Below are 121,896 nucleotides of genomic sequence, written 5' to 3'. Positions count from 1 at the left end.
TTAAGAAATGCATGCATGCCATTTATAAAAATCAACGTGCAGGGCTTCCCTGGTGGCGCAGTGGTTGGGAGTCTGCCTGCCAGTGCAGGGCACACGGGTTCGAGCCCTGGTCTGGGAGGATCCCACAGGCCGCGGAGCCACAATTGCTGACCTTGCGCGTCTGGAGCCTGTGCTCCGCAACAAGAGAGGCCGCGATGGTGAGAGACCCGCGCACCGTGATGAAGAGTGGCCCCCGCTTGCCGCAACTGGAGGGAGCCCTCGCGCAGAAACGAAGACCCAACACAGCCATAAATAAATAAATAAATAAATAAATAAATAAATAAAATGTTAACTGTTAAAAAAAATAAGCCAGTGCTTATATTATTAAAAAAAAAAAAATCAACGTGCAGAGAGGCTTACAAAGCAAGTCACAGCTCCTCTGCAGTCTTCCCCACGCCCCCGTCCTTCTACCTAAAGGGAAAAGCAAGCATTTTTTTCCTTTTCGTTTTGGACCTAAAATGCACAAGATACCGCTCTGTCCACGGCACGTAAGTACCTGCTCACACAGGGCTTCCCCTCGCAGCGCCCCACTCCAGACAGGGCCGCCGGGGGTGCTTACTGTGGGGGGCAGCACGTGCAGTGCTGCGGGTGTGAGTGGCAGAGATGGTGTCGGCCACCACTTCCCTCCACAGTCCATGCCCTTGTGTGTGACCTTCCAGGCTGTCCTTTCTCTCTAGGCCAGAGGCGCAGGCAGTGCACGGTGGCCACATGTGGCCTCACACCCAGTGACGGGCTTCTAGGTTCCCTGCAATGCCCTGCTGCCAAAACCCGTGCGGCGTCTTCGCAGGTGTCCCCGAGGCACCCAGGGGAGGTGTCTAGGAGCACGACTGCTGTCTCACACGTGCACAGCACACACACGTGGGTCATACACGTGCACATCACACCTGTGCCCACACTGCATCTCACGAGGCAGTGCCAGCAGGCGGTCCGCAGCGGCCTTGCCAGCCCCCGGAGTGCACCCCCCCAGCACATCTGCTGCAGTTACACCCAACCCTATACCGTTCTCGGGGTATTTATCTTCTCAAGGCAGCCTCTTCTGATTAACCCTCTTCTGTGGCGGATGAGCACGTAGCTTGTTGGCAGGTCCTCTCCGTCCCCTGCTGCCTCTAGGTTTGATCCAGTTATTCCACGGAATAACTAACCGAACCGAGCTCCTGTTACATGCCAACACTACTGTAGCGTCTGGGGAGTCATCGGCCCCCGTCCTCTGGAGCTGCAACGACCAAGTAGCTCTGCAACTCCTCTGCCAGAGGCCATCAGCCCTGAGAACAGGGCAGCAGGATAAGAGCGGCTAGGGAGTCTCAGGTGGGATGGTCCGACCAGACAGAGGGTGGGAGGGAGCCTTGGGACTGTCTGGAGAGAACTGTGGGCGGAGAGCGCTGGGGGGGCGTGGGCAGAGTTGGGGGTGGGCAGGGAAGGAGCAGCTGCCCAGGCCCCCCAGGCTGCTTTGGGTTTTATGCCAGAAGAATGAGAGGCTGCTGGGAGGAAGTGACCTTAGACTTTTAAATGCACCCCATCGAGAATAGACCACAGACGGCTATTGTAACAATCAGGCCATGGACAAAGGTGGCTTTGCAGGGATGGGGTGGTGAAGGGGCCATCCCTGTGTGCGTCCAGTGGGGTCTGTCGACAGATGGGATGTGGCTGAGAGACCACGAGAAGACCGGGTCCGAGGCTGGGGTCCGAGTGAGCAGGGGCCTGGGGCTGCAGGGGGCCGGGCGGGGAATCTGTGTGGACACCCCCTGGGGCGCTATGATGCAAGGGAGAGGGCAAGCTGGACACAGACGTGGACGTCCTCAGGATACAGGTGGCACTTGTAGGCTGGAGAGTGGCTGAGAAGACGGAGAAGGAGCCCCAGTGAGACAAAGGGAAACCTGGATGGCCGGCGCCCCCTAAGCCGAGACCCCTGGACTTGGCCTTGGGCCGGACCCGCCACCTCCCCTGCTGGGTGGAGGAGGGGCAGGCCAGGCAGGGGGCTGCGCTGACCTTCACCCCCCAGAGGACCCGGGCTCCCTGCAGGGTGAGCCGCCACCCCAGCTCTTAGGGTCTGGGGTGGAGGGGGTCCTGCCCCTCGGTCCTCCGCCAGGCTCCGCAGGGGGCCGCTGGGAGGGGCCACACCCACACCGTCCCCTGTCCCCCTGTCCCTTCGCGGGTGTGCTGACAGATGCTCTGCTGGGCCGCCCCCTCGCCCGGGGGCCTCTGCTGGGGGCCTGTCCCCCCTCGCCCGGCGCTCTGCTTCCTTTGTGTCTTTTCCTTCGGGTGCTTTGGCCAGCTGGTCCTCAGGTTTGCAAATTTACCTCCGATCCCTCCCCCGGGGTCCCCTTCCCCCCCCCCCCGCCCCGCCGCTGGCACCCACGCCCCGCCCCGGCCCCCACTCACCACCCCCGCGTCGCCTTGGCAACCATGCGGGGCCCTCAGGCTAGGGCGGGGCGGGCGGTGGGGGGTCTTCTGGGAGCTGAGGGCGAGGCAGCTGCAGGTCAGCGACAGGTGAGGGGGGAGGGGGGAGGGGGCCCCGGGCCACCTGCAGCCCAGGCCCCGCCCCGCCCACCTGAGCTCCCGCCTCCCGCTCTGTGCTGGGCGGTGGGCGGCTGGGCCGCACGCCCCACCCCTACTTCTCCCCTTCTACGCCCTCCGGGCCTCCCCCTCCCACCTCGACCCGGGCCTCCCCCTCCCGGGCCTCCTCTGCCCTCGCACCAGGGACGTCTCCCCCCCCCCCCCACTTTACTGAATGTGTTCTAAATACTGTGCTAAATGTAGGCAGTCAAGCAACAACAGCTGTCTAACCCCCGCCCTGAGAGGAACAGATAAACGCCGCCCAGGGGAGACACTCCGTGTGGTCAGCGGTTCTGGTGCGGCCCGGGGAGGCCTCGCCTGAGCCGTCAGGGAGCGTCACCTGCAGAGCTGGTGGAGCTGAGTCCTGGGGAGGTGGGTGAGGAAGGAACCGCGCCCCCCAACCCCGCGGGGGCGAGTGAATGAGGCTGGGTGGGGAGCAGGGTGGGCTCGGGGTAGACAACAGGCGAGGCCATAGCCGAGCCTGAAGAAATGAAAAAGGACAGAAATCGTACAAAGAATGTTCTCTTACTGCAGTAGAGGGAAGTTAGGAGTTAATGACAAGGAATTGATAAATTCACAAATATGTAAAAATTAAATAAGACACTTCTAAATAACCAAGAGATTAAAGAAGAAATCAAAAAAGAGGTTAGGAAATATTTTGAGATGAATGAAAATTAAGGTTCCACACACCAAAATTTATGGGATGCAGCCAAAGCAGTGCTTAAAAGGAAATTTATAGATGTAAACACCTATATTTTAGAAAAGAAGGTAGGTCTCATGTCAACAACCTAACCTTCCACCTCAAGACACTGGATAAAGCCAAGAAAATGAAACCCAAAGCTAGCAGTAGGACGGAAATGATGATGAGAGCAGAAATAAATGAAAGAGAGAACAGGAAAACTATAGAGAAGATCAACGAAACCAAAAGTTGGCTCTTTGAAAAGATCAGCAAAATTGACAAACCTTTAGCTTGACAGACTAAAAAGAGAGAAGACTCAAATTAGTAAAATCAAGACTAAAAGAGAGGGCATGACTGCCAACCCTGCAGAGATAAAAAGGATTGTAAGAAAACACTCTGAACAACATTGCTGACTAATTACACAACCTGGATGAAATAGTCAAATGCCTTAAAGACAAAACTACCAAAGCTGATTCAGGAAGAACTAGAAAATGTGAACAGAACTGGAAGCAGTAAAGAAATTAGTAATCAGGGGCTTCCCTGGTGGCACAGTGGTTAAGAATCTGCCTGCCAATGCTGGGGACATGGGTTCAAGCCCTGGTCCAGGAAGATCCCACATGCCACGGAGCAACTAAGCCCGTGAGCCACAACTACTGAGCCCACGAGCCACAACTACTGAGCCCATGTGCCACAACTACTGAAGCCCCTGCGCCTAGAGCCCATGCTCCACAACAAGAGAAGCCACCGCAATGAGAGACCTACGCACCGCACCGAAGAGTAGCCCCCGCTCACCGCAACTAGAGAAAGCCCACGCGCAGCAACGAGGACCCAACGCAGCCAAAAAATAAATAAATAAAATAAATTTAAAAGAAAAGAAATTAATAATCAAAAATCTCTCACGAAGTAAAGCCCAGACCCAGACAGCTTCACTGAGGAATTCTACCAAACATTTAAAAAGGAATTAACACCAGCCCTTCACAAACTTCCAAAAAATAGAAGAGGAAGGAACACTTCCCATTCCATGAGGCCAGAATTACCCTGATACCAAAACCACACAAAAACATTTCAAGAAATCTACAGAACGATATTTCTTAATGAATATAGATGCAAAAAACTTCAAAGAAATATTGGCAAACTGAATCCAGCAATACATGTAAAGGATTATACATCATGACCATGAGGAATTTATCCCAGAAAGGCAAAGTTGATCTAGTAACAAAAATCAGTTAATGTAATAGACCATATCAATAGAATAAAGGACAAAACCCCCATGATCATTTCAATAGACCCAGAAAAAGCATTTGACAACATTCAACTCCCCTTCATGACCAAAGTACTCAACGACTAGGAATAGAAAGGAATTCCTCAACCTGATAAAGGGCATCAAGGAAAACAAACAGTGAACATCGTCCTTAATGGAGAAAGGGGCAAGAGAAACGTGTTCGTCCTCCCCGCTTCTGTTTAACATCATCCTGGCGGTGCTAATCAGGGCATTAGGCAAGATGATGGGGGGAAAAGCCATCTATATCAGAAAAGAAGAAGTAAGACTGTTTCTGTTTGTAGATGACATGATCTCACATATAGAAAATCCTAAGGAATCCATCCCCGCCCCCCCAAAAAAAACAAAAAAAAAAACTATTAGCACTAATAAGTAAGGTCAGCAAGGCTGAGGGATACACAATCAATACGCAAAAATCAATTGTACTTCTATTCCATAGCAATCAGCAGTATCATCAAAGATAACCAAATACTTTGGAAGAAATGTAACCAAATACTTTGGAAGAAATGTAACCAAAGAAGGGCAAGGTTTGTACCCTGAAATGATGCTCGGTATCACCAGCCACCAGGGAAATGCAGATCAAACCACCGTGAGGTACTACTTCACACCCCCTAGGAGGGCAGTTGTCAGAACCACAGAGGGTGAGCTGGCAAGGGGCGGAGGAATCAGAGTTCTCACACACTGCTGGTGGGGACGTAAAATGAACACAGCCTGGCATTTCCTCCAAATGCTAAACATAGTAACTGTACGCAATTCCAATCCTAGGTGTGTACTCAAGCAAAAGGAAAGTATGTCCACACAAAAGCTTGTGCGGAAATGTCAGAGCACTGTTCATATTAGCCAAAGAGAGGAAGCAACCCAAATGTCCTTCAGCTGATGAGTGGATAAAGTGTGGCCTCTCCATATAATGGAATATCATCAGGCAATAAAAAGAAATGGAATACCGATGCATGCTGCAACGCGGTTATGCCTTAAAAACATGGTGCTAAGTGAAAGAAGCCAGTCACCGAGGACCACATATCGTGGGATTCCATTTATGTAAAATGTCCAGAATTAGCAGATCTGTAGGGACAGAAAGTAGACTAGTGGTTTCCCAGGGTTGGATGTTAGGGGTGATGGTGAAGGGGTGTGGGTTTCTTTTGGGGGTGATGAGGATATTCTAAAATTAGTTTTGGTGATGGTTGCACAGCCCTGAATATACCTAAAGCACCTGAATTATCCACTCAGCACGGCGAATGGCGTGAGAGTGGATTGTCGCTCAGTGAAGCTGTGGTCGGGGGCGGGCACTGACCACTGCACCTGTACAGGTAGGAGGTGTTGGGATCTTAGAATTAAGTGGACTCCCAGGGAAATATTCGAGGGATTATTTTTTAAGAGGTAAAATTGACTGAACGTGATAACAGAAACCTAGATGGCTCCGAGGTTTCTGGTTTTCCAACCAGTCACAGAGAGAGTGTCCTGAAGTGACCCCAGTTCTCTGTGAGCTGCGTGTCAGCAGCCTGGGGGAGAAGGGCTTCCCAGCAGGAGAGACCACACCCGAGCCTGCCTTCCTGGGAACTGGCGCTTTCCTCTCCCCTAAGGCCTCCAGGTGCTGCCTTTCTCAGCATCACTGTACGCGGCTAATACTCAACCGCCTCTGCCGAAAGCCCCGCGGTGCCTTCTTCCTTGCCCGCCCGCTGCGCCTCAGGCTGGCTGATCTTCTCTGCTCCTTGGCTTGCTAAGCTCACTCCCGCTGCAGGGCCTTTGTGCGGGCTTCCCTCAGCCCCCCTCCCTCTCAGCGGGCCGCCTGTCCGCGCTCACATCACCCTGTTTCCATTCTGGCGGAGCCGCCTCTGTCCCCGCTTGTCTGTTCCATCCACGTGTGCCTCTGTTTCTCCACGGGGCTGCAGACTCCACAGCACCTGGACAAGCGCCTGGCACCTGATAGATTTCTAACAAGTGTATTTTGAATACGTGAAAAAAAGGAAAGAAATGGTGGGTTTTGGTGAGCAGGGTCCTCGGAACGTGCCTTTCAAACTTACATGTGCACAACGGTCACCTGGAGAACTTACTGAAATGCAGACTCGGGTCCATTTGGGGTGGGAGGGTCCAGGATTCTGGGTTTCTAGCAAGTCCCAGGAGCTGCTGGTCTGGGGCCCACACCTGGGGCCAGGAGACGTGGACACAGGGCCTGGGCGCCCGTCAGGGTCCGAGGTGCCCCTCCAGCCCACCTCCTCCCTCGTTCTTTGCTGGCTGTGTGCTTGCATCCTTGGACGTAAGTCTTCCTTGTGAGGATGGAAGTGACTGCTGGTGAATTTCACTGACGTTGATCATTTTCCTTTCTGGATCCTTGGATGCAGGCCAAAGAAGAGAGAATAGTTGAACTGGAAACTGAAAATGCCTTTCTTCATCTGAAATTGGCGGAGGTAGTATTTTTACATGTCTTGGGTTTGAGCTGAACTATGTCCAGCGCCCAAGTTTGTTTTCAGTCTCTGCAGAAGAAAGCAATTGAGGTGCTCTTGTACTTTTCCTTTTCCCCACCCAGTGAGGACCCTTTAGTCGAAGTTTAAAGTATCTTCTTATACTGAGCCAGCTTAAGTTCTAAGTTCCTATTATCTCTGTGCTCACAAGTATTTAGTGAGTAATAAATTAATGAGGTACTTGTGCTTTTCAAAACAACTTTATTGAGGAATAACTTAGGTACCAGATATTCACTCAGGTTAAGCGTACGGTTCGGTGTTTAGTAAGTTTGAGGTTGCATCCCCACCACTGCAATCAACTGTGGAACTCTCCCTTCCCCCCTAAAGATAAACCTCTGCATGATTCTGCCCATGTCATCTGGCTACCTCACCAAAAGGAGAAACAGGTTGGGGGGAGGCCTCAAAGACACCTCTGCCCACCTTCCCTTGCAGGTTAGTTCTTCACTTTGAAAAACAAGGGGACACAGATGAGGAACGTTTGGTGGATATTGACTCGTTTTATTTGTACACGATTTGCTGTTGCTGCCTCTGGTCAGCTGAAAAGTGACCCCCAAAGATATCAGGTCCCAATTTTGAACGCTGTGGATGTGACCTTCTCTGGGAAAAGGGTCTCTGCAGACGCGATTGAATTTGAGGTGGGAGCTGATCCTGGGTTATCCAGGTGGGCCCTCAGTGCCTTCCCAAGTGTCCTTATAAGACAGAGGCAGCCGGCAGCGTGAAGATGAAGCCGGGAGGTGTTTGAAGACGCTGACCCAAGACGGGGGCTGACACAACACACGCAGTGGTGGCGTCGGTGACCCCAGGGGCGGCAGAAGCGGGAAGGACCCCCGAGCCTCAGAGGGGGTGCGGCTGCACCCACACCTGGATCTTGGCTGTCTGGCCCCCGGGACGGAGAGAAAACACGTCTGTCTGCTGTTTCAGCCTCCCAGGTCGTGGCGCTTTATTGCAGCGGCAATAGAAGAGGAACGCGCCGCCGTTAGGTGACTCACGCCGTGGGGCTCCTCCTCTCTAAACTCGGCCCCTGGGGCATCTCCTGAGGCCCTCCTGGTGGAGGCGGCCTTCAGACTCCTCGCCCCCCTCAAATCGCCCTGTCGAGTTTCAGCGACAAGAATCGGTGCACTAAATTTGCCTATTAATTTAGGGCTGTTCCTACTACCTCTTAAATTAAGTACATATTAATTTATTAGCTCATTTTTAAGCTCGTGATTTTCTGGCACTTCGGGCACATTTATGCCATGACCCGTCTCAGCCACCAGCCGGGACCTGAGCTGCCGGGAGGTGACACCCTGAAATCACACCCCTACGGCGCTTTACAGCCAGTGAGGCCGGCGTCCCGGACCCAGGCCACCTGCCAGCGCTGGTCACTCCACCCAGAATCCCTTGTGGCTGTAGCTGCTGACCCCTCAAACTTCCAGCCCGTGTTCTGGGGTTTTCACGTCTGTCTGCAAGGTTAGCGCAGACAGAGTAGATCTATTCAGACCTGTCTGTGATGTGCTACCAGTGGGGGGTAGCTGTGAAATGCCAACCATTTTTCCAAGCATCACTGAGACCAAGAAAAATGTTTGTTTTACGTTTAAGACCATTAGCTATAGAATGCCAGGTGAAGTCTGCAACATTTGGGGCATTTGTATTGTAAGCCCCTATATTCTTTTTTGATAATTAAATAACAGAATGTCTTCATGTTTGTGGCCCACACCCCCTGCACCCTCCCAACATCCAACACCGTTGCCTCAGCCCCTCCGAACCACAGTGGGAGCAGACGGTGTGTGTGTGGATGGCGTGTCCAGCAATAAGGACTCTGCCACGAAATGGTGTTCTCATTTTCACCCCCAACCGTGCAGCCCAGGGACAGCTGTTGTCCTGACCCTAAGCTAATGTCGCTGGTTACTGCAGCCCTTCCTGCCCACCGACCTCCCCAGGGCGGCTCTTCCTGCCCGGGACTAATACTCCTGTTTTCAGTTTCACACTTGCCTAAAGTAAGTCCAGGACCCTTTGCCCGAGTGACGGTGTTTGTATTCATCCAGCCTGATTCCTGCCTCCCTGGTGTGCGCCCTCCATGAGAAGCATCCGAAATCTTCTCCGCTCTTCTCCCGTCTCTGCTCACCCAGCCACTGCCGAGTATCCCCTCGTCCTGGCAGAGACGCTGGCCTCCTGTTGCATAGTCGGGCTTCCTGCCTCTCCAAGGTCAGGACACCTGTGTCAGCTTGCGTCCCTGGAGCACTGGGGTGGGCATGCCCTTCCTGCGGGAACCAGCCTCCCACCCTGTAACCCCGGCTGCTCAGCCGCTGAGACCCGTCCCTTGGCAGGGGCTTCTGGCGCAGGGGTCAGCGTCTGGTCCCCGTCCTAGCTCGGTCTTGGCTCCACCTTCACGATTGCAAGTCCACTGTTCCAAGCATGTGCCTTGGGCCCTCTGTCCTGGCCTCCCCCTGCGGCTGGCATTATTTTCCGTGTCCCCCGCCTGCCCCCCATGGACAGTGTCACATGGCATCCCTCCCCCTGCCGTCACCACCCAGATGCCTCTGCCCTCTGCCCCTCCCGAAGATGAGAAGTGGGTTCCCGCTTACGAAGTGAGCGCGTATCCTTTATCTCATATGGCTTTTGAGGTGTGCATCTCAGGGCTGGGTACATGGTAACTCTGTCTTATTATGCAGGTGATGACATGAGGGTGGGTGGTATTGGTAGTTTAACCAGGTGTTGTCACTGTATGGGAACATGTGCTTGCAGTTCTGGGGGAGAAACTGTTTGCAATGTTCACTGGCTTATAAGGATGTAGTGTGAGAGCATAAACACCTAAATAAATAGAGTGGGAACCAAACAAAATGAAGCAAAATCCCAAGCTCATGACCTTTGCCCCAGTACCTCGTGGCGTCTCCCCACCAGCGGCTCAGGCCAGAGCGTCGTTCCTGTCCCATCCCGAGGGCTTGATCCATCGATCTGTCCCCACTGTGACAGTCTGACGTCCAGGCCACCATGGACCTCTGTCCGTAGTCTGAGCGGTCTGCCCCTTCCCTCCCGTCCTCCCCACAAAGCACCTGGAGTGATCTTTTTGAACATGGACCTGGGCTAGAAGTCTTCCGCTGGCTCGGCACCATCCTTAAATCCTCAGGTGTGTCACTGCCCTCCCCCCCCCACCCCCGCCAGCAAGGCCGTGGGAGCCTCTGGGCCTCTCAGGCTGTCCTTCCAGCCGCTGGCCTCTCCCACCTCCGGGGCCTTTCCAAGTGCTGCTCCCCGTGCACCAGGCCCTGCCCGGGGCCTTCAGGCCCAGCCCCCGGATGCGGCTCTGACCTTGGCCCTGCGGGGCCAGCCCAGGTCACACGCGGGGTTGCTTTGGTGGCCAGTGCCCCGCGGCCGCTGAGGTTGCCCGCGGCCTGGGTGGCAGTGGCGCCTTGTGGGCAGATTGGGGCCCAGCGGGCAATCAAGACGTGTTCTTCCCTCAGAGGAAAGGCACCTGCTTCAGTTCCAAGGCTCTAAATCACCTTTTGCTTTTTTCTGGGCAACGGTACCAAGAAATGACTGGAAAGAACAGCAGTGAGGGCGCACAGATGCGCATTCTCCACGGGCGGCGGGGGCGTCGGTGGAGACGCGCGCTCGGCCTTGACCCAGCTCTGTTGCGTTGCCCAGGTAGGAAGAATTTCCCCGGAAGTCAGTCTTCATTTACACCATGAATGCTGCTGTTCAGCAGTGAGAGTGATTATTTTCTGGTGAATTGTGTAAGTCACGCCTGTCAAAATACATCTACTCTGTATTTATTTTTATTGGAGTATAGTTGATTTACAATGCTGTGTTAATTTCTGCTGTACAGAAAAGTGATTCAGTTATACATATATGTACATTCTTCTTTTAAAATATTCTTTTCCATTATGGTTCATCACAGTAGATCTACTCTTATGGAATTAAAAGAAACCTTAATTTTAGGAAGTAAAGCCCCTCCGCGTATTAGATATAGATTTTCCATTCCAAGTGACTGATCTGGCCTTGTTTATTAAATTATAAAATTGTTACCACTTTTACAATCAATTGTAGATGGAGTTCACTTTGGGAGTTCTTTCTAAAACTACATAGAAGGCTAAGCCTCAAAACACGATTGGGGTCCTGAGCAAAAATAGGAAGGAAAATGCATCTTGGCCATGAGAGGAATTGCTGCATTTACCTGGTCATTGAATTTCATACATCGCAGTTGCTCTCATTTTCATTTCGATGTCAAATGGTAGAACACTGGTTTGTATGTGTCTGATTAAGTGGCATTAATACAGCGGGTCATCAAAGAAAGCAACTCCTTTTAAACCACCGTGCCTTCTGGAAGAAGCTGGAAAACTATCCACACAATCCGCTGGCAGATCTCCAAGGCGGATGCTTTTAAGAGCATTTTTCACCTTTTGTTACAAACAATGTGACCAGGGTAAAGATTAGAAGGAAAAAAAAAAATTATTACAACAACAGAAACACCATCTGTAAACAGGATTAATTTGCCCTTAGGGGTGATTTGTTCTGGGTTCCCACCCCTACCCCGCATGAACTGCTTTAGTATGTTTAGAATGGGTTTATATAGAACTAATTCTTCATTCTCTTCCACCTGGCTAAAATTAATCCATCACTGAATAAAGTATATAACTTTATCTGCATTCCGTATAGTAAAAATACTTTAATTCAATTTAATTTTGATGTTTTATGAAAATGTTTCCCAAACATACTAAAGTGATCTCCATTTTATAGCAAGAAAAGACTTAACAAAAGAGACAAAGAACATCTATTTAAGTTCAGTTAAGGTTTCATGAGTTGAGTGATATTAAACAGTAGTATCTCTGTTCTTTCATTCCATGGACCTGTCCTCAAGCCAAAAATCCTTCAAGTAATTTCAGGAAGAAGAAAGAGTACCTTACGTGTAGGATACTATTTTGTTGCATTGTTGCATTGTTCCCAAAGGTCTCTGGAAACTGTAGTGTTCATGTGCCTGGAATTCCATTGTGCACATTTATATCCCTGGCGTGCATTGTTCTCCCCATGGCTTGGGATCGGTTGGCTTCCAGGGGGTGGTCTGGATAGTAGATTAGAGCTTTGTTCCCAGGAGGGGAGGGCGGGCGTCGCAGGAAGTAAACAGCAGGAGGAAAAACGTCCTAGGCGAGCTTTTCACCATGGGATGAGCTTTGCTTCCTATGGACACAGGAGACAGACCTGATCTTCTTAAATACTCCAACTATGTAAGTAGTAAAATCACATGTGCTGCTTTGCAAAGTGCAAAGCCCGGATCTCCTGGCTCCGAACGTCTGAAGTGAGCCCAGGCATGTACGTCACCGACACCCTCGGCCGGCAACAGTGGGTGTGTCTGTGATTGAGGATGTCGGCTTTGAACAGATTTAGTTCATGATCAATTCATGTCTGATTGTGTCAAGGCTGTGTCCTTATTTTACAGAAGCTTTGTGGTTATGCTGTGATGATTAGTAATCATAGGCATTGTATTAGTCGTGCACGTTCTTGTTTTGTAGAAGCTGAGACAAGACACACAGGAGCTTCACTCCTCTTCTCGGGGGCTTTGCAGGAGTTACCGGGGTGAGCATTGGGAATGTCTTCCTGAGACAGCGTCCGGCAGCACAGCTCCGCCGCACGGCTCTGCTACCTACGTAGGACGGGGACCCTGACCAAGGACAGGGGCCCCGCAGGTCCGCCAGCCAGCCTGCCTGGGGCGTGGGCGCCCGGCTCCTTCAGCCCCGAGCGCCAGCCCAGCTCACAGGCAGGACTGAGCCCCGGCCTCCCCGGCTTGGGAAGCGCCCCCCGCCCTCCTGCTCTCCCCACGCCCCACCGAGAGCAATGCTCCTTCCCTCTGGGCTGATCTCAGGGGGGCCTTCACGACCTTGCCCTGCGGCTGATGCGGGCCCTCTGTGCGAGGTCCCCCTGGGCATGTGCGAGGGCTCTGGTTCTGTGGAATCTGCTCTGCCTTCTCCCTGAGAACCCCGCCCTGCTCACCCAGGATGCATCGTGACCTGAAACCCCTGGACCTCACGCCCGCAGGTGTAACCGCCCCCACCTGGTGGCGCCCCAGGAATCCTCCGCATGCCCCCCCAGTCCACACCGTGGGGTGGGTTGTGAGGATGGGGTCAGCGTCCACGGGCCACCGTCCTGAGACGCGTGTCCTGCTACGAGGCTGACACGTTGCATTTCAAGTGGCCTGGGTGCCGAGGGTGCACTGGGTGCAGGGGGTGGTGGAAGGGGGCTGGGGACCCGTCCGGGAGCTGCTCTAACTCAGGGTTAGAGCTCCTTCCCGCAAGGAGCCCCCGTCCACCCGGCCAGCGATCCAGGCACAGGTGACAGCAGGGCGAGGCTCCTAGGGACATCCTCTGGGCTCTGCCCCTGATTCTTTGGGTCCTAATTACATGTGACTTGATGGAAATAAAAAGGCAGGTTGATTATGTTTGAAGATACAAGTTTGAAAGGAATAGATAGCAAATATGTTGACTATCAAAATAGTTCCACAGGTTAGAGCGGCAGCCTCTACTGACTTGTCCCCAAAATGCCCAGTGCACAGGTGCAGGAGAGAGACTGCGGTCCCGCCAGCAACGGTGGCACTGCTTGAGCTGCAGTCAGTTTTTAAGTAGAAATGAACATGTTGGGACCGACATCATCACCACCATCTGCGCTGTCGTCGCCAGTGGACCCTCTCGCCAACTGCGGCCAAAGCCCGGATGACAAGCCCCTCTGGGGTCGCTGTCCCTCGCCCTCCAGGCTTCTCCCACCGGCATCTGGCCGCCCAGGCGCAGATGGCGTGAAGGCGGCCGTCCCCTCCTGGGAGGTGGCACCCGTCACTCCACAGGTGCAATAACCTCCCAGGTCACCGGACGTCACCCATCCATCCACTTTGTCCCAGTTTCCCTTGCCTGGTCCCTCCCCCTCCTTTGCCTAAGTCCCTTCTGTCCTGTGAGTCGGCGCAGGCTTCCCGCTACACACCTGGGATTCTGGCTTGGGGCAGGGCTAGGCTTCTGGCGGGTCTGCCTTCCTCCTGCTCTTCCTCCTGCTTTCCCGGGACCGTCTCCATAGCCTGAGGGACGGGGCAGGAGCTGACGGCTCCCTTGGGTGGGTCCAGAGTTCCCTGGGCACCAAGGGCGTAGGGTGTCCGTGGCGACCCTGCCGGGCACTGGTCCTTCACGGCCGTGGCTGCCGAGCGAGCTAGTGGCTTGCCCAGCTGCGTGGACGGAAGAATGTGTGAGTGCCGGAGAGGGGGGAAGTCTCCTGCTCCTCGCCGTTACCCGCAGCTAGAGACGTGCTTCTCATCCCGGATACCATGCTTCAGGAAGGGCACAAACAGGCTGGGTAGATTGTAGGCGTTTCAGGACGATGGTGGACGCGGCCCAGAGCAGTGAGGGCCCGTGCGGGGAGCGGGGAGTGTGGTTTCTGGAGGGCGCCGAGCGGTTTCCGACAAGCTGGCCTGTGGAGGAGGAAGGGGCCCCTGCAGTATGGCCCCAGAGCTGTCAGAGGGCAGCGGGTAGAAGATGCCAGCGCAGCCCCAGGAAGCGCTGTGGAGCGGTGAGTCGCAGATCCCCCGGGGACGGTGACTTGCTCGTCGTCAGAGCGGCCCAGGCCCGGCCTGGTGGAAGCAGAGCCACGCCTATGTGGCTGACTCACCACGATCTTGACATGAATTCACCCCTAAGATGACATAAGCCGCAGCTTTCCTAGTCCTCAGAATGCAGGAAGGTGCGGCTTCATCTCTGTGCTGGGTGGAGGTTCAGCCCGGGTCTGATTCTTTGTTTCCGTCTCTGCAACGTCTCAGCGCTGAGACGAGCCCCTCGGAGGGTCCGGATAATGAGCAAAGGTACCACGTCTCAGAAACCTCCTGAAATGCCTGAGAGATTTAGCCCAGGGTGCTGTTAAAAGGTATCGTCTTGATACACCCAACCGAAGTGTGCCACATGAACAAATGTAAGGATGAACTTTGTTAAAGCTTAAAATAATACGGACACTCACTGCTCCACAGGGTTTTTTTTCACAAGTCAAGGCTTCGTAGGAACTCCAGTGCTCACATCTTGGGGAAACGTTTTTCAGTAGATCTTCTTTGAGGAAATGGTCCATCAGTTCAGTGCGGCTCCTGTGCCCACGGGGAAGCGTCTTCTTTTTTTTTTTTTTTAAATTTTATTTATTTATTTATATTTATTTTTGGCTGTGTTGGGTCTTCGTTTCTGTGCAAGGGTTTTCTCTAGTTGCGGCGAGCGGGGGCCACTCTTCATCGCGGTGCACAGGCCTCTCACTGTCGCAGCCTCTCTTGTTGCAGAGCACAGACTCCAGACGCGCAGGCTCAGTAGTTGTGGCTCACGGGCCCAGCTGCTCCGCGGCATGTGGGATCCTCCCAGACCAGGGCTCGAACCCGTGTCCCCTGCACTACCAGGCAGATTCTCAACCGCTGCGCCACCAGGGAAGCCCGGAAGCTTCTTCTTGTTGTAGGGGCTGAAAGGCAATAGCAGAGGTCACTGTCGGATCCGTCCTCTGCTGCCTTTTGATGATGAATCTCATGACCCGGTTTTACAGAACAGGTAATTTGCTTTTGCACCGTGTGTGTGTGTGTGTGTGTGTGTGTGTGTGTGTGTGCGCGCGCGCGTGCGCGTGTGTGTGCGTTTTAAGGGAAAAAGTATAGAAGTGGCAACAATTTCCCATGCCTCCTATATTCCGGTGCTCTGGGTGAGGTTCTCTTTTCTGGATAGAGCTGCTTTGCTAATAATGAGTAAGTAGCAGACCCTCTGGAATGTGGCTGAATGTGGCCAAAATATCTGAGCAAGAAAGATAGGTGTCACAGGGGTTCTGCTGGCCGAGGGGTCAGGCTTCTTTTAGTGATTTGCAGGGCCAGGCACTTGCTGGTCCTTCCCCTCTATGCGGCAGGGGGCATCCCTCTGGATTCCCTCCAGAGACCCTTCAGAGGTGCAGGGAGGTCATTAGTGCTGATTCGGCTAATACTTCTCTGACTTAGAGAAACTTTCGATGGTATTGACGAATAACACAAAGTTATCTGAAATTTGTTTACTGGAAAATCATACTGCTGACTTTTCCTTCTTTCCCCAATGAAACAAATCTCCCGTGGACGTCTCCACTCCGTGGTCTGTCATCGCAACTCCCAACTCCAGGCCCCCTGCCTGTTCCACGTCCCGTACATCCTGCAGGTTTCCTCTGCTTCCATCAGGTCAGGCCCATCAGTGGGTTCACACTGACCACTAAGTGCTTGTTCCTACCTCTATAATTTTGCTCATGTTGCTTTTGTTATCTCAGGGCCCTCCCCTTACCCTGTCCAAATTTCACTCTTCTCTATGGGCCTAGCCCCAGTCACACCTATCTTCATATAATATAATTTAACACTTGACTTTAGAAAGTCTTTAGAAAGCTTGGTCAGTCCTATAGTGTGAAACAACCAATTTGTATCTTTCGAAGGTGATGCAACATTTTTTCCTTCAAGACTTCTATTTTGCTACTTTAGTCCTTAGCATCCTTTGTTGACTGGTCCTGACAATAGGACGTGTCTAGTACAGCAGTGCAATCCAGCAGTCAGTGGTCCTAAAATGTGATGTCTCCGTGAACATGCTTTTGGAGTGGTGTTTACAGAGTGCCCTGTCACATTATTAATCTACTTCTGTGCTGCCTGATAAAGTAGCTTCCTGCCACATGTAGTTTTGTGACTTTAGATGAATAAAAGTTAAATAAAATTAGATGTGTAGTTTCTCAGTTGCACTGGCCACATCTCAGGTGCACTGCTGGACAGTTCACGTGGTACGTTTCCATCATCCCAAGAAAGCTCTGTCAGACGGCGCTGCCGTGGGCTGATCAACTTCGCAAAGGTTCACAAGAGGCTTCGTAAACTATTTTTTATGCTCCTATATTATTTACATTCATTTAATTTTAGGTTATTTATTTATTTATTTATTTATTTTGGCCGCACTGTTGGCATGCAGGATCTTAGTTCCCCAACCAGGGATCGAACCCCTGCCCCCTGCAGTGGAAGCACAGAGTCTTCACCGCTGGACCGCCGGGGAAGTCCCTACTTTTAGTTTTGAAACATGTTGCCTCTTTCCGGATTCATGATTGCCTTCAAATACCTGAGCTCCTGAAGGTGTAGACCTTGGTATAACTTTCCTTCTGTCTCAGTCGCCCCCAAGCTTCTAACCTCAGGCTGTACATTTGGGAGGTATTTAAATATAGACACATGTATCACACAACTAGGGAATACAAAAATACGAAACAAAGCAGAGGTATGAGAGAAGAAATGCCAAGGGAAGGTAAAAAGGAGGGAGGAGGATGAAGATAGGAAAAGGACAGAAAAATCGAGACCTGGGTGCGAGAAGATGTCAGGGAACAGAAGGGAAGAAGCAGGAAATAAACCCCAATGCTGGAGAAACAGAGGGACTTCAGAAAGAGTTCCATCGTAATGTGTATTTTAAATGTTGTTTCACCCCCTCAGCTCTGTGTCTGGAGGAGTGGTCCACGCAGTAGATGATGTGAGTGAAGTTTCCTAACACATTGTATTTGGAAGCTTTCTATTGGATGGTTCAAATATCCCCACCACTGAGAGTGATTCAGAGGTTGAATGAATGTACAAGAATTTCCTCCTTTATTCATGCTTTCTTAGTTAATGAAGATTGTTTCTGGGCTTCCCTGGTGGTGCAGTGGTTGAGAATCTGCCTGCTAATGCAGGGGACATGGGTTCGAGCCCTGGTCTGGGAAGATCCCACATGCCGCGGAGCAACTGGGCCCGTGAGCCACAACTGCTGAGCCTGCGCGTCTGGAGCCTGTGCTCCGCAACAAGAGAAGCCGTGACAGTGAGAGGCCTGCGCACCGTGATGAAGAGTGGCCCCCGCTTGCCTCAACTAGAGAAAGCCCTCGCACAAAACGAAGACCCAACACAGCTATAAATAAATAAATAAATAAATAAAAATTAAAAAAAAAAAAAAAAGATTGTTTCTGTTTCTTGATTTCTATCAGACGGGAAATTAATGAGGCATTGGGTGCACTTTCCCACGTGAACCCATAAGGCTCCTCACTTGTAGCTCAGCGTGAGGAAAGTCACTTCGCTTTCATTAATTTTCCAGCCCCCAAATCAATCAGTGCACGTGTGAGTCCTAAAATTTGTAGCATAAGAAACACAAGCATAAAACTAAAAAAGTTAAGTATGACCTTAGTAGTTTTAAATTTGAAACAGACATTTCTACTATGAACTCATGATTGTGTTTTCCCTTTAAAACCCACCTGTTTCTTATCTTTATCTCTAGAAAAGGCCTAGAAGTGGCAGTGGGGACCCAGACTGTGGTCTCTAGGTACGGGGCAGTGGGACTCCTTGAGTGGGCACGGGTCCTCGGGTGCCAGAAGGGCTGTGCCAGACAGGAAGTGAAGTGTCTGTCAGGACAGTGGGGTCGTATCAGAGGACGCAGATTCCACTTAGCGGGGCGCCCCCAGACGTCGGATAGAAGAATGGAGCTTAGGAAGTGCCTGAAGCAGACTGAAATACAGACTCCTGTGAAAACCTTCAGTTCATAGTTATTATTATTTTAAAATCTCATGGATCACCTTGGGAGAGGGCTAGAGCATCAGTCCTTTATTCTAAAAAATGCTAAAGAATTAAACATCGTGATGCCTTTCCTGCATTGATGAGGGAAAATTCTTCTTTATTAGGAGAGTCTGGTGAGTAAACTCAGAGTAGATGATAAAATTAGAAAATCACGATCTGAAACCCCTAATGACTCTAGGTAATGGTCATCAACAGGTGTCAGACCACTAGGGCTGACGGGATCTTTACGGTGGGGGGAGCCCTCTGGACCCCCTAAGCACTCTGGTTTCACTGGAAGCAAGCCTCACGGTCATTAGGGGCTGGAGGTGGGTGCCGTAGGCCACCCACGGCCTCTGTAACTGAGGCTGCTGCCTTTGGTCAATCTCAGCGTCCATCCAAAATCAGCCAAATCAGAATGGGGACATTTCGCAGGACGAATGACCTGATTCCTCTAACTGATGAATAACTTCAGTAGGCGGGAGTGAGGGAGTGAGGGTGCTGTGGGACAGGGGGCTTACGAGGCCTAGGACCACCGTGGTGGGGCCTCCTTTGAACCTGACTTGAAGGAGCCACTGCCAAGACATTTTGGAGACAACCAAGGAAAAATTCACATGTATTGGGTGGTTTTAACTTTATAGGGTAAGATTAATGGCCTGGTGGTTATATTTTTAAAAAAGTTTCCATCAGTTAGATATACAGACTGAAATTAAATGATATGTTGTCTGATATTTAATTAAAAATATGCCAGACAACAGGGAGGCGGGTTGAGTAGGAATATATATAAAACAAGATTGGCCAAAAGTTAAAGATGCTGGGTGAGGGTTCATTATCCTGCTTCATCCATTTTTGTATATATTTGAAAATCTCCATAAATAAAAGTTTAAAAAGATGTTGGGCTTATACTTAATTCTAGCTTTATTATGACGGTCACAAAATGAATTTGGAAAGCATACGAAATGCTAACGTTTTAGTTACTATTGATCATTTTCATTGAACGTGAAAGTCCCAGGCCCCCTAGAAGACAATGACCATTTTGATGGTGTTTTTGTCTTGTATTGGTTACTCTAAATCCCGGCCCTTGTCCACAAGGCCTGTCGTCTGAATCAGTCTTATTATGGTGACACATCGTAAACTTCAGCAATTCTTTTTAAAGTAGTGTCAGTTAATGGATTGATGGCTTTATTTTTTACAAGGAAGCCGTGAAAATTGTTGTAGCTGATTGTAAACTTCCTTATAAAACGAACGCTTTAAAAATTCCTTGTTTTTAAGTACGTTTTCTTCTATCATTTTATGCCTGTATGTTTCCTTCAGTACCAGTATTATTGAGGTGAGCAGAAGGGGACCAATTAATCCTCATTATTAGGAGTTTGGGTTAGAGGGGGTCCTGGGGACTGTCTTACTACCTCACCCGGAGGTGAAGACACTGAGTCTCTGTGGTTAAGTTACTGCCTTTTCTACATTTTCCAAGCTCTGAGGGCATCCTGGTCAATGCGAGGAGCTTTCAGTGGGAGGATATCGGCCCCACCCCTCCCCCTTCCCCCACCCCCTTCCCCCTCCCCCACCCCCTTCCCCCTCCCCCACCCCTTCCCCACCCCTCCCCTTCCCCACTCCCCTCCTCATCCCCCTCCCCCTCCCCTCCCCCACCCCTCCCCTTCCCCTCCCCTCCCCCTTTCCCCCCCTCCCCATCCCCTTCCCCCCACCCCTTCCCCATCCCCCCTTCCCCTTTCCCCACCCTTCCCCCTCCCCCGTCCCCTTTCCCCACCCCTCCCCCTCCCCCTCCCCCCTCCCCCCTCTGCCCCCAGCACTCGGTGGAGGCTCATCCCTGTTGCTGTGTTTGGTTATATCTTCATCGTCCTGACGGGCCCTCCCGTCTCTGTCAAATTTCCACGGAATCTTCAAATTCAGAAGTTTGAGGGTTTAAAAAAATATTTTACCCATCATGATAAGAAAATTTCTTTTGATTGGGGCATTTTGGATTATGTTTTAGAAAATCAGCAGAATCCAAGTTGTTTTTTAACTTTCATTGACTTGTTTGTTAAAAGACTTCATATCATTAAATCTGCTGAGCACGCAAGTGAACTGCTTTGTGACACTGTAGCTCTTGGCTCCCACGTTGTTTTTATTTCCAAAAGTCTAAAGAGAGTTTGCATTTGTACTGGGCGTGTAGCACAGCACTTCATCTCAACGTGCAATCGAATTCCACACTGAAGCGTTTTGGATTCAGCCTATGAATAAAATCAATCTCAGCTGGAGAGTCCGGGTCCTGCCCTAGTTCTCAGGGACTGCCGTCAGTGTTACCCATTTGCGTTTCTCATTTAGTTTTCACCTGCTTGTTTGATAATCAACTGTGGAAGAACAGATTCCTGGCTTGTGTGAGAGCCTTTGGGATGGCTCATTCGGGTCTCAGACATAAACTTTCTAGAACGAATTCTCGATTGTCCCTCCGATGGCCTTGAACGCGACAAGCCCTGTGCTGCCTCAGAGCCTCGGCACACGCCCCTCCCTGGCCCGATGCGCCCCCCCCCCCACCCACCTGGCTCACCTGCCCACCCTCACAGTAAGCATCACGGGCTCAGCAAGACCTCTCCTGGAGTCCAGTCTAACGAGGACACTCTCTCATGCAGTCTCACCATACCTGTATTTTTCTTCGGGGTTCTTCATAGTATTTCGTACGATTCTTTTGTTAAATTTGTCTGTGTCGCCAGACCTTGAGGCTGGTACAGGCAGGCTGACGTCTCTTCTGTCCACCTGGAGACTCCGCTAAGGGTATGGCACAGACGCCTCTCCAAACGTACTTGCCACATGAGTGACTAAAAAGATGAAACGCACATTTCTAGCTTGTTCTGTTTCTGGGCAGATTATCCTCAGAGACTGAGATTGTCTTTGCCAATAATTTACTTAACCCAGGTTCACTGTGGGAATGAAAATAATTTCATAAGCCCATAGCACACAGGATAATGTCTCTTAAAAAGCCAGTAAGGAAGTAACACACTACAAACAAAGGACAGATTGATCACACATTGTTCCAGGCAAGGGGGATGAAAGAAAGTGCAGATCGAGGTGAGCCTTTCTAGAAGCTGGTTCTTGGGAGGGGCGGCCTCACCAACCACACGCCGCAAACCCAGAGTCGCTATGGCTGGAGCATGTGGCTGGATCCAGCCTTCACCTCGGCAGGAGCTACTGCCCCAAGGTCTTCCGGGGCTGGGTCAGCGAAAGGCCGCCTGTCCAGAAGGGACACACTCGGATGGTCCCAAGTGTCCCTTCCCCAAAGATGCTGTCTCCTCTGTTCTTATGGAGAAGAATCCCCCAGCAGGGGCCCCTCGGCCGCTGGATGAGTGACAAGATGATAGGACAGCACCCTGACACAGCTCACCTCATCCTTACAGCAAAACACCTCACTTCTAGACGCAACTTCATTCTGGGATCAAAACAACTTCACTCTGGAAAACAATTTCACTTTTGCCATCAGCAAGTGGATTTGAAATCATACCAAACCAGTATACCACGTAGCTCATCCCAGGGCCCTGGCGTGTCTCATCCGCACCGTGACAGAGAGATATCCATGGAAACAAGACCCGAGTCACGGGCCGAATATGTGACTCTTGTCACTTTACTTCTCCAGGACAGTTGAAGCTTCGCTCTTTCCTGCTATAAAGTTCTACGTCTAAAAGGGGCTTTGCTAGAATCAAGATTTAGTTTCTCAAATATGAACCATTTTGAGGAATTGAAAATTGTTATAATACCAAGTATGGCTTTCACAGACTGTGGGCAGAGAAAGACTTGGATTTTTTTAAGGTATTATAAGGATTTAAGGAAGAAATTGTTTCAGTTTCCATCAGTTTACTTCAAACTGATTCTCTATATTTTACATTTTCTTCTCCTACTGATTGGTTGTTTTATATCTTTAAATCAGATTGACGGAAAGGATCTGTCCCTCATCACCTGTGTTCAGGGAAGGACGTTGCTATTCTTCCAGAAATTTCGGCCGAGTCTTCTGCACAGTGCTCTGTGTACACATGGCGTAGGCTGTGTTTTATACCAGTTTGTTTCGGGAAATGCTCTTCTCTTGCGTAATGCCTGTAGAAGTGTTTTCCTTTACTGTAGTGAAAGTTCCTAATATTTTCTTGTTTTATGAAAGAATTTAACCCAAATTTTAGATCCGCAGACTCAACGAATCATATAATTGTAAGGCCCCTCTAGGACTAGCCTGCACACCAGCACATTTGACCGACGGCAGACAACGAGACTTTAAAAAGATAAACGACTTGCTCAAGGTCACATAACTAGTTGGTAGCAGAATTGGAATTAGCAAAGAGGTTTTATACCAGTTCTGAAGAAATCTGTGGCTGTTCCTTACCCGGGGATCTTGAAGAACAGGGGAACATGCACACAGCTGCAGCCGGGAAGCTTCTAGGAGGCCCTGCTCAGCCTTAGGGGATGGCCTGAGGCCAAGTGGACACCACGGTCCATGGGTGAGCCCGGTGTTGTCTGGTGTCTTGTCCCCTCTCAGCCACTGTGGAAATCTACCGGCATCTATTTTTGAGAATGATTTTCCCTTCTTACCTTTCTAAACATTGAAGTATAGTTGACTTACAATATTATATTAGATACCATATGATCCAGCAATTCCATTCCTGGGTATGGGGAAAACAAGAACCTAGTTTGAAAACATACCTGCACCCCAATATTCATAGAGACATCATTTACAATAGTCAAGACATGGAAGCAGCCTGAGTGTCCATCAGCAGGGGACCGGATAAAGATGACGTGGTATCTGTCTACCTACACAATGGAACGCTGCTCAGCCCTCCTTACCGTGATCCACGCACACACATATGCACACGGAGCTGCAAGAGCGGACCTGCCCCCGACCATGTTCCTGATCTCAGAGGGTATAGGAGGACACCTGGACGTGCAGGAACCCTTGCCCAGGGTCCCCTCTCGGTCACCACCACACTGTGAAAGCAGAAGGAACCAGGAGCTACATAATAACATGTGTTAGTAACACACAAAAGTATTAATAAATCTATTCTTACAGCTGCTTAAAAAAAACTCCAATAGGAAATGAACATCATCCCTTGTGTTCTCTCATTAGTTTAGCAGTAAAACAGGATTACTTACTATTGCTACATAAGTTAAGTTAAAAAGAAGCTTGTTGTGTATCATACATGAGTATCATGAGCGATGTGCTTGGAACTAACCCTCTTGGTTGCCATAAGCGCTACACCAAGCGTCTTTATTCTGAGGTCATCATAAGAAGTGTATTAGCATCCTTTGGCACTTGGTGTCCGGTACCATACGTGTGGTCTTTGCCTTACAACTGAAGCCAGGGAGCTGTGAGCAGAGGTCGATTTGGGGAGGTAGGGAGTGGGTGTCACTTTCCTGGCCCTGACGAGGACAGGGATGCAGGTGCAGGACCAGCCATGAGTGACAGGGGTGCTCCGGGCAGAGCCCCAGCCGCCCATCCTACACGTAGCAGCTGTAAGGTGACAGACATCGTGTTCCCAAAGACGAGAACCAACTAGTGAAGCGGATTTGCCCGTTAGGCAGAAATTCACAAACAAGAGGAAGAAAGATGTAAACAACCCCAGCGGCAGGTTGCCCGTCTTTCCGAGCTGAGGTGCGCAGGGCGACAGTGGACACGCAGAGCAGTCGACAGATCGACAGATGGATCACCCGCTGGAATTCAGAGCACAGACTAGGAACAGGCTTCCGGAAGGTTCCACACTCACGGGACATGTGGAAAAGTGCCTACAAACCCAGACAGACAACCCAGCTGGGCCCCCCGGCTCTGTGCCCTTCACTACGTGGTCACAGGTCCTGGTGCAAATGGCTTCGGTTTGGTGTCTGTTCTCATGGCCACCCCAGGAGGGATCCCGCTCCTGCCGCTGTCCCGCAGCGCGGAAGCACCTGTCTGCTGCCTCGTGCTTGTGGTGGGAAGGCCCACGTGGGCAGTGGACGCTGGGTGAGCCGGTTCCGGGCAGGAGGGTGTGTGTGACCCGGCGTGGCTGCTGGGGAACGGGGTGGACACCGCGTGGACCTGGTCAGACACACCCGGTTTCAGATCCTTGTGGTCTGTTGCCCGAGGGCACCTCCCCAAACAGCATGGTTCAGTCTCGCCCGCTTTCAGGTTGAGTCCTTAAGTCTTCTTGGCCTTTGGTTCGCCCCTCTCCTCTCTTCCCTACGGTTTGTCTGTGGAGCAGTCGGGGCCCAGGACCTGGGGGTTTCGCACCGTCCGCGTGATGCTCACGACGTGTCCTTGCTGCCGCTCAGCGTGTTCCTCTGTCCTCCGTGCATGGCGGAGTGGCAGGTGGACCCCGAGGCTTGGCCAGACCGGGTTCAATCCCGAGGGGGAAGGTGGCGGCTCTGGTGGTGGCGCCAACAGCGAGGATGCGACACGTGCTGATGTGGTGCCGTCACCTCTTCCTGGAACCTCTTAAAGAGCTGCTTTCCCCACGCCCTGGTCCTCCCGCAGCACCGTCACCCAGGGACGGCGGGATGACACTCCACTCTTCCCCGGTTATAGGTCAGCTTTCAGACGAGGAGGTGGTTCCTGGCTTCCTGCAGTGGCCACCGGTGAAGGTTTTTGTTGAGCATCGTTATGATTTTGTGGATCGAAGCGTATGGGCGGGTTTTCATCCACAGCAGTAGTCCTGGCGCCCGAATTGTCCATCTCTGCCCAACGGGAGCTGCTCCAATCCCACCCCATGGGAACTGCCGTGTCAGGGTCTCGGGGGGACCTGCTGCTGTTGTGGGTCCACCCCGATCTCACGTCCAGCCACCACCTCCCCACCCACTCGGGGTCTGCAGGTCACTCACTTTTATAGTAAATATCGTGGGTCTTTGGTTTTACCATCTGGTCGCTCTGTTTTTTAATGTGGAGATTTAGGGTGATTCAGTCTGTGCCTGCATATTTATTTTAATAATGTCCAAACTTCTCTGAATCCATCACCCAGTATGGACCTGTCTGTATTGGCTCGCAAGAAGTCATTGGTTGGTTTTAGCTGTATTCTGGGGGGACTGAGTCTTTATACTCAACTTGGCTTTGCTGAGACTTATCCATACCGGTGCAGGTGCCCGGCAAAGGCGCGGTGACACGTTGGAGGCCGTCTTCTTTGGGCCCTGGTACTCGACGTCCCCCCCTAGGAGGGGATCATCGCTCTAGGTCTGCAAACTCAGGGCCCGTCACAGGAGAAGGATGTGCACCCCCAAAGGTGGTGCCGAGTGCTGCCTGCAGGGAAGGGAGGACTCCGATTCCTGCTGTGACGTCACAGCGCTCCTCCCCGCCCCCCGCGCCCCCCCCCCCCCGGGAAGGTGGAGACTAACTTTCCCTGCTGCACGTGGGTCAGGGCATGACTGAGGCCCACTGACCTTGGCGAGGGAGGTTTCCGAGGCTCAGAAAACGCTGAGAGAGGCAGGGGCTGGGGAGAACCTGCAGGGGAAGCAGAGGCCTGGGCTCTCCTTCCGGATGTGGTTCACTGACCTCCGCTTGGCCTCAGATTTCTTTCTGGAAAATGTGGGATTTGGATTCAATTGACTTTTAGCTCGAAAACTTGATGACTGAGTTGATGCCAAAGAATTTTATGCCCCAGATGCTTTGAAAGCTTCCTAACGAATTGGATACAAATAAGAAAATAGACGATACAGCAGCTAAACGTAAGGGAAATAACCTGCATTGATTACTGGCTCTGAGCCAGGCACCCCTGTCGTGTTACTCCGTCTGAGCCACTCCGTGAGGCGGAGGCTGTAAGTGAGTTCTGGAGACCAACCCCGGTGTCCAGACCCACAGCTCTGCACAGCCCAGGTGCATCCTGAAAGGAAGGATCTCTAGCAGTCAAGAGCTTGAGGATTTTGATAAGAGGGAGTTACTCTAAAAGGCCAAGGGGAAGACTCTTGTTTGTTTGTGGGGTGTGCACAGGCAGGGAAAACATCGAAGCTGTGTTTGGAAAATTAAACTCTGCTCTTGGAATCGTCTCAGACGTTGTTTAAAATCTAGTGATCACACTGTGAGATGCCATTCTAAACGGTCGTAGGGAGATTTTGGATTCAGGCTTGTTTTTATGGCTTTGCATGTTCCTCATATGGTGTCCCTTGAGCTTTTGGGTGAGACACTGTAAACCTTAGCATTTTTCACTTGTTTTTCTTTATGGTTAAAACGTAGGCATTTGAGGACATCCGTAAAACCCTTTGGGGGGTGTGTTCTGGGCAGTTCGTCCTCAGGGTTCCATTTTGGCCTGATGTAAAGGAGCAGTGTCATAATCAGGCAACAGAAGAAGGAAAGTGCGCTCCGGGGGTGGTGGGTGGAGCGGGACGGGACCCGGGCGGGTGGACAGAGTCCAGGGCCAGGAGCCCGCAATCAGGGGCCCGGGCCTCTCACCTGCGTCAGCGCGTCGGTCCTGGTGAGCGTCTGAGCTCCCCTCCCCCACCTTCCTCCAGTCTGGGAGCGGAAAGGATGTAAGAGCTCCTTCTGCCGTAGGGGACACCGCTGGCGTTATATCGGGGTTACACCTCCTGAAACAGATTCCGGCATCCAACGAGGGCTCCATGGAGAGGCAATGTCTCAGTCAGTGACTCCCCTGGTAAGCGGGTTAGAACCCAGGCACCACGCCTCCCTGTGTCCATCAGAGGAGGCCATCTCGGCGGCTGTGCCGTGGTCAAAGGCCCCCATCACCGAGCCCACCTCTCCCTCGCTGCTGAAGCCACCGTGACTGGTGTCCACCCCCATCCACCCTACCGAAGGGACTCAGGGTGTTCATTATGCTAGCAGAGGACCTCCCAGGACACATCCAACGGGTCACTTGCCATCAGGACCTAAGTGACCACACGGTGACACACTCTGCGTCACTCGTTCCTCCTCAAACCTCTCTCTCCAGCCCCAGTGATTTCATCCACTCCCTCCTTGTTTAATTTGCATTTTGGAAATACCTCTAAGGGAACGATGTCAAGAGTACGCTAGAAGGGCCGTAGGCTTGGGACGGAGTGACCAGCCGGGGGATGGTCAGGGGCCGTTGCATCAGCCTGGGTGGCGGACGAACTAGCCCCTTAGCAGGTGTGGAGAAGGGGGACCAATCAAGATGCTTCAGATGAAGTCGAGGCTGAGTCAACAACCGCACGCGGCCAAGGAATGATTCCCGGGGCATCTTCCCTCTGATGCCGGGACAGCAAAGGATCACCTCTCTGGGGATGCCAGCATTTAGCACCAGGAGACCCTGCAGTGTCCAAATGTGGCAGCACCCACTCCCACAGCTGCCCGTGGCCGAGCTCTTAGCAGAGGAGGAGACAGCGGCGGGGCCACTGCAGGCGGGGAAGTCGCCAGTGGTCACCCGCCGCGTCTGGGGGTCGGGGAGGGGGCACCAGCTGAGAGGGGAACACCCTCCTTGGTTGGCGTCTCGGTGGCCATACACAGGGTTCAGGTCGAAGGGGAGGGTCCTCGCTGTGGCGCTTGGGCTGAGCCCAAAGAGAAAGGAAGGAATGTGTGTAACTTGCTATACAACTAGGTGAGCGGAAAAACTGAAATTTAACTCTGCACTCAGGGCTGATTCTGGAGTCTCGGGACTCAGGATCAGCTGACTTTACAGGTGGTGGACCATGTGGGTCTTAGCAAACAACAACACTGTTTATTTTCTAACAGCTTTTTATGGAACTAGTAAATGTCACAATATTTTATTTCAGTTCTGAAGGAAAATCTCAACAGTTTCAGCACTTAACTCATTTTTAAAAGTAAACGTGGGTGCAGGGGAAAGCACGGGCTTTACCACTTGGGAAATTATAAATGGCTCCATGGTCAGAAGAAAGTGGTCTCGTAAGTAGAATAAAATATTATTATTTTTTAAAAAAAGCAAACTAAAAGTAACAGGAATTGACCCAAAATGCAATGGGAAGAATAAGTCACTTTTATTGTTTTGAGTATAATTTGTGTATCAGGCAGCTGGAGGCCTCTTGGCTGTGTTCTTTTACTGTGTGTGGTTATGCCGTGATGTATCTACCAACGTATTTGTAGTAATTTCTACGTGTAGTTGTTCAAGTTCAAGCGTTGACTGACCCCCGGTTATGGTCAAGACACCCTATTAGGTACGACGGGTGCAGGTAAGGCGAAGATAGTCCCCACGGTCAGAGCTGCACGTGGGGACCGTGCCGGGGAGCAGAGGACGCGGGGCTGAGCAAAGAGATGCAGGTGCGCTGGCCACTGGGTCTCCACAGTCAGCTGACCGAGAGCAGCCGGGGAGAGAAGGAGAGAAAGGGCCGGCCTCCCCCGGCCACCTGGGCCTGCCTTTCCTCTACCTGCTTAGCTCACCTGTCAGAACCCGCTTCCCCATCGCTCCCGCTAGGGGCCCCGTTGTCGGCCTCGGGGTGGCTGCCGGCTGCGGCGAGAAACGACATCTCTCCATGGCTTCCCTTGTGAGTCAGACCCCACGTCCTTTCATGTGGTTGAGTTGGGGGCATTTCTTTTTTTCTGTGAACTCTTCATATCTCTAGCTGTTTTCCTATAAAAATATAGAAAGGATTTCTAATAGAAGGAATATATACGAAATTTAAGGAATATAAGGGATACTCTTTCTATTATACTCTAAATTTTTTCTTCTCTATTTTTAGGGGCACTTGACATATTAGGGAAATCAACCTTTTGTCAGTGATTGAAGTTGCAGCTATTTTCCCTAGTTTGTCACTTGTATTTTTTTCTTTGCTTCTGATATCTTTCAGCCATGCAAAAGTCTTTTATTCCCCTTTAACATAAGTGTCGTTAGGAAGGCTGCCAGGTAATAGACAAATACACCTGTGTGCTTTAGCAGTTGCTGTGGCCCGGTTTCTTACATTAATCAAACCTCATGACCCATCTGGAATGAGACCTAGTGAACCGTACGAGGAATGGTTCCAGTTTTATTTTTTCATGTGCCTATCCAGTTACCTCAGTACCACCTATTAAAACACATCTTTCCCCCTAACCTGGGACGTCCCCTTTCTCAGAGAGTACATCGCTCTTTGCGGCTGTGTCTGTTTCTGGATTTTCTCTCCTGCCCCAGGGTCTGTCTACTCACCATGTGCTGACCGCGCTCCCCGAAGCATGGGCTCCACCACGAGCTCCGCGTCCCCACTGCTCTTCCCCCAGGGTTCTCCTCTCTATTCTGCTCTTCGATTTTGCTAAATAAGTTTTATAATCAAATTGTCTAGCCTCAGAAAAAAAACTGATAGTATATGTGGTATTTTTGGGGGCATTCAGTTCAGTTAATAAGCTAACTTTGGAAAAACTAACATCTTGTTGGGACTTCATATCCAAGGACATGGTGCTGCATATCTTTTCATTCATTGAGTTGAATTATGTGTCTTTCAGGAGTGGCTTATGGTTTTCTTCATAAAGGATTTAGACATTTCTTATTAAAATCTACACCTTGGTTTTTTATTTTCTCGTTTCCTGTCATGTATACAGTCTTTCTCCCATTATATCAGGGAGCTCATTTTGTTTGTATATATGAATGCTATTGGATTTTGTACATGAATTGTACAACCTGCTACTTTACTAAATTCTGTGGTTGATTTGGTAATTTTCTTCAGCATGTGACATTGCATTGCCCAGGTGTCCGGCCGTATCACCTCTAAGCAGTCAGTGGTTCCATCTGCTTTGTGATCCTCGTGTCCCAAGTTAGCTAACGAGGACTTGGTACCATGTTGAGTAGTGGTGCAGTGGCAGGCCTGTCACCTTTTCCTCCTGTTGGTGAGAAAGGCTCCAGTGTCTCTTTAAGTAAGATGTTCACAAAGCCTAAAATATTTACTATTCAGAAGAAGTTTGCTACCCCTGAATAGCTATGAAGACATTCAACCACTGCAATGATTCTTAAAAACTGACAAGAAGGGCTTCCCTGGTGGTGCAGTGGTTAAGAATCCGCCTGCCAATGCAGGGGACATGGGTTCGAGCCCTGGTTTGGGAAGATTCCACATGCCACGGAGCAACTAAGCCCATGCGCCACAACTACTGAGCGCGTGTGCCACAACTACTGAAGCCCATGCACCAGAGCCCATGCTCCACAACAAGAGAAGCCACCGCAATGAGAAGCCTGTGCACTGCAACGTAGAGTAGCCCCCACTCGCCACAACTAGAGAAAGCCCACGCACAGCAACAAAGAGTAGCCCCCGCTCGCCACAACTAGAGAAAGCCTGCGCACAGCAACGAAGACCTAGCGCAGCCAAAAATAAAGTAAATAAAATAAAATAAATTAATTAAAAAAAACTGACAGGATAAATAAACTTATTAGAGAACTGGAGAAATGTGTACCCTACCCTCATCTTGGATGATATAAAGGAATTACTGTTAATTTGTAAAAGCGTGACAGTGGTAACATTGTGATGATTTTTAGGAGTCACCGTCCCTTAGAGATGCATACAGAACATTTACGGACGAGCTGGACCTGAGTTCAGTTTCAGAGGGCTCCGGGGTGAGGGGTGGCTGTTAGGTGAGGTTGGGGACAGTCGGTGATTGTAGGAGCTGGTGGTGCACAGATTGCACTCATTCACTGTTCTTCCTGCTTTCGTATTTTGGTGGGACTTTTTCGGTGAAAAGTTAATTTAAGAGTTCAGCCCTGTCCCTCTTGTTCTAAATGTCCTCCTCGGCGACTTCCCTGGCAGTCTGGTGGTTAGGACTCCACGCTTCCACTGCAGGGGGCGCGGGTTCGATCCCTGGTTGGGGAACTAAGATCCCACATGCCGCGTGGCGCAGCAAAAAAAAAAAAAAAAATGCGCTCCTCATCATGTAAAATAAGCAGCATTTTATAAGGAAGGTCCTTCAAGTTTAAAATCAGTCCTGCTTCTAGACATGATCTGGCTCAACTGAGCATTAGGACACATTTTGAAAATGAAAGAAAAGTTTGGTTCCAGTTAAGTAAAAACTTGTATTTCAGAAAACTAAGCTTAAAATCTAAGTATATTCAATTCACACATGACACACTGTGGCTTTGTCAGCAATGGGCGGCCCATCGCTGCCTCTGCCCTTGGGGCGTTGTTCCCATCTTGTTTCACACTGTGCAATGAACCATGGTTTCTGGAAGCCACTTCCTACTTGGGTTTATTTGTACATGTTTATAAACACACAGACTGTCCCTGTCATAGCCGGCATTCCAGTCCCATTTTGTGTATTAATGTTCGGCTGAACCAACCTGGGGCCTAGGAGAACAATATTTTTAAGAGCTTGAACATAAAAATTCAGTATTACATGTCAAATATTGCCGGAGTATGATTTTTACATCCTTGTTGTTGGACCCACTTAAGTGGAACTAATTTAGTTATGGGATAATTATATGGTATCCTCTCTTTTTTTCTTGCTTGCTTTTTCTTTCTGCTTTGCAAGCATTTATAACTTTGCTTATGCTTATTACATTTTTATAGCAGAGGAAACAATTTTCATTCTTTCTTAACCTCTGTTAGCTTGAAAAGTAATAAAATTAATCTTTCATTGTTTAAAAATGTATGAATCTTGACTGTGTTGGGGTACACGTGAGAAGTACATAAGGATATTTTATTTCTCAGATTTCTGTATTTGGATAGTAAAGTACATCTCTTTTTCTTCCAAGAAGGCATCATTTTCACTTTGCCTCTCAGAGTTTATGGTCCAGCAGAACCTCAGAACGCGGTGTTTGAGGATGTGTGTCCCCTTCTGACGTCCTTCTTAGATGGGTGAGTTAAAATATTTCTGAGGTCAATTATCACAGCTACATGTAAATGTAAGTAGATTTCATTCGTGCTACACACGAGAGTTGAACATGAGCGTCTGAGCCTTTTACGTGCGTGTAGAGCAGACCCACAGCGCAGCCTCCATGGCCCTTCTCCTAGGAGGAGACGTAAAGGCGATTTGAGGAATAATTGTTAAAGGAACACATATGCCTTGGGTCCAGATGATCATTCAGTTGCATCACGTGCTGCCTTAAGACTGAGATGGCAGCGGCTTTCTTCACTCTGGGATTCTTTGTACGTTTCAGGCTTTTCTAAAGTCTGTTAACAATGTTGACACTAGATCAAGGGGCTTGTCCCTGTGGGAAGGAGCCTTTCCCCATGGAAACTACTACTGGTTTCCAAGGCAGTGGCCATGACCTAGGAATAAGGGTCACTTTTCAGCAGTAAAGCACACAGCTCTGTCGACTTAACTGACACACAATAAGCCAAGACTTTCCACTTCGGGGCATTTTGAAGAATCTCGGTTTGGCGGAGAAGTTGACATCAAGCGTCCTGAAGGAGATGCATTTGTGTTTGTCCAGCACGGCCAAATCCAACAAAATGGGAGTTGTAATTATAGGGCTGGATCCAACCACAGCGCTGCAGCATCTGCCATCACGGGGTACAGGGAAGGCTCGCGAACCCAGAGGTCGGGTCAGCACAGAAACCGCGTGTTGTCAACTGCACACACCTACCCGGCCCCTCCTCTGGAATATTGGGGTTTTTAATGTCCATCTGACAAAAGTTCTTCCATTGAAAACGATAGGAGTCTCCTCTCTCTCTCTTTTTTTCCTAAGTAGGCATCTAATTAAGCAGATTCCAGAAATAAAAAATGGCATCGTGGTTAAAATGAGTTAACCTTTGCCTGAGTTGCCTTTTCCATAATAAATACGAAACAGATGGCATATTTTAAGTCCTGGGCCAGTTCATTCCTCTCTGCATTCCTCAGTGGTTTGAAAGATCCCTTGAAGAGCTCATTTACCCACTGCAGTCAAAGACATCCCCCCGCTCCCCCGCCAAATACACATGCATCTCTCAGGGAAGGTGTAAGAGATGTGGAATGCTGTGGGGTCATGTTCTAAATACCTGGAGACTCTTCAGTTCTGGAAGAAAAAAACACAGGATGGTAGCAGAGAGGGCTTTGATCAGTTCTCGCCCCCACATATGGTTTCCATCATCTTTTCAGGGAACAGTCAGCCTTGGAGGCGGAGGACTCCAGGATCTCTAGGGCTTTTCGTGTCACTGTTCAAGGTCAGAACCCATCAGAACTCTTCGAAGTCATTTTATCAGAGCCACAGCCTTTGTTTGACTGGAGGAGGGGAGGGGTCTGATTAAAGGTTGATCAGTGGAATCAGAATCTCTTCGGGTGGGGCCTGTGCTTGGATGTTTAATCTCCCAGGAGACACGAAAGGGGGTCGGGGCTTAGCTTCAGCCACTTGTGGGCCAGGATCACCTGCACCTTCACGGCCAAGCATATAAATGTGTATCGTAAACTTACTTCAGATGTTTCCCATCTTCTCACTGACGTCTTGGGCTAATAGCACAAATGGAAGAAGACTTATGGATCTTTCAATGGTTCTTGTCTTCTGTAAAGTAAGCTGCACCAGAATAACCCCAAACTGTAGGATTGTAGTGGGCAGGCCGGCCTGGCCCTGAGAGGGTGTCGGCACAGTCTGGCTGAAATGAAAACCCCAAGGCCCTTGGAGAAACAAAGTATAAGAATACTTCACAACCTTAAGTTTAACTGTAGTCAGCAATACTGGCAATCATAAATGTAATGGGGAAAAATATTTTTAGGACATCAAAAGAAAATATGCCAACTTTTATATCGTTTCATATACATTTTAGTTAGTCTGATTTTATGAAGATGAGCTTACTTCAGGCAACTCTGAAAGTTCGAATGAGTGGAATCTAGGAGGAGGGCCTGTCTCAGGAGGGCACCCTCGGGTGGGCTCTGAGGGCACGAGCACCAGCCACGGTCTCCAATGAGGAACTGTGGAGACACCTGCGAGAAACAGGTATCGCTGAGCTGCATGTGTGTGTGTAAACGTGAATATGATTTAATCCAGTGTGTAACCAAATAACCACAAGGGTGGATTATGCAAAAGACAGTTGCAGTTAAATGAAGGCCCGGATTCTCAGGAACGGAGGCACAGAGAATTCAGAGAGAAGTGGGCTCAGGAGTTTCACCCACGTGGCACTCTTCTGAGAGTCCAGTCATGGCACTAGGCCCACTGTGGGTCCTTCTGTCCTGAAGTCCGGCTTGCGTTTTAGGTACAATGTTTGCATCATGGCTTACGGACAGACGGGAAGTGGGAAGAGCTTCACCGCGCTGGGCCCGCATTCCAAGGGGGAGCCGGTCCCACAGACGGAAGCCCTCAGCGACGGGCGTCATCCCCAGAGCCGCTGGAGAACTCTTCAGGTACCGGCAGGCGGTGAGGACGAGCAGAGATACACTAGACGCAGGTGGTGAGAGTGACTGTGCGAGAGGCCACGTCCCATCCTCTATCAGGACACGTTCAGAACTGCCGAGCGTTCACCCCTGGGCGTTATTACCACACATGCTAGAAATGCTTATGACACATTTATGTCGAAATTCTATCAGTGAGACGACACTTCTCGAGGAGATCTCTATAGACGGCTTCCCCGGTCAAGGGGGGGTGGCGGACGCAAGACAGAGCGTGGAGGGGGCAGAGTGAGAACCTGTGGGCTTGCCCTTGCTTCCTGCCTGGGGAGAGCAGACACACCTGGTTGCCCTTGCTTCCTGCCTGGGGAGAGCAGACACACCTGGTCCTCTTTGTGGGGTGACAGCGAATGTGTGTTGAAGAGTCTCCTGTGCCACTAACGCGGCCCCAGGAGCCACAGAGGCACGTCCCCTGCTGTTGTCACGATTTTCCCACTACAGTCACTGCTAGAAAAAACCAGTAACAGTTGCCCCGAGTGGTCCAGGAGGCCGTGGTGCCAGTGTCTCCTCCCGTTGGTCACCGACCTCCCGCCCTTGGGGAGTCCCGGTGTGAGATACTCATCTTCACTTTTTTTTAAAAAATTAACTAATTAATTAATTTATTTATTTTTGGCTGCATTGGGTCTTTGTTGCTGCGTGCGGGCTTTCTCTAGTTGAGGCGAGCGGGGGCTACTCTTGGTTGCGGTGCGCGGGCTTCTCATTGCGGTGGCTTCTCTTGTGGAGCACAGGCTCTAAGTGCGCGGGCTCAGTAGTTGTGGCTCTCAGGCTCGTAGTTGTGGCGTGTGGGCTCAGTAGTTGTGGCACACGGGCTCAGTAGTTGTGGCGCACAGGCTTAGTTGCTCTGCGGCATGTGGGATCTTCCCAGACCAGGGCTCGAACCCGTGTCCCCTGCATTGGCAGGCCGGTTCCTAACCACTGTGCCGCCAAGGAAGCCCCAGCTCATCTTCACTTTTGCTCACCGTTTCGTAAGAGCCGTGGCTCACCCTGCATGCGTGCCGTATGTCCCCAGAGCCTGTCAGCCCCTGGAGGGAAGGCGTCTCCTGCAGCAGGTGTTCAGTGGAGCCAGCTGGCCCTCTGTGCTCCTATAACCCCTGGAATTCGGGTTTTGTCTCCATATCTTCCTACGTCATCCTTTTGTGTCTTAAAATCAGAGCCAAAACATAAGAAGTCCCACAAAAGCCTGATATTTTGGTTCCTCTTCAAACCAATATTCTTTCATTATTCGTGCACATGAAAGATGTATTTGTTAATTTACTTCTACTAACCCCTTCTGAAAAAAAACCTTGGTGAAATATTTCCCAATTTTTGGTAGTTCTTGTTCTCCAATTGTCTCTTGTGATTTTCAGAATCAGATCGTTTCCTAGGAGATCAAACTCGTCAGCACTGGTGAGTTGCTGCTGCGGTAACAAGCATCCTGAAAGTCTCTGAGGCCACAAAGCCCTCGAGGGCTGTGCTCAGTGTGGCCATCAGAGCACATGGAGAAGGCCTGGGGATGAGGCCAGCCCTGGGGACCCTGCCTGTCTCGTCGGCCCGAGAAGGCAGAGGGCCAGGCCTGAGTTCCACGGGCAGGATGCTTGGGGGAACAGAGCAGCCCTCCCAGACACAGGGGTCACTCATTTAGGGATGAAGCCCTCCTCTGGGGACACGGCACCACGTGAAGCGTTTGGTTCCGTTGCAGGTTCAAGAGACAGAGGCTTCGGTGTGAGTCAGAACTTCTCTGCAGAGCCGCTGGCACTTGCCAGGGGTGTCACCTGGTCCCGCTCCAGGGTCCCCTCAGCTGGCCACAGCCATGCGTGCTGGAAGTTGGGTAGCACCATGGGATAATGTGGCAGGACCGCTGCAGCAGCATGTGGCTTTCCTGGGTGTCATGGAAGAGGGACACGGGAGAGATGGGTAGTGGGTGAGAGGGTGGTGTTGTGTCCACTCCCCCCGTCCCCCCGGCCCTCATTTCCTTACCCACATTTAAAGTGGCTGCTCCGAGCGGCACCTGCGCTGGTAGCGCTCACAAGCGTCCAGGCGAGTGGAAGCAGCATGGCTGGTGCCAGCTATCAGAGCACTGACCGGTACCTTACCTCCCTGCTAAGCATACTTTCAAGGCCCAGAAACAGAGAGGTGAGGCGATAGAAAGAAGCGCTCAGGTCAGAAACGGGGCCAGAATAGTGGGGAGTTAGAGAGTCCTCCCCCTGGGCCTCCCACGACCGCCGTCTTCTTGTCTTGTGCTGGGGACCCCAGGGGGCAGGCAAAGCAGAGTTTTGCTTCATTGAATCCGTGGTGTGAGCTGTGCACCTGCTTACAGGTCTGTTCCAGACGAAGCTGGATTTGCAGACAAATAACGTACAGGTCATGTGTATTTGGTTCTGGAGCTTGTCCACGAGGGCAGCAAACAGAGGCCAAGGACTCAGGGCAGGACAGAGGCTGCTGAAGGTGTCTGGAAAGAGGCCCATTAGGACGACACTTGGACAGTCAGCCTCTCTAGAGATGGGACACACAGCTTCACCAAATAGGGACATCACATTGACACATTGTTAAGTCACCTCGTTTCTACAGTGGGTTTATTCATGTTTTGAGTCTTGGGCATGAAATGATAACTTAAATTGTGACAGGTGCTCCCGTAGAGCTCGGTGTCTCACAGCATTTGGAGCCTTCAGACGGGATTCTGACTCTGTTCTTCCGAGTTGGTGGTCACAGGCGAGGCTTACCTCCCCAGGCCTCACTGCCATCGTTTGCAAAATGAGAATGATAGTCCAAACATGGAAAATTTTCTACCTCTTTGTTTTCTAATCACAAGTGGACAAGATCCAGAAAGGAACGCGTGCAGCCGTATTCGCGGGTGAGTTTGTGCCCAACTCAAGATGCAGCACAAAACCATAATAACCTCGGGCATTGGTATCAGAGGATGTTTATATGAACCCTTTACCCTAAAAAAGGTTACTCTTAAATTGCTAAGGGGACCAAAGGAAGGTATTCCCCTGCCATTTTCAATAAAGCAAAATTCTAGTTGGGGTTCTTTCTGCCTAACACCCTCTCCTGCGTCCTCGGGAACCCGGCTGCTGGCCTGCCTCTTCTCCAGTGACCTCGGCTGTCATTCTTACCCACGGCATTTACAAGGCTTTTCTACCTGCTAGTCACCGCTGCAGGCACACGTGATCATATTCAGCCCTCAAGGTATCTAGAACAGAAACAGACAAATAACCAGAACCCAGGAGGACCCGGGCAGGAATAGATGAACAGGACGAAAGTGGCCGAGGACACCTGGAGGGGGTGCTCGTTGGTGGGGGTGTGATCGACCCGCCACCTCCCTCCACCCTGACTCTGGGCTCAGCGCCTGTCCTGCGTCTCATGGGAGCCTCTGCGTATTTTATATAAAATGTATCACCCTATATTGGAATCGTTTGCCTACTAAACACTTTGTTTCTTCAAAGCCAAGAATGAAGACTAGTTTTAGCATTGTTCCCAGAATCTAGCCAGTAACTGAGGAATACATGTGTGACGAATGAATCAATGCATTAAACAAATCAAGTACTTAATTTAATGGAAGAAAAATCTTTCCAATTAGCTCCCTGGTATTGTATAGATAAGAAATGTAATTCAGGTTTGGGGCCCCTCGGAGGAATGGAGACGAGGGCTGAGAGGGGGTCTGTGTGCATTTTTCCTAACATGTGGCGGAGGGGATGTACAATCTGTAGCTTAGCGCACCTTGGTTTTTCACTTTTCAGACAGATATTCTTCTTACAACGTTCTCAGCAAACCCCAGTGCTGGGAACAACCCAAATCTGAACTCTTCGCCAGCAATTATTTTCATCAGAGAATTTAGCTTATTTTTCTTTCATTGTCGTCTTTTTTAAAATTTTATTTATTTATTTATTTTTGACTGCACTGGGTCTCCACTGCTGTGCGCGGGCTTTCTCTAGTTGCGGCGAGCGGGGGCTACTCTTCGTTGTGGTGCACGGGCTTCTCATTGCGGTAGCTTCTCTTGTTGTGGAACAGGGGCTCTAGGCACGCAGTCTTCAGTAGTTGTGGCACACGGGCTCAGTAGTTGTGGCTCACGGGCTCTAGAGCACAGGCTCAGTAGTTGTGGCGCACGGGCTTAGTTGCTCTGTGACATCTGGGATCTTCCCGGACCAGGGCTTGAACCCGTGTCCCCTGCATTGGCAGGCGGATTCTTAACCACTGCACCACCAGGGAAGCCCCTAATTTTCTTAATTATCATTAGAAGACATTAATGGCTCATTTTATCCATAGCTCTCTTGTGGATGCTGATGAAAAACCCAACCCAGCAATGATTGAGTAGGACCCGTCCAGGCCAGTGCTCAGAATGTCTTTATGGACAAGAAGAAGCACAGTAGTCAAAATCAGACTGGCTTTGCTGGGCAAGTGTCCAAGATGAAGTTGTTTGTTCCTTGGTGACTGGGTTGTCTGTCAAAGGGACAAAGCAGGGACGTGGGCGTCGGGGAGGAAACCCAGGGTCAGGGTCACTTCTCCCTGGGGTAGGACTCTGGGGTTTTGCTCTAAGTGTGTAGTGTCTTTATTTTTAAACTGATCTGCAATCTGTGTGTAGTACTTTAAAACCTGAAACAAAATAAGATGTGTGGTTGTTTTCTTAAGAGCCTGGGTGGGTCTTAGAGAGGTCATGGTCAGGACTTAGTTGGAAGGCACAATACCAGTGGAACTGACTCAATTCCATGGACTCAATCTCCCCTGAAACAGAACAGATTTTAAAATAAACAAGCCCACTTGCTGGACCAGTGCTCAAAGCCTTTGCAGCTTGCTTTGGGCTTCTGGGTGGGATTAAACTCGAGTGTGGTGACTTCTGAATCAAGGCTGTGGGCTCTTCAAGCATCTTTATAGAGTGTGATTAGAATCCGAATGCTGAAATCATTGATTTAGATACAACTCAGATAAAACCGTCTGTATTCCCAAGACAGTTATTTTTCTCTGCAATTTAAGGAGGACATTCCCTTCTTCCTGCGTGGTCTTGATTAGTGAGATGCTGCCCTGTGCTCATGAATCATGAGTTTTGCTGCCCATTTTCCAGGACTGTCTCTCGTTGAAATCATTCTCTAACCACTTTGTCCACAGGGTTATCTAAGTTCCTCTGACGGTTTAGTCTCTTGTGTGTCCCTCCCTGCCCCTCCTCCAGGCTGATTTCAGAAGATCCGTCAAGGAGCCCCGAGGTGGAAGTTTCCATAGTGGAAGTTTATAACAATGACATTTGTGACCTCCTGGCCAACGACAGGTGTCGAGAGGCATCTGGAGCGGCAGGTGCCGACAGCCCAGGAAGGGAAGGAGGTCTCTGGGCTGACCTACGAGTGAGTAGTCCAGGTGCCGAGCTCTGGGAACAACTGCACCTCCAAGGGGCCCCACGTGGAACCGGCCGTGTCTTCCGAATCGGTGCTCTCCCCGAGAGATGGTCCACTGTGTCTCACTGCTTAGTGTGTGGTTCACAATTTTCAATTTGCTTTAGAAGTGACCTTTTAAAATCACAATGAAAACAAATTAATTAATCCTTTAGAATATCTCCATTAAGAGTTGATGGGACAGGTGTTATCCCCGCAGCTCAGCTGAGGGAACAGGTGTGGAGAAGTCACAGGACTTGCCCGAGGTCACTCAGTTGAGCCCAGTAACTTGGGCCCCACTTGTCATATCAGTATTTTACTGAATGCGCTAAGGAACCCTCCTGTGAAAAAGCACAGCGCCTCGTCTTAACTAGATCTCCTCCTCAGAGCTCTGTGTTCTTAAATCCGTGTTCATGAATCAGGTTTGCTCCAAGCGGGGGGTCACCTGACTGACCACACAGGGAGGAGAAGGGATAAAGGGTCAGGGTCATGCTGCCCATGTCCTGCGGTCTCGAAGTTATCGAGGGAAGGGTCTACAAGCTATTTCTAACACTTGAAAAAGCCTAAAGGAAATCACGGTAAGTTTACACAAGTTATCCAAAACTGTCAGCTTTTGACTAATAGACAATAGGATCAAAATATTGTCTCCTGCAGATCAAAAGTTCTACTGAGCTGTCATATCTCATTAATTAAAATAGGAAAGTAAATTAATTTTTTATTTCATAAATTTGATTTGATAGACCAAGTATTTTAAAGTCTTGAGGTTCCTGAGGGTGCCATACCTAAAAGAACGCTTGATGTTGAAAAGACTGGGAACCTCCATCTGGTTCCAAAACAGCTGATTATTTCAGGGTGAAGCAATTAGAGATACAATAAGGCAATTAGGCCTCATAACAGTAAAAATCTGATTTATGATGTTTAATTTTGTCTAAGATGTGCTGCTTTCTTGAGCTGGGTACACGTAGCTTGTACGCGAGGTCTCTGTGGGGAGAGTTAGAGGTTGACGTGCAGGCGGGCCTCCCCGGTCACTCGGGGACGTTCGTGCGCCCTGGGCACCCTTAGGGTCCGCCCGCAGTGTGGTGGGCTCGTGACACTCGTGGCGGGGTCCGCAGCTCCAGGCGAGGCGGCCACCACAGTGCCTGCCGACTTCTCCAGATCTCACCTGCTGACCACGGTGCCTCTACCACAGCCGCTTCCCCCGCGGCACCGGCGAGCGGCCGTCTGCCCCCGGTCAGTTGCCTGTAATAGAAAGCCACGTGCGAAGGATAGAATCCGCGCACCTGTAGGCTCTGGGCATCGCACAGAGCCCTGGGGAGGAGCTGCAGCCATATATTCAGAGGGTCTGGAACCCAAACCCAAGAGCCACGGGGACCCCAGGCTGAGAAGAAAGGGGGGGTGGGGTGGGAGGAAGGAGGGCGCTTTGTTAAATAAGATGCAGCACAAGAAGGAAATGGCATATTTTTACCTTGGGATGTGATGCATTCATCATGAGTGACACTGTAATTGTGATTTGGGCTTAGAAAGTTACACACCAGTATATAAATGATTCCAGTCATGTAAGAAAATCATGCACGTGTCGCCAGGGTCTGTAGGTCGTCATTGGTCAGAACGCCTAGGGGAGCGCACGTGGGGTCACCCGCGGGGTTTGTGGAAACACAGACACCCCTCACCCCACACCGTGATCGCAGCCCCAGGGCTGGGGCGAGGCCAAGGGATGTGCATTTCTCCACGCTCACGGACCCAGATCCGCCGTGTAGAGAACCACTGGCCTAGGGCCTACACTCAGTAACAAAGATCACAAAGCAGCCCTGGGCCCGGAGGTTCACCCTAGAAAGGGCGTCCTCACTCCCGTCTCAGGCCAGTGTGGGCTACGTCCCTGACCCATCTTGTCTCGAGCTCACTTGAAACTCATGGCCCGGGCAAGGGGGCAGAGAGGGGAAGGCGATGCCTGGATTACTAACCGCCCGCCAGCCGGACTCGCATTAACCAGTCCTAGGACCGGCCTCGCTCCCAAGGAGGCCCGGGTGGGCAGCGCTGCCGAGGGAGCCCTGGCTATTCGCGCCCGCAAGTCAGGTCCACAGATGAAGAGGCTGGGCACTCCCAGGCGGTGGGCCCAGAGTCGTTCTGATGTTTTTTCTAAACTTTACTGAAGTGTGTTTTCTTTGTTTTCTACATAGGGGTACACTATTTAGGGTATTTTTAAAAATCTTTTTAAAAAGTCTGTTTAGGTGTAACACACGATGAAACTGATATGTACATCAACATGAAGAAGAATTTCTCAGAATTTTTGTGGTGTATTATTAAACAGAAATTGTAGAATTTATTTCTATAAGGTAATAGATTTTTCGGACTGGGATTTTAATTAATGTCATTATCAAATCTTTCTAACAAACCTTAGTTCATTTTCTTGGAACTACTTAGGCATTACTTCAGCTTTCAACAGTGAAAAATGCTCTCTCCTGCCTGTTCTTTCCTATTTTACCCAGAGGATCCCCTCGGGGTCACTGGGCCCCTTTCCTGTCAGCGTTTAAGAGGAAGGGATGAAGCCAACCAGGGTCTTGCTCTGTGTGAGGTGTTGGCCTTTGGGATGGAGCTGGAGGGGCCTCAGCGGGTGGGAGGCTGAGGGGAGCTTGGAGACCGTCTCCTGTCACTTGTCACTCCCCTGCAGCAGAGCCGCGGTCAAGTCGGTCACTGCCACGGAGCTCCTCTGCCCTGCGCCCCAGTTGCCGGCCACCGGGAGGAGGCCGAGCACGTCCCGCAGAACCGCTTCTGTGTCGCCGAGGACCCAAGGACTCGGGCGGGGGTCCCTGGGCCCCGCCGGCCACGCGGAGCAGGTGCGCGCCAAGCTGAGGCCCGTGGGCCTGGTGGGCAGCGAGTGCGCAGGAGAGGGCGGGAAGCCTTCCCCTGCGTGGCCTGGGGACGAGGGGTCCTGACCGTGAGCAGACGGGGGTCCCAGGCCTGGTGTCCCCTCCCAGATGCCCTCTAAATTCCAGCCCCATCCTCCTGGTGCTGTCTCAGCACCGAGACCCTGCGTGTCAATCCAAACACTGCTCCCCACGGGCAGCCTGCGGGGAGAGGAGCCCGGTTCCCCTAAAAGCTTCCCCTGCTGGTGCCGCGTGGCTGTCAGAGGGGGACACCAAGGGGACGCAGGGTCCCCTCCACCTGCTCTTCCCGAGAAGCCTCCGTTTTGCTTTTCTGATTCATCTTGATGTCGCCCCGAATTCATGTAAATCCTGTGTGTGGTGGGGTCTCTGCACTTTCCCAGGGTGTCTGGAGCGACGGGATCGGCCCTGAGGGAGACTTCGTGGATCAGCCGGAGCCTGGCGGCCCTCGCAGACGTCCTGGGGGGGCTTCCCGGCTCTCGGGGTCACTGTGCCGAGGGTCACTGCTGTTGAGATCACTGTCACTGTTCTCGGTGTTGTCTGGCCCTGGGTGGTTTGTGGAGCGTGAGCACCACCTGCCCCTCCGGCTGGGCTCCCAGCTCCTAGGGGTGTGGCACACACAGGGGGTCTCTGGGCTGTGGGACTGCACCGCACCTGCACAGGCGCCCCTGCTCTGGGCTGTGCACCTGGCTGGCCACGTGGAGGCTGGACTCCTGGTTGCAGGTGCCAGAGACCTGACTGAGTTAGAAGAAGTATGGGCGACCCTCGGGGCTGTTGAAGCATCAGGCTGTGGGTTTGGGGATCGAGGTGACCTGACGACGTTGGCCCTCACCCGCTCAAGCTCTGAGCCGATGAGGGGGGAACTCGATGGGGGCTCTGTCCCGCACCAGGCTGTCTGTCCCGGCAGGCAGGTTCCTGAGCTGAGCTTCTCTGTCAGACTTGCCTCAAGGCAGCCCCGGCCCAGCCCAGGCCGCCCACCCAGCAGGGAGCTCGGGATGGGAGGGGCAGGGTGGGCACCCCCAGCGTCTCCTACCAAATTTGACAACAGTTAAGTGGCTTGTCTTTCCTTGGGAGACGCCGGTCATGGGAGGCTAGTGGAGCTCCTGCCATGGGGGATAAACATGGGGCAGGGGGCTGGAAACACACAGGGGAGGGGTAGAAACGCAGGGCAGGGGGACAGATTGCTCTGCTTGGAGCTGCAGCCCGTCCTGGGATGACTGAGGTGACGCTCCAGGGCTCTTTCTGTCCCTCGTCTCGGGGTCTCCGTCTCGCTCCGTCCACAGGATGAGAGGGGGGCTGCTCCCAGGGCCGGTGCTCAGCCCAGGACACGCATGGCTGGGGGGAGGGGACGGAGGGGCCAGGCGCCCGCATCCCACACTCTCGTCTCCACGGCCGGGCTGCTGTTTTCGCCTTCCTTTCCCTCTCCTCCCACTCTTCCCCTGGCTTTGGTCTTCCTTCCGAACTGTTTACCCTCCTGTTGGCCTTTGAGGAAAGCAAGAGCTGGATTCCACCATGGGGAGAAGCCCAGGTGCCCCTTCTCAAGGGCCCGGAGGAGGCCGAGGGCACCGCGAAGCACAAAGCGGGACCCCAGCCTCGCCAGGCGCAGCCGGGGGCCTCTGGCCCCTATGCCGCAGGGGCGCTCCGTGGGGAGGCCATGGGGCGCCTGGGCTGGGGCTGCTGGGGCCTAGACTGACCCCTCCTGAGCCGGCGCGTATGGAGAAGGCGGGTATGGCCGCGACCTGGGCTTCGCAGGACTTTAGAGATGCCACTTTTTCATTAGAATCTTTCCAACTGCGTGTCGTCACTTCTTTTTTTCAAGGAGGTGATGTCAAGTTACGGGCGATCGTGGGCGTGGCCCAGGCCAGAGGCACGTGGCTGAGACGCTGCAGAGCCTGGGGCTTGGAGCCCGAGCGAGCGCCGCAAGCGGAGGGAGGCCGTCCAGCCCCCAGAAAGCTCAGGTGAAGGAGAGGTGGACGCGGTCATGGGCTTTTCTCCCTTCAAATGTGCTTCCTGGCATTGCCTTATAATGCGTGTGCTGTGAAAACAAACACACTGAATTTGGAGCCTGTAAAGCCGGCCCAGGTCTGGACAGATCACTGAGGCAGCAGGAGGCTGGGGGAGGCAGGTGCACCCGAGGAGCCGCCTTTGGGGGGGGAGGACTTGGGCGGGGCCCACGGGTGGGTCCCAGGGGCTGGCTGGCTGCCGGCAGGAGGGACGGGGCAGCTCGTCCCCTCATTCGGCACAGACGGGGTGTAATGGGGTGCCACGTGCACGCACCCCGCAAAGCGCAGGTGACTGTGTGTCCTTATTCCGCCTCACGAGGACCTGCTCGAGCCCATGTCGGGGGGCCGAGCATGATGCAGACTCAAGGGGGGACCCCGGCCCTCAACCCTGGGGTCTGCGGACAGAACTGGGGGGCCCTGCGGACTTGGAGAGGAGAGCGGAGCAGCTTTACCCCCTGGAGCCCGGCAGCTGCGAACGTGGGAAACACACCCCGTCGTTGTTCCTGGCTGTGGTCCTGGCTGTCCCCACATCCCTCCTGGGACAGGCGCAGTCCCGTCCACGCTTCTCAGAGCGTCTGAGCATTGCTACAAGCCCACCAGGCTGCGGAGGGCCGTCCACAAGGGTGGACCGTCCATGTGGCTCTCCCCACATCACCCCACTGCTCCGAGGGTTTGGCACGTGCCCAGAGAGGACGGTCCTCGGGAGGGAGCTGCCTGGGGCAGGGCCCGGCGGGCAGGTGAGCGTGGAGGTATCAGCTGCTTAGTGCGGCGTGGCCACCCGTGTCCCAGAGTCTGTAGCTCCACAGCAGGGAACACGCGGGCGTCCCCGAGAGAGGACCAGGGTCTGGTCACCTGTCTCACGGAGGGCGTGACCCCAGACTCCGGGAGCCTGGTGCGTGAGGCCTGGCCCTGGCCTTGCCCTGTGGGGGAGGGAGGAGGATGAGCGGGAGAGGGGGTGCCCGGCTGGGAAGACCCCCGCAAGGGCTGCCCCGCTCCAGGCAAGAGGAATCCTAGAGCCGCGCGGAAGATGCGCATTCTTATTTAGATCAGAATGGTTTAGATCTTTTCAACACGCAGAAATGAAAGCGATAACACCCAAAGACAAAGCGAAAAGCTGAGGACCCTGGCGGAGATTTTGTGCACAGCTCAGGGAGTGGGTCGCAGTGGGTCCAGGTCAGCGCCCAGGCACAGCCAGCACCTCCAGGAAGGAGGGGACACGCTGGTCCCAGCCCAAAGGAGGGGCTCCGCTCCACAGTGGCCGCCAGTGTCTCGGGCTGGGCACTCTGCACCCCTCCAGGGCACCCACCTCCCGAGCGTGTCTTCTGGGTGCCCACGACAGGCGGGGTGGCAGCCACGCGATGCAGGAGCCGTGGGCTGCTGCCCGCGTCCCAGCCACCGGGACACGGCTCCCTGGGGACCCGAGGGGCCAGCGCTGGGGGCGGGAGGGGCGCTGCGCGGAGGAATCACACACCATCAACCACACAATTAGATCCACGATAGATGGGTCAGCAGAGAGATGGCAGACGATTTAAGCAGAAGGGCTAAGTGGACCTATTTGTGTGTGACACCTGCACGAATGTGGCAGCTACGGAAGCAGCAGAGCACGGAAGTGTTTCATAGTCACAGCCCAGACATCGTGAGCAGCGTAGCCAGTGGAGATAGAATCTTCTAAAATGGTGAAAGCTCCGTAACGTGACAAACAAATCAGTTTCAGCTTCCCTTGACTCACGTGACTTTCGCGTTCCTGCGAAGAGGGGCGTTAAAGCAGCGGGGCGATCCTGCGTGACGTGGTGGGAAGCAGGGTGGGGCCCCAGGCTCAGCGCCCGCACGGTCCTCACCTGGGAGTGCGCGCTGCCGTGTCGGCGGGTCCTGCGGCTGCGAGGGACGTGCTCGCGGAACAGGACCGTCTGCGCACTGCGTAATCCTAGGACGCCCAGCCTCGCCGTGGTGACAGCCTGAGACTCCCACGGCGCCGAGTCGCCCCTGAGGGCTTAAAGGGTTGGCCCTAAAGCAGGTGGATGTGACTCCAGGGAGCTCCGGTCTCAAACTGTTCCTCTCCTGCTTGCCAAGGTTAGGAATTCCGTTAGCGGGACGAGGCCTTTTGGAGCGGATTCAAAGCCTTAATACAGCAGGACAGCAGTAACCGAGTTTATCCACAGGACAGGCGCGGACCGCAGCAGCTGGCAGGACCGCTGTCAGGTCCTGCGTCTATTTCGGCGTAGAAGAGGGAGCTGGGGGACACGGGTGCCCAGAGAGCCAGGGACAGGTCACAGCCCTGAGGCCTGCGAGGCCAGGGGAGCCGCCCGCCATGCTCCCCCGGTGCCCGGCTGCGTGAGATGGGCTCTGCCCTCGGGGACAGGGGCCGCTGCTCTAGGCACTGGGCCCTGGGCCAGGTTCTGCGTGACCATCCGACCGTGTCTCTGTTCGTCCCCCGGGCCCACGTGCCCACTGCCCCCGCTTGGCCATTCTTTGGGGAGAAGCAGGTGGCACCAGCTGTGGCGGGTACAGCGCCCCCCCCACTTCCGTGCGTGTGACCCAGTTCTCCCTGCTCCACCTCCCCTGTCCCCCCGCGGCCCCGCGTCCTCCTGCAGCGAGAACACCCGGGAGACGCTGCCTGCCGCGCTGGACGCCCGCTGAGGACGCCCCTTGAGACAGTCACTGGTCGCCCAGGCCTGGGCCACCACGAGCCTCACGGTTGGAACAGCGGGCCACACACTGACAGACGGTGGCAGGGGCATGCAGAGGACGGGGGAGAGCTGCCACAGGCCAAGGGCAGGGGTCCTGGGGGCCGGCCAGGGCTGTGCCAGCACGTCGTCGTGGCCGATGGCGCCCCAGCCCTCGGAGTGGCCACAGGCCAGCCTCAGGGCAGCTGTCCTGTGCTCTCTGACTCTGCGCTGTTGGCAGAAACAGAAAACACTTCATCTGTGGAGGAAGCAGACGTGGGGTCTCAGGCTCACCGTGGTGTCCCTGTGGGGCGCCAGCACGCCGTCCAGGCTCGAGGGGCTCCCATTGTCCAGGCACGCGGGCAGCTGCCCACACCCTCCCTCCCGGGGGAGGTCCGGGCTGGGCCGGAGGCAGGGCTCGCGGGGCCCGGAGGGAGCCGGCACCGCCCCCTGGGTCCCCTGGGCGCCTCCACCAGGCGTGTTGCCGTCCACTCGCTCACTCAGTCACGGGGCCACCGCTGGGAAGCCCACTGCACCACGCCACGCCCTGTGGGGGCACCAGGCTGTTCCATACGTGTGGCAAAGCCCCGCCCTCGAAGATCCCAAAACCAGTCGAGGGTTAGATGTGGCCCCCATGTCTGCTCCCCCATCCACACAGCGGCAGCAGGGGCAGGTGTGCGGACCAGAACCTCTCAGGTAGACCCAGGTGCCCCCGCCCTGCTGTCCCGGGACGGGTCTCGTACAAGGACAGCTGAGGGAGGGAGCTGGCCGTCCTCAAATTTTGGCAAATAACTGCTTCGGGGACTTGTTGGCACTTTGGGGAACCTGCTTCCGGACTTGCTCACCCCTTGCCAGGCCGAGCTGCCCACGCTGGCCGGCCCAAGTGCTTGTGCTACACCCACCCCGCACCTCCCTCTGCTGGCTGCCCCCTCCCCCTCAAAGCCTCCAGCCACACCCACGAGATTCCTGGGGGGCCGTGGCCTTTTCGGGTGGCCGAGGTGTATTAATGATTAACGTGTTCCTACATCTGCTCTCGGAGGAAAGCTGGGTTTGCGTTCACGGGAGCCCCACGCCCCCCGGGAGGAAGCAGAGAGCAGAGGGGGTGCTGGGACACGTTCCCATCTGTGACCAGAGGTCCTCGGGCAGAGCCCCTGGCGGGCCTCGGTGGGCTGGGCCTGCGGCCTGAATCTTACATAAACTGACGGTGATGGGGACCCTCCCGCAAGGGAAGAAAAATAAGGTGATGCACTCTGAAGTAGGTAGCAGACAAATACCTAGAGAAAAACTTAAACACCATCAAGTCACAACTTCAGAACTTTTCAAAAGCAGGCGAATAGCACAAATAACCACAGAATTCGCGAGGCACTTCCACCACTTCATTCGACAGCACCTGCAGTCTTTCCTGGCTGTGTCCTCGACTACGTCCTTGACTGAGGAAGTCACCCTGCTTTCTCACTGTTTCCCTGACGCTGGTGTTTGCGGCTTGCTCCCTTCACAGCCACAGGAGGGCCTGGGAGGTCTGTGAGCCGAGGGCCTCCCTGCCGCCCCCGCCCACCCCCCCCCCCCGCCCCGCCCCTGCCCGGGCCGGCTTTGCTGCCGCGTGCTTCCGGCACTGGGGGGTCAAGGTCCCCACGAGACGTGACCTCTGACCGCAGGGGTCTTCCCGCAGACCACTGCTGTCCCCGTCCGTGACTGTGAACCCCGCGGGTATCTCCCGCCTAACCCCACGTCCCCCTTGGCTGGGCCCCGAGTGCCCGCCGGCTCCGCCCACGGGGAGGGTGCCAGGGTGCACGGTGGGTGGACGGACAGCCAGCTTAACCACTGACGGTTAAAAAGTCCCAGTTCTGCACATTTTTCCAAACGGTGTCACCACGTGAACATGCCGATGGGGCCCAAAGCCCAATGCTCATGGCCTGGCGGTCAGCTCGCCCCGCCTGGCGCAGTAAAGAGGCCCGTCTCCTCCGTGCCTGGGCCACAGAGTGCCCACCGCAGGAGCCCCGGGCGGGGCCTGCCCCCAGGGTCCCCGGACACAGCTGAGGGATGCGGTCCCCCACCCACACGCTCATCTCTTCTGAGTCTCAAACCCCACGCAGCCCTTCTTGGGGCACCAGGTTTTTCTGGAGAAAGGACACCCTGAACCCGGATTCTGTCTCCCAAGAGGGAGCCAGGGCCAGAGGGCAGAGAAGGCTTCACAGAGCGGAGGTGGCCGGCTGGACACGTACCCTGGACTCCTGGCCCATGAGGGAGAGGGTGAGGCCCCCAAACGAACTGCCGCCAGGTTGGGCTGCGGTGCTTCTCTGGCCCCAGAGTCCCCGGGGCAGATGGGCCACGCTGGTCAACATGCAGGTTCCCAGGGCCCAGCAGCGGGCGGCTGGCCCAGGAGTGGGCCCTGAACAAGCCCTCGGGGTTCTCGGGACCTGGACCTGCTAGCGTGACCTCTGGCCTCACGGGGCAGCCGGTGGTCATGTCCGGCCTACGCGGTCCTGAGCCATCTGCCTGCCCGCCCGCCCTCCAGCGTCCAGAGGGAACCTGGGGGGCCTGCCTCTCAGCCCTGATGAGTGTGGAGGGAGACGCGTCGGGGCGCCCCGCCCAGCCCTGGGGGCCACACGACCCCGGGGCGAAGGTGGGTCCGTCCTGAGTGACCCCTGACGAACTGCCGGTGCGCTGCTGGCTAACACCCGTTTTCCGGGGCGTCTGCAGCATCTGCCTTGCCCGGAAGGCCTTGGGTCCCAACCCACGCAAGACGAAGAGACGGTTCTCCCGATGCCGCAGAGAAGCCTCCTTCCCCTCCTGGGCAGGGGCCCCCCTGCCGGCCTTCGCGGCCTCCGGGCGGGCGGGACGGGGAGGGCGGCCGCTGCGGGCGGGGCTGGAGACCCGGGCGCGGTGCCGCCTGGCCTCCGACCGTCCTGCGCTCGCCCAGCCCCCGCGGACCGCCCGGTGCTGAGCGGACACTCGGCCGCTTGCCGTGTCTCCGCAAGGCCCAGAGGGAGCGCAGAAATAGGAACAGAGCTCCGGTGGCTTCCGGGGTCAGCCAGCGGTCCCTGCCGCCTCTTCCGCCAGGGACACAGGGGCTGCGCCCAGCCTCCCTCGGCCCCTGGCGCCGGCCACCCTCAGGTCGGGGTGGGTTGGATCAGGGGTGACAGACGCAAGCGCAGCCCGCGTTCGGAGTCGGGAGCCACGCGGCCTGAGCGGCCCGGCCCGGCCCCGCCCCCAACAGGCCCAACCCCGAGGCCACGCCCCCGCCTTCCTGAGCCGCCCCTGAGCCGCGCGCGGGCGGGACGCGCCCAGGTCCCCGCCGCCCCGGAGCCACAGCGCGCCGCCAGCGCCCTCTCGTGGCAGCCGCGGGGCGCGCGGGGGCGGGGCGGGAGCGGGCGCTCAGACGCCGGCGCTCCGAGTCCCCGCGAGGGGCTCCGAGTGGGCACCCGGTGAAAGCGTCCCTCCACCGCTCCGCGCCCACTCACCCCTTCTGCCCACGTTCGTGTGCACGCGTGTGCTTGCGTGTGCACACGTATGGGTGTGTGTGGGACAGCAAAGCAGTCCGTTAGGCTGGGCTCCTGCTCCCAAAATTTCCTTTAAAGGGCCCTAGACCGGGGCAGATGCAGCCTCAGTTCTTACCATGGGGACCCGACTCTGTGACCTCGGAAACTCTCGGAAAAGCAGGGGCTCAGGCCCGCAACAGCTCTGGATGCCCATCCCCGCCTTCCAGGGCCCCGGCCACACCTCCCTCGCCACCTGCTCTTGTGGCCACAGGCTGGGTGTCCACGGGAGCCCTGTTTCGGGGCGGCCCAGCGGGGCATGTGGGCACCTCCTGCACAGGGGACTCTGAAGGGCAGCTCGGGAGGTCCAGCAGCACCACGGCCGACCCCGGCCCTCACCGCGCGCCTGGCTGGGGGGCGCTGCCCCCGCCTGGCGTCCACCCAGTGCTGGCACGTGACCTGCCTCGGTGACGTCTGCTTAACGAGGGAAAGACTGAGCAGATGAGGCCACCTCGACCGACCCCTGGCCGCCTGCCGGCCCGTGCCCCACGGCAGCAGTGGCCTTCAGCCACCCCCACCAGGCTTCTTTAAAAAACGAGTTAGACAGATATGAACTCCAAGGGCGGGGGCTGGTCTCCCCTCCAAGCTCCTCCGTCCACGCAGCGCTAGGGCACCGTGGTTCCTCACGAGGTGAAGCTTTCCGTGTCCAGGAACCTTCACCGCGAGAATCTAGTACCCGTGTGGCCGCCCCGCCCAGCCTCCCGGCGCCCCGCCCCCGGCGCAGGCTGCCCAGGTGCAGACACACGGACGTGTGTGCAGCCCTTCATTACACATGCGCGGTGTGTGCACGAGCAAGATTTCCTTTCACAGGAAGGACCAAGAGGCCCGGTTAGGACCAGGCTGCACACCCCGCCCCCTGGGCTCAGGCTCCACCCCGTCCCCCAAACACGGCCCGTGTGGGGTCCTCAAGGCGTGAGCAGAACAGGGAGGGGACGATGGTGTCTCGGGCGCAGTGCCTGGGACTATCCGACAGTGACACACAGGTCAGTGCATCCAGACAGAGAGGGCAGCAGGTGTGCAAGGGGGGGGGAGGGCCAGAGGGACGCACAGGTGAATTAAGCCACACCACGCCACGTGCCTGTCACCAGCCTCAGGCTGGAAGGGTGGTGTTACCCGTGGAGTCCCACCCGTTCCAGAGCAAGGAATGCAGGGCCCAGCTGGGGTCAGGAGACAGGTGAGACACGGCACCAGCCCTGCCTTTCCCTCTGGGGACACAGAGTGCCAGCCTGAGGCCAGCTCCCTCCACCATCTGGGCTCAGCGCAGCCACTCTGCACCGTCCATGAGGTGGACGGTTCGAGAAGGCCCCCTGCACGCAGGGCCCTGGAGGCGCGGTGGGGGCCACGTCTCAGCCCTGGGGCAGCTGCCCTGACTTGGATGGGAAAGCACAGCGTTAACTACAGCCCACCCTCCTGGCGCCCCGAGCCCGGCGGGTCCAGCCCCAAGTGGGACACTCGGCCTGCTCACCGGCCTCTTAATCACCGGCCAGTACGGCCCCCAGCGAAGGTCAAAGTCCCTCAATACGCTTTTCCAGAAATCGCTGTGAAACTCCACTCAGCCGTTCACCCACTGGTGGAGCCGCCAACTGGAGAGGTGGCGAAGCTCGGAAGGGGTCTCCTGCCCCAGACGAGGGGGGGTGGCGGTCCGGCCCCATCCCTGTCCCCACCTCCCATCCAGTCTGCTGACTCGGGGAGGGGGCAGTGGCAATGAATGGCCGGTGGGCGGGGGGTGACCAGTGCTGACGAGATGTCCCGGCTCCCTGGTGCCCAGACGCCCTCCGGGCTGGGTGGACACCGGGGCAGGAGGTGGGGAAGGACCACCTTCAGAGCCGGACTTGTGATGGGAGAGGAGAAAACTCAGGCTCTGCGCGGGCGGGCTTTCTTCTGGAGCCTTCCTTCTGTGGGTCAGAGTAGATGACGGCTTCCTCCTTAGCCTGCCCCTCCCACTTCCTGCCACCAGCTCCACGGGACCAGTGTCCACGTGGCTGTGCGGTTCCAGGCCCGGTGCCTCTGTGTACCCACGGTGGACAAGGTGGGCTCTGCTGAGGGTCTGGGGTGACGCAGCTGGGCGCACGGCTCACAGAGGCGCATCTGTCCAGTGGGCCCAGGGCTGTGAGCAGCAGGGGCGGCAGGGAGGGTGGTCTGGGGACCCTGTGGCCAGTGCAGTGACAGCGATGGTGACCGTGCGCTCGAGGACTCCCGGGAAGCTTGCTGTTCCTGGTCTCACCATCCATCGAGGAGTTGGTGGCAGGGGAACCCCAGAGGTCTCACCAATGTCCGCAAGTAGCTAGGACATTGGTCCCCAAACTTTCTGGCATGAGGGACCGGTTTGGTGGAAGACAATCTTTCCACAGGCGGGGTGGCGGCGGGGGGTCGGGGGGGAAATGATGGTTCAGGCGGTAATGCGAGCTCCGGAGGGCGTGCTGTGCGGCCCGGCTCCTAACAGGCCGCGGCCGGGCGGTTGGGGACCCCTGAGCTGAGACACCTTCCCTCGAGCGTTAAAGGCAGCGCGGCCCACGCGCCACTGCGCAGAGACTGGAGCCCCGGACCTCGGCTTCTGCCTCCTGGAGACGCGGACGGAAGATGCTCAGACCGGCCATAGTCCGAGCAGCAGGGAACGTGAGACCTAGTGGGCACCGCCAGGCCTGACAGAGCTGGCTCCACCCCTCAGACAGGTGAAGGTGCAAAGCCACCAGGTAAAAGGGACGGTGCCAGGGGCCCCGTTCAGCCTGGCGGTGGTGGGAGGCGGGAGCCTCCAGGGCAGAGAGGGCCGGCGAGACGCGGATGGAGAGGTGGACAGAGCCGAGCGGCGTGGACGGAGCCCCGCGTGGATGGAGCGGCGCTGCAGGGACAGAGTGCCAAGTGGGCGGAGGCGTGCGGCGTGGACGGGGCCCTGCGGGGGTGAAGCGGCGCCCCGAGGCGTCTACACCACAAACTCCTGAGGGAGCTGGTCTTCTCCGAGCAGATCCAGGGAGCGGGAGTTCACGGACCTCCTCGGCCCCAGGTCCAGCGCGCGGCGGAGGTGGCAGCTGCGCGGGGCGGGGCGCGGGGCCGAGCGCGGGGCGGGCTCAGGGCGCACGTCGTCCACGCTGCGGCTGTGCGGGTCCACGGGGTCGGCTGCCGCCCGGGCCTCCGGCACCTGCAGGGAGAGACCACGAGGCCGTCCTGCAGCCGCCTCACCCTCCCCTCCACTCTCGCCCCCTCCCGCCCCCTTCCCCGCTGAACTCCAACCCCCTGCCGGCCCCCCCCCCCCCCCCGCGCCCGCCCGCCTCCCTCTGAGTCAAATCGCACCCTAACATTCACTCCCTTTCCAGGGTCACCACCCGCCCACTGGGGCTTCCCCAGGTCCGCCCTGAGCAGGGCCCGGCACCTCCAGCCCCCCTTCCTCTGCCCCACCTCCCAGGGCCGCTGGCTTTGGACCCCCTCCTGTTCCTGGGGGCTGGGGCGCAGCCCCCCAGAGCCCCGCACTCCTGGGGCCCGAGCTGTGCCGGCCTTGTTCACACCGCACACCGCCTGGGAAGGGGGCGGGGCCGGTGGACGCCCCACTCGGCAGGCCAAACTCAGCTGAGGAGGCCGAGGAGACCCAGCTCCTGACCCGCCTCGTTCCCTAAAGCCTCACGGGTCCCCCACTGCCCGAGGGAGTCTCCCGGGGACCCTCGGGCTGGCGTAGGGCCCCTGACCTGACGGGGCACGATGTGGAACAGGGAGCGGCCGCCTGGCCCACGTGGGGACCTACCTGGTGCAGGGCCTCAGCGCTCGGGCCCCTCGTGCTCACCAGCGTGACCCGAACCACGGCCAAGGGCTGCTGGGGAGAGGCTGCGAGGAGGGCGAGGGCACGTGAGCAGGGCCTGGGGACACCCGCCTGCTCCCCGCAGAGGGCAGCCCACCCCAGGGCCCCAAACTCTGGGATGAGACTGGGTGCCTCTGTGGTTCCCGCACCCCTCCTCTCAGGCCTCGGGGTCACAGAGGGGTGGGCTGTGACCTTGGCCTCCTGCCTGCAGGTCATCTGGAACCCCAGACTATCACGCGTGTTCTCCACGTGAGGTGTCGGAGCCCCTTCGAGGAGCGATGGTTTCCGTGGGCGACCCGGGGTCCTCCCCTTAGGTGGTCCCCGCCTGTCCCAGCCTTCTCCCCGCAGGGTCCCCCAGGACCCCACCCACTCCCTGCCCCCCACTCACACTGCCCTGTCCTTCCGCACCGGGCTGCTTTAGTTGTCCAAGTGCTCTGATGTCTAATCAAAGCAGGCGCTTACTGGGCAAACACCATCTTATCATTATTACTGCTCATACCAGATTGCAGACCACACACTTGGGCAAAACCTCAGAGATGGAGACCGATCTGTCCTTTATCACTCAGAATGTAAAGGTGGACACGGCAGGTTGACCAAAACCACCTGACACTGTGTGATCCTGGGTGACCTTGGGTGACCCTGAATTACTCTGGTTGGTCCTAGGTGATCTTGGGTGACTCTAGGTGACCCTGGGTAGCACTGGGTGATCCTGAATGATTCTGGGTGACCTGAGGTGACCCTGAATGACTCTGGGTGGCCTTGGGTGATGCTGGGTGACCCTGCATAACCTTGGGTGACTCTAGGTGGACCTGGGTGGCCGGGCCCTGAGGTTGGTCCCCACGATTACCCATTGCATCCACTCTCAAAGACGCTGCAGGTGCTCAGGGAATAGCAGAGCCTGCGTAACCTTCCTGGGGTGACAAGGAACCACTTCAGGGCCCCCGCTCCCAGACCTACTGCGGAAGCATCCCTGAGGACAAGGAGCTCATGCTAATCCGGGTGGGTGCTTGGTCCTAGAATGGCTCATAAGTGGCCGACTGTCACGTGACTTCTACTGACCCCGCGGGTAGCAAGAGAGAAACCTGGCTGAATGCTTTCTGATGGGATCCTACATGAGGGACGCCGGCCAGGCCAGGCTCCCTAGGAGTTACCAGCTGCAGGGGGACTGAAGGACCACCACCCACCACGTCTTGCAGGGAGGGCCCTGTCCTCCCTCCTCTGCTCCCAGGCCCGGTGGTGGAGGGGCCCCTGTGTAACAAGGTCCCCAAGAACCAGGGTCACGAGCACCCCAGCCTCTCCCGGCACGCACAGCGATGACGCAGCCGGCATCTAGCCAAGCAGCACACGCACCTTCCCCCTGGCCCCGGGTGTCGCCCTCAGGCCCACCTCTGCCACCACCAACTGTGCCGCGGCTGCTCTGGCTGGTGCCGGAGCTGCAGGGCGGCTCCTCCCCGCGGAGCGCCGCAGCCCCGACGAAGGGCTCATCCACTGACATCTCCCCCGGCTCCGCGGGCCCGGCCAGCTGGGAGTCGGCCTCGATGCCCGCGGAGTGGGAGCTGCAGTGGCTGCCAGACGAGAGGAGTGAGAGGCGGTGCGGGGGACGCCAGCCTCCGTCCCCATTGTCCCCGCTGCCAGCGGAGCCAGGGGACGCCCTGCTGGCCGGGTCCAGGTCCAGCTCCAGCTCCAGCACGTCGCTGATGCAGGACTCCCGGTAGCACTTCTTCTCTGTGTGGGGGGAGGGGGGCACCGGTGTAAGAACAGCGCTGGAGACGGAGCCGCAAGTGGCCGACAGAGGCCCAGGGGTCCAGCCCACCGCCAGGCCCAGGAAGATGCAGAGTGGGGGGAGGGAAGTGCCACCCAGAGACCAGGGCCCCGAGTGTCCGCTGTCATAGCCCAGGCCCCCAGGTGGCATCTGTCCCCGGCAGCCGGTAAACTCCTAGCACTCGCCCTCATGCTCACTGCCCTAGGGCTCTCAGGTCTCAGTGCGAGGGACCCCAAGCAGCCCCCGCAAGCGGGCGTGCACACATGTGCACACAGGCACGTCATGCTCGCACACGCATGCGTGCGTGCCAGGGCCTCGAGGAACCGCCTGGGGGTTACTGCAGCCCTCGCCTCGCCTCCCCCCCGGCCCCCATCTTTAGAATCAGGCCCCAGGAGAGCTGGAGGAGTGGGGTCGCCACCACCCCTTGCCAACCCCCCGGTGGGAAAACAGGGTGCGACGCGGGCTGCCGCGCCCCGAGCGTCCGGCCTCGACCGCAGAGGAGGGGTGGGCGCGGGCGGACGGCCCCACCTTGGGCCTCCTCCAGCTGCCGCAGCCGCTGCAGCGCGGGCTGCAGGGCCAGGCGCAGCTGGTGGCTGGCGCTGAGCAGGCGCAGCAGGTGGCGGGAGCGCCAGGGGCAGCCCGTGCGGTACACCAGCTTCCGGGCCGCGGGCAGCCCGTCCGGCCAGAGCTCGAACTTCTTGCCCTGAGCGGAGAAGAGACGCGACGTGACGTACCGAGAAAGCCAGAGCACAGCATCAGCCAGGCCCTCTGCTGGGGCTGCCCTGTTTCTGTCCTGCCACCTGATTTCTCCTGGCGGTGCGGGTGGGGGAGGGGCCTCAGGGCAGCTGTAACTCGGCGCCCGCCGCGCTGGGCTGGGGGAGGCGGACCCCGTGGCCCACGGCCCTGTTGGGCCCTCGAGTGCAGCCTGCACCCAGGGCCCACCGTCCCTGCCACCCGCCTGGCGCCAGGCCCGGCCCAGGGCATCTGGATGGAGCACGTCTGCGGCCTCCTCCTCGCCCCCCCTTTATTGTCTCCACCCAGGAGCCAGAAGTTCTCCTGGTGACGAGAACCAGGACACCCAGCCTGGCAGGAGGGCACTGCCAGGGGGCGGGGCCGTCTCCACGCGGGACACCCCCCAGGCCTCAGGCTGTGCCTGCACCTCGTGGGCCATGACATGCCTGGTCAGTGTCCTGAAGGACAAGCGTCTGCCAGGCTCCCCTGGGCTCCTGGGGGCTAAGACACCCCCGCCCCCAGCCCCGACCCCATCAGACACGTACCAGAAAGGCCAGCTTCCCGACGTGGTGCCAGGGGAAGTCGTAGAGCAGCTGTGGAGCGTGGTTCACCTCCTGCAAGACAGCAGGGCCGCGTGCACAGGGCCAGCCGGAGGGAAGCAGCAAGGCCAGCCCCCGTGGGGGAGGGGAGGAGGCGTTAAGGAGAAAGGGGGGGGGAGGGGAGGGGAGGGGGAGGGGAGGAGGAGGGGGAAGAGGAGGAGGAAGAAGAGGAGGGCCCCTGCCGGTCACCTGATAGAACTGCACTCCTCTGAGGGTCAGTCCCAGGACAATGGTAGGTCGGTCCTCCTTCTTATCCTAAGAGGACACAGATGTTGGCAAGGTCTAGAGCCCCGGGCCTGGGGTTGTGGCCCTCCTCGCAGACCCTCGCTGGTGGACCAGGGGTGCCTGAGGGCTGAGGTGGGGTCCCCGGGCCTCCTCCCATTTCCCCTCTGATGCTGGGTCGGGGTCCCGGTCCTAGGACAGCCGTGGGGACTCCGTCCCTCCTGTCCTGGGTCGGGGTCCCGGCCACCCTGTGGACCCTTGGGGAGGTGCGTCCCGGGCCTGAACCGCCCTCCCCCGCCTGGTGTCCCCGCAGCTGGACCTTGTACAGCCTGAAGAAATGCACGGGCACGTCCTCCAGGCGGCAGGCCTCCCGGATGAAGTGCAGCACGGCCTGCTTGGGGCTCAGGCCCCGCTGCTCGCGGTGCAGGGCGGGCGTGTGCCGGAGGATGTAGGCGCTGCCCCTCTTGGTGATGATCTGGGGAGGGAGCCGCAGGCCATCTGTCCAGCCGGCTCCCCCTCCTCCTCGCCCCCTCTAGCCCGGGGACTCCCCCCGCCCCCGGGGGCGGCGGCCAGGATGGAGAGAGGGGCCTCACCCACTGCGGGAAGTAGGCCTGCGGCTCAAAGTAGCGGCCCGAGTGTGCCGGCTCGCGGTAATTGCCCAGGTCGGCCTGCAGCCCGTAGGCAGCCAGCAGGAAGTAGGCCTCCTCCCGGTGGGCGCACTGGGACCGCAGCACCCGCTCCTTCAGGTGGCAGTAGTACAGGTGCCTGGCCCTCCTGTCGCTGACAGGCGAGCGGGCTCGGGAGGGCTGTCCCCCTGCAGCCCGCGGCCTCCCACCCCGCCAGTCACCGGCCCCCGCCCGCCAGGCCCCGTCTCGTTGCCCCAGGGCCCCAGGACCCTCAGGGCCCTGTAGCGGGGGAGGTTCAGGTGGATGTGCTGCCGCCCCCCAGCTGCTGAGAAGCCAGGTGAGCCTGACTTCGGGCAGGGCTCCTGGGACCCAGGACTCGGCAGACCTGGTTTATAGCCGCTCATTCCCAAGAGACGGGCCCCTTTCTTCTGCTAATCTCCCAACACACACAGGGAGCAGGGCCCCCGGGAAGCACAAGTTCAGATCTTCTAACACTACCACCAGCGACTGGCCCCATAGCACGGGGCAGCCACGCTCCCTCCCCCCAACCTGCCTTTTCTCCCCTCCGAGACTTTTCTAGAACCTTCCCCCCCCCCCAGCTCTCTGCCTGGGGAGGCTTGTGGGGACCCTGGCCCACTTGCACCTGCTCAGGGGATTCCTGGGACACGGGCCCCGCTTACCCGCCCCTGGTCTGGGCTAACTCGTTCCTGGGGCGCCCCAGGGTCTGTATTTTCCCACATGCTCTGGTGGGGTTCTCTCGGGAAGGTAGCCCCAGGAACTCAGAAGGAGGCCCTCCAGGTGTGCCAGCCTGGGGCCCTTTCCCATCCGGGCGGGGCACCAGCAGCTGGGCATGCAGCCCAGAGCAGGAGGATGGTCCCCACTTACACAGGAATCCGCAGACCCGCCAACGCACACCTGGGAAAAACCCCACCCTAGGGCATAAAAATGCCCGTGTTTGAAACACTCTCTTGTTTCTGCCCTAGTCTTTACATGTTGGTTAATTAAAAAGAATGGCTGCACCTCTACCCCCCAAGCAACAGCGATACCGCATCCTGACAGGTGGTCACCCTTCCGGGAACGTGCCAGAGAACCAGCGAGCAATTTTACCTGATAAGCCTTCCGTTTTCCACGTAGTGCTGCACCCTGAGGAAGGCCACGAAGGGGGCACCGGGCCTGCCGCTTCCCTGGGGGTGGAAGCGTGGAGAGAAGGCGGTACTGAGACCTGGGGGGAGGGGGCTGACCCCCGGCTGGTGCTCAGGAGGGAGCCATCACCTCCGTCACTTCAGACCCAGCCCGAGGCCACAGCTCAGGTCCGTACTGCGGGGCAGTCCATGATTTTATGTCACTTTGTTAAAAGGAAAAGCTGAGCACATGTCCAGAACACTCAAGGGCATGCACCTGCACCCACGTGGCTGGCTTCCCTGCGCCCGGCAGACTCCGCACCGGGACCTGGGGTGGGGGGCGGACCCCCCGGGGGCCAGCAGCTGGGCCTCCCGGGCCCCTCCACCCTGCCCTCCCGCCTGGCAGTTTAGCTCACTCTACGCATTTCTCTCTTCCAGTCCTTTGAGAAGTATTTGCTGAGCTTCTGCTCCAAATCCATGAAGACGTGCTCGCTGTCTACAAAGAGAAGCAGGGCCTGGAGCAGAGCGTGCTGGGAGGGGCCCATGTGCGACCAGTCACACGTGGTGGCCTCCTCGGGGTGGCCGGCTGAAGGAGCGTGTCTCCTGACGTGCAGGCTTTACCGGGTGGTTTTCCAAAGTGTGGAATCTTTAGATACTGAAACCTAGACACTGACATCGCGATGGCACTGGAGCTGGTACTTGCCGGGGGCGCGACCGTCGGGAAGGGTCTTCCTTCCTCCCAACAGCCCCTCTCCCAGCTGTAGACCGAGTCCTTCGAAACTGGAAAGGCCTATAAACCTGGGACTAAGCTCCCCAACTTCAAGTCAACAACCAGGTTAACGTGGTCACGCTGGGAATGGTCACGGGGGACCCTTCTTTCCAAATTCTACGCTCTGTGTTTTCGGACTATTACGACCACGTGTTTCCTTTGTAAGCTGGAGAAAAATGAGATTATTCTAGAGAGGAGCGTGGGGCGGGCCGGCCTCCATCCGTTACCGTCGGGCTCAGCTCCAGAACCGGTGATTCTCAGGGCCTCGACTGCGCCACCTGCAGGCCCCTCTCTGACGACAGCAGGACAGCCTGACCCCTCCCAGCTCCAGGAGGCCGCCTTGGAGGGTATAGGCAGGGCGGTGCCAGGGGACCAGGGCAGGGCCGCCACACCGCTCAGCAGCCCCCCCCTCAGGAGGCGTGAGCCTGCCGTGTGCAGGCTCTGGGCTTGGGACCCTGAGCCAATCCCCGCATCCTCGCGTCCTCAACACCTCGGCTGTATCTATGCTCACTTTGCAGAGGAGGAAACCGGGCCTTGCAGAGGCTAGGAAACACGCCAGTCACACAGCTAATAAAGCCCTGGTAGGGGTCCTAGGGTAAGCCCCACCCCACCCCCAGGCCAAGGACCCTCGAAGCCCGGGGTCAGCAAAGGAGGGCCCTAGGCCAAGCAGAGCTCAGCCAGGCTCCTCTGTCTATGCAACGTCTGTAGCCGCTTTCATGCTGCAAAGCCAGAGGCGCTCACTATCTGGCCCTGTACAGGAAGTGTGCCCACCTCTGCTCTGAGCAAACACTGCTTTTCATTCATCTAGACCATCCTCTGCGGCCGGGAGGCTCCCCCAGGGTGGTCGGAGCCCACAGGCTTAGCCATCGCATGCCGTCTGACCTTGGCGGTGCTGTTAAAGGATCGGGGTTTTGTCTAAGGAGCCCGCATGTGGGAACAGGAGTGAAAAGCCAAGCCCGCCTTGCAAGGCGCTGCAAGGGCCCTTTTTCGCACATGATTATCTAAATCACCTTCCTGCTCCTTCCAACCTCCCCCCCAAATTCACAATAAAGAATAGAAACAAACAAACCACCTTCAGCTTAGGTTCAAGCTCTAGAAGAAAAGTCCTGACAGCGTCACTAACCTAGATGACAAAGGCACTAGAAACGGATCGAATGTGTTGTTTCTCAAAGTCACCCACTAGCCCCCCAGCTGCAGCCCACCCGCTGGATGTGGGCTTCCAGCACTGCCCACCTGAACCCACGGGCCAATCTTGCACCACTAGAAGTAGGGCCCAGACGTGGCGTCGGGTGACGGACACGCCCAGGGCCAGGCCTGGGGTACGTGTGATGCTGTCCCACCCAGAAGGCTGATTGGAGTGACTGAGCCGTCCAGCCAACCTCCGGGACAGGGAAGTGTGGGGTGAGAGCCAATTTAGGTGATGCTGGGAGGAAACGGGACCCTAGAGTGTGGGGCTGCCAGCGGGACAGTGGACGCACTGGCCTCAGCAAGCCACTGGCATGAAAAAGGGGAGGGGTGTCAGGAGCCGCATGTGTCCCCAAATTCTTATGTTGGAGCCCAAACCCCCAGGACCTCACAGTGTGACTGTATTTGGAGCTGGGCCTTCTAAGAGGTGATTAAGTGAAAATGAGGTCACTAGGGTGGATCCTGTTCCGGTGGGACTGGTGTCCACATAAGAAGAGGGGCTCAGACACAGGTCTGCACAGAGGGACGGCCACGTGAGTTCCAGGGGAGAAGACGGCCAAGCACACGCCGAGGAGAGAGGCCTCAGGAGGCATGGCCCCACTGACCCCGGGATCTCAGACCTCTAGCCTCCAGATGTCTGTTGCGAGACAACAGGTTTCTGTCGTTTAAGCCGCCTGGTCTGAGGTACCTGTTACCTGAGGCCCAAGCAGGGTGCACAGAAGCTGCCCCTGACCCTAAGACGTTTCGGGACAAGGTGACAAAAACACAACGCGGGGACGTTATTTGGGTCCTTATTCTTACAAAACAGCTATAAAAAGACATTTCCGAAACAACTGGGAAATTTGAATATCAAGCGAATATTAAATAATATCAAGAAATTGTTAATTCTGTTTGGGGTACAAATGGCATTGTGGCTATTTAAGAAAATATTCTCTTTCAAGAGATATGTAAAGAGTATTTAGGGATGGAATAGCATGAAGACTGGGATTTATTTTAAATAATCAGCAAAACATTCAGGGTTCAATGGAGCAGGTATGGCAAAAGGCTGGCAATTGCTGCATGCTGTTTTCTCTACTTTCATGGATGTCTGAAAATTCTCAAAATACTTTTTCAGTAAAATGAGCATTGCACCTCTCCTCTATCCTGCAGGGCTACCAGGACGGGGGGCTGGCTGCGCGTCCCTCCGTCCTGGGCAGAGGGAGACTGAGGTGGGCCTGTGAACCCCACCGGCCCCCCTGCTTCTTCCTCTGAGACCTCCTTGCTCCGGTGGCCAGCCTGCCACCCCTCCCCCGACATCCCTCTATTATTTTACTGCCGGTGGCCGGGCTTCAGGTCCATCCTTATTCCTGCGTCTGGAGCCCCCAGTGTGCCCACCCACTGAGTCTGAGCCCGCCTGCACGTCCCACACCCAGACCCCAGCGGGGCCTCGGAGGGTCAGGCAGTGGCGGCACTGCACCTCAAGTCCTGGCGGGGGGACCCAAGGGCTGGCGGCTGTCCTGGACCAGAGAGGCCCGGAGTGGCACACGTCCTCAGCTAAGCCACCTCCAGATGCTCCAGAGGCCCAGGCTCCCAAGTGACAAAGCTCAGGAGGAAGAGGGGACCACTGAACCCAACCACCGCGTCCCAGGGGTAGGGCGCCCCCCAGAGCCTGCGACCCCCCTCCCCCCAGGGCTCCGGGTCTCAATGAGTCCCCGCATGAAGTCACCACGTGTGTGCGTCCCCTGTCTCTGCTTTACCGCCCGCGTGTGCCCGGTCCTACGCCATGAGGCCTGTGCCGCGAAGTGAGCGGGTCCCGCCACCTACACCAGCCCCCCCGCTCAGCCTCCACCAGGCCCACCAGGACCCTCTCTGGAACGATGGGGACTTCATTTCCATGAGGTGGGAAACTTCTAGAACAAGACGACAGACTTGTTGAGGAAAGAGCACTGGCAACCCCCTCCTCCCCCAAACGAATCAAACTCCTTAGAAACGCCCGCGTCCTGATTGGTTGTCTGCGAGGACCAGACACAAGGCGGCAGCGTCCAACAGCTAAGACGGCGATTCTGGACAGAAGTGTAAACTGGCAAATCGGGAAAAGTCCACTAATATTAAAATTTAACCCAAAGCTGCTACTCTAGGACGTGAACCCCATGCTGGGCGCCGGGCCCCCTGCCTGCAGCACCATCTTACCGAAGTCCCCCGATTCCGTCCGGGGCCCGGAACTGGGGAGCTCTTTCCTGACAGACAGGAGAAAAGGCTGTTGTCTTGAGCTCTACCACCTCCCCCGGGCCAGCCTGGGGGTCCCACACGGGACACCCCAAGTCCACGCCAGGGGGCGCGTGGCGGGGTCTAAGGGCAGGAATTCCCATCGGGACCTTGACCTGTGACCCCACCTCATCCTCCTTCTCCTCCCTGCTTGGTCCGCGCCTCCCCCACCACCCCGCTAGCCCCTAGGCACTCGGCCACCAGGAGTCCCAGGGCTCGGCTCTCAGCCACGCTGAGATGAAATTACAAGCTGCAAAGAGAGCCTGGCGAGGATGGGAGTCGCACCAGTGACAAGCCCGGGGCCTCCATCTCTGTGCTCGGGGCCCGGAGGGGTCAGGCGGCCCAAGCACGGAATCCTCTCTGCGGCTGGGGCCGAGGGAACCCACGTGGGACGAAGGCCTGGGTCATCACGCGGGGGCCACCGCGGGATTGTTTCCCTCGGAGAAATGCTTACAAATCGGCAGGACACGCTGCACGGACGGCCAAGGGAGAGGCCGGGTCCTCAGAGCCCATGTCCCCATGGGGTCTCCCCATCTCACTGGGCCCCCACCTGGACGCCTGCCTGGGGTGCGCGGGCTGGGGGATCCAGGCGGAGGGTCAAGCTCCCCGGCTCTGCCCTGTGCTCGTCCACTCAGCCCGGGGGCCTGGAGGGAGCCTGGGACGGGGGGACAAGGCGGCCACCCCACCTCCTCTGCCAGCACTGCCCCTCCTCACGCCAGGGTTCCACGGAGGCTCCATCTGACCCACGGCTCTGAACTGGGCCCTGCAGACCAGCAGGGCCAGGGCTTCCAGAAAGCAAGCTTCCAGCCTGCTCACCCTCTCCCTCCAGAGGAGGGGAGTGTGCAAGTGTATATGTGTGTGTGTGCATGTGTGCACCAGTGTGAGAGCATGTAAATACGTGTGTGTGCCTATAAGTGTGAATAAGTATATGAGGGTATGAGTGTGCAAGCATGAGTGTATGTAAGTGCGCACGTGTGAATGTGTAAGTATGTAAATATGTGAGACAGTGTGCACGAGTGTGGTTATGTGTGTTTGTGTGCGCGTGAATACTTGAACATGTATGTGTGTGCCTGAGTGTGCATGTGTGTGAATGTGTAAGTATGTAAATATTTGCATGTGTGAGCATGAGTGCACGCGCCTGTGCTCCGGTGCAGTGAGAGGGAATCGCCCAGATAGCCCGGTGCCCCTGGAACACGTCAGCACCAGGCGGCACCAGGCAGAGGCCTGGGGTCTCCTTCAGACTCAGCCCCAAGCACCCGCCCTCCCTGCCCTGGGAGGGGCCCGGGGGCCCAGGGTCGTCGGGTGACGCTTGCTTACTTCTTATCACACTGAGGCCAAAGAAGTGGGCTTCTCTGATGCCGGCCAGGTCGCACACCTGCTGGAAGAGCTCGTGCCCGGTGGCCTGCACCTGCGATAGAGATGGGAGGTGCTCAGGGCGCCGAGCAGGGCGACCCCTGGAAGAGGAGGGAGTCCAGAGGAGGGTCCACCGAGCCGGGCTGGTGGGCAGGGGGTCTGGCTCAGCGGGCTTCCCGCTCAGCAGAGTCAGGGCTCGGGGTCCCTGGTCACTCCCCAGGCTGACGGCTGGAAGTCCCCCCAACGCAGCGGGCCGCCTGTGAGAGGGTGGGACCCTCACGAGGGCGGGGGTGGCGTGCCCAACCCCAGGACAGGAGGCTGCTCCCTGCAAGGACGGGGTGTGGGAGGCTCCGCCCCCAGGAACCCCACCGGGCTCTCTCCTCACCCTAAGCCAGCATCGCTAGGCGACTCCTGAAAGCGGGGCTGGCGTCTGGGCACCCCTGAAAGGGGCGTGTGCTGCAGGGGAGGCCCATGTCTCCCCACGCCCCACTTCTGCCACAGCAGCCGTCCTGCCTCACAGGGACCTCCTGCCAGGCTTCGGGGCCCAGGCCGAGCCCCCAGCGCCGTCACCTCCCCGCCCCTCCCCGCTCCCACGCGGCCCCAGTCCTGGGTGTGCGTCCACGCCTGCACGAGTGAGGTCGCTCTTCCGTCGGTGTGTGCACACGGAAGGGTGGGCTCTCTCCCTCAACACAACTATTAGCCAGTCGGCTTTCCATCACCCACAAATGCTTCATTACGCCTAAAATGTTAACAACAGCCTATATCAGCCATCCCACACGTTCAAATTTCCGGTTGTCTCACAAACGTCAACGTCTTCATGCTTTGTTGATTTGAATCCAGACTCAAGGAAGGCCCCACCCCGGGACCCTTCCCCGGCCGTTGATTTGTTGGGCACACAGGGTCCTTTATCCCGTAGCCGACACATCTCCCTGGTGGGTCTGGCCCTCCGTCCTCTGTGCTTCCTGGGCCGGTGGTTGGTCCCCACAGGCCTACGTTGCCGCCTGGTGCCCGTGTCTGTGTGTGAGAGGCCGGCTGCTGGAGGCTGGGGTTCACAGAATGGAGACCCATTTACGGGGGCAGCTGAGGGGCTGGAGTGCGACGGCCCCGCGGCCCGGCTCCGGGCAGCCTGAGGACGCTGGTCGCAGGCTTCCCGGGGACGGGCGGAGCTCCGGTGACTCTGGGAGTCCCGCTTCTTAGTGGTCAGTGCCCGGGAGGCCGGCCTTGTCATCGTCCATCTGGTTTGGTGAGGGACAATCCCTCCGCCCGCGATGACGGTGACGCATATTCGCAGCAAGGCTTTTCCCAGCCCATGGCTTCCTAATGCTTGGTGTGAAGACGCACGCGGTACAGTTAAATACGGGGTCCTCCCTCGCTGCTAGCCCAGTGTGCACACGCCCTGTAAGTAACTCGGCTCCGCTGGCTCCGAGTTGCAGGGCCAGGAGGGCGAGGCCGCAGGCGCTGGAGGCTGGCTCCGTGGGCCCCGTCGCAGCCGAGATCCACGTCTCCATCTAGAGGGTTCAGCTCTGTTCTGGCTGCACGGTCCTTCAGGACGGCCTTCCCGTGAATTTCACCGAGGAACCAGGCTCACGTAGGGCAGGGCCAATGCCTCAGCACCTCCCCTCCCCCCCCCACCCGCCCCAAGTCCCCTTGCTGCACCCTCCCCGTGGCACAAGGCACCTCTAAGGACACAGCAAACCCCCGGAAAACCCATCGATCAGCTCCAGCATCTCATCGCTGGATGGGGACGCCGAGGCTTGGGGGCCTTGACTCCAGTACAGAAGCGTGTCCCTGAGCAGAGGAGAAATTCCCAGGACTCAGACAAGACATTCCCAGGAGCCATGGGGCATCTCAGACCCCTTCCGCCCCCTCCCAAAGGCAGCCCCAAACCAGCCTTGCAGGGACCAGCGCTCTTCGCCTGACCCCTCCCACTTCAAGTGCTGCGTTTTCATAAACCACAGTTAACCTTCAATGAGGTTACCCCCCTCCCCCAGGGGCCAGCCAACTTTCTAGGCGCTTTCCGTTGCCTCTCAACTCAACTAAGACAGGCAGACAAGGTGAGAGTGGGAAGGAAAGACAGACACAGAGATTCCATCTTCCTCTGATTGGGCCCTAGACAGCCCGAGCGTCCGTGATGGCCGAACACATGAGATAGATGTTTCCACGTGGACGTTAGCTTCCCAGGTTCTCCGTCCCCCTCGCACCCTGCCCCCCGCGTTCCCAGAAACAGGAACTTATTTCTCACAGTCAGCGACGTCCACCAGGAACACTCCCTTCACGGGCCAAATGGGAGGGCTGACCCCTCCCCGGCACGCCACCAAGACGGGGCCTGGGGCTCCAGAGCACAGGAGCCCGTGGCCTGTCCAGCTCTGCTGCCCTGGCTCTGCCCCGCTGCGGGCAGGGGCCACACCTGCAGCGAGAGCGCAGACGGGCTCCGGAACCAGGCGGCCTGGGCTGCAGCCCCAACTCGGCACCGAGTGCTCGCCAACCCTGGGCCTCAGTGCCCCCGTCTGTGAGATCAGACCAACGGGGGGCAGGGCCCCGGCTGCGCGTGGAGAGGGCTAAGGGAGGGGGCAGAGCCGGACACGCGGGGGCACCGGTTAGCGCAGGAGGGGCTGCTCCGGGCCGAGATGGGGAAGAGAGGCCTCGACCTCAGCTCAGACACGCCCGGAAGGCCACTGCAACCGAGCTCCAGAGACCGCCTGGCACCGGAGGACTCAGGCCACTTCATTTCCTCTCGGGCAACTGCAATGAGGTGGAAAGACGTCAGAATCCCGGCTGGAAGCGGCCTGGCCCTGCACTGACCCGCTAGACGCCCCGTGTCCCGAGGGCCGGAGCTGGGGCGCAGGCAGCCCGCGGTGCAGGCTCTGAGTCGCCGCGGGGCACTGCGGCGGGCCCACAGCGTGGCCGGCTTGTCCGGTGTGTCCCCGCGGGTGTCTGTGCTCAGGCCAGGCCCCGCGCACCCCTACAGCTGCTGTACAGAGACGGGGGCTCCCCTCCCCGGCTCTCCGTACCCCTGCTCCCCGGGAAGTCCCGTTGGGGAGGGTCCCTGCGGGGCCAGCGTGCAGCCCCCCCCTTCATTCCAGGCTCTCCTTCACAGGGAGGGAGGAGCAGGCGGGGCCGGGGCACCTGCGGGGCACCTGTGTCAGCGGTGCTGGCTGACACAGGTCGCCCTGAAGACGTCTGCGTGGCAACCGCTGCCCCTGGGGTGGCCGGGGGCCGGGGGAAGGCGGTAAAGGCGACCTTCGTCCCCAGGGGTGCACTGGTGCTCGCAGACAAAGTGTCATTCAGAGTCGGGCACACGCCACCTCTGTGATGAGGCTTCTTAGCTAATGGCTCTGACTTCAAACAGCTGCCTTGTCTGGTGGGAGTTTGCAGGAGTCACATGCTTCCTAAAGAGAGCCTCCATCCTGCACCTGCGCCTGGGTGTCACCCTGCGTGTGGAGTGAATCCATGGATTCCTAAGCGACAATTCACATCTCCCCTGAAAAGGACAACCTGAGTCACGTGGCCACCAGCTAGAGGCCAAGCAGGGTCTCTCACGGACACTGTCGAGCGAACCCCTGCTCCGCTGTCCCCCAGCCCAGCGCTTAGGGGCTGCCCTTCCCAGGGAAGGCGGGAGCCACCTTCTTGGGAGGACAGACCCGCGGTCTCGCCCCTCCAGGCAGGACCTCACGGTCACCCGCAGACAAGGTGTGGGCGGCCTGACTCCCGTCTGCCAGGTCAGAATCTGTTTCCCTCAGCAGCTTTAGTGTTTATTCCAGGCCGAGGACGCAGCTGCCCTCAGATCCACCCCCGCCCGGGTCACGGGAAGAGGCTCCAGAAGGGATGGGCCCCTCGGAACAAAATCAGCCCACGCGGGCGCCGGACGCTGCGGACTGTGTCTGGCCTGGGCCACAGCCGGGGGCTACAGACCGAGGGCCACACACTGTGTAAAGGTGGCCAGAGCCAGCGTCCGTTTCTCTAAGCTGGGGGGCAGTGGTGTGATTAGAACACAGTGCGGGCCCAGAGGGCAGGCCCGCCAGCACACTGGCCCCATGTGGTCCCCACGGCCACCCCTCACACATGGCCCGGCTCACCCCATGGCCCCTGCTGTCCCCCTGCTGTTGCCCACCCGGCTCTCCTCCGCGCTCACCCCCACGACCAGCCGCAGCCGTTCCCGCGTGGGGAGCAGCACCAGGACGTCCCTGTGCTCCGCGGGCATCTCGCCGTCCCAGGGCCACTTCCACCAGCCGCACATGGGGTCTCGGGACCAGGAGCCCTCCATCCCCTCCTGCGGGAGAGAACTCGTCAGGGGCGCGGTCCCGGAGGGACAGGACCACGTGTCACCACGTGTGGGCCCTCTTCCGCCGGCCGGACACAGGTGCGGCTCTGCACCCCCAGACTCACCCAGCTCCGGGCTTCCTGGGACAGGCACCCTGCTGAGCTCCAGGCTGGGAAACCGCCCGTGGTGGAGCCCGGCCAAGGTCCAGGGTCATAAATAGCCGGCTACGTGCAGGTTGATTGGAATGCAAATAAACAACGCGCCAGGCTGGCACCGCCCAGCTCCAGCTAAGCCAGCTCCCCCATGTACCACCTTCTCCTTTGCAGGGACCGAGAGTAGGGCCACCCGAGGCCCTTGGCACAGACCCCGGAAGCAGGGCTGCCGTGGAGGGCACTGGAGGAGCTGGAGCTCGCCCGGGTCCCCACAGCAGCCCCTCCCGCTCGCGTCTGGAAATGAATCCCGAGGTAGCAGACAAGGTAGCAGACACTGGTCCCCAAACACGGTCTCCCTGAAGGCCCGCTCTGATCCCTTTGGGCCGAGGTCACAGCCTCCTGCCGGGCCCTGAGCCGGTGAACTGCTGAGCTCGTGAGCTCTGACCCGCGGGGAGGAGCAGTGCCAAAGGGCGGGGCCCCTGGAGCCCCCTGAACGCGGTTTCTGCTCCCACAGGCCGGCCGGCACCCCCGTGTTTCCATTACGGGGTGAGCCTGGAAGGGTCCCGAGCTGTCCCCCTTCGAGAGGGACTCCAAGAGGCTTTTATTTGGCAAACACAGGAAGCTCCTCGACGGGCAGCTGGGCAGGTCCTAGGGAATTCGGTTCCCGCTGTCCCTACGTCTGGCCCTATGGGGTTCGAAGGTGGGGAACACAATGGAGAGAAGGAGACCTCTTCCCGGCTCTATCTGACTGTGATTCCTGCACCCCCCCCACCCCCCCGCCCAGCTGTACGGGTCACACATGAATCTGAAGAGGCTTCCACCCTATCTTTTTCTCTCCAGGGTGAATGCAAAATTATTCTCTTCCGAGATGTGTGTGTCCTTTTTACCGGCAACTTAATGATTTTTAAAATGGCCAAAGAGCCTGAAAGCAGATGCCGTATCCCGTGATCCCCTGCACGTGCATCCCGGTTGCTCGATTCACTGGCCGAGATGTCCTGTGACCCACTGATGAGAGGTCCCTGGTGCTCCTGCTGTAAGGAGCAAACAGGGAGAACGTGAGGTGACCGGGCAGCTGCACAAAGCGTGGGCACACACACACACACACACACACACACACAGAGGAACCCCGAGGTGGTGGACGGAGGGACACGGAAGTGGGGCTTCTCCCGAGGAAGGTGCCAGGGACAGACGTCAGCCCCTGCTGGGCAGTCAATGATCCACAGCCGAGATGCTCTGCCCCAGGTTTGCTCCTCTGACCAGCACTGGGTGACGGTGCCTCACTTGCCTGTTCGGTGCTGGCCGTGCCGTAGGTGACAGTTGGCAAAGGAGCTCCAAACACCTCCGGTGACGAAAAGGAAAAGAAAGGCTGCTTCTTGTTGATAAATGCTCCACCTTGCATCACGTATCAGGTATCAGGGCAGTGGGTGCACTTCCTGGAGAGGCTGTAGAGGGTCTGCACCAGGTGCCCCAGGGCCCCCTCCCACCAGCCAAGGACCCCTGTCCTCTGGCTTCTCAGGAAGGTGGGAGTGAGATAAACACACTTCAAACACTCGTGTCTTCAGCAAACATCATTCTCAATCGTGAAAAAGTGAAAGCATTTCCTTTAAGATCAGGAGTAAGACAAGCTTGTCCACTCTCACCACTCTTATTCAACATAGTTTTGGAAGTCCTAGCCACGGCAATCAGAGAAGAAAAAGAAGTAAAAGGAATATAAATTGGAAAAAAAGAAGTAAAACTGTCACTGTTTGCAGATGACATGATACTATACATAGAGAATCCTAAAGATGCCAACAGAAAACGACTAGAGCTAATCGATGTATTTGGTAAAGTTGCAGGATACAAAATTAATGCACAGAAATCTCTTGCATTCCTATACACTAACAATGAAAGGTCAGAAAGAGAAATTAAGGAAACAATCCCATTCACCATTGCAACAAAAAGAATAAAATACCTAGGAATAAACCTACCTAAGGAGGTAAAAGAGCTATACTCGGAAAACTATAAGACACTGATGAAAGAAATCAAAGATGACACAAACAGATGGAGAGGTATACCATGTTCGTGCATTGGAAGAATCAATACTGTGAAAACGACTATACTACCCAAAGCAATCTACAGATTCAATGCAATCCCTATCAAATTACCCATGGCATTTTTCACAGAACTAGAACAAAAAAATCTTAAAATTTGTATGGAGACACAAAAGACCCCGAAGAGCCAAAGCAATCTTGAGGGAAAAAAACGGATCTGGAAGGATCAGGCTCCCTGACTTCAGATTATACTACAAAGCTACAGTAATCAAGAGAGTATGGTACTGGCACAAAAACAGAAATATAGATCAGTGGAACAGGATAGAAAGCCCAGAGATAAACCCATGCACCTATGGTCAACTAATCTATGACAAAGGAGGCAAGGATATACAATGGAGAAAAGACAGTCTCTTCAATAAGTGGTGCTGGGAAAACTGGACAGCTACATGTAAAAGAATGACATTAGAACACTCCCTAACACCACACGTGAAAATAAACTCAAAATGGATTAAAGACCTAAATGTAAGACAGGACACTATAAAACTCTTAGAGGAAAACATAGGCAGAACACTCTATGACATAAATCACAGCAAGATCTTTTTTGACCCACCTCCTAGAGTAATGGAAATAAAAACAAAAATAAACAAATGGGACCTAATGAAACTTAAAAGCTTTTGCACAGCAAAGGAAACTATAAACAAGACGAGAAGACAACCCTCAGAATGGCAGAAAATATTTGCTAACGAATCAACAGACAAAGGGTTAATCTCCAAAATATATAAACAGCTCATGCAGCTCAATATTAAAAGAACAAACAGCCCAATCCAAAAATGGGCAGAAGACCTAAATAGACATTTCTCCAAAGAAGACATGCAGATGGCCAAGAGGCACATGAAAAGCTGCTCAACTTCACTAATTATTAGAGAAATGCAAATCAAAATCTACAGTGAGGTATCACCTCACACCGGTAAGAATGGGCTTCATCAGAAAATCTACAAACAGCAAATGCTGGAGAGGGTGTGGAGAAAAGGGAACCCTCTTGCACTGTTGGTGGGAATGTAAACTGATACAGCCACTATGGAGAACAGTAAGGAGGTTCTTTAAAAAACTAAAAATAGAATTACCATATGATCCAGCAATCCCACTACTGGGCATATACCCAGAGAAAACCACAATTCAAAAAGACACATGCACCCCAATGTTCATTGCAGCACTATTTACAATAGCCAGGTCATGGAAGCAACCTAAATGCCCATCAACAGACGAATGGATAAAGAAGATGTGGTACATATATACAATGGAATATTACTCAGCCATAAAAAGGAACGAAATTGGGTCATTTGTAGAGACGTGGATGGAGATAGAGGCTGTCATACAGAGTGAAGTAAGTCAGAAAGAGAAAAACAAAAATTGTATATTAACGCATATATGTGGAACCTAGGAAAATGGTACAGATGAACCAGTTTGCAGGGCAGAAAGTGACACAGATGTAGAGAACAAACGTATGGACACCAAGGGGGGAAAGCAGTGGGTTGGTGGTGGTGGGATGAATTGGGAGATTGGGATTGACATGTATACACTAATAGGTATAAAATAGATAACTAATAAGAACCTGCTGTATTAAAAAAATAAAATGAAATTCAAAACAAAAAACCACTCGCGTCTTCTGAGCTGGGAGGGTGCTCAGGTGGGAAGCGGCCACCTGCTGAGGGTCTGTGGTTCCGGGTCTGGGGGGAGGGCCACCCCTGCACTGGGCCCTCCTGAGGGCCGCTGCCCCGCGATCCCTTCTCTGTGCAGCCTGCCTTTCTCTGGATGATGGTCTTTGTCCTCTAGCATGAGCTGGACCTGCCAAGAATGTTCTAGAAATGAAGCTTCTGAACCATAAGCCCATAAAGAACAGGTGTCACAAAACAACGCAGGAAAACCATTCAGCAATAAAAGGGAGCAGAGTACTGGTACGTGGACAAACGTCAAACAGTCACGCGACCCGAAGAGCACATCTTACATGATTCCATGAAATGTCCACAAGGGGCAACATCCAAAGAGGCAGGAGGCAGGTGCGCGACGCCTGGGAGGAGGAGCCACACACAGCGTGGGGACGTGCCACAGCAGACGGTGGAGGCTGCACAGTCCTAAGTTTACCAAAACTCACTCAATTGGTCACTGAAAATGAATGTATTTTACAGTACGTAAATCCTGCCTCAATAAGGCTACTAAAATACATGTTATAAAATAGTAGAAAACCACAGGAAGTCATCAATCGATGGCACAGAATGCAATGCAACCATCTGCCGGAAATGCCCCTTCCAGCAGGTGTGTGTGCGTGTGTGCGTGCACCGCGTGTGTGAGTGTGCACACGGGCGCGTGCGCGTGCGAGTGCCCTGACGACGGGCTCTCCTGCACCGTCAGTACCGCGTGTGGACCCTTCCCCGTGTGCCTCGCCTGCCCTTTACGGAGCCGGTCCTGATGGTCGCAATGGCCCATTTCAGGGACAGGGGATCTGAGTTCAGGGGTCGAGCTGCTTAGTTAGCGGTCGGGGTGGTGGTGGCCCGCCTGCCTCCCGCCCCACCGCTACGCCCACGTGCACTTTGCCCACTCCCTCTGGTGCGCCTCCAGGCTGACCCATCCCGCGTCAGGTGAAGAGCCCAGCCCAGCCCAGCCCAGCCCAGCCGCCCTGGGCCGTTCTCACACTGCTTCTTAAAGTGCTTCTTTCATTCTCGCCTTTCCTGAAAAGGCGGTTGGCCAGATGCAGCGTATTTTGCTCATTTTATCCGTAGGGAGCGTGAGGCACAGAGAAGCCAAGTGCTGCGCAGGGCCCCTGGCTGCAGCATCTCTGAGACGCCCCCAGAGTCACCTGACAGGCGCTCATTCTCATGGACGCGTCCAGGGTGATTCCCGCACTTGGGAACGACAGATGTCAGCGTTTGGGGAAGCGCAGGGGTCTGACTGCCGCCGGGAGCTGGAGGTGGGTGCGGAGCGCTGGGGGGTCCCCGATGTGCCTCTGCTGGGCGACGGGAGCTGAGGGCCCCTCACAGCGCCAGCCCGGTGACGGAGACACTGGAGGGGTCCCCCCCGCGGGTGTCCAGGGCCCGGGTGCCTGGGGGGCTGAGAAGAGCCGGCCCAGAGGAGAGGCTAGGCGGCTGCAGCGCTGCCTGCTGCCCACGCGGGCGGGCCGGGCTGCGTCTGCCGCCCGCTCCACCTCTTGACCTCAATTAAAACCGAGGGCCCAAGAGCAGGGTGTGGGGCAGCGTGCAAGCCCGTCGTCCACCCCTTCGGTGCACCAGCTGCTTTTCTTCCAGCTGACCTCTGGCCAGGGTTCCAAAGCGACGCCCTGCAGGGAGTAGCTCCTGGCGAACTCCTCATTTCCCAACAGCAAGCGCTGGCACCCCCCCGACCCTGCCACGCAGTTGGAAGCAGGGCTCCTGGGCTCAGCTGCCACCCACAGGCCTCACACGGCACATCGCAGGGCGCCTCCGGGCCCTACTCTCAGATGAAGATCCAGGGACACGATGGTGACAGACAAGGAAAGGAAGGGGGCCGAGGGACCGCGTTAGCAGACACAGTGGGACGAGGGCCGGGCCCACCACAGCTACAGGAGCACCAGGCCCCCGGCCCCGGGGGAGGGACCTCCCAGCACACACCGGAGACCGCTGCCCCCAGGCTGTGCTCCGATGTCCCTCTCGCGCAACTCTCTAAAACCAAGCCACCCGGTCACTCGCCCTGGCACCGCAGCCCCTGCCCGGTCCCCCAGTCCTGCTGGGGGGCTGCTGTGAGCGAGGGGACCTGCTTCTGGGCTCACTCCCTGGGCCCTGATGCCAGTGCGACAAAGCTCCCGAGTCAACTGCCCATTTGTGGGACACTTGCGTTTCTAGTGTCCACGCAGCTCTCAGGAAGAGGGGGCACAAAAACGAGAACTTGGGGCAGAGAAGCGTATCTCAAAGATGTGTGCCTTTTGCGTGTGTTCTAACGGAACACACGCAATGGTTTCTATTTCAGAGAAATGAATCATAGAGAACAAAATTCTATGAAATCAGAAAATTAGCCAACCTAGTTGAATAAGAAATTAAATAAATGAATTAACCCGAACAGTAAAGGCATCTGAGAAGCACGGTGGGAAGGACAGTGAAACTGTCAGATCGTGGGAGGAGCTGCCCTGTCCCCACGTCCCTGGGCACAGAAATGGATCTGAAAGAATTTGCTGAGACATGGGAACACGTAAGGGCCGACCGTGTGGGGCGTGGACATGGCTGGGGCCCGTTTAGGTCCCGGAGTTCGGGGTCAGCAGGTATGGACGCCCACACTAGGATGTGGGCTGGCAGCAGGAAGTCCGCTGGCGCCCGGGCCCGAGGGGGACACACTGGGGGGCAGCAGAGTGAAACACCTCTTTTCCGTGAAACCCGAGCCCTTCCCAGTCTTTAATATAAATCAACTCATGTGTTACGTGTGACACTTTATTTTCAAGACTCCCTAAGCCAAGGTCTCCCACACCTGCCCTGAAGCCTTGTGGAGGGCATGAGGGCAGGGGGTGCCCGGGGACCTTCCCCCCCCAAGCAGCAGGTGAGGAGGGGGCCCGCTGGCAGCCCCAGAAAGGACTATGGTGGCTGGTGAGGTCAGCTGGCTCATGTGTTCAATTAGCCTTGGCAAGATTTGAAGGAAACCTCTATTTCAGGCCTCTGCTTCTTCCCCCGGGAAACAGCCTGTCCCAGGACCACCAGCCCCTACGGACGTCAGATTAAAACAAGCCCGTCACACTGCAGCTGCCACCATCACCGGGCCCGGAATGGAGCTGAGTAGGACACATCGGAGCGATGCGTGTAGCAAAGATTCCATAAATCTGCACCCGGGGCTGGGACGTGCGCTGTGTTTGTGCTTCACGAGTGTGAAAACCTCATAACCCCTGGATTAAGGAAGCCCAAGGGAGCAAATGCTCACAACATGCCCCTGAACGCGCTGCCCCTTCCCGTCGGTTGCAGGAAGACGAAGCCGGCAGGAAGGGGGAGCGTGGGGGGAGGTGTGCGTGGTGCCCCGCAGCAGCAAGGCCCCCCGAAACAGACTGCGCTCGGCCCGGCCCCAAGAACCCCGCCACGCCCCCCGCCCCCAGGAAACGCTCCCCCACACACACGAGCCACCCCCGCCCTCTGTGTCAGTCCCCGCTCGAGTCACGAGTCACGGTGCCCTTTAGATCAGGACAGCGCACGGCCCTGCAGAAACAAAGCAGCCTCCGGGCCCCAGCTCTGCAAGGCAGAGGGACACAGGGTCTCGAAGCTGAGAGGCAGCCCCTGGGGCCACAGCCTCGTTTCTCCCCGTCTGAAGGGGAGCAGGGCCCCTGCGACGGGGTGGTGCCCACCACAAGGTCGAGGCGAGCTCACTCCTGCCACGGGCTTGAGTCCACGGAAAGAGGGAGGTGCGAGCAGCCCCATGAGATTACGCCTCCGCAGTGCCCACCTCCGTCACAGGGCTGACTTGGGGGACGGTCACCCTCCAGCAGAGACCACGGCCACGCGCTGATCACGCGCAGACGGGGCTGCAGAGCCGCCGCTGATCTTAGGGCTGGGAGTGAGGCCACAGCTAAGGTCCCACTGGGCAGGGGCCTGGGGACGGGGCCCTGTCCTCCCAGGACTGACGCACACACGGCTGTGGTCAGCGGGTGCCTGTGAATGAACGCAGGGAAACCCGTGTGTCGGGGAAAGCCTGTGGGGTCCAGGGGGCCGGCAGGCGTGGGCTCCGAGGCTGGGCGGGGGGCTGAGGAAGCTGATGTGAGGCCGAGGCAGGAAGCCTGTCCTGGAGGACGCTTGTCATTTGCAGCGACTCCAGCGAAGGTTTCGAGTCTTCTGTAGAGAACAAGGGACGGGTGGCCTGGCCCTAAAGACCATGACAACGGGGTGTGGGAAACGCAGGGGGGCTGCAGCTGCTCCAGCAAACCTGCTCCGTGACCTTCCATGGCTCCCAGCCGCCCAGCACCCCTCCACCTCTAGACACCACCTCCCCAGAACAGGTATCACTCGAAATCTCCGCCTGGCGGGGTGGATGGGGGGTAACTTTGTACATCAGATAGAATGTAAAGGTCACATCAGTTAAGAAAGGAGGGCTCCCTGCCATTAAGGGTGAACCTCGCCCCCAGCCGGGGCCGCAGTTCTGGATGCAGCCCGTCCTGGCGTGCTCACTGTGCCCTCCTGCCGTCCTCCCCAACCCCCCACCTCCTGCTCAGGCCCCGGCCGCAGCCCCGCCCCCAGTCTTCCTGCAGCTGCCTCGTACCTCCCCTCCCCCCCCAAGCTGGCACTGTGTTATTTCAGGGGAGCGGGTGCTGGGGGGACTGCCCGTGCCAGCGTCCCTGGTCACGGTCCCCTGAGCCACCCTGGAGCACATCCCCAGCCCCATTTTCCATCTCACCCCTGCATTCCCACCACCGATTTGGGTCTCAGCTCACCTCTCACTGTGAGAGCTGCTTCCCAGAGGGCTGGATACGCACACCAGCGGGGCTCCGGCCAGGAAGCAAGGTGGGGAACCCTAAGCCCAACCCCTCTGAGGCACAGAACGGGAGAGCTGGGGGCCGGCGCGGTGGGGAGGTCCTGAGGCCCCCAGTTACTTTCCCCCTAATGTCGGCTCTCCTCGGGTCACGTCACTTAAAGGGTGAAGCAAGACACTGTCCTCGTACCCCCTCCATTTGGGTAGGGTCTCCCCTGTGGATGGTGGCCCCGTCACCCTCTGGGGCCCTCCACCCCTCCTGCACAGGGCTTTAAGTTGTGCACCCGGAGCACAGACTTGGAAATTGGGAACGGGGCAGGGAGTGTGGGTCACAAACAGACAGAGGGTGTTGGCGGTGGACAGAATTTGGTGTTTGCAGAAACCGCCCCCGCCGCCGCAGGACGGCAGGGCTGGGGTGTCCCTGGGGAGAGCTGGCTCTGAGTCACGCTGATGGGCCCCCGCATCCTATGACAAGCTGGGGGCAAGGACATCCTTGTTCCCATTGCAGGGGTAAGAGCACTGAGGCTGGAGGAGCCAGGTGTTTGTCCAAAGGCTGCAGCTGTTCCTTGGTGGGGCAAACTGGGGCTGTTCCAGTTGGGGACGTGGGGTTCTGCTGCTCCAGCTGCCACCCTCCTGTCGCTGTCACCAGCTCCGTAAGGACGGCAGAGGACCCCTGGGGTTGCCCGGCGTCCACCCTCAGTCTTGCTCTGGGGCGGCCCAGGATGGGAGGAGGGAGTGCAGGAAAGGACAGGACTCAGCCAGTTACTGCAGCTGGGCAGAGGCCCGGGCCCCACCCCCAGCTCCCATTTCCCCCTTCTGCCCAGAGAGCAGCTTCTTAGATTTCCCTCCCTGCCAGCCTCCTCTCTGTGCTGAACTTGCCATGACTGTGAACTTAGGAATTAGAGCCCCCCTGCCGCCGGCAGGCCCAGAAGAACGAAGTTAGCTGTGCACAGGCGGCAGTTGGCCCGACCGTGTGGCGCAGAGGACAAGGGCTTTGGGGAGCAGCTTAGCACCCACGCTCGCAGCCCCGGCCAGCGGACGGTCGTGCACACGGCTCAGCTGCAGGAGCTCCTGCCTGCGATCCCGTCTAGCAAAGCTTACCACTTCCAAACTGTGAGTGATCCAAACCACGGTGCCTGTGATGTATTTGTCTGTCTGCTGCTGGGTGACTCGTTTCCGCCCCTCGAGGCCTGCCTGACAGCTCCGCTGGGTAAGCGCCTGCCCTCGCTGGGAGCCCACGCTGTCCCACTGCTCTGCCGCACAGGGACACTGGAGCTGCAGCTCAGCAGAAAGACACGCTTTGGAAAGTACAGTGGATTTTGGCAAAAGGCTATCCAGGTGCCAGGGCCACATGCTGGGGCTGTCTCCCCTGGGAGGCCGCGTGGGGCAGGGAAGGTGCTGACACCGGCGCCAGGCTGCGGGTTCCTCCCCGGACTGGCCACCGGCAGCGGGGTGACATGGGGAGGGGTCCCCGAGTCCCCGCACCTCCGCAGATCCTGTGCTAAGCGACCTGGTGGGCGCGGGGCAGAGGGGCGAGGTGGGGACGGCCCACCCCACGCGGGGGGGTGTGCGGCTGACACTCGCCGCGGACGGCGACAGGAAAGCAGACCTGTTCAGTGCGTTTTATTGCTGCTTTTGAATCCTCTACACATGGGGCAGCACGTCTCACCCGCGCGGGGGAGGCCCGCCCGAGGCCTCTGAGGGTCCCATGCGGGCTGCGGAGACCCAAACGCAGACCCGGTCACAGCGGCCCTGCTCATCTGAAAGCAGGACTCTGCCCTGAAACAAGCGTGAGGACCTCGGCAAAGACGGAAGGTCGCGGGACACGCAGTGCCGGCCGGGCGGAGCGGGGCAAGTCACCCCCACGCTTGGCGGGATCCATCCCTTCATTTATCCGGGAGGCGTCTGCTGAGCCCACAGACGAGCTGCCAGGTGCCGCCCGAGTCCCTGGGAAACAAAACAGCCCCTCAGCCACGGTGCTCCGGCCCTCCTGCCCTCTGCTCTGGACAGCAGGCTTGGGAGCGGCCTGGTGTCTTGCTTCTCCCGCCCCAAGTCCAGAGCGTAGCAAATCCTCATGGTTGTATCATCAAACCACCCCAGCGCCTTCCGGCCACGCCCCCCCCCTCCACTGCCTGGTCCACACCCCTCTCATCTTTAGCCTGGACTACCGCAGGGGCTCCCAAAGTCTCCTCTCTCAGCCCCCAGCCCTGCGCTCTTAACATCTCGGCCCCAAATTCTTGCTACAACACGGGGCAGATCACGCACTCCAGCTCAAAGCCCGAGAACGGCGCACACCTCCCACCAAGGAGAGACCGGAGTCCTGAAAGTCACCTCGGCCTTCAAGCCCCTGGACCTTTGCATGTGTCCCCTTCAGAACTCAAGGCCGTGGCCATCACACGCCCCCCCTCCTTGAGAACTCAGGGTCATGGCCATCCGGTCATCCCACATACCCCCCCTTCTCCTGGCCTGAAGAGAAGCCCTGTCAATGGCGGTGGACCAGTGCACTTGGTATTACACTTGGCCACGACCAACCCTAAGCAGAAATGTCACTGTAGACCTTGACAAGGATCCTTCCAAGTTTATAGGTCTGTTTGACTTTTACAAGGTGGCTCAGATTTCCTGGACCAACCCCAAGGGTTCCACCTGCTCAAGGTCACAGCAGTACCCGAGAAATGTAAACCAAGATGGACTCAGAGTCTTTTCTCAGAACCTCCAATGGGTTCTCAGGTCTGGAGAAGCACACCGGGGCATTCAGAGGCCAAAAGGTCTTTGGAAGTCTTTGGAGATGCTGTTAATGGCACGTGTTGGGAGTGGAATTCACGTAATCTGGACCCTCCCTCATGATGAGACTCTCAGAACAGCCACCTAAAGTGTTGCTCTTCCAGCACTTTCTGCTTCTTCACTTAGGAAGCTGAGTTCTGGGGCTGGGGGACCCAACAGATAAGCTCCTTTTGTTGGCGGGTGGAGTGAAACGAGGCTGTTGTCTCAAGTGTCATGTGCCGTGACCCCAGCGCCCCTCGTTCAGTGTAAGAGGCGCGTGTGCTCACCAGCCACTTGCCGGCAGGGGACCTCGGCAAGCTAGCTAACTCCTCCCACTCAGGAGTCCTTGAATCCCCTCCCTGCTCAGCAAAGCCTGACCTTCGCCTGTCGCCTCCTCCTGCCCCTTCTCGGCAAGGTTCCACCTACGGGGAGCCTGGCTGAGACCTTACGTTTGCACTTTTATGTTTTCTTTAAATATAATGCATTTTACATTTCACTTCTGTACCTTATATTTACACTTTAAACTTTTCCAAATGCTTTTATTTACACCATCCCATAAGACAAAAAGGCTCACCTTACTTCCATTTTACAGTTGGAGGAAACTGAGGTCCAAAAGGGACAAGAGAAGCGCCCAGAAACAGAACCAATCACTGAGACCAGAACCGAGATACCCGGCCAGTGCTGCGGTCACCCCGCCTCCACAGGGCTAGCAAGACCAGGGGCCTCCCCGCCCGGATGCCCGGGCAGGTCCTCCGTGTGTTCTGAGGGGCCTTGGCTCGCTCTGGACCAGAGAAGTCCTGGGTGCAGACCTCCCCGAGGTGCACAGAGGGGCAGAGCCTCCCCAGCCCTTGCAGCAGGAAGTGAGGCGTCCTGCAATTCCAGAGAGAATTAACAAGACTACTCTAGTGAAAGGGGAGGGTGGCTGCTTTTTCTCGGCTTAACGTTATGAATTTACAAACCAGGGGTGGAAACTTACAGACGGGGTACTGAGTAGCAAGAAAACCGCAGACCGAGCTCCCGCACGCCTGCAGCACGCCAGGCACACGGCACAGCGACGCCCGCGCCAGCCCCTCCCTGCTGGATGACGCCCCCGAGGGACCCTTCCGCGAGGCAGCGGCGCCCCTGCCGAGAGTTGAGGGCCAGCTCTGAGGGGCGCTGGGACTGCAGCGCGATCTGCCGACGGCTGAGAAGGGGAATGAAAGCCCGAGCTGGGCTCTCTAGCTGCCAGGAGCCCACAGCTAGGAAAGCACGGTACTGAGGAAAGGCTGAGCCTCAGGCCAGACCGGCCCAAGCTCCAGCCGACTTCGGGCCCCTTCCCCTGGGCGCCAGGACACTGGGCTCGTGCAGGCAGGCTGGCCACAGACGGGGCGCCCAGCCCGCGGGGCTCGCGTCTCCGACGCCCAGCTCTTCTCCTCGTCCTCCCTCTGCTGAGGGCGTGCGGGTCCTGACTCGTGCCATCTGGAGCCTCAGAGCACCCGGCACCCGGCACCCGGCCCCTGCAGCAGCCCCGGCCCAGTGGAGAAGCCGCGCCTGGTGCCTGCTTTCGGGAGGCCAGGGAAGAGCCACGGCGGGAGCCTCTGCACAGCCAGTGTCTTCAAAGACGTTATTGATCCAAGTTGCTGTTAATGGCGAAGAATCAAGAACGATTTCAAATACACACCAACTTCAAACCAACAGCATCAAACCAACAGTTAAAGTGTGAAACACACACCATTATTCATGAAACGGCGCTGGTTTAAGGGCAAAGCCGTGGTGGGCAGGAAATGGCGGGTGTGGTGACCAGTTATCCGAAGCCAACAGCCCGATCCTATTTCCCAGCGCGCAGGAATGGTTTTTCCAAACCCTGGGTGTTTTCCGAGGGCGCTCCATGTCCGGGCGGGGCACAGACACCCACCCCAGGGCCCGGTCTCAGGGTCCAGCACCAATAAGTGTCCTCTCTTTCCAGAACCCAAAGGAAGAATCCCGACGGCAAACCCCCTCGAAGCTGAGAGAGAGCCACTCAGACCTAAGGTGCATCTGGGTGAGGGACGCTTGCTCTGGGGGAAGAGGCGCCCTGAGAGGAGGAAAGGGAGGCCGCAGGGTGGCAGAGAGTCCTGGGGGGCCGGGGAAGCACCCCTAACAGGGACCAGTTTATCTGGCTCACTAGTCACCTGGCAAGAGCTCTGGGAGAGGCACGATGCCAGGAAGATGGACAGATGCCCGAGTGAGGGGCTCCAGCACCGAGATGAGTGGGCGTCCACTCTGCCGGCGGGGCCTCATGTGCCCCGAGGACGTGCCCAGGCCGCACGGGGCAGGCCTGACGCTGTGCGGACCCCGGGCGGCGGGGGGCGTGCCCTGGTGGGTGCGGGGAGCGGCTGCCGCCTGCGGGCTTCCCAGACCTTGCTGAGCAACGCCTGGCAGACCGGCCTCAGGTGACGGGAGCAGGGAGGGGAGGGGCCGCTCTCGCCTGCGGCCCTGATCCCGCTGCGGGCGAGCGCTGCCCGATGCTCCCTCTGCCTGGCGGGTGGGCACTGGGGCTCCCGCGCCCAGGACACAGAGGTCCCCAGACTGGGGAGGGCCCAGGGCCCAACCCCACGGAGCAGTGACCTGAGGCCCGCCGCGGGGGGCACCTCCTGGGGAAGCAGAGCCTTCCTACACGGCGCGCCCCAAAGGGTCTCCATCACCTTTCATCTTGCACCCAGCACGTGGCCTGCGAGGTCGCTGGGAGGGGTTCAGCAAGCAGCCTGGTGCCCCCGCCCCTGCCTGCCGGCCCCCAGGGCTGTGCCGGCTCGTGGACCGCGGCCTCGGAGGAACGCGCTTCACCTGTGATCGGGGTCACACACGCGTGTCGGCCCGGAGGAAGCGCGAGGCCGCCAGCGGACGCCCCACGGTGGAGGCGGCCATCGAGAGAACGTGACCACCGGCTGACCACCAGCCGGACCCGGACGATCCACACCCCTGTCCTCGGACGCAGGCTCTGCCGCCGGTTCCCGCAGGAGCGGCAGTGCCAGAGACGCGCTGAGGCCCTCTGGAGGTGAGCTCAGCTGGACCGTCAGGGCCTCCGTGTGAACTTGAGACTCTGGCGGGCGGGGTGCCCGAGACGGGCGTCGCACCCAAGTCCCTGCTTAGTAAGCTTGCACCTGCCGCCCGGATGTCTGCCTCTTTCCTGGTCTCTCCCGCCCTCCACGTACAGAGCCAGCTTCAAATGCCACCCGGGAAACTCCCGAGGCTGCGACCCAGCCAAGGGCAAAGCGGGGTCGGTGGGTGAGCGCTGCGCCCTGAAATCGCTGTTCCCGCGTTGGGAGCGTGTGCTGGGGCTCCGGGGAAGCCTTTACTTAGCGGGGTCCCAGTCACGAATGTTCGCTGGCCGCTCCTGAGACTCCAGGGCCCCAGCACCCGAAAGGGGCCCACAGACCCGGGCCCAGCCTAGAGGACCACGCGCAGCCTCGTGGCTGCCCGGCCCTCGTGTGTCCGCCTGGCTGGGCCACGTGCCCGGTGTCGACTGCTGCTCAGAGGGGGTCTTCGGGTGAAGTCATGGTTTAAACAGCTGACCCTGAGTAAAGCAGATGAGCTCCGCAGTGTGGGAGGGCCGCATGCAAGCCGTCCAAGGCCTTGAGGAAAGACTGAGGTCCCTGGAGGAGGAGGCCCTTTGCCTCCAGACGGCCTTCGACCCGAGTTGCAGCGTCCGCCCTTCCTGGGCCTGCAGCCCTGCCGCCCGCCCCGCCCTGTGGATTTCAGACCTGCCAGCCACGCAGGCACGATCCAGCTCCTCAAAATACAGCTCTCTCCCTGTCCCCCCACTGGTTCTACAAAATACAGCTCTCTCCCTGTCCCCCCCACTGGTTCTACAAAATACAGCTCTCTCCCTGTCCCCCCCCACTGGTTCTACAAAATACAGCTCTCTCCCTGTCCCCCCCACTGGTTCTACAAAATACAGCTCTCTCCCTGTCCCCCCCATTGGTTCTACAAAATACAGCTCTCTCCCTGTCCCCCCCCACTGGTTCTACAAAATACAGCTCTCTCCCTGTCCCCCCCCACTGGTTCTACAAAATACAGCTCTCTCCCTGTCCCCCCCACTGGTTCTACAAAATACAGCTCTCTCCCTGTCCCCCCCACTGGTTCTACAAAATACAGCTCTCTCCCTTTCCCCCCCACTGGTTCTACAAAATACAGCTCTCTGCCTGTCCCCCCCATTGGTTCTACAAAATACAGCTCTCTCCCTGTCTCCCCCATTGGTTCTGCTTCCCCGGAGAGCCCTGACTAAAGCCCCATATTCGACACCCACTCTATTTATCTAAACCCACATTCCTGCATCCTGGTGACGCCCGTGGAACACACGCGGGCAGGTGGGGGGCTCCTGCACAGCCCTCTGCCCTCCTCCCTTCCAGAGCACCCCGCCTGCCGGGTCCAGGGGAGCAGACCCGTCCCACCTCCCGTCGGCTCTGTGCCACGCGCTGGCGTTCCCCTCCTTTCTCCTCCCACCAGCCCTGCCACCGGCCAGGGGCCTCCTGCTGAACTCCCACCAGCCTGGTCTGTGCCGCCCACGTGTCCCGCTTGGGCCAACAAAGCGGCCTGCTCCCCCTGCCCTCCTTCCCTCTCCTCACAGCTGCCCAGACGTCTGAAAGCAGGGTGGGATGCACCCGCCACCCGCCCAGGGCAAGTCCTCCGAAGGCCCCCACTGCCCCTCAGGGCCTCTCCCCCTAACTTGGCGCGGCCGGCCTCTGTCGTCCTCACCCTCCCCCTCTCCTGCCCAGCCCCTCGCCTTCTCCGCGTCCAGAATTCTACGGGGACTTCCCACCACGGCCCGCACGGGCTCCCCACCTCAGGGTCCCCCCACCTTGGGGACCCCACCTCTGCACCGTCCCGAGTACCGTTCCCTCCGCCTGGGATGCGCTACCTCAGGCCAAGGCCCCTTCCCACCGTCCACTGGCCTCTGGCCGCCAGCCACCCTGGCACCGGCCCTGTATCTCCCCGGGCACGTGGACTCCTGTGTGCCAGACCTGTGCCCCCCGTGTCCTCGGGCTGGTCTCCCGGTGCTGCGCCCCACACTTCCGAGGGCAGGTCTGTGCCCGGCTGCTTCGCTGCCCCTGGGCCCAGCTGCCCGGTGCGCACGCATGAGAACCCCAGGGCCACGTCCCTCTCTTGGGAGCAGAGAACAAGCTGCAGTGTCACCCGTGGCTTCCTCTACAAGAGCAGAGGCAGGTCCGCTCAGCCCTGCGTCCTGGCAGGGGCCCGACTCATGGCACAGGGCATGCACGTGTGAAGATCCCCTTCAAGAAAGGACTGACTTTCACCCGCCCCCCCAGACTCTTCTCCCTGTCGGGTGGGGCTGGCAGGGAGGCGCCGACAGGGGGTCTTGGCCGTGGCCTCAGGGGACGAGGAGGAAAGGCCAAGGGCAGGGTCCGCTGGGCGGCCAGGCGCACACGCAGGCACCGCGGCCTCAGGGCTCATCCTGCAGGCGCTCAGCCTCCCTCCTGTGTGTGCCCTGCTGTCAGGATCACGCTCTCCGTGTCCTTACAGCGGGATTTGGGGCCCTGGGGGCCACGGGCACCCTGTAAACCTCTCTGCTTCCTGCTCCATTATGTTATCGAGCGAAGTAACTGGAATAACGACCCCCTTGGTGATGACAGAAGCTTAACGTCAGCATCACAGTCAGGCCCGCGTGTGCAGGTGGTGCCCCGGGAACCAGCGGCCACCCAGACCCGTCCAGAGGGGCCGCTGGCCATTGCCACCAGGGGTCCCTCCACGGGTGCCTAGAGAAGGGAGCCTCAGGTGTTGGGCCCCGTCGTGCTCAGTAGACAGGACAGGGAGCGTGGCCACGCAGGCCGCGTCTGGGCTTGTGTGGGGAGCAGGTGGCGGGGTCCCTGGAGCGCTGACACTGGTGTCGGGCGCGCGGCCCCCTTTCCTCACCCCCGTCCACACGTCTGTGTCACGACGGCCACAGTTGCTCTCGCGCTTGCTCACTGAGCCGCCACCCTGACTGATCCACGCGTCAGCCTGGCAGCTCTACCAGCCTCCCGCCGGGCTTCCCAGCAGGGGCACGGGAGGGTGTGGACTGCAGGGTGAGAGGTGCCCAGCCCAGGGGTGCAGGACCGGGGAGGGGGCCGAGCCCAGGGGTGCAGGACTGGGGAGGGGGCCGAGCCCAGGGGTGCAGGACTGGGGAGGGGGCCAAGCCCAGGGTTGCAGGACTGGGAAGGGGGCCGAGCCCAGGGGAGCAGGGACTGGGGAGGGGGCCAAGCCCAGGGGTGTGGGACTGGGGAAGGGGGGCCGAGCCCAGGGGTGCAGGACTGGGGAGGGGGCCGAGCCCAGGGGTGCGGGACTGGGGAGGGGGCCGAGCCCAGGGGTGTGGGACTGGGGAGGGGGCCGAGCCCAGGGGTGCGGGACTGGGGAGGGGGCCGAGCCTGGGGTGCAGGGAGATGCAAGGTTCCCGTAGTCAGAGGCATTCCCACCCTGCTGGCACCCACCCTCAGCCGCGCCCTGGTGCCTGGGTCACACTGTGTGTCCTAAGGATGGGGGAGAACGAGGATCAGGGGACCCCGACGCTCTCCTGAGTGACAGCCACCCTGAGACAACAGGTGTCACCAGAGAACATCCCAGGCCCGCGGTCCTGCCACGGCAGAGACCTGACCGGCTCCTCCAAATCCAGTCATTTCGAAAACAAGGCACAGTTCTTGTCAAGTACAAAGTACCCGGTTTTTGCGTCACGGACACTTCAAACTTTAAGGAAGCCAGCGATTCCGTGTAGGCAAGTCTTGTACTTTTCTAAACCAACCACCTTCCTACAAAGGCTGAGGCCTCGAAACAAACGGGCCAGGAGTCAAGGAGCAGCTCTGCTTGCCCTGAGCACAGGGAAGCCACCTCTGCCGGGGGCCCAGCCACGCCTAAGAAGATGCACAAACGGCCCGCCTGGCGGGATCAGGTGGGCGAGACGGGAAACCCGCAGGCCTGCACCTCGTCAACACGGCTGGCTGGCGTTTAGCCCGCCCTTCTCGAGAGCAAAATGGCGCAGCGACGGCTGGCTGATTAAAGCTCCTGGGAAGTTATTGCTTCTAGAAGAGAGGAAATGGAGGCCCTCTGCAGGCCCCTGTTAGGAGGAGGGCAGGGTGCCCCAAACAGTCCCCGCGGGGCAGACCAGCCCTGCCTAAACTGGGGCTGGGGTGAGGTGACAGGTGACCAGGCCCTGCCCTCTGAGTAGCCGGCAGGCCACCCACCCCTGCCATGTCCTGCTGAAAAACATGTTGAGGTTCTAGTGGGCCTGTCTTCCCCGTCTTGGGAGGCCTAGGATTTCCTGAGGTTCAAGTTCACATCTCTCGTTCACTGCAGCGACTGGTCCGTGCCAGACCAGAGTCCGGGAGAATCAGCACCTGATGACAGCTGCTCCTGGAAAAGCCACTCTTCACTTGGGGGCCACAGGGTCCTGCCACGCACACAGCCCCGCACGTCCCACCTACAGCCCCACCGTCGGGGCGTGGACCTCAACATACCCACCAGCCATCCAGCTCGTGCCCAGAGGCCAGGAAGGGGCTGCCACAAAATGCCCACCTGGGCCCACAAGGCCACCACTTTAATAACCTAACCCAGGTCAGCAGGTGGCTGGGGCCTCTGTGCCCTCGTGTCACCACATCCTGGTCACCAGAAGATCCTTGAAAGTCCAAGGGGAATGAACTGGACACAACTATGTTACATGGGGCGTGACTTATAGAGCCTCCTGGTGTCAGCCAAGCAGCTGGCCCTGCACACCCCGGCCCCCAGGTAAGAACAGCCACGGGGCCTGGGCTGGGCCTTCCTGCCCACTTCCTTGTGGCTGCCTACCTCTGCTGGGAAGACAGGCTGCACCTGCCCCTGCCCCGCTGGAATTGGGTGGGTGGGCGCGGGACGCACGTCCCTTTTTGTCTTCAGTCACATTCGTCCATCCTTGATGGAGGCCGGGGGCCGAGGTTCCACAGAAAAGTGGGGACACAGGTGTTTCAGGGCCAAGTGGCCAGCAGCCCCCTTCCCGATGGAAAGGCCCAGCTCCCCGCCAGCAGCGTCCCAGAAAAGTCCACTCACCTTCCAAGGAAACTCGAAAGGTGGAAGAAGACACTCACCCACTGACCCCAAGCCGCCCCCTGCGCCCCAGCGCTCGCCTCACCCCTCCCCCGCAGCCCCGCCCCCGCAGCCCTCCCCACTCCGCAGCCACTGTCTGCTCCAGCCTTCCTTTCTGGGGAGGCAGAAGAGAGGGGCTGTGGCCGCGCCGCTGAACCAGGGAACGCCCTCAACGCGGCGATTCACAGCTAATGTCAGTTTGTTGCCTTGCGTCAATGCCACCAACACCCCACACACAAATCACCCAGAACAGCCCGACCTTGTGACCTGGGAAGTTCCAGTTCTCCTGGGAACCCCATATCCTGCAGGCAGGCAGGTACCCCTCACCTGGGTGTCTCCCTCTCGGTGCTTTTGCCGGCGGTGCCAAAACGGGAAGCTCTTCCCCGAACCTCAGACGCCCCTCCTCCAGGTCAGCCTCAGGCAATGTTCAGAGTCGAGCCCTCTCCAAAGGAGCTCAGAAAGCCCACGTTTCAGGCCGCACCTGGATGGAGAGTGGCGGGGGCGGGATAAAGGAGGCCGCGCCGCCAACGCGGACCAGCGCCGCCGCCCCGGCCTGAGTCGGGAGCACCGGGCCACCGCGGGGTGTGGGTGTGGCGGTGATGGGGCTGCGGGGGAGGGGCTGGAGAAGCCGCGGAAGGAGTGGAGGGCGGAGTGGAGGGCGGGGGGGGGGGCCGGAGGGGCGGGGGGACCGGGGGGCGCCGGAGGGGCCGGGGGGGCCGGGGGGGCCGTGGGGCCGGGGGAGCCGGGGGGCCAGGGGTGCCGGGGGCTCCCTCTAGAAGGGCTGGCCGGGGCGCGCCGGCCCGCTCCGCGCACAGCCTGGGCCCGCACCAGGTCTCTAAGTAAGAAGCCGCCCAGGGGCGACAGCAGGCCCGGGGGAGGGTCCTGACCTTCGCCTCTGGGTGGGACCTAGAGGCGTAAACCAGGAAAGGCGACGGCGGTGAGGTGACAGCCGTCGGGTCCGGTGCCCGCGACCCCCGGGACCCCCGGCCGGGGCCGGGGTCGCAGGAAGAGGGTGCCCCCCGCCGCGGAGACGGACACGCTCACCTGCGGGGATCAAAGTCAGGGTCCAGACAGGGCTCACGGTTCCGGGTCCGGGTCGGGGTCTGGGTGGGCGTCGGGGTCCGTATCGGGGTCAGGGTTTGGGTTCGGGTTCGGGTCCGGGTCGGGGTGAGGGTCCGGGTCTGGGTCAGGGTCCGGGCCTGGCCCCGGGTCCGGCTCCGGGTCGGGGTCGGGGTCCGGCTCCGGGTCGGGGTGAGGGTCTGGGCGAGGGTCCAGGTCGGGGTTCCGGGGCGGCGGAGTGAACGTGGCTGCAGCTCGGTTGCGGTCAGGCTGGAACCCGCGGGGGCGGCGGTTGGGGGCGATCCCCAGGGGGAGGTGCCCGGGCTCGGGATTGGCCGGCGCCCCAGCCACTGCCCGCTGCCTCCCGCCCCCGCCCCGCCTTCTCCCCCTTTCTCCCAGCCCCTCCCTTCCCCACCCCCACACCACCGCGGCCCTCCCTCCCCGCCGGACCAGCTGGACGGCCAGGCCGAGGGGCTTGAGCATCCGGGGTCGCACCTTCCTAAGGGTGCAGCCTCACGGGGTCGCAAGGTCCTTGGGTCCCGTTCTCCGGCGTTCGCACGGGCCCGGGCGCTCCGGTGGTGTCTGGGGGAAACGTCCCGCCGGACCTCCACCAGCCAGCGCGCACCCGCTCGCCCTGGAGGCGCAGCGCAGAGCGCGGTGCCTGGCGAGCGGAGGTGCCCCCAGGGACCTGGTGACCTGCGGGAGGGCCCAGAACCCGCCGGTGGGACGCGCGCGAGGCGGTCGTGGGCGAGCCCGGCGTGCGCGGGGAGGGATGCGCGCCGTTTCCAGTGCCGCGGGGCCCGAAGCTGATGCAGCAGCGGGGCCCCGAGGAAGGGCTGGGGTGTGATGTCGAGAGAAAAGTAGGCCCAGGGCCCTGGGAGGGGCTGCGAGGGAGCAGTCCTGAACCCTAAACCTCACCAATTCCCAGCTTTGTTTTTCTTCAGAGCTCGTGTCAGCTTCTAGTATATTACCTTATTTACTCTTTCATTTTGATCAAGTCCCCTCCACCAGGGCAGGTATTTCTGTTTGCTGCTGAGACCCAAACAAGTAGAAGAGTGGCTGGCAGCTCACGGTTATTTGTTCCGTGAGTAAGTTCGTACCTCGGGGTCACACTCAACCAACAATTGGGGTAAAGCTGTTCCCAACTCCATTTACTCACGGCTTCCTTGGGACGCTCTCAGTACTGCAAACCTCAATTATTTCACAGCCTCATTTGCAGTGTGATTTTTCAGGTGTCTCCTCCCCACTCAACCGTGAGAGCCTCGTATTTGGGTACAAGCTATTTTTCATAATGCCAACCATCTACTGGGTACTCAATAATATGCTGAATTCTGCAAGACAGGGACCATTCTTCCTATTTTATAGAGGACAGTGAGGGTTGGAACAGATCAAAACTCAGGTAAGGGCGCACAAGGCTTTCTCCTGCTGCACAGCCTAGAGAATATCCACCGTGTCCTGCTGTCTGCATTTGCTCTTTTTTTTTTTTAAAGATAACTGAAATTTTTTTTAAAAAAAATTTATTTATTTATTTTTGGCTGTGTTGGGTCTTCGTTTCTGTGTGAGGGCTTTCATCTAGTTGCGGCAAGCGGGGGCCACTCTTCATCGCGGTGCGCGGGCCTCTCACTATCGCGGCCTCTCTTGTCGCGGAGCACAGGCTCCAGACGCGCAGGCTCAGTAGTTGTGGCTCACGGGCCCAGTTGCTCCGCGGCATGTGGGATCTTACCAGACCAGGGAGGAAAATGGCGGAGTCCATGATGGAAAGTCACTGGGGAACCTGCTTGGATTTGTTGTAGAAAAAGGAATTCCCCCCTGGTCTGTAAGTGAATTTACTGCCTTAGTTAATCAATACATAAATCCGGTAGACTCTAGGGTTAGAGAACCCAGAGCCTCCAGTCAAAGGAAGCCAACCTAGGAAAGGCCAGAGTCAGCAGACCTGCTAAGGATTCAGAAAGTGAAAACGGGCGGAATCAAGGACGCTGTTTCCCAGCTCCGGGGATGCGTGAACACGGGCTGCCACGCCCGGCAGGGAAGCAGGCGGGTGACGGTGTTGAGGCTGGACTTAACTTCAGGATGTGTTGTTTCTGAGATACTTGCGAGATATCCAAGAAATCAGAGAGAGGCTGTGTCCAACATTCCTTTGGAAATTATTGATATTACTGAAAATATACATTCCACAACACACATCAAAGTTATACCTTTTTACTCACTTTTAATTGTATTTGCTCTGTACTGATCTGACAAAATATTTTAAATAAAAGTAATGTTGTAGCAAAATTATGCAGGAACCAAACTTCAATGCACACAGTGCCCTGAAAGTTATTGAAAGATTAAGAAATTATTTCAATAAAAAGAAAGCAATCATGTTTACAAAATGACATATTATTAATGTCAAAATAAAGATGACAAAGTCTCTTGACAGTTGATGCCAAGTTTGCCAACAAAGAAAATAATAGGAAAAGAAAAAAGAAGGCTCATTCTACCTGTGCAACTTATATTCAGCCCATCTTTGAAACATAAGACAATTTAAGAATAATTTTTTTTCTGTGTTAGAGACAATAATAATTTTGAAATAAAGTTTTGAGATCCTGAAATAATTTTATGGCCTTTACAGTTTTCCAGATGCCTTATGAAATCTGAAAATTAGATGAATTCTGCCAGCACATAAAATGTGTCTACACTGAATCTACTGCTGAACATGGTAAGAAGGTGATATTGGCTGGGGTGGGTGGGTGAAGCGGGGGTACCAGGGTATGAGAATCTAGAAATTTCAGGTTGTTTTCTGAAGCTGGATGACTCCCATTAAAGTCCTAAGATATATTTGCAGCAGTAATTTATTGGATACATTTCTAAATCACTTCGAATCTCTCAGGACATATACAACTATGCCAGTGTCATGTGCTAGTGGAAAGTGCAGCTTCTCAAAATTTACCCAAAACCGCTTGTGATCCACAGTGTCACAAAAAACTGTCAAATCTAGGGACCTGTTCTAAAATGCAATATTGAAGCCAGTAAGTAATGAAATGCATTTTGAAAATTTTCTCAGCCAAAAGCAAGGCACGTTTTTATAAATATTATATCCTAGTGACATAGAGTTTCTAATTATTGTGATTAAAACTTAAATTTTTATTATTTCATGTTTAATAATTGCTTGTACAAGTTATACAGACTGACTTCATGTATTGTAGTAGTTGTTGAGAAATAAATAGTATACTAATCTGACAAAGTTTACTAAAAAAAGGTTTTGCCCTTTAAAATTCACACGGAAGGATGGGCTGGTCACTACCCTGAAAGAGACAAGATTATAATGTGAATCAGCGTTATTAAAGTGGATTGGCCAAGGATTTCAAATAACTATGTTAAATATATCTAAACAGATAAAGAAGATTTATCAGTACAAAATAAAACCAAGAAACCATAAAAAGGCCCGAGTGGAAACACTCAGCGTGAAAAATGCAGTCGCTATAATGAGAACACGCTGTACAGCGGCAAGAGCTGCACCCAGTCCCTGGGTGGGGGGAGTTCCCCCACCAGGCGATGCCCCAACGCCAGCTGGGGGTCCTGCAATTCAACTCAGATCTGGCACCATCTACCTGGAGCTGGTGTCAGACCCCACCAGGTAAGGGCTCAGTCCCACGAGACACCCCCCCCCCCCACACACACACACACTTTAGACACCGATTCCAAGCCCCGGTCATCACCTGTGCTTCCGACCCACAGGATATACATCTGAGGTTCCAAGGACCCCTTTCTTGGTTTCTATTAATTTGCTTGAGTAGCGCACAGGTCTCAGGAAATCAGCTAAACTGGTTTGACCAGTTAACTCAGGAAACTCACTAGATTATGGGTTTATTAAAAAAGAGGGCATAACTCAGGAACAGCCAGAGAAGAGACGCAAGGGCAAGGCTCTGGGGAAGGGCTTCCATGCTGCCCAGGTGCATCGGGCTCCCAGCACCTCCAGGTGTCCACCGACCCGGACGCTCTCCAAACCCCATCCTTTTGGGTTTACGGAGACTTCACTGCACAGACAGGATTGATTAAATCATTGGTGGTTGGCGATTGAACTCTGTCTCCAGCCCCTCTTTCCTCCCTGGGGGTCGGGGGTGAGACTGAAATTTCCAACCCTGTAACCACATGGTTGGTCTCCTGGCAACCAGCCTGCAACCTTAGAAGCTTTCCTAAAGTCACCTCATTAACACAACAAAAGACAGCTTTATAGTTTATCAGTTAGGAAACTCCAAGAGTTTTAGGAGCCCTGTGCCAGGAACAGAGGAAGGCCAAATATATATACATATATGTATATAAAATAAATCACAATATCACAGGTGGATACGTACAGGATGGATGAACAAAATAGGAAGCAAATGGGAACAGCCCTCAAGAGTCTGCAGGAAAGAATAAAGAAATAAAAACTGCACGAGAAAAATAAAGAGATACCAAGGGTAGAATTAGAAGTGCCAATTATAGCAATCTATCCATGCCAGGTTAGAGGAATTGCAAAAAAGAGTTTTAAAAAATATAGATGAACTATTTGGAGGGAAAAAAAGCTGAGGGCCTCTGGTTTGAAGCCAGAGGGTGGAGCCGGAGCAGAGCCAGGGCCAGAGATTCTCCCTGCTCCAGGGAAGGGGGGCCTCTCCCATGTGGCTCAGACAGACTGGGTCTTGGGGGCGTTTCCACAGGGGCTAGCAGAGCAAGAGGATGTCCCAGGAGCATGCTGAAAGGAAAGAGGAAGGGCGTGAGGACCCAGGACGTGCAAGGTCCCTGGGGGTCATCTCAGCACATGGCCGCCCCTGTCTCAGTCCAGAGGCGCCAGGGCCTTGAACAGATGTTACCACCGTGGGCCGAGGGTGGAACCTGCGGCCAGCACAGGGGAGCAGGGGACAGGGTGGGGACGGCAGGCCACCTCCTGCAGCTCCCGGTGTCCCGGGGTCTCTGAGTGCCCCCCGGGGCCTCAGCCAGGGCTTGAGCCTGTGGGCACGTCAGGCCTCCTCCAGCCCCGAAGGCACGGGCTTGAGCCCCACACACGTCTGGGCTTGTGCCTTCCTTGGACCTGAGTGCCACCCGGTGACCCCCAGAGACCAGCTGGAGTTGGGCCGAGTTGGGCTGGGGCAGGAGGCGGGCGATGGGGACGATGGGCCCTCGGGTGCGCGTGGGCCCCCGCTGCCCCGCGCCCCATCCTCTGCTCCGCTACTGCAGAAGCGAGCATCTCAGGCCCTGCAGCTGGGTTGGAGTGACACCGAGTGTGGCGCCCTCTTTTCAGTGAAGGTGGTTGTTTGCCGGGAGATGTGGGGCCGGCTAGTGGCCGAGCGTGTGTAACTGGGACAAAGCGTTCGCTGCTGGCAGGGCCTCCTGGCTGGGCAACCTGCTGCTGTCGTGCCACATATAAGTTCATTTCCAAGCCCTTAACCAGCACTTCCGGTGGGCGGCCAGTGCCTGGACACCGAAGCCCTGGTCACTCCCCATCAGCAGTCTTTCCAGATGATTCCTCAGGTCTGCAGAGCGCTGAGAAAGGAAAGGGCTCTTCAAATTCTTAGCAGGAATCGAGGCTCTGGAACCTGTCTTTTCCTGAGGCCCCCGCCTCGGATCCCATCCCTGTTGGGGGCTGGTGGTGGACGCGCTGAAACGGGGGGTCAGGCTGTCATCTCCAGAAGAGACTGGCGGGCACCTGTGAGAAGACAGAAGCGCTGGCTGGCCAGATGGACGGATGGCCCCCGTCTCCCCGAGGCTCACGTGGACTCAGGCCATGTGGGAGCCCCTGGGACCTGCCGAGAAGGTTGTCTGATGCTCTTAACTCCAGTCACCGGTCCAGGGAAAGCTCACAGATGTGGGCCACGTATGAGGGAGAAAGCAGAGCTGGACGGTGGTCTGGGGCTCGGCGACTGGCAGATAATCAGAGATTAGAAATTTGTCTTTCATGAAAGTTCAACTCTTGCCATCCAGTGTTTGAACATGGATTTTCACAAAAGTGTCTTTCTTTTCAAATTCTTAGATTCATACCAATGTGCTCAAAACAGGCATAGAACTCTAAAATCAAGAGAGCTTAGTAGCACTTCCCTTCAAACCTTTGAAAATCACTATTATTTTTTACTTCCTAGGAATTTATGCATTTACTTTTCAACTTTATCGAGGTATTATTGACAAATAGAATTGTAACATATTAGAGTGTACAACATGATTTGATAAACGTAAACACTGTGAAAAGATTCCCTCCATCTAGTTAATGAACACATTTATCACCTCACATATTTCTTTCTTTTTTTTTTTTGGCTGTGCCACGAGGCTTGCGGGATTTTAGTTCCCTGACCAGGGATCAAACCCGGGCCCCCTGCAGTGGAAGTGTGGAGTCCTAACCACTGGACCGCCAGGGAAGTCCCATATTTTTCTTTTTTTTTGGTGAAAACAATGAAGTTCTGCTCTCTTACCAAATTTCAATTATACATAGGGCGGTTTCAACTATACTCACCATGTTTTAAATAGATCCTCAGACCCTGAAAATTATTTTTTAACACAATTATCCACAGACAGTGCAAAAAAAGAACATCTTAATAACGACCCCCAATACCTACCCCCTAACATCACGCAGATCCTGCCAGCTCCTTCCTGCTCATGTGTGCACATACATATGTGACTTTGTTTCAAAAATGGGATCACACTGTCATACAACTTATTTTCCTACTTAGCAATAAATCTCAAAGCTCTGTTTTATTAACATATAGAGTGATAACGTCATTATGATAGCTACAAGGTATCCCGTTTTGGGCACATCCTACAATTCCGTAACTGACCCTCCTAGTTGTCGTTCAGGTAACAGCCGATGTCTTTGTCTCCTAAACACCTGTTCTGAGCATCCCTGCACTTCAGTCTGAGGCCACTTGACCAACAGGCGGTGGAGACAGCAACTCTGTCACCCCAGGTGTGTCCCTCTGCTGGCGTGGCATCTCCTGACGTCCGCCTCCTGGGGCCAGACCTGTCTGCTGGAGAAGGAGACCATGGTGGGGGGGCCCGGCAACAGAGGACGTAGCTGTCTTGGGCATCGGCCTGACGAGCCTGGCGTGACTGCCACTGAGGTGGCGGCCCGGGGTGGGGGGACTTCTGGCCGAGCCCAGGCTGCTCAGAGAACCCAAAAGGAAGTGAGGCATTGTGGTCCTGCACTCAGTTTGGGTGCTTTGTCTTGTAGCAAATGGTCCCGAGCAGGGGCCAAGACAAGGCGTTTATTGACCTCTGAGAGGCTCTTACAACAGACACTCGTCGAATCAGATCCTTACACTAGCCCTGAGGGTTGGTTCTGCTGCTTTCATTGTACAGACCATGAAGCCAAGGTTCAGGACAGAAGCCACCTGCCTGACCACACAGCACAGGGAAATGCAGGGGTGAGGGCTCTGCCGCTCCCTCCAGGCTGAGGCTGAAGTCACCCCGCTCTGCCAAGAGCCCGATCGGCCCCCGGAGCAGGTGTCCGGGGTCAGTTCTGAGCAGCTCGTGTACGCGCGGTGGTGGCTTGTGGGCGTCCGTAAGTCAGAGCTAGGTCGTGCGCCTCGCCACGTGAAAGCACTCTGACTTTGAGGGTGTCATGCGTTAAATTAACCAGGACGGCTTATCCCACAGCCGTCGTGGGATCACACCTGGCGTCTGGTCCTGCTGATCTCGGGTGGCCTCGGCTTGCAGTGGCTTGAAGCAGGGTTTCGGTTCCTGGCCAGTGACTGAGGCCGGTTGAGGCGGTGAGAGCTCCGAATCCTGGCCACTAGACCAGACGGAAAGTAGTGAAACAAGTAAAGTATTTATTAAGAGAAAAAAAGTATGTGTGGATAGACACACGAGCAGACTTAGAGTCGTGCCCTCGTGGCAGTTTGAATCACTTTTATGGGGCATTTCTTCTGGGTTTCTTTTGACCAATCATTTTGATTTGCCTGGTTCAAAGTCCATATTTGGTGTAGCTCAGGATTTTCCCGTGTGTGTGGGCGCATCTCTTAGCCAAGATGGATTCTACTGAAGAGGCCTATGGGTAGCGAGCATTAGTTGCCATCCCTTAGCATCACTCCTCTTTTGACCTCCAAGGAGCCTTTCTGTGCATGTGTAGTTGGGGAGGTCTCCTGACTTCGAGAATGAGGAATATGTGGTCTCTTCTGTCTGGGCAGGGCCCAGCCTCCTCTCTCAATTGTCCTGTTATTCCCGTATCGGAGTATTGGTCCACAGGGAAGGAACTCAGACCATTTGCCCGGAGGGCCCATCTGTCTCTTGCCCCGCTGCACTTCCAGGTGGGGATGGGCCCTCCATGCTTCTCTTCCCCCGTCTCTCAGCACCACACCTGGTGGTGGGGTGGGCTTTGGCCGGACACCTGTTACCACTGCGTTTCCATCCCCTCCCGGGCTGAGATAACAGACCTTAATGAACTGCTGGCCTCGGGGCACTGACATGTGCTCAGCCAGCCTGTCTGGTGATGGCTGATGCGCTCAGAGCCCGTTTCCAATGGGATTGCTGACGGCGGTACAAGTGGAAGTCGGTTCTGAACCGTGAGTGGAACCAGGATTTCCCCCAAAAGGGCACTTTCACCAAGGGCAGAGGTCACTCGCCTCCGTGAGTAGGGACTGGGGTAACACCATTACCAGCATCCCCGACTCAACCGAGCTTATCCGATTCTTACAACCGCAGACCATGATGAATAAGACATAAAAGGCTCAACACATACGAATGCTTCCAGTGACAGAAACTGGAATTAAAACATATTTTCCTGTCGATGTTGAATGGGGTCAACTATAAATTGAGGTGAAGACAGAGTCTGAGAAAGAGTGACTGAAAATAAAATACTGATCACAATTGACTAAACAAGGTACGGTCTCATCTGGGTGACAAATGTATGTTTTTTATAAAATCTGCACTACCTTATGGAATCATGAGATCTTAATACAGGTTGTATTATACTGAGCTGAGAACTACTGTACTGTAAATATCTGGCTACACAGGAGAATTGTATTTTAATTTTGCAAATTACTTAGAGCAACCAGGCAAGGTGGGTTCGGGCGCCCTCTGGTGGCAGCGTACAAACTGCGGGGAGTTTTTCATCTTTCTTCTCTCTTGGGTTGACGTCCACGTGCGAAGTGCCCTCCTCCTTCTGTCCACAGTTCCTACTTGAGTCCCTTTCTGCTGGGCTGTAGCATCCTCCCGTTTGTCCTCGCCCCGCATCCCCTCGTGCAGAATACCTGAACCAAGAGAAAGGAAAACAGCTTTGAAAAGAAAGAGCTACCCTAAGAACCAGTGTGCTGAGCCTCCAAGGCCTTGAAAAGCCATGTGCGTCTGAGACGTCTGGTCTCTTAGACCCTGTCTCAGCACGCCTCTTTCCTTTCTTACCCTGAAAAATAAACAACCATTTGGCTATTTATATTTTTTCTCTTTTCAATACTAGCATTGCTGTAGCATCAGTTTCGACTTTTACTTGCATTGCGTATGAAACATGTATCTGTAAATTAGCTTAAAACTAAAATCCTCTCCACAGCGATTTCATGGGAACGTGTTTTAAACGTTGCCTCTACCTTCTCGGGACTGATGATTTGTGTGCCGTTCCAAAGCCTCTATAGGCAGTTTTCGACAGAATGGAATAAGATGTGGTACATATACATGACGGAATACTACTTAGCCATAAGAAAGAATGAAATCATGCCATTTGCAGCAACATGGGTGGACCTAGAGATTATCATACTAAGTGAAGTAAGTCAGAGAAAGACAAATATCATATGATATCACTTATATGTGGAATCTAAAATATGACACAAATGAACTTATTTACAAAACAGAAATAGACCCACAGACATAGAAAACAAACTTATGGTTACCAAAAGGGAAAGGGGGTGAGGGAGGGATAAATTAGGAGTTAGGGATTAACATATACACACTACTATGTATAAAATAGATAAGCAACAAAGACCTACTGTATAGCACAAGGAACTATATTCAATATCTTGTAATAACCTATAATGGAAAAGAATCTGAAAAAGAGCACATATATATAACTGAATCACTGTGCTGTACACTTGAAACTAACACATTGTAACTCAATTATACTCCAAAAAAACAAAAGAAACTTAAAAAATAAAAGAAATACCAAAAAAAAAAATTAAAGGCCGTTTTCCAGGCCAGGCTTTGTTTTACTTCACCCTCTGTCCTCCCAGGAGTGTTTCCTCCACCACCAGAGGCCCAGCTGAGAAGATCCAGGTGTGTGCTGTCTTGATCTACATCATTCAGAGTCAAAGAAATTGCCCACGCCAATCAGAGCGGTGCCTTAGATGCACTCAGCCCACTGGCTCTGACTTGTGAGGGCAGGATAAACACTCGCTGCCATGGGAACCGTCTGTCTGTCTGGGCTGTTTCTTGCCGGCAAAACCAAGTGCTCAGAAACGCCACAGGTGCCTTCTGACAGAGTTCTTTGTTTACCGTGCTTACCACTGAGCCGATAACTTTACATTCCAGCTGCTAGAGACAGCTCTGCTTCGTGCTCCAGACATTTTTCTCTCCTAATATGTCATTCTTTTGGAAAGGCCCAGTAATGTTCCTGGTAATGTGGGCGGTCAGATTACCCAGCAGCACAGAGGGTCTCACTGCAGCCACCAGCTTCCACTTCAAAGATGTGTCATCACCGTTGTCACTTTCACCATCACCATCATCATTGTCATCACCATTACCATTGTCATCACCATCATCCCCACCATCACCATCGTCACCATCACCACCATTATCACCATCATCACTATCACCGTTGTCATCACGATCACCATCATCAGCATAACCACCATCACCATCACCACCATTATCACCGTCACCACCATCACCATCATCACCACCATTATCACCACCATCACCATCATCACCATCACCATTGTCATCACCACCACCACCATCACCATCGTCACCATCACCACCATCACCATTACCATCCCCCACCATCCATCACCACCATCACCATCATCACCACCATTATCACCATCATCACCATCACCACCATCACCACCATCACCATTATTATCACCATCACCACCATTACCATCCCCCACCACCCATCACCACCACCATCATCATCATCATCATCACCACCATCATCACCACCATCACCATCATCACCATCACCATTATCATCACCATCACCACCATTACCATCCCCCACCACCCATCACCACCACCATCATCATCATCATCACCACCATCAACACCATGATCACGACCCTCACCATCATCATCACTGTCACATCAACTACTTGGCCAAAGGCCAAAAAACTACTGAGTGGTAGAGTTTGCATGAAACTCTAATGATGACTTCAGAATATACACCCTCTTCCCCACTGGACTCTATTGTACGAACTTTACTGGCCTCAGTTTCTTCATCTGTAAAACGGAGACAGTGACGGCACCTCTCCAATGAGGGTTTGTGCAGGTGAAATGGGGCATGTGTATAGTTCTCAGCATGAAGCCTCATGTGCACTCAATAAACGCTAGTTTGTGGGTCACAAAGGTGTGTTTGCCAGACCCTCTAGGAAATAGTGGGATGCTGGCAAGGCCAAGTGTCTCTATTCAAATTTCAACCTTCTGTTTGATATATTAGTTCCTTCATTGATAGAATTTTTGCTAATCGGAGTCAAAGAAGATGTGCACTGTGAAGGGAAAGAGCCCTGGCGCAGGAGGCAGGAGGCAGGAGGCCTGGGCGCTGAGCCTGCCATACCTGTAGCTCTGCGGTTTCCAGGCGCGGCCCCAGACCAGCAGCAGCAACATCGCCTGGGAGCTCATTAGAGATGCTGCTTCCTGGGCCTCAGCCCAGACCCACGGGGTCAGACTCGCGGGGGCTGAGCCCGGCAACCTGGGGGATCCTGGCTCATTCTGCGCTGTTGGTCACGTTATTCAGTTCGTTCACCTGTGAGATGAGAGGTCCGGAGAGGGTCGGCCAGCACCCCGGCCCTCCTGCACGCGTGTGCTGCCGGAGACGCCCTCGCTGGGGGCGGCTCACACCCTGGATTTTGACTTCACGTTTCACTTGAAAGGAGGGGCCTTCCTCGACCTCGGGGTGTAGACCCCGGGCTAGCTGAGCCCCGGGGCACCGTCAAGGCCTCTGCCCCAGGACGGGCACCACGACAGTTGGTGGGGCAGCAGGGCGTAGGGGCCGAGCTGCCTTTTCGGGCACGGGTGTGATGTGTCTTGAAGGTGCTGAGATGGTTTGGTTGCGCTGTGGGAAATGAGAGGGGAGAGCTGTAAGTACGGAGGTGAAGGGCGCGGGAGGGAGGGAGGCCGGGGGACGCTGGCTGTGCACGAGCCCTTCATGCCACGGATGCTGGCTGAGCACGAGCCCTTCATCCGGCCCCGCTGCTGCTCCCACGAGATGACGTCTGAAAACTACAGTGAGGCCCTGCGGAGCCCGCCTCCCCCGGGCCTCGACACGGTGAGGGAGGCGAGCCCGCCCTCCTCTTTGTCGCCTGTCTCCTGCTGTGCGTCGCTGAGCTGATAGAGGCTGACGTTAAGTGCACTTGACAGTTGCAAGGCTTCAGTGAGGGGAGGACTAGAGTCAGGGGTAAGAAACTCGCGTCCCCTCCCCGCCCATGAGAGGTCCACAAGCTCAACATAAAAAGGTGGGAAAGTATCCCCGAGAGACGCTGGTCGTCCTCAACTTCCCTCTGCCACAGACCTCCGGTTTCTGGGGTCTGAGGAACGTGGGCGACCTCTCCGCATTTCAGTCCTGACTGCGATGAAACAGCCGATGAGAAGGGCGGATCCTCTCCTCCTTTCCCAGGGCAGGCGCCGTGGGCTCGAGGTGAGGTCCACCCACTGCCTCTGTGTTCACCGTTCTCAGGCCTGGCTTCCCCACCCGTCAGACGAGAGTGTCCCGTGAGCAGACAGCCGTCCACAGGGCTTCAGGCAGGGACCTCGCAGACGTGTTGCCTCATCTCAGGCAGGTGCGCAAACGCCCCCCATTCCACCGAAAGCGGCCTCGGCGTCACCGTGGAGATACGTGCCGACCGGGGCCCTCCCTGTTGGAGAAGCGGCACGATCTTCAGAGCCACGTGTCCAGGGCTCCGTCTGGGGATTTCCTTACGTTTCCCTGCAGCACCTTCCTTGGGACTTTTCTTACATACACGTATATTTGACGTGATTAAGATTGGACGGACCGTACCACTATGTCTCATGCTTTTATTACACAAAGTTATTTCTTAAGCACGTTTCCCGGTCCCTAACGCTTCTCATAAAGGTGTTTTTCCCGGACTGCGCGATGATCCGTCATAAGGTGGTTACGATACAGGAAACTATGCTTCGGGCGTCTGGGAGCAGTCGAGGCGCACAGCGGGGTACACTCGGCTTGTTGGGAGAGGGCGGGGGAGCAGGCCCAGCGAGGGGCAGAGGAGACAGGGGCCCGGGGCCGTCGGAGGTCATGAAGAAGACACGGGCTTTTTCTCAGAGCAAGGCAAGAAGCCGTTGGATTTCTCAACACTTTTGCTATTATTATTATGATTGAGAAATAGTTCATATGTCATAAACATCGTCATCTTCAGTGTGCAGCTTAGGGACTTCCAGCGCATCCACTAATTCCAGAACACTCCCCCCTTCTCAACAAGAGACCCCGTACCCCGCGGAGTGACTCACCGTGGACTCTGGTGGCCAAGGGGCTCCAGGAACCAGGCAGGCACCTGCCTCTTTGCTGGCCTTTCTGAGGCCACCCCTCACGCTTCTCCACACACCTTTCACCCCAGCTGCTACAGTCTGAATGTCTGTATCCTCCCAAAGTTCAAGTGTGAAATCCTAACCCCCCAACAGGATGGTGTGAGGAGGTGGGGCCTTTGGAGGTGATGAGGTCATGAGGGTGGAGCCCCATGAACGGGGTCAGTGCCTTATAAATGGGACCCCAGAGAGGCCCCTCGCCCTTCCCCACATGAAGACGCAGCAAGAAGACGGCCGTCCATAACCGGCTCCTGGCAGAGCAGTGCCCGTGCCTCCCCCGTCCCGGTCCTCCTTCCCCCGGGGCTCCGCCACCCCCCTGTGCTGTGTCTGGTCGTGGCCGTCTCTCCTGCTGAGAACACGCCGGGCCCCCAACTTGCTGCTGGACAGACCCCCTGGGCTGGGGCCGGCCCCGGCATACAACGTATGCTGGATAAGTGGTTACTGAGTGAATAAATCTTAAAATTTAATTTATCAGGCATGGGAAGAAAGATGCATCGATACTTAGCAGCCCCTCAGCAGGCCTCCAGAACAACGTGGGTGCACCTTCGCTGGTGCTGGCTTTTGCCTCCGCAGCTAGAGCGTCCCGGCCTCCGAGACGAGACGCCTGAGGAGGGCGAGGGGTGAAGGGCAGCACAGGGGGCTCCGGGGTGGAGCCGGGGTTCCTGTTTGATTGTGCCAGCCCGGCGGTGGGCGATTCCGGGGATGCTGCTAAAGCCCCCCAGTGTACAGGCGGGCCCACAGCAAGGATGACGGGCCGATATCGACCGGGCCGAGGCTGGAAGAGCGGGTTCTGCAGCCGCGTCCGCCTTCTGGGCAGGGACGTCCCCGGGAAGCCTGCGGCCGTGGACAGGACGTGCGGCCCAGGAGGGGAGGGCCAGGCCGGGCTCGGTGAGCGCAGCAGGCCGGCCCAGCTTTGGAACCTGGGCATCCATCAGGGGGTGCCCGGCACGTCCAGGCGTGGGGGTGTTTGGACGTGGAAGCGTTTGGGAATTCTGTTAGGGGCGGAGGGGCAGGCAGTTCAGGGAGCTGGTCTCCAGGTCTGCGAGGTAAGCAGCCGAGGCCGGAGCTGGATGAGGCCGGGCGCTGGCAGGGATGGGGACTTGCGTGGGACGGGGTCAGCACCCGCTTCTGTTCTTCACTTGGTGCCGGGACCTGGGGATGCCTCATGTCGCGATGGAGAAGATGCAGGGGAAGGAGGGGCGGCAGGGGACGGAGGCAGGGATGCGGGACTTCCTGGGATGGCTTGGGAGCGAGGCCTGGGACACAACTGCCCAGGTGCGTCTGGGCCTTCCAAGGGTCTTCTGCTTCCTGACCTGTGCGGTGGAGATGGGCATCAACCGTCCAGAGTCAGCGTGAGGGCTCCGTAAGAACACAGGCTCCGAAGGGTCCCGAGTTCGCCTCGCAGACGAGGTGCTTGGGCACTGCTGGTGAGGTCACGACTGTGGGAAGGGAGGGAGGAACTGGTGATGGGGGGGGGCAATCGCCTGGGGACAGGTGGGGCCCCCTGAGAGACTTTTGGATGCCCTCAATTTGAGGAGTTTGCCAGACACCCAGCTGGAAATGTAAAGGTGCTGTTGGGTCCACTGTACATCTGGAATTGAGAGGAGAAGTTTAGGAAGGAGGTAAAAGGCAGGGGGCTGGAGCCATGGACGGGGGAGACCAAGGACAGACCGTAGACACAGAAAACCGGGGACCGAGCCTGAGGAAGTTCCATTTGTTGGCAGGAAGCGTGGGAGGGGCGGAAGGGGGAGGGGAGGGGAGGAGGTGTTGAAGGCAGGTCCACTCCATATACTGGACCATTGCATCCTGTCTCCTTCCAGAACTTTCCATGCTCTGAGTCCCATGTTTGGTAACTGTCAGTCTCCCCCTCAGCCAGGAACCAGGGCATTTTGTTCACCCCTGTAACTCCATCACCGATGATACTGTCTAGCATACAGTAGGTGCTCAGTAAAGATACGTAGAATAAGTCGAACGGAACAGGGTTCCGTAACTAGAACCGAGCATCGATGATCTGCCCTTGTCCCGCACGAGTGCAAACTTGTTTCCGTGTCTCTCAGAATTTCTCCTTCAAACAAACACTGGAAAGGGCCAGGAATTGGCCCCGTTCCGCCCTGGATTTCTGAGACCCCACCCGTCCTCCAGTCCTCCCAGAATCAGGTGTTCAGTGTGTGGCCCGTGAGCATACCTTCTAGGGTCAGATGGCCCTGCATCGCCCAGAGCACCCGGGCCGGGACCTGCCCAGTTTCCAGACTTCACAGGAACTCGGGGCTCGGGCCTGGGAAGAGCTGGGGGTTTGCTCAGACCTGCAGGTCTGAGTGGCCCCAGCGCCAGGGCCCTCTGCGGCCACCTGGGAATAGAGTGGCTGGAGGGCTAGAAGCCCCATGGGTGGGGACGAGGCTACCACGCGGGGACCTCAGGGGCTGGGCACCCGAGCTCACCCGTCTCGGTGTTGCCGCCTCGTGGCTCCTTGAGGCCCCAGCTTCCTGGGCTTCCAGAGATGTCCCTGGCCCACTGTCCGGTGTCCAGGAGGCCCCAGGACGGCTCGGAGATGATCAAGGGCCCGGTTTCCAAATTGATGCTAAGAGTAGCTAAGGAGAAGGGACTTTAGGGAAATTAACGGAAACGTTTACGTGAAATCACCCTGCAGGCGACCCTTACAAACTGCAGCTGTGGGAAAGGGAGGGACTAGTACAGACAAGAGGGCGAGAGCCGTTCAGACAGAATTAGCAGCAGAATCAGTCACGTCCCGCACCCCTGCCCTGTGCACACAGCTGTGGTCGACGGCTGACCTCACCCCGGGAGCTGCGGAGGCAGGCAGGGTCCCCGCACTCACAGACCCCGGCTCAGAGCCCGCCGGTGACCAGGTGCCCGAACGCCAGGTGAGGGAGGGAGGGCAGGCAAAGCGCTGCCGTGACTTAGACACCAGGACACGGAGACTGGGGGCGAGGGGTCGCTGCAGAATCGAGCTGCAGACATTTCATTTCCCACAGAAGAGCAATTATCCAATAATGACTTTAAAACACCAAAACTGCGTGAAATAGCTTCTGTTTCAAACTCAAATACGTGCTCTCGTAGGATAGACAGTAATGGAGAAAACAACCTTTCGAATTTCAGTGAACAGGTGCCGGGACGCTTGCACACACTGTCAGGCCGAGAAGACCCCCTGGTGGGGCCGTCCTCCCGCGGACATGGGCCCCAGAGCGGCGGCCTGTCGGCTGCAGGGCCCAGGCTCTGGTCCCCCCAGCGGCCCTGAGGCGGCCACCCAGCGTCCACTGTGGTTTCCTTCCCCGCCACCGGGGCGGGTGGCCCTTGTGTGGCCGCTTCCCAGGGCCCCATCCCGCAGTCCGGCCTCGGGAACCTCCTCCTCGGCCTCCGGGCCGCAGCTCGGTCTGTCCTGTGAGCACTGCCTCTCTGCCAGCTGCCGTCCAGTTCTGGTCTCAGGGCTGGCCATCTGATCCCAGAACGTTCACTGCCTCTGGCCCTTACAGGCCGGGCAACGGAGACGTGGGCGTTGGAACCACAGGCTGCCTTGGTGCTCGGTGAGCCCACGTCCTAGAGCCCGCGGCTCACCAGAGCCCTTCTTCTCCCGGGACAGCCGGGCGTACGGGAGCCAGAAGCTCGGGTCAGCTTTCGGGTCTCATCCCCCCCACACCCCCTGTTAATTTCTTCGAGCCTTCTCCTGTAAATGGGATATTGTGACAGTAACTTTGTGGTGAGGCAGCTGTAAGAAGAGGGCGGCGTCCAGTCTGGGGCTGGGAATTTTGCATCACATGAGCTGACTGAGCCCGAGCTGGGCCTGGTCTCAGACGTGGGTCTGCCCGTGGATGGTGTCGCCGTGTTGCCCAGGAGGGACGGTGGAGAACACGGAGCTGGGCTTAAATGGCTTTATTCTGTACGTTCTTATTCTAATATGGCCACCAAGTGGTTATCAAACATTTTTTCAAGAAATGCAAAAACTGTCAAGTCAGTGGCAGACTCCTGTCTGATTTCTAGTCCGAACAGGATTTGAAGATCGTGCTTTGGAAATGAGAAGTGAGAAAATGTTCCCACGGCGTGGCCTCCACCGGGTACACCCATCATTTCCCAACTGCTGATCGAATAGCTCAGCTCACGCAGCCCCCACAAACCACCCTAAACCCCTCAATTAATTAGATTGCTTGGATTAAATAGAACCGCCAAGCAGTGGTCTTGGGAGTTATCTAATAATATTGTGACTGCTTTGAAGATTAAGTGAAGACATCAAAGGAAGTTAACCTAATCCTTCCCACCCGAAACGTAAACATACAGAATTTGACACCCACTGAGAACTGCTGGGTAACCTTTCAGTTATCTGCTGGGAGGTGACCTCACTGACCACTTCCCGGGCGTGAGGTCTAGAGAGCCTTGGGCTCTGGGCGCTCAAGGACACTGGCCCTCAGGAATCTGAGGGACAGCGGGACACCCCATGCTCCCTGGATGCTTTCTCGTAGGTGGGGTGGAGCTTTGCTCATCACACGCAGGAAAGCGCTGCATCTGCTTTTTCCTCTACATTTCTTCCCATCGGTTCACACAGACCGAGGAGGTCAGACTCCCCAGACATCACGTAGAATATCTGGAGCCCACCCCTCCAATCCCAATGAACAGTCAGTACTCAACTAGTGCTTGTTGCATTAGTGAACAAATGTTTATGAAGGGCCTACTATGCGCCGGGCGATACGTTGGGCCTAAAAGGACACCACAGCACAGCCATGACCCTCAGGATTAAAGTCTAGTAAAAGGTGAGAGAAATGTCACAAAGTGTGTTACAAGGACATGATAGAAACAGAGCAGCCAAAAATCGATGCGTATGATGGGTACTTTTTCACCCCCAAGTCAAGAGGATCATGTTTCTTTACAAATCTCAAGGATCACTGGATGTGAAAACTGAACACCACCTTAGAGGCTTTTGGGTCCTCTAGTTTCCTGTTGAACCTCAGGGCCACGGGGGGAGCTCAGACCACACAGACCCAGCCCCAGTCTGAGCTGGTGTGTGAGTTTCTCTGGCTGCAGTAACAACGTACCACAGACCCAAACAGAGCAGACATAGTGGGTCGTTTAGATTGGATATAATCCAACAAGCCTCACACATTGAAAGGGATGGAGGAGCCTCAGAGATGCAGGGGTGGGCTGTGCTTTGAAGCGGGGGAGAGGTCTGGAGTGGACTTCAAACGTCTGCCTGATGGAGAGCAATGCGTGCCTCAACAAAACAACACGCGTGTAAGTATCTTCTGTATTTGGTTTCGGGAGGCATTCTGCAGTTTTCTCCCTTTGGAAAAGTATCTTCCAAAGAGTACCACTTGGGTCAAGTTTGAAACATCCGTGATTCCCCGATTCACACATCTGTGGAAAGTATGAATTGTTCCAGGATTAAATTTTGCAAAATCGGAGAGTCTGTTTCAGCCACTTCCAGGCGTGTGGGACTCTAGGAAAGCTTCTTAATTCCTTCATACCTGTTTCCTTACCTGTCGAATGAAGATGACCCCAGGACCACCCCCTTCATCGTGTTAGAGGTTCCGAGGAGGAGAGGCATGGAAGCTGGTTGCTGAGTGCTCAACGATCAACAGCCGCCATCGCCACCACTGTCACTGTCACCACCCGCAGGGACTCAGTCTCAGGGTCAAGGGGGAGGCTTGCTGGGAATTTTGTAAATTATGGGATTTGGATCCTATTTCTAAGGATATTTAAAACACCTCGGTCTTATCAGGAGATTATAAAAGGCCTCCATTTAATGAGAAATTACTGAGGCTAAAAATATGTACTTAGATTTCACGTAGGACACGTGCTTATGTGACTTATGATGTTTCCCTGTGTGACAGGTTATTCAAGCATCAGTTTCCTCACGGATAGCTTCATGTTCAGTCGGGATCCCTGAGTCCTTTGACACGGTGTGTGGGCTAAGTTATAGCGTCGTGCAGAAGCTCTCTGAGCTCTGAGCGGGGCCCCCGCTCCCATCCCACGGCCGTTGAGGTATGTGGGCTCCTCACTCTGGCACCAGGTTTCCAAGGACAAAAGTCATGATGCGTCCTGCCTAGAGTGAAAGGTTCTCTGGGCAAAGCCTGCTTTCCTTTTTGCTTTTTGTCTTGTGTTTGCCTGTTTCCAGTAGGCGGCAGTCCGAGCCTGCAAATAACACCGCGATGTGGGCCCCTGGGGGCACGGGGGTCGTCTGTGTTGGGTGAGGGCCCAGCCGGGTCCCGTAACTGCTGTGCTCACTCCCAGGACTGTTCCCAGGGGACTTGCCTGCAGCAGAAGGATAGCGTCGTTCATTGGGTTTTCTGAGTTTGTTACAAAGGAAAAATCCATAATGTTAGAAAATCTGTAGCCTCTCTGGTTTTTCAAAAATCTGCATCTCTCTTGACAAGCTTAAAGCTGCAGAGAGAGAAAGTTACAGGTTCTAAAAATCTCCGCACACTTCACTCCTTCACCAAAGCTAAGTGCCGCTGGCTCACAGGTGAACTTTTAACAATGAAACCACAAAATACTAGAAGAAGAAGGGGAAAGGTGTTAACGATGTTGGGGGCAGGTGTTGGGGGGGGAAGAGGTCTCCACCTATTTGGATGGACGGCGTGGACGGCAGAGGACAAACAAAGTCCCGCCGGAGTCAGGCCCCTGCAGCGGGAGAGAGCTGCGTCTTTCTCTCAGGTTTGTCATTTCCAAGTACAGTTGGGTAGCTGAGACTGAGGAAGGACCGCCCCTTGCCCCGCAGACCTGCACAAAGGCTGGGAAGACTCCGAAGGGGTGGGGAGGCTTGGGGCTGTGGGGGAAGGCGGGAGGGGATTCGGGGAGACCTGTGAAGACGTGGTCTGGAAAGACCTGGAAGTTTCTCAGGGCATGAGGAGGAAGAGGGGCATTCCAGGGGGAGGAAACCATGGCTACCCGCACCGCCTCCCGGGGCCCCAGCGGGAGACACGGGGAAGGGCGGTGTGGGCGAGGTGGCAGGCAGGCCGCAGCCACGTGGTGACCGCAGGTGTTGCTGCATTTCGTGTCCGGATGTCCTAGCCAGGTGCAGGGTGAATCCTTAGGCTGATGACTTGCTCACCACGGTCGACCCTCAACATTGTCCTGGAGACTTTGTCACCTGGGCCATGTCCTGGGTCTGTCTGGATTGGACGAGTTCAAGGAAAACGTCGTCCCCCAAGAGTCTTGAGTTTTACCTTCAAATGTTTTGGTGTAAACTTTATGAAGTTACTTCTGGGTTGAGCCCCAGTTTCTCAGCTGTCACAGGGTGGTCCTTGGGGAAAAATATTGTCCTGTCACATGAGCCTGACTTGAGTTACTGAAAACATCTTGAATTAGTAGCAAATAATCCACGTTTCAGTGTGGCCCTTGGTGAGTGTCTGCAAGCGCTTGCTTTCCACATCTCCTTCCTGGACCTGTGGCCCCCGCAAATCTGGAGTCGGCCACATGAGGACGGGTCATAGCGCACGGTTTTTGTTCCAGGGCTAACATTACAGAGGAAAAGCGTTCCTTACTGAAACACGGCCTGGGCGTTATTTAAGGGTTACCCACTCCACGGGCTTCTCCTCACACTTGGGAGAACAGGGTCACCTCCCCCGTCGTGACCGCTTTGCACTCCCGCAGGCATCTCGGAAAATCCCAGCCCAGGTGCCTTTTCAGGGCTGGGCCCGCTCGGGAGAAAGCGCTGAGCCTTGCTCGCTAATCCCTTTGCTTCAGCGTGTAAACCTAAACCGTGGCTCCTGCCAGGTCAGTCCTCCTGACTCAGACGAGCAGACACCCCCGCATCCCTCCCTGTTCTCTCACGTCCGCCCAAACCCCAAACCCCGGAGATTGATGTTTGCAGCTTTCCCCTGTCAGACAGCTAATCTCACCTTTATGCGTTTCTGCTGATAAGCCCTCAGCAAGTCACAGCGTGGGTGCGGCTCCCAGCTTTCCCCCGAGGAGTGTCGGGTCCCCTCCTGCCCTCTGGTCCCAGGGGATCCTGCCCCTGGGGGACGCGGGTCCCTGCACAGCCCGGCTCCCGGTGCGCCCTCGGCTCCGTGGATTGGCCCCCATCCCAGGCAAGGAGCTGCGCTTCCCTCTCAGCCTTTGACAGATAAGGCAGGAAAGCTCGGAGGTAGCCGAGGGCATCACACGCTGTCATTATCAGAATAAAAGCTGGCAGGAAAACTGCAGAAAAGAGGTCTCTTTTAGAGGCAGGTGACAGGGGAGATTGAGGAAAATGCGTGTCTGTGGCTGCAGGAGCCTGGGTGAACCGAGGTAAGTGTTGGATTTTTAAATCAAGAGGGGTCCCCCAGGCATTCTTCAATTTAGTTAACATTTTATAAAGCTCATTGCTGTGTCGTCAGTTCTGCAGTGGGGCTAACTCCCCTCCCCCCATCTCCCGTAAGAAGTAAATCTGCAGACTCGTGAAACACCACTGGCTGAAAGTGTTCCTGTGTTATCTTACAAGTGGAAGCAATTGCACCCGTTCAGCCGTCCGACCTAAGGAGCAGCCCTGCGGCCTCTGAGGGAGGAACGGGTTGTCCAGCAGAGACCCCCATCCCAGGACCCTTTCCCCACAGGAGACCCGCTGGTGGGTCGAGCAGTCACCTTCCGTGGCCAAAACCAACACTCCTCGCGCAGAGATCAGGACTGGTTCCCAGTGCTGGATGGCAGAGCAGCAACTGCAGACCCAGATCCCACCGCTTCTGGAAGGCACGTTTTTGCCCTGAGGCGCAAATACACTGGCATCGCCTCGTGACAGATTCAGCTGCCCAGCAGATGTGAAGCCATTTAGTCACGGAGTTGTCTTTTGCGTCTGGTTAACCAAATGGTTTTCTCCAAAGGCGACTCATCCAGCGCAGCTGTCACATCTGCGCAGTAAAGCACGCCGGTGTGAACTGCCCGGGCTTCCTTTATCCCACAGACGACGCCTGGCCGACAGGAGAGGTGTTCTGTGACCCGCACCCGACGTCAGCCTTCTCCCCCGACAGGTCCGTGATCGCACCTCTGCTCACCTGGGACGGAGCCGGGCAGGGCTGGTTCTCAAAACTGAGCCGTGGGAGAACCCCCTGTAAACGGGCCCCCTTTGGGCAATGCTGGCTGAAAAGCCACCGCCTTCTGCTATGAAAACCTCTTTCAACGGGAACCATTCTCATCAAAAAAGAGTTTCAGCTCAACAACCAGTAATTTAAAAAATTACCAGTGAGGGAATGCCCTGGCAGTCCCGTGGTTGGGACTCGGAGCTTTCACTGCCGAGGGCCCGGGTTCAATCTCTGGTTGCGGAACTAAGAGCCCGCATGCCGTGTGGCCACAAAAAAACTACCAGAGAGATGAAAACACACACGTACACTCACACACACTCACCCCGCCGTTACCTTTCCCCTCTCAGCTCCGAGCTTTCTGCTTGCGACCCTGACTGAGGACCCTGACGCGATGGAAAGATCCCAAGCTCTGCAGAGACAGACAGAGGGACGGAGTTTAAATTCCAGCTGCAGCGCTCAGCACATCCGTGAACTCGGGCGACTCAGCTCTGAGTCTCAGCCTGTTTATGCACAAACAGGGAACGATGTCTCTGCTTTCCAGGGGGTTGAGGGAGCTCAATGGGAAGTCGGTAAAAGCATCTGGCCCCAGCGGGTGGACAGTCCTGTCCCCATGCAGCGAGGACGGAGGATCCACCCAGCACTGGATCTGGACTGACTGGAGACTCTGGCGATGGGAAGGGGCCCCTGGGGAGCAGCTCTGGGCCCCGGGAAGCCCGTCTGCTCCTGGGCTGGGGGGCGGGGGCCGTGGCCCCTGGGAAGCACAGCCTGCACAGGAGGCCGGTCTCACCCACCCTGTAAATGTGACCGTGAGAACTGCGTACTGCCTGGGCCTCGGCCTCCTCATCCGAGGGGCTTTGCTAAGGCCCCCCTCGGGCCCAGCCCCCCTCACCGGGAGTGAGGCTTGTCACCAGGGTCACTCCTGAGGAGGCCAAGGGTCCAGGGCGCGAGTACCGCCCTGAGAATAAGAAGCCTCCCAGCTTCAGACAGGATGCCGCGTAGAAAAGACGGGGTGTTCAGTAAGCCATGGGCGATGCGATGGGACCTCCTCCTTGAGGAGGGTCCCTGTGCTGCTGGCAAGGGTGAGGGCCCGGCCAGTCTCCTGCACAGTCCTGGTCTTCCCTCCGTGTCACCCTTCTCCTGTCCCCGTCCTGTCGCCTCACGCCCTGCCTCAGATCTTGTTCTGTCACCGAGTCCAGCCTCATCCAGCTCGCCGCACGACAGGCCAATCAATCCAGACACAAGGTGTCGGGGCAGAAATAGCGACTTTATTTGGAAAGCTAGCGGACGGAGAAGAGGTTGGACTCGTGTCCCAAAGACCCATCTTACCTGGGTTTCGATGCTCATTTGTTTTATAGAATAGAGAGGGGTAGGTGAGGAGGTAAAGTGAAAGTGGCCGTAAGTTCCTGGCTCTGGCTGGACTCTGAGGGGATGTGCCAAGCTCCTCCTTCCTGCAGCCATTCACAGCTCAGGATGTTTCCTGTGAGCGACACAAAGTAGTTTAGCTTAACACTCAGGCCTGGGGGCAGGGTTCCGAGAGACGGGCCATTAGGCACACACACTGTAAGCTACAAGGAACATCCCTTTAGTGATTAACTTGTAGCAAAAGCAACAGAAAACAAAGGTAAAAGAAACAGATCCAGTATGGAGTCCGAGTTGTTCTCCCCTGTTAGGGTTCCTCATGGCAATCCCTTCAGGCTCTCCGCATCTTGTTCCGCCTCCCTTCCTGCCTTGGACGCTCCCGTGGCCCCGCTCCCGGGGCTGTGGTGACAGCTTGTCAGTGGCCCTGTGCCTGGTGTCAGCTCTGCTTCTCCCTTTGGGCTGAGAAACTGTGCTCACAGTTTAATCTTCTGAAAAGTGGCTTCAGTGTGTTTCCTTCCAGACTGCCTTCTGCATTTGTTACTTTCCCATTTTGACGACTGAAGCGAAGGGCATATCAATGAACTGAATAATTGTGATGAATCATTTTAATTTTCAAGATATTTGAATGCTGTTCCCTCAACTCTTCCACAACCTGGTGACTTCAGGTTTTCCCTCAATGTGACCAAAATATGAATGACAAGGCGCTTGTTTTTCAGGCAATGCTGAGCCCGAGACCATGGTATCCTACGGACACACACACACACACACACACACACACATACACACACACATACACACAGACACACACACACACACAGACACACACATACACACACACGCACACGCTGCTCTTAATCACGGCTTCTGCTCTCCTTCTTCTGAGGCTACACCCCCCCTTACCTTGGGGTGAGGACTGCTGGTTTACAAATTAAAAGCAGTAGACCTTTCCAGGTGGAAGTGGGAATTTGTGCTGTGATCTCTATGGCATTTCCACCTGTTAGAGTTTTTTTTTTTTAACACCTAAGTCCATCAATCAAGACTTAAACTTTGAACGCCTATGGGAAATATGTTAATTGCTCTACCTAAAAGCTCCCTTCAAATGAGAATAAAAGAAAGTGACTAAGTAACTGAACACACCAGGTTCTAAAGTACCCTTGGAGCATCTCCTGTGCTGAGATCCAGGCAAGGACAGCGCGGGAACCCAGGGCTCTGCCTCAAGGAGCGGGTCCTCCATCACGACGATTGGCAAGTGGAGGTTCTGGGTCCATCTGATTAGAAGTCACCTCAGCAGCAGTCACCGATCTGTGTGGCAGGAACGTTTGCACAGCCAAGATGCTGTGCCTGGCCACGGACCACCAGCTAACCTGACCATTCCTGCTATCAGTCCTGCTCGCTCGGGGGGACTGCCTCCTGTTTCAGAGGCTGTTTGGGGGGCAGGGTCATTTCTGGTTGTCGCACTGTTTGCAGGTCACTGTAGTCCTGTAATGGGTATAGATGATGGATGCTGAATGTTATGCACCGAATGCTTGTGTCCCCCCAGAATTCATATGTTAAAACCCTAACCCCCAAACTGGTGGTGCAGGAGGTGGGGCCTTTGGGAGGTGATGAGGTCAGGAGGGTGGAGCCCCCGTGAAGGGGATCAGTGCCTTATAAACGGGACCTCAGAGAGCTCCCCCTTCCTCCACGTGAGGACACAGGGAGAAGACGGCAGTCCGTGAACCAGGAAGTGGGTCCTCACCAGACATGGAATCTGCGGGGGCCTTGATCTTGGACGTCCAGCCTCCAGAACTGGGAGAAATCAATGTCTGTTGTTTATAAGCCGCCCAGCATGGGGTGTTCTGTTACAGCAGCCCAAATGGACTCAGACAGCAAGCATTCTACAGTGGGGGGGACCCCAAATGTTCACATGTCCCTGCCCCCCGGAAGCTCAGTAGAATACATGTTAGGATGCAGGATGCTCTTTGAAGGCATCTCGCTGTCACGCATGGAAACGGTGGACCCTTCACCTTGTCAGAGTGAGAGTGAGGGGCAGTGGTTGGAAACAAGGGAAACTGCTTCCCCCAGTGCTGCTGACACAGGGCTCTCAAGAGGATGACAGGTTTCCGTCCATCCATCGACGGTGTAGAGAAGCCGCCCCTGTCTCCTCTGGAACGTGAGCTGTGGCTGGAGCTCCTCCGTGGACAGAGGGACACTACCTTCATTCTCACAATTCTACCAACTCATTTAAAAACTTGGATGTGATGATGGCGTCTTACAACATTCATTTTTTCCTAAAACAACATCCTTTGTGTTATGACAGAAGATATTTGCCTACTGTAATTCACATTTGTTTAAAAAGTAAAGCAAGAGGGACTTCTCCGGTGGTGCAGTGGTTAGGAATCCGCCTGCCAATGCAGGGGACACGGGTTCAGTCCTGGTCTGTGAAGATCCCACATGCCGCGGAGCAGCTAAGCCCATGCGCCACAACTACTGAGCCCGTGAGCCACAACTACTGAAGCCCGTGCGCCTAGAGCCCATGCTCCGAAACAAGAGAAGCCACTGCAGTGAGAAGCCCGCGCACCACAACGAAGAGCAGCCCCTGCTCGTTGCAACTAGAGAAAGCCTGTGTGCAGCAACGAAGACCCAACACAGCCAAAAAAAAGTAAAACAAGAAAAAAAAAACCCTCCCAGAATATTGCTCAAAGTTTCCAATCCCATTTCCAGACTCAAATAGGTGCCACAAGTTTGTATCGTCCAACAGAAAGCCGAATTGACTCCAGCCTATATCCCGGTGTTTGTTTTTCCAACACACAGAAAGAAAAAGAGTGATTCTTTTTTCAATTCGGATACAGTGTATGTTTTTGTGACTTCTTTTTGTCAGAACTCCCGGCTCAGATGCACATCTGTTTACCCTTGTGGTTTGTTTCTTTTGCGTCTCTGTTTTCCGGAAGAGTCGAGAGTGAGATGTTGGGGGTCAGAGTGACGTGGGTTGACCTTGGCTCAGCCAAGCGTTGGCCTGGTGGGCTCCTCTTTTTCTTGTTGGTACAATTTAAGTGAACCAGCATTTATTGACCCGAGGTCTGGTACTGGACCCAGAAAAGGGCAGAAGCACGAGTAAAGGACGGCTTCTGTGCTCTGGGACCCACTGAGGTGGGCGGAAGTTCTGCATGAAAACCAGGCTCACGGGCAGAACCTCCGAGTGTCGGGGGCAAGAGGAGGCTGGGGGGCCGTGGTGGGACAGGGGAGGCTTTTCCTTTGCTTAGAGCGCAGAGCTCTGATGTTGCTCCTGAACTGTCTGGCCTGTGGATCCGCACCTGTGCGTTCCCGGTGTCGGGGCCCGGCCGCCCCCAGACAGAGGGTGGTGTCTTGGTTGCACAAACACGTTTTGGGGGAAACAGCAGCGACAGGGCCACTGAGCAGCTCGGGGACTGGCGAGTGGGGAGGGGTGGCTTTGGGCAGCAGGAGCTTTGGGGAAGCAGGAACTTCTTCCAACGCTGAGAGACTTGTTCACGGAAATGCAGTGACAGTGTCTTGGAAACCCAAGCTTTGTGGATTATTTTCCAGTCACTTTTCTGTTAATCCCACGTAAACATTAGAAAAGTGATGCAAACAGCGGATCTTGGAGAATGTGGCCGGGCTCCGTCCTCTGCCTACTAAGGAATTTGGGATAATTTGAGGCTTTCGAGAGGCCCACGGGACCACCTAGCATGACTGTGTTGGCTGCCGACCATGACCTTGGGCAGGTGGCCCCGTGGCTGTGAGCCTGAAATCCTAGATGCCGGCTTTGGGCTCGGGGAGCCCCTCGCTCTAGGATCCGTGATTCCAAGTGTCCTGATTCTAGGTTTGTTCAGAGAGCACCTTCACCAGCTTTTATACAGAAGCAGGACAAGCATTACTCCTCCTTTGTTATTAGCCAGTTACTTATCACTTACACGTAAATGGGGGACTGAGACGGTCCTTCCTTTAGATCTTGGAAGATGATGAAAAATGGCAAATTCATTTCTTCCTATTTTGAGGGTTACTTCCTGGATTATTGGTAACATTTAGATTTTTTAAAATTAATTCATTTACTTTTGGCTGCATTGGGTCTTTGTTGCTGTGCACGGGCTTTCTCTAGTTGTGACAAGTGGGGGCTACTCCTTGTTGCAGTGCCCGGGCTTCTCATTGCTGTGGCTTCTCTAGTTGGAGCATGGGCTCTAGGTGCGTGGGCTTCAGTAGTTGTGGCACGTGGGCTCAGTAGCTGTGGCACACGGGCCTAGTTGTTCTGCAATATGTGGGATCTTCCCGGACCAGGGATCGAACCCGTGTCCCCTGCATTGGCAGGCGGATTCTTAACCACTGTGCCACCAGGAAAGTCCCAACATTTAGATTTTTAATTAACTTTTCTAAAGTAAGTATTGTTAATCTTATTCATAGGAAAAAAGAGCAATTAAAATTAAATTACGGATCATTTGATAAATAAAAATGGATGAATTTTAATGAAAGCATTTAGCTTTTTAAAATAAGGTATTTGAATTATGTCTGTTCAGCCATATTTGTACAACTTTTCTTTCTATATCTCCTTTGCTGATTATCATAACTTGATCGGACATTATGACCTGGGTCACAGTACTAGGAAACAAGCAACCACGGTGTTGATAAATAACAGTAATACTTGTTGAGTAGTGACCAAGTATCAAGCATCGTTCTAAGTATCAGCTCACACATTTCTGCAATAACTCTGTGATGGGGGTACTATTCTTAGGCCCACTTTACAGATGTGGAGACTGAGTCACAGAGGATGAATCCAGCGCTGGGGTGGAAGTGAGCAGTGAGCCGTCCATGTCCACTCCCGTCCACTACCTTTAAGATGAAGAATCCGCAATCCAACACCCCCTGTACCTGGGACCGTGTCCATCTTCTCAGGGTCGGGCTTCTGGGGTGTGGCAAGTGCCTGGCACATAAATCGCACCCAGAATATCAGCTGAAGGAGCAGCAACTTAGCTGGAGGAGGGACGGGTCACCCAGCATGAACCGTCCAGGTTCTGCGGAGTCTAGAATGATGTGTGTAAAAATATGACTTGGAAACTGGATAGAAGAGTGCATTCTGATAGCTGAGGCAGCAGTTACGGACCTTTGTTCTCTGGATGATAAATAGGGTTTGGCATTTGGAGGATTTGGCCTTATTTTCTCGGACCTAAGGGAGGGTAGCTCTGTTCTTGTCTTTCTCTGCCCGCGGTCAGTGGCTCCATCTCCTTGTCTCTTGACGGTATGGAAGGTTCTGGGTGGATAGAAGCTCTTCTTTAGGTTAATGTGAAAGTTTTGACTTCTGGGGTTTTGTGTCTCCAGATAAGCTTTCGAGCCAGTTTGCCAATTTCTGCAAAATCACCTGCCGGGATGTTGGTGGGGATCGCAGTGGATCTATCGGTGAAGTTGGGAAGAAGGGACATCTGGACAATCCGGAGCCTCGCCATCCACGGACATTTATTTAGATATCATTTGATTTGTCTCATTGGAGTTTTGTTTTCCTCACATAGATCTTGTACCTATTTTGTTAACATTGTACCTACGTATTCTCTTTTTTTGAATGCTAGTATGAGTGGCATTGTGCTTTTATTTTCAAATTCCACTTGCTCATTGCTGAAAGCATTGACTTTCTACTAATTATTTTTCCACTTTTAACCTACTGTCATATTTGCTAACAAGGCCGTCAGCACAGAGATGCTTAATTAAAAGGTGGATTGCGAAAGATCCGAGGGTTTGCCTAATGATTCCCCGTGAGTATTGAAGAGCATTTGGAAAGAGTTTAATTCCCTGAAGCCGCCAGGACCACATCATTGCATGACTTCACTTTTCCTTCGCGGAGGATGTTTTGTCTCTGTCGTCATGTGACTCAGCGCCTCTTGCTACCCTGTCCAGGACGGCCTGGCCTGGACCTCATCTTGGCTCTGGAATGACCTCGCTTCGACGCTGTCTCCTCCGGCCTGGGTGGAGGGTGCATGCTTCCCTGACACGTCATTTTTGGAAGGAAAATCTTGAAGAATGATTCTTAGCGCTGGGAGGCCCCACAACATATCATGTGATGCATACAAGACTCACGCTCTCAGGGGTTTTGCTTCGTTAGAGAACTGTAGCATTTTACATCCCCAGGATGTTGGAATGTTCTGAACATGCTGTGCTGGTTTCCAGAAAGAGAAAACTTAGGCATTAAGAAATATTTTAGGTACCTGAATAAAAGTGACTCGAGCTTAGCTAGTGTTATTTAACTATGTGATGCTGTGATTATGTGGCCCGAGTATGTTCTTTCTGTCCTCAAAACTCAGCCAATGGCAATCCACATCTTCCCCGCTTGTGTGCGGAAAGAAGAGTCGGGGCATTTGTTTTCCCCCTCACTTTCCCGTTAGTAGCTCTGCCATCTGGTCTCTCTGGTCCTTATCTTCTCCCGGTACTGTGAGTGGGGAGGGGGAGGGAGCTGAGGGGAGGTCGACAAGGTGGAGGGTCCCAGTCAGATGAACATTTGCTACTCCCGTCAGACCCCAGGACGCCTTTGTGAGAATTGGATAAAGTGATGCTTCCTCTAGGTGGTACTCACCTGTCAAAGGACTAGTGACGGGAAAGTGAGGGCTGTGGGAGTTTAAATACACTGAGGACGTGACCTCAGAACACCCCTGCTTCCTCTCAACCACGAAGCTGACTCAGCAGGTCAGGGAGGTTCTGTCTCCTCACTGATCCCTTCGTTGCTTCTTCCAGATTGACCGGAATTGCGTTCAGAAGGTACATGACTCACCAAGGAAAGGCTTTCCCGGCGTAATTCCCTACAAAGTCCTGTTCTCCAGTTCTCTGCATCATTAGGGATGTGCGAGATGCACTGAGACATTTAAGCCGTGGAATGGAAGGAACTGGCTATTTTTCTATGACCTTTCTGAAAGGTCTAGGACATGATTCTAAAATCAATGGAGGGGCTTCCCTGGTGACGCAGTGGTTGAGAATCTGCCTGCCAATGCAGGGGACACGGGTTCGAGCCCTGGTCTGGGAAGATCCCACATGCCGCGGAGCAGCTGGGCCCGTGGGCCACAACTGCTGAGCCTGTGCGTCTGGAGCCTGTGCTCCGCAACAGGAGAGGCCGCGATGGTGGGAGGCCCGCGCACCGCGATGAAGAGTGGCCCCCCGCTCGCCACAACTGGAGAAAGCCCTCGCACAGAAACGAAGACCCAGCGCGGCCAGGAATAAATAAATAAATAAATTAATTAATTAAAAATAAAATGCAACTGCGGGGAAAAAAAAAACTTAAAAAAAAAAAAAGTTAAAATCAATGGAAACTACTCAAGTAAAAACTGGTCTTTTTGGTTTAATTCTCTCTGTGAAGAGACAGGGCAGTGGAGAAAGCAAGCCACAGGCTGGTGACCCCTTGACTGTTGTGTAAGACAGGGTGAGAGCTTTCCAGCATCGCATTTAAATTACCCTCACTGGCTCAAGATGTGTTTGTTTTTCAACAAAATGGATGAGGGATTAGTGCCGCGCTGTGGGGTAGCATTCTAGGGCGTAGCTCTGGAAGATTAGCAAAGTGACTGGCGTGGCCGCCCGGTGGGATTTGCCTGACTTTTCA

At 56.0% G+C, this 121,896-nt stretch overlaps 2 protein-coding genes and 1 long non-coding RNA gene across 6 annotated transcripts; 2 read left to right on the top strand and 1 right to left on the bottom strand.

Annotated features, from left to right (window-relative positions):
• The first annotated feature begins 2,908 nt into the window (after positions 1-2,908).
• On the top strand, positions 2,909-47,452 carry KIF25 (kinesin family member 25). The gene is given in 14 exon segments (XM_082406063.1): positions 2,909-6,977; positions 13,654-13,814; positions 15,440-15,528; positions 20,324-20,436; positions 25,048-25,142; positions 28,850-28,919; positions 32,012-32,183; positions 34,494-34,604; positions 34,606-34,641; positions 39,824-40,161; positions 41,132-41,249; positions 42,010-42,092; positions 42,552-42,946; positions 43,250-47,452. Coding segments are annotated over 14 exon segments (2,040 nt in total). The 5' UTR covers positions 2,909-6,883; the 3' UTR covers positions 43,415-47,452.
• LOC309634873 lies at positions 17,436-17,930 on the top strand. Its single transcript, XR_014248482.1, has 2 exons — positions 17,436-17,475; positions 17,607-17,930. It is a non-coding gene; the product is annotated as an uncharacterized lncRNA (long non-coding RNA).
• Positions 47,453-49,128: 1,676 nt separating the features above from the next.
• On the bottom strand, positions 49,129-93,925 carry FRMD1 (FERM domain containing 1). 4 transcript variants are annotated; one of them, XM_082405339.1, is made up of 15 exons: positions 90,790-90,812; positions 90,280-90,564; positions 89,563-89,716; positions 69,636-69,773; positions 65,468-65,558; positions 60,369-60,448; positions 59,939-60,015; positions 58,799-58,985; positions 58,525-58,680; positions 58,173-58,238; positions 57,930-57,998; positions 57,181-57,355; positions 56,241-56,615; positions 54,837-54,916; positions 49,129-54,239 (listed from the first exon to the last, which is right to left on the bottom strand). In XM_082405339.1, exons 4-15 carry the CDS (start codon positions 69,765-69,767, stop codon positions 54,024-54,026), a joined length of 1,704 nt encoding a protein of 567 aa, XP_082261465.1. In that variant the 5' UTR covers positions 69,768-69,773; positions 89,563-89,716; positions 90,280-90,564; positions 90,790-90,812; the 3' UTR covers positions 49,129-54,023. The 4 variants fall into 4 exon arrangements, with proteins under 4 accessions (XP_082261465.1, XP_082261463.1, XP_082261464.1 ...); XM_082405337.1 differs by having other exon boundaries at positions 57,930-58,238; positions 90,790-90,834; XM_082405338.1 differs by lacking the exons at positions 57,181-57,355; positions 69,636-69,773 and adding an exon at positions 57,387-57,708 and having other exon boundaries at positions 57,930-58,238; positions 90,790-93,925.
• Positions 93,926-121,896: the final 27,971 nt, after the last annotated feature.

The sequence above is a fragment of the Balaenoptera borealis genome, assembly GCF_965194805.1.
Source record: "Balaenoptera borealis genome assembly, chromosome: 9".
Lineage (NCBI taxonomy): Eukaryota > Metazoa > Chordata > Mammalia > Artiodactyla > Balaenopteridae > Balaenoptera > Balaenoptera borealis.
This window is presented reverse-complemented; position numbering and strand designations above follow the sequence as displayed.

Bases quoted from the DNA above. Each gene is read 5' to 3' on its own strand.
- FRMD1 (XM_082405336.1), bottom strand. From the start codon at position 69,767: ATGGAGGGCTCCTGGTCCCGAGACCCCATGTGCGGCTGGTGGAAGTGG. The intron at 60,449-65,467 runs GTAAGCAAGCGT...TTCTCTTTGTAG, and splicing joins TGGCCTCAGTGTGATAAGAA to ACAGCGAGCACGTCTTCATG. The intron at 58,239-58,524 runs GTCCAGCTGCGG...GTGTCCTCTTAG, and splicing joins ATTTCTTCAGGCTGTACAAG to GATAAGAAGGAGGACCGACC.